The sequence below is a fragment of the Gigantopelta aegis genome, chromosome 5, assembly GCF_016097555.1.
Source record: "Gigantopelta aegis isolate Gae_Host chromosome 5, Gae_host_genome, whole genome shotgun sequence".
Classification (NCBI taxonomy): domain Eukaryota; kingdom Metazoa; phylum Mollusca; class Gastropoda; order Neomphalida; family Peltospiridae; genus Gigantopelta; species Gigantopelta aegis.
The window spans coordinates 4,361,982-4,482,031 of NC_054703.1; the positions used below are offsets into that span (position 1 = coordinate 4,361,982).

The 120,050-nt window shown below is 37.1% G+C and overlaps 3 protein-coding genes across 4 annotated transcripts; all 3 read left to right on the top strand.

Annotated features, from left to right (window-relative positions):
• Positions 1-16,618: 16,618 nt before the first annotated feature.
• LOC121373726 (phosphopantothenate--cysteine ligase-like) lies at positions 16,619-35,768 on the top strand. The gene is made up of 7 exons (XM_041500481.1): positions 16,619-16,796; positions 19,096-19,184; positions 22,731-22,855; positions 24,358-24,572; positions 28,502-28,621; positions 30,338-30,403; positions 34,571-35,768. The coding sequence occupies exons 1-7, from the start codon at positions 16,659-16,661 to the stop codon at positions 34,745-34,747; spliced, it is 930 nt and encodes a 309-aa protein (XP_041356415.1). The 5' UTR covers positions 16,619-16,658; the 3' UTR covers positions 34,748-35,768.
• Positions 35,769-55,785: 20,017 nt separating this feature from the next.
• Positions 55,786-108,439, top strand: LOC121373389. 2 transcript variants are annotated; one of them, XM_041500024.1, is made up of 6 exons: positions 55,786-55,847; positions 64,144-64,493; positions 68,060-68,128; positions 75,968-76,354; positions 86,211-86,322; positions 107,199-108,439. In XM_041500024.1, exons 3-6 carry the CDS (start codon positions 68,080-68,082, stop codon positions 107,317-107,319), a joined length of 669 nt encoding a protein of 222 aa, XP_041355958.1. In that variant the 5' UTR covers positions 55,786-55,847; positions 64,144-64,493; positions 68,060-68,079; the 3' UTR covers positions 107,320-108,439. The 2 variants fall into 2 exon arrangements, with proteins under 2 accessions (XP_041355958.1, XP_041355959.1); XM_041500025.1 differs by lacking the exon at positions 55,786-55,847 and adding an exon at positions 61,989-62,220.
• Positions 56,327-58,715, top strand: LOC121373483. The gene is made up of 2 exons (XM_041500150.1): positions 56,327-56,350; positions 56,946-58,715. Exons 1-2 carry the CDS (start codon positions 56,327-56,329, stop codon positions 58,713-58,715), a joined length of 1,794 nt encoding a protein of 597 aa, XP_041356084.1.
• Positions 108,440-120,050: the final 11,611 nt, after the last annotated feature.

A 120,050-nucleotide genomic window follows, 5' to 3' on the forward strand; every position in this document is an offset into this window, starting at 1 on the left:
CGCCAGGGGTCGATTCTGGGATCGGGGAGAGGGGGTAATAAAATTATGGGGTGAATTTAAAAATAACATTAAGTGCTAAAATTATTTTTAAAAGCCAAAAACATATAAATAAAAAGTGGGTTACAATTATAACATGTTGCGCCTTAAATGTATGGGTTATTGATTTATTTAACAGATTAGTTGGCGCTTAATTTAGATCGGGCATTCCAAAACTGGTAATTATAATTAAATTATAAAATATAGTTTTAGGCCCTGGAGGAAATGTTCGCCAAGGGTAAACCAGGCGGACAGGCCTTGTGTGCTTCAACACCAGGAGGTGCCCAAAGTTGCTGAACCGGATTTCCATGGTTTGGGGTTCCCGGGGGGGGGGGGGGGGGGGGGACCTCCTACCAGGCCAAGACCGCCTACGCCTTGTCGCTCCCTAACGCACCCTATCATGGCGTCCCACCCCCATTCCTCCCTCCCCATGGTTATCCATACAGCTTTTATGGGCACAATAAAATTAACATGAAGATGGTTGAAGAGTTGTGGATTGGATGATAAATTAAAACCCATTAAAACTGATTAATCAATCAGGATAAAAAGAAGGTTAAGCTAAAAAGAAAGACACGCATTACATATAAAATACATACATACATGATTAAAATGTGCGTGTATGCGCAACCTTGCAGATGTGTGTCTGAGTTACAGAGTCTCAGTGGGGTTCACCACATTGTCTAACGCGAGTAGGCCTAATGAGCGCCGTAAAATTGCGTGATCAATGATTAATCAATGATTATGGTGCATAATGATAGCCTGATAGGTTTTGCTTTGAAATTGTATAGATTTTCATAATTACTAATGAACAATAGGCTCTGTAATTTGTATGTATATCTGCCCTACCTAGACAGCTGCTGTCTCTAGAATAGTGCCCCTTTACAACAGATCTATCGTTTTTATGTATAACAGATACAGAAAACCGCAGCTAGTTATTTATTGACAGAAAGGATAGTACATACCACGGCCTCTATTACATCAGCTGTGAAACACTGGCTGAAACGAGAACTAGCCCAATGGGTCCACCGACGGGGATTGATCCTAGACCGACCGCGCATCAGGCGAGCGCTATACCACTGAGCCACGTTCCGCCTTCTACTCAAAGGATTGTTTTTATAAAAAAATGACCTTTGCCAGTCTGTTGTTGTTTTTAAAATGACCTTCACCCCGGAATTCGTCTGCCAGTCTGTTGTTGTTTTTAAAATGACCTTCACCCAGGAATTCGTCTGCCAGTCTGTTGTTGATCCAACTTTAGTTTTTGTATTCTTCTACATTAGAACCGGCCTCGGTGGCGTCGTCGTTAGGCCATCGGTCTACAGGCTGGTAGGTACTGGGTTTGGATCACAGTCGAGGCATGGGATTTTTAATCCAGATACCGACTCCAAACCCTGAGTGAGTGAGTGCTCCGCAAGGCTCACTGGGTAGGGGTAAACCACTTGCACCGACCAGTGATCCATAACTGGTTCAACAATGGCCATGGTTTATGCTATCCTGCCTGTGGGAAGTGCAAATAAAAGATCCCTTGCTGCTAATCGGAAAGAGTAGCCAGGGCCGTACCCTCCGGGGGGGGGGGGGGGGGCGGGGGGGGCAGTGGGGGGCACATCCTTGTCCTTTTTTTTATTTATATATCTCCAGTAATAGCATAGAAATGTTTAATCTTTATAGTATGTTAAAAATTATTTATAAAATTTAGTGCCCCCCCATGGATTTTGGTCAGGGTACGGCCCTGGTAGCCCATGTAGTGGCGACAGCGGGTTTCCTCCCAAACTCTGTGTGGTCCTTAACCATATGTCTGACGCCATATAACCGTAAATAAAATGTGTTGAGTGCGTCGTTAAATAAAAAATTTCTTTCTTTCTTTCTTCTATATTAGTCCCCGCCAGGTAACTACAGGTTTTGCTTTCTTTAACGACACCACTAGAGCACATTGATTAATTTATCATCGGCTATTGGATGTAAAACACTGGGTAATTCTATCTCGTAGTCATCAGAGGAAACCCGCTACATGTTTCCAAATGCAGCAAGGTGTCTTTTACATGTACTTTTCCACAGACAGGAAAGCCTCAATCTTTGACCAGTTGTGGTGCACTCGTTGGAACGAGAAAAAAAATGCAATCAGCTGAATGGATCCACCGAGGTGATTTGATCCTGCGACGCAAGCACCTTAGGCGCAGGGCCTCCATGAGTCCAAAATATTGGACTCGAGTAGGCCTACTTAAGGGTGAAACTCGACCTGGGTCAGAGTATCCAACACTTACACTAGAAAGACAAAAAGAAAGAAATGTTTTATTTAACGACGCACTCAACACATTTTATTTACGGTTATATGGCGTCAGACATATGGTTACGGACCACACAGATTTTGAGAGGAAACCCGCTGTCGCCACTACATGGGCTACTCTTCCGATTAGCAGCAAGGGATCTTTTATTTGCGCTTCCCACAGGCAGGATAGCACAAACCATGGCCTTTGTTGAACCAGTTATGGATCACTGGTCGGTGCAAGTGGTTTACACCTACCCATTGAGCCTTGCGGAGCACTCACTCAGGGTTTGGAGTCGGTATCTGGATTAAAAATCCCATGCCTCGACTGGGATCCGAACCCAGTACCTACCAGCCTGTATACCGATGGCCTGCCACGACGCCACCGACGCCGGTCACTTACACTAGATGATGATGAGATTAAGGAATAAAGTAAAATAGCATCATGCATTTTAATTCCAGCGCTGAACATGAGTGCCAGATAATGTGGTTGTATTGCATTTAGAAACCGATTGATACACGCGGTGTTGTGACGGATGGACGGCCAGATTAAAAAGAGAAAATTGCGCATGATCATATAGTTATTGTATAACTTATATCGGTGATTATTGTGCTACATTGTCCATAGTGTTATAGCGGATAACTGTATTCCACCTTGCGCGGGTACTCGACTCGACCCGTGCCCGAGTACTCGTGGAGACCCTACTTCGGCGAGCACTCAACCGACTGAGCTAAATTCCGCCTTCTTCATAAGCTAAGACCTACCATTATTCCATTACAGGAGGCGGATCCCGCCCTAGAATTGGTCACTGGCGAAGTCAGAGGCTAAATCCGGTTTGGGCGTGCCTGAACCCTTGTGGATATGGGCACGTAAATAGAGTTCCCACCCCACCACAGGAGGCGGGATGTAACCCTGTGGTAAAGCGCACGCTTAATATGCGGTCGGTCTGGGATCGATCCCGGTCGTGGGCCCATTGGGCTATTTCTGGTTCCAGCCACAATTGCTATATCAAAGGCAATGATATGTTATCCTGTCTGACTCTGTGGAATGGCATTTCTCGTTCCAGCCAGTGCACCACGACTGGTATATCAAAGGCCGTGGTATGTACTACCCTGTCTATGGGATGATGCATATAAAAGAACCATGGCTGCTAATCGAAAAGAGTAGCCCACGAAGTGGCAACAGCGGGTTTCCTCTCAAAATCTGTGTGGTCCTTAACCATATGTCTGACGCCATATAACCGTAAATAAAATGTGTTGAGTGCGTCGTTAAATAAAACATTTATTTCTTCTATTTTTTTTTATTTTTTTTCCTTTGGAATGGTGTATATAAAAGACCCTAGCTTGCTACTAATAGAAAAAAGTAATGGAAAGAGCTTTAATTAGGCCATCTAAGTCAAATCACCCAAATAGCTCGAAAATTACTCCCCATAAACCCTTCCAAACTATGCGCCAAAATTACCTCTGGAAATTACACAAACTACGGGACATTTCCAAAATTCTGTACCATCACAAACACCCCGGCCGCTAATATAACCCTGGGCCCTGCTCCACGAAGCGATCTTAGCGCTAGCGCATAGCTACCCTATGTACTTAAGTTGATCTTAGGGCTAAGATCGCTTCATGGAACGAGGCCCAGGTCGGTCCCCCAACCCCAACCCTGCCCTGGAGGGAGGAGTCAGCGTAAGTCGACACCTGCGTCCATGTGCTAGTACAACAACTTGCTCTGAATGTGCACCTTCAAACCGTGACCCGACCTGAATAAAAAAAAAAATGTAGCGGGTTTCCTTTCTAAGACCATATGTAAAAATTACCAAATGTTTAACATCCATTAGCCGATGATTAATAAATCAAAGTGTTCCAGTAGTGTCGTTAAACAAAACAACCAAACATTATCGTAGTTCAAGTTGTTTTAAAAGGCGCGGTTGTCTCTAGTCCTAATCCACGTTTCAGTCCCAGAGTGTCGTTTAGGTTTATGGATATCCATGGCGTTATATAGTAGCAAAACACGATTTTATTGGGTACATTTTAAAATTTGAAACAATATCCTAGATATTTTGGGTAGAAAACATAACATTGTAGAAAAATGTTTTAGATAGGAAGAATTTCAATTCAAAGCAATTTATAATAAAGTATAATCATTTATGAATATTCAAATTAGGAGTACCACAATTACGGTTTTACGTAACATTACAAAGAGGTAATTTTGAATCGATATCGCATACCTGAAGTGGTTTATACTAATATATTTGAACTAATCTTTGAACTCCTTTAAAGTGTATAAAGGAGAAATATAAACGAAAATATTTTGGTAAAACGAATTGGTTGTTGAAACGTGTTCATAGTGAGCAAAGTTTACCAGGCCATGGTTTGTGGTCTGTCGCTTTGGAAGTTGTTTTCTCCATAACGTCAATTTCAAAAGGCGTGGTATGTAGTTTCCATGGGAAGTTTAGTGAAATACTTGAAATAGAACTGTCACATTAATTTTGTATCTACGTCCCCCATTCTTCGTATAAATATACCGGCATCGGTGGCGTCGTGGCAGGCCATCGGTCTACAGGCTGGTAGGTACTGGGTTCGGATCCCAGTCAAGGCATGGGATTTTTAATCCAAATACCGACTCCAAACCCTGAGTGAGTGCTCCGAAAGGCTCAATGGGTAGGAGTAAACCACTTGCACCGACCAGCGATACATAACTGGTTCAACAAAGGCCATGGTTTGTGCTATCCTGCCTGTGGGAAGCGCAAATAAAAGATCCCTTGCTGCTAATCGGAAGAGTAGCCCATGTAGTGGCGACAGCGGGTTTCCTTCCAAAATCTGTGTGGTCTGACGCCATATAACCGTGAATAAAATGTGTTGAGTGCGTCGTTAAATAAAACATTTCTTTCTTTCTTTCGTATACATATAGTTTTAGGTACATACTAGCTATACTATAGCTATAGTACGTCACATCATTCTTTTTTTCTTTTTTTGTGTGTGTAATTTACAAATCAATTGGCTGAGAAATATAAATGACCTGTAGTAAATGTCATAGTATGTAAAAAGGCGTTCTCTGTGGGACGGACTATATTCATATACATATTTCTTTTCTTCACACTGAGGGGCGGGACGTAGCCCAGTGGTATAGCGTTCGCTTGATGCGCGGTCGATCTAGGATCGATCCCCTTCGGTGGACCCATTGGGTTATTTCTCGCTTCAGTCAGTGCACCACGACTGGTATATCAAAGGCCGTGATATGTGTTATCCTGTCTGTGGGATAGTGCATATAAAATATCCCTTGCTGCTAATCGAAAAGAGTAGAACATGAAGTGGCGACAGCGGGTTTCCTCTCTATATATCTGTGTGGTCCTTAACCATATGTCCCACACCATATAACCAACCGTAAATAAAATGTGTTGAGTGCGTCGTTAAATAAAACATTTCTTTCTGTCTTCTTATGGCATCTCATAATTCGAAGTTACAGCCAATTTATCAAAGCAGCCAATGAGATGCAACTTTGTGAATTGCCTTAGTTGTCCCATGTCTAAAAGTGCAGGCGGTGATTCCTGGTGTTTATGCCTGACAACATGTTTCACGTCTCCATTTTTTTATTGTTCTCTGTACTCAAAAGTTTGTTTTGTTTAACGACACCACATTGGATGTCAAAAATATGGTCATTTTTGACACAGCCATAGAGGAAGGAAGGAAATAGTTTATTTAACGACGCACTCAACACATTTTATTTACGGTTATATGGCGTCAGTCATATGGTTAAGGACCACACAGATATTGAGGGAGGAAACCCGCTGTCGCCACTTCATGGGCTACTCTTTTTGATTAGCAGCGAGGTATCTTTTATATGCACCATCCCACAGACAGGGTAGTGCATACCACAGCCTTTGATATACCAGTCGTGGTGCACTGACTGGAACGAAAAATAGCCCAATGGGCCCACCGACAGGGATCGATCCCAAACCGACCGCGCATCAAGGCGAGCACTTTACCACTGGGCTACGTGCCGCCCCTTCTTAGAGTAATAGAGAGGAAACCCACTACATTTTTCCATTAGTAGCAAGGGATCTTTTATATGCACCATTCCACAGACAGGATATCACATAACACGACCTTTGATATACCAGTCGTGGTGCACTGGCTTGAGTGAGAAATATCCCAATGGGTCCACCGACGGGGATCGATCCCAGACCAACCGCGCATCAAGCGAGCGCTTTACCACTGGGTTATGTCCCGACCCTGTACTCAAAAGAGGTTTTTAAAAATGGGAATTTGTCTGTCAGTCTGTTGTTGATCCAACCCGTCGTTGTATTCTTCTGCATTTGCTTTGTTTAACGATACCACTAGAGCACATTGATTAATTTATGATCGGCTATTGGATGTAAAACACTGGGTAATTATATCTCGTAGTCATCAGAGGAAACCCGCTACATCTTTCCAAATGCAGCAAGGGATATTTACATACGTTTTTTCCACACAGGACAGCACACACCACGATCTTTGACCAGTTGTGGTGATTCGATCAGTGGCCCCATTGGGCTATTTCTCGTTCCAGCCAGTGCTCCACAACTGGTGTAACAAATGCCGTGGTATGTACTATCCTGTCTGAGGATGGTGCATATAAAAGATCCCTTGCTATAGTATAGGCCAGTGGAGCTGATTTTAATCAGATTGTTTCTGAGCCGATTGATTTGTACATTGCACACACACACACACACACACACACACACACACACACACACACACACACACACACACACCACACACACACACACACACACACCCACACACACACACACACCACACACACACACACACACACACACACAAAACAAACAAAAACAAACAAACCACCAACAGTTTTATAGAATGATGGGACGGATTATAGCTGTAGTATAGCTAGTATTAACCTGAAACTACATGTATACGAAGAATGGCGGACGTAGATAAAACATTAATGTGACAGTTCTATTTCAAGTATTTCACTAAACTTCCCATGGAAACTACATACCACGTCTTTTGAAATAGAGAAATGGAGAAAACAACTTCCAAAGCGACTGACCACAATGCCTGGTAAACTTTGCTCACTATGAACACACGTTTCAACGATCACTTCGTTTAACCAAACTATTTTCGTTTATATTTCTCCTTTATACATTAAAGAAGTTCAAAGATTAGTTCAAATATATTAGTATAAACCACTTCGGGTGTGCAGCGCCGATTCAAAATTACCCCTTTGTAACGTTACTTAAAACTGCAATTGTGGTACTTCTAATTTGAATATTCATAAATGATTATACTTTAAAATAAATTGCTTTGAATTAGAAATCTTCCTATATATAAGCATTCTTCTACAATGTTTTTTTTTTTTTTTTTAACCCACAGGTCTAGGATATTGTTTTAAATTTTAAAATGTACCCAATAAAATCGTATTTTGCTATCATATAAGACTATGCATATTTATAAACCAAAACGACACTCGGGGACTGGAACGTGAATTAGGACTAGAGACAATCGCGCCTTCTAAAGCAATTACGATTATTGCTGTGTTTGTGAGGCCCAGCTAAAAAGGTTAAGTTCAGTATTTACTAGTTCACTTAAAATTATAGCTAGGACCTCAGAGTGCGCCCCATATGACAGTATCCTAGCTGAGCTGGGAATTCTCCCATAGAGTGCACCCCATATGACAGTATCCTAGCTGAGCTGGGAATTCTCCCATTACCATTAAAGGCATATTGTCACAGACCACTGACCTATTTAATGGTCTAACAAAGTATTACCTAAATGTCCCTAAATGTACTTTATTCAACCATCTTTATAACCACCATACTTCCTTTATTAATGTCATTTTGTAAAAATAATTGAATTATGGCAATGGTCCATAATTCAAAAACTAAAATTGCCGAGAGGGATGACATGGCTTTCACCCCAGCATGGTTCAGTTAAGGTGATGCGATAGCTAGATTTGGTTTTTATTTATTATCAATTTTTAGAGAAATAAGGTCCTTAAATCCGCGACAGTATGCCTTTAAGACGAATTAAGCAATGTATTAAATATTTTTTATAAAATTAAAACTTTGGTACCCACCGGCCTCGGTGGCGTCGTGGCAGGCCATCGGTCTACAGGCTGGTAGGTACTGGGTTCGGATCCCAGTCGAGGCATGGGATTTTTAATCGAGATACCGACTCCAAACCCTGAGTGAGTGCTCCGCAAGGCTCAATGGGTAGGTGTAAACCACTTGCACCGACCAGTGATCCATAACTGGTTCAACAAAGGCCATGGTTTGTGCTATCCTGCCTGTGGGAAGCGCAAATAAAAGATCCCTTGCTGCCTGTCGTAAAAAGAGTAGCCTATGTGGCGACAGCGGGTTTCCTCTAAAAACAGTGTCAGAATGACCATATGTTTGACGTCCAATAGCCGATGATAAGATAAAAAATCAATGTGCTCTAGCGGCGTCGTTAAATAAAACAAACTTTACTTTGGTACCAGTCCTATTAATTCTTTGAAGCCTATATATGTGATTGCTTTAACTGATAAAGTATGTCAGTTATTTGATATACTTATAAATATTTAGACAATTTTTAATATGGCTGATTTAAAGATCACATCTAATATAACAAATAATGTTCCCTGGTTAATTAAGCCTCCCCAAGTTTTATTTAAAATTAAAGATGAAATGGATAAAATTCGTTTTTCCCCCTTTTAAGAATATTATTTGAGGCTAGTAAATGAAGAAATGTATGGGAAATATATAAATATATTTACAGATGGGTCTAAAGATCCAATCTCAGGTAAAACAGGGATGGCTTTCGTAGTTCTAAAAGACACTAACCCATTTATTAGTAGAGCTAGGCTCTCAGACAATATTTCTGTCTATACTACTGAATTGTTAGCCATTTTGGGAATGGGAACTCTATTTACGTGCCCCTGTCCAAAAAGGTTCAGGCACGCCTACCACGGATTCGGCCTCTGACCTCGCCAGTGGGCGGTTCCGTGGCAGGAAGGGGTAGGGGAAGGGGAGCAGTTGAGATAATGGGGGAAGTTAAAAATTTTTGTTGGTAAGACCAAGTGTTCTAACAATAAAAAATTAACTTATTATAACAACAACAACAAAAAAATTAGTTTTTAGAATGCACCAGAGAATAAAAGAAATAAAAACAGTAGGATCGGGTTACGTAATTATATAGTATTACAAATATATTTACCAAACTATAAACATATAATATGTAATTTACAAATCAATTTAGTTAGTGCCATTTTCAGTCGGGCTTGCCAAAAGTAATTAGATAGTATTACAAATATATACTCTTCAAAAAAAGAAACGCAAAAGGGTACAAATGGGTTATAACTCCGATTTTATGTTTCCTACCGGTTCATGCTTTGTGAATATAAGGTCATTGCATGTCCCAAACACATTCCCACGGTTACATTCGATAAAACGCAGCTACTGTACAATAAAGTTCCAAAATGTGAATATTCGCAAAAACGCAGCCACGTGCAAACCATGTCACCACTGCACGTGCGTTGTCTGCACGTGCAACATGAACACCGACAGTATAAAAGTGCAGGGTGTTCGCTTGCCTGGCCTCTGTATCTGGCCGACAGTTGACAATCCAGGACATGCCACGTCTCAGTGAACCGCAGAGAAACAATGCCATCGGCCGACTAGACGCAGGCGAATCCAGAACGGCCGTTGCCAGGGCATTCCATGTGTCCCCAAGCACCATCTCCAGACTGTGGGACCGTTACCAGCAACATGGATCAACACGTGACCTCCCTAGATCCGGTCGACCACGGGTCACTACCCCCGGGCAGGACCGCTACATCCGGGTACGTCACCTTCGGGAACGATTGACTACTGCCACCTCCACAGCCGCAGCAATACCAGGTTTGCGCAGGATATCCGACCAGACCGTACGGAACCGCCTACGTGAGGTAGGAATTCGTGCCAGACGTCCAGTTCGAGGTGTCATCTCAACACCACAACACCGTCGACTCCGACTGCAGTGGTGCCAGATTCATCGACAATGGCCTCAACTGCGATGGAGACAGGTGTGGTTCAGTGACGAGTCCCGATTTCTGCTCCGACGTCATGATGGAAGATGTCGCGTGTATAGGCGTCGTGGTGAACGTTATGCGGCAAACTGCGTGCAGGAAGTGGACAGATTCGGCGGGGGTAGTGTCATGGTGTGAGCAGCCATCTCACACACTGGCAGAACTGACCTGGTCCACGTGCAGGGCAACCTGAATGCACAGGGCTACATTGACCAGATCCTCCGGCCACACATCGTTCCAGTTATGGCCAACGCCAACGCAGTGTTCCAACATGACAACGCCAGGCCTCACACAGCACGTCTCACAACGGCTTTCCTACAGAACAACAACATTAATGTCCTTCCTTGGCCATCGATATCACCGGATTTGAACCCAATTGAGCATCTATGGGATGAGTTGGACCGACGCCTCTGACAGCGACAACCACAGCCCCAGACCCTGCCCGAGCTGGCAGCAGCCTTGCAGGCCGAGTGGGCCACCATCCCCCGGGACGTCATCCGTACTCTGGTTGCTTCAATGGGCAGGCGGTGCCAGGCAATTGTCAACACACGCGGAGGCCACACCCGGTATTGACTCCAGATGACCTTGACCTTGGTGGTGTGTCCTATCACTTACTCACAATGGACTAGAGTGAATTGTGAACAATCCTGCAACATTTGGTAATTATCGGACTCACCATTCAATAATTAAATCAATTCTCCAAATGTTACGACAATGTGGTTTTGCGTTTCTTCTTTTGAAGAGTATATTTACCAAAGTATAAACATATAATATGTTATTTACTAATTAAGCACCCTGGAGGCTAGGGATTCGCGAAGGGGGGACATCGCGCCAAATCCAGTTAGCGGTCAAACAAGCGGGTAGGCCCCGGTTACCTGGTCCGGATTTCCATGGGATGGAAGTGCCGGGGAAGGGAAGCCTCCTAACAGGCAATCTACCGATCGAAACCGCCTACGCCCTACCGCACCCTACCACGGCGTCCTCCCCCCATCCCGACCAGCCCCAAGTTATCCATACAGCAAGTAGGGGCTTTTATTTATGATGATGATCATATAGGGAGGAAGGGTGGGAATTAGCCATTTTGCATGCTCTTGTTTGGATTCCCATTAATATTAAGGAGCGTAACAAACCACTCAAATATGTTATTTACTCCGATAGACTCAGTGCCCTACAGACCATTGAGGGTTCCCATAGTGTTAGACTCCGATAGACTCAGTGCCCTACAGACCATTGAGGGTTCCCATAGTGTTAGACTCCGATAGACTCAGTGCCCTACAGACCATTGAGGGTTCCCATAGTGTTAGACCTAAAGTAATTAACAATATAATTACATTTTACGCAACCTCACCGTCCCAATCACGTTGCCAAGTCGAAAAGATGCATTGGTTGATCAATATTTAAAATCAGTAGGGAAGTAATTATGGAATGAGTACCTGTTCATGTAAGAATCTATGGGAATGAATTAGCTGACTTAAATGCCAAAAAGTCCTTGAACAACGAAGGTATTAACATTAATGTTAGACATAATTATCTTGAGGCCTGCTCATTGGCTAACACATGCCTTGTTAAACTGTGGCAAGCCGATGGGACCACAGGACCAGGGCATGGCATGCTAATTTTTATATTGTTTTATGGAGATATCACTCCTTTTTAATGGGTAAAATAGGCAATAGATAGAAGGGGAAGGTAGAAAGGGAAGGGTGGGTTATGAGGAAGGTTAAGAAGGGAGGGGAGGGGAGGGCAGGTTGGAGGAGGATGAAAAATTACGCTAGTATAGAGTAGGAAGGGAAGGGATCGTGTTATCTTTTTTAAATGCAATTTGAGGTTTGTGCTATAGTTAGTCTTTTAACTGTGGGATGGTGCATATAAGATATCCCTTGCTGCTAATCGAAGAGTAGTCCATGAAGTGGCGACAGCGGGTTTCCTCTTTCAATATCTGTGTGGTCCTTAACCATATAACCGTAAATAAAATGTGGTGAGTGCGTCGTTAAATAAAACATTTCCTTCCTTCGATACAAAATTAATGTGACAAGTCTATTTGAAGTATTTCATCCAAAGCTATAGACAATATATGTCTGCTAAACTTTTCAGCCTACACATATATATATAAATATTAAAACCCATTACTTTTTCGATGGAACTATTTTATTTTTAATTACTCCCTTTAAGGAGTCCAAAAGTTAATTTATATTTATTAATATACTGTAACCTCAACGGGGTGCAATTCGACGCATTCAAAATTATTTATTTATAACATTATTTAAAATAACAATTGTGGTAATCATAATTTGAATATTCATAAATAATATTACTATCATGTAAATTGGTTTTATTCGGAATGCTTTCTATCGATAAATAATATTTTACTGCGTCATTTTCTTTTATTAAAAAATCTAAAATGTTGTTTAAAATTTTAAAATGTACCTGACAAAGTCGTATTTTGATACCATATGACGTTATGCATATTCGTAAACCTAGACGACAGTCTGGGATTGGAACATGGATTAGGACTAGAAACAGACGCGCGTGCTAACAGCAACTAAATGATTTATTTAACGACGCACTCAACACATGTTAGTTACCGTTATATGACGTCAGACATATGGTTAAGGACCACACAGATAGAGAGAGGAAACCCGCTGTTGCCACTTCATGGGCTACTCTTTACGATTAGCAGCAAGGGTTCTTTTATATGCACCATCTCACAGACATGGTAGCACATACCACAACCTTTGTATATACCAGTCGTGGTGCACTGGTTGGAACGAGAAATATCATTCCACAGAGTCAGACAGGATAAAATCATAACCTTTGATATATCAATCGTGGTTGGAACTAGAAATAGTCCAATGGGCCCACTGACGGGGATTGATCTCAGACTGACAGCACATCAAACGAATACTTTACCACAGGACTACGTCCCGGACTGCCTAGCGTTCGCTTGATGCGCGGTCTGTCTACGATCGATCCCCGTCGGTAGACCCATTGGGCAATTTCTCGCTCCAGCCAGTGCTCCACAACTGGTGTAACAAAAGCCGTGGTATGTACTATCCTGTCTGTGGGATGGTGCATATAAAAGATCCCTTGCTGCTAATCGAAAAGTGGCGACAGCGGGTTTCCTCTCTCAATATCTGTGTAGTCCTTAACCATATGTCTGACGCCATATAACCGTAAATAAAATGTGTTGAGTGCGTCGTTAAATAAAACATTTCCTCCCTTTGATACAAAATTAATGTGACATGTCTGTTTCCAATATTTCATCCAAAGGAATTGACCATATATGTCTTCTAAACTGTTCAAGCTACATGTATGATAAAACATTACTTTTTGAATCAAACTATTTTTTGTTCAATTACTCCTTTGAAGGAGTCCAAAAGTTAATTATATTTATTAATGTACTGTAACCTCAAAGGGGTGCGATTTGACGCATTCAAAAATTATTTATTTATAACATTAGTTAAAACAACAATTGTGGTAACCCTAATTTGAATATTCATAAATAATATTACTATTGTTTAAATTGGTTTTATTCGGAATGCTTTCTATCGATAGATAATATTTTACTACGTCATTTTCTTTTACCAAAAAAGGTCTAAAATGTTGTTTAAAATTTTAAAATGTACCTGACAAAGTCGTATTTTGATACCATATAACGTTATGCATATTCATAAACCTAGACGACACTCTGGGATTGGAACATGGATTAGGACTAGAAACAACAGCGCGTGCTAACGGCAACTGATATCTGCATGACCTCGTTTTAAACGAAGTTGACTTAAGTAGCGCTAATTACAATCTGATTAAAATTAGCTCTACTGTTCTACATGTAATAGTGGAGCTAATTTTAATTAGATTGCGCTAATTATAGGCTACTTAGGTGATTTTAGTGCTAAGATCGTTTCGTAAAACGTGGTTCAGATGTAGAAACACAAATGAAATTAAATGTAGTTTGAGAATAAATTAATTAATTAAAAAATAATAATAATATAGATAATACATAAAAAAAAAAAAAAAAAAAAAAAAAAAAAAAAAAAACCGGCCTCGGTGGTGTAGTGGTTAAGTCATTGGACATAAGGCTGGTAGGTATTTGGTTCGCATCCCGGTACCGGCTTTCACACAGAGCGAGTTTTAACGACTAAGTGATTCCAGGGTGGGTGTAAGACCACTATAGATACCGACTTCTCTCACCAACCACTAACCCACTGTCTTGGACAGACAGCCAAGATAGCTGAGATGTTTGCCCAAGACAGCGTGTTTGAACCGTAATTGGATATAAGCACGAAAATGAGTATAAAATAATAAATAATAAACAGTTTTTAAAGAGTTAAGTTTCAGGGGACACGGCGCAGGTGGGCAAAAGGGGCCACCACCTCCCACCCCAACCCTGATTTCTTTCAGTTACTGTGTTCAGAAGGCTGGAAATTCTCAACGACTGGCCTCGTATGTCAAAAGTTCTGACAGGTAGGCTATTATTATGGTCACTGAGTAGTCATTGATTAACAGTTGGCCATTCTCACACGTAGCCTAACCCGCCACATTGTTTTTTTCATCAGCAGCAAGAGATCTTTTAAATGTGCTTTTCCAAAGACAAGACAGAACCAATGAGAACCTCAGATTATCAATATATGTATACGAGTCAAATGGTACTATTTGGGACGGGGGACGGGGGGGGGGGGGGGGGGGGAGACCAATCAGGGAATGGGTCCATCGATAGGGTTCGACCTTTTGATCCAAGAACCTCAGACGAGAACTCTACTGATGTCGCCAGGTGTCGCCTGATGTCGTCTGACGTCGCCAGATGTCCTGTAAAAAAAATAAACAAATAAAACCGGCCTCGGTGGTGTAGTGGTTAAGCCATCGGACATAAGGCTGGTAGGACTGGCCTCGTATGTCAAAAGTTCTGACAGGTAGGCTATTATTATGGCCACCGAGTAGTCATTAAATAACAGTTGGTCATTCCCACACGTAGACTAACCCGCCACATTTTTGTTTTTTCATCAGCAGCAAGAGATCTTTTAAATGTGCTTTTCCAATGAGAACCTCAGATTATCAATATATGTATACGAGTCAAATGGTACTGTTTGGGACTGGGGGAACCAATCAGGGAATGGGTCCATCGACGGGGTTCGACGTTTTGATCCGAGCACCTCAGACGAGAACTCGTCTGATGTCGCCTGATATCGCCTGATGTCGTCTGATGTCGCCTGATGTCGCCTGATGTCGTCTGATGTCGCCTGATGTCGTCTGATGTCGCCTGATGTCGCCTGATATACTGTAACTTGGTGATGTCCCGATGATCGATTATAATTGAAAATTGATCGGTCTGGCTCTTACGATGTGATGGTCGATTATACAAATCCTTAATCGATTGTGTGGGGAAATGTTAACTGTAACTGTTCCTCGTTTACATGATGGAATTAGTGTAAATATATTGGAATTGGTGTTTTTGTTTGTAAAGACAAATTATATTAAAATTACTAAAGGTACAATTTGTGATTTGTTGGATCTATGTCGGTGAATACAGGTCACTAGGTGCATGATGCTTATAATTTAAATCCTGCTTATGTTTATATAAGTGTAATCGGACATTGATCGGTTGGTGCCAGCCGATTATAATCGATGATCGTTGACAAAATTTCAACCGATTCCCATCACTACCAGTGTAACTTATGCTAGTGTCAGACTACCAACTGTCAGCACACAGTTGGCCAACTTTCTGCTCTCACGACTTCTACGACTGTCGAGCTGCTAATTTGAGCGCTCTTACCACTCGATTCTCGTCGTATAAATGTTATTGTAACACATATTAGTGGTTAGTCTGAGCGCACTCGTCGTAAGTCGGGAGTTGGGGAAATTACAAAGCAACAGTCGAGTTGGCCAACGTCGTCGTGACAGTTGCCAGCCTGAACCTAGCATTACAGTAAAATCAACACGACTTGTTAGCGAAAATCAACCAGTTTATTAGAAGACATCCGCCTGTTAACCCCCATTATATTGATACCTGTATGAAGAGGGCACGTAGCTTACTAGCTTTAACCTAAAAAGTAACCCTAACCCTAACCGTAACCTATAGCTTCATGTAAATCTAACTATAACGGTAACCTTATCCCTAAAATTAACGATGTAACAGTCGGATATTTTACTATTAAAAGTGTGCTTGATTTTGCATATACAATGTGACTCGAGACGGTAACAAGGGGAAGGCTACTTAGGGAGCTCGGCCACAAAGAAGGAAAATAGGACAGGGAATAATACACTGAAACTGAAACAAGGAAACGACAAGTGGAGGGACGACTATAGACGAAACAATATAATATGGATCTGAGCAGTGCAGAATGCGAAGATTTCTTCCGAAACACGGCAGTTCCCGAACATTTCGCCGAAACCTCGTCCGACATCTCACAGTTTGTGACAAAGCATAACGAAGTGGGGCGTAAGATTGTTCTCGTGACGGTGAGTGATCGTCCGCGGAACTGTCTATTTTGTGGATTGGGACACAGATTCGGACTCGACTGTTCGGAAAATGTTTTTAACAATTGTTTTGTTTAACGATATCACAATAGCACATGGTTTTATAAATCCTTCGGTGTTGTTTGTCAAAGATTTGCTAATTTTCAGTTTGTTTGCATTTTTGGTTCTCTACTGTGTTAAAAATACTGAGGTTTTTTTTCTGAATCTGATGCCACAAAGCATTAGTTAGATTATTCTCGAGTCCAGTTATGACATTAAACTTACATGTTGTTAATGAGTACCAGTGCTACATGAAGAAACCACAAGAAAGTATATTGCAGGCTCATTTCACATAGGGACGTATGGTTTCTTCTTGCAGGATTTAGGAACATTTTTTGTATTTTAGACACAGTAGAGATTTGGCTGTCAACGATTAACAAAACATTACATAGAGTTTCCTCTAGCCATCCCCTACATATCATTATCAATAAGGGGAGCACTGTAGGTCACTCGAGCTAGGCTAGATCATATCCCTTTGACTGGTCGAATACAACTATTTATTTAGTACCATCTATATTCATATTGTAGAAAAGTAATTTTTATGCCAGATTAATTTTGTACGTTGTTATGATTTTGAAGTTCACTAAACCACAAAGGGGCAGGATGTAGCCCAGTAGTAGAGCACTCATTGGATGCCTGGTCAGTCTGGTATCAATCCCCGTTGGTGGGCACTACAACTGGTAATATTAAAGTCTGTGGTATGTGCTATCCTGTCTGTGGGATGGTGCATACAAAAGATCCCTGGCTACTAATGGAAAATTGTAGCAGTTTTCCTCTTAACACTACATGTATATGTCAAAATTATGAAATGTACATCTAATTTAACCAATGACAGGGCTTGAAATTAACAACAGCAATTGCCGTCATTAAGATATATATTGCCGTAGGTAGAGAGCATCACCGATGGCACTTTTGTGCCGTCGGTAAAACTCCACAACAATGGCGAAATGTATACACCTGGTTTACATTATCTGCCAATAGTTAACATTGGCACGTTTGAAATAGGTCTACATAAAGCAAAATAGCCTTTTAGTCATATTTATTTGATGCAAATGTCACTTTTAAAATTTTCAATAGGCAGGCTTAAAATTGCCATCGTTTTACCCACAGCAATGTTTTGTTTAAATGCTGTGGGTGACAAATTCTTAAGTTTGAGCCGTGAAGATCGTGCCTAGCTACTAATGGAAAATTGTAGCAGTTTTCCTCTCTAACACTACATGTATGTGTCAAGATTACGAAATGTACATCTAATATCCAGTAATCAATAAATCGGTGTGCTTTGGTGCAGGTGTCATTTGTTACCTCAACAATCTTATTAAAATTAGCTCCACTGGTTAATTACTATTACCTGTAGATCTAACAGCACCCCGTTGGAGCTCATGTCTAGTTGACCTTTCATTCGACCAATCAAAACCTTACTTGCAAAATCATGCCAGTGATTTGAAAAGAATTTGAAAACATTTGGGATTATGCTGAGGGTATACGAAATGATTCGGATGAATTACAAAGTATGCCGGAAACTAATTTCAATATAAAATTTTATATATAAAATTTGTTCCAAGATGGAAAAAAACCGTGATGGTATAGCCATAAAATCTGTTTATACTAGTATACAACTGAGAGTTTATTACTGCACTTTTCCCCCTGTTTTTTAATGTTGAAATAGACCCAACAAGTTCGCCTATTGCATAAATAGTCTCGCCCGATATTTTTAGAATATTGTATGCTCCCGAATAACGCTATAAAAGGCGAAGTGTAACTGGCAGATATTTAAATTGTTATTTATAGATGAAATGTCACCTGGACATGAGAGTCCATACAATGCTGTTAGATCTACTGGTAGACCAGTAGAGCCAATTTTAATCAGATTGTTACCTCAAGTGAGTCTGAGGGCGGGACGTAGCCCATTGGAAAGGCACTCGATCGATGCACGGTTGGTGTGGGATCGATCCCCGTCGGTGGGCCCATTGGGCTATTTCTTGTTCCAGCCAGTGCACCACGACTGGTATATCAAAGGTCGTGGTATGTACTACCCTGTGTGTGGGATGGTGCATATTAAAGATCCCTTGCTGCTAATCGAACAGAGTTGCCCATGAAGTGGCAACAGCGGGTTTCCTCTCTCAATATCTGTGTGGTCCTCAACCATATATGTCTGATGCCATATAACCGTAAATAAAATGTGCTAAGTGCATCATTAATTAAACATTTATTCCTTTCTTTCAAGTCTGTTTTATCATTTCAGTCAGGTGGAACGACGGTGCCACTAGAAAGCAGGACCGTGCGATATATTGACAACTTCAGTGTTGGAACGCGTGGGTCCGTTTCGGCAGAGTATCCTTTTGTTCTTTATGACTGGGCTTGAAATAATGGCCTGCGAAAAGGAGTCAGTTGTTTTATATCCAGCAAGTGAAATAGAAATTCACCGGCTAAAACCACCAAAAAATATTCAGTAATTTTTTTCTAGAGGCAGATGTTTGTATGACTATATCATCTGCTATTTAGCTGGCTATTCTATGAAATTTTAGCCAAGTGGTAAAGCGTTCGCTTGATTTGTTGTCAGTCTGGGATCGATCCTCGTTGGTGGGTCCATTGGGCTATTTCTCGTCACAGCCAGTGCTCCACGACTGGTTGGTATATCAAAGACTATGGTATGTGCTGTCCTGTCTCTGGGATGGTGCATATAAAAGATCCCTTGCTAATAATGGAAACATGTAGCAGGTTTCCTCTCTATGACTGTGTCAAAATGACCATATGTTTGACATCCAATAGCCGGTGATTAATAAATCAATGTGCTTTAGTGGTGTCGTTAAACAAAACAAACTTCTATTAAATTTGAATTCCATAATACTCTGAAATCCATCTTAGTTGTCCCCTCATCACATGCTGTCTCTTTTCCAGCATTCATTATTTCATATTTGTTTCATAGCAGGGCATATCTCTTTTGACCTGCATTCTTTCAGCCCATGAAAATAGACACTAAGTTTCGTTAATCTACAAACATACAACACACAGTTTGATAAAGTTTAGTTAATCTACACACATACAACACACAGTTGGATAAAGTTTAGTTAATCTACAAACATACAACACACAGTTTGATAAAGTTTAGTTAATCTACAAACATGCAACACACAGTTGGATAAAGTTTAGTTAATCTACAAACATACAACACACAGTTGGATAAAGTTTAGTTAATCTACAAACATGCAACACACAGGTGGATAAAGTTTAGTTAATCTACAACCTGGAACACACAGTTGGATAAAGTTTAGTTAATCTACAAACATACAACACACAGTTGGATAAAGTTTAGTTAATCTACAAACATGCAACACACAGTTGGATAAAGTTTAGTTAATCTACAAACATTCAACACACAGTTGGATAAAGTTATAACAGAGAGAAGCTAAAGTCTGTGATGTTTAAATTTGGAAATACTGTCTAAAATAACTAGACCATGTCTCTATAACCATTACTTCTCAGATAAATGTGCATTTTTAGAATGATCAAAAATGCATTTTGGGGTATTACAAAAATCTGAATGACCAGACCCACTTCATGTTTACAAAAATAAATATTCTAAATAATAAACTGTAAGTACTTCTAAATAAATTTTTCTAAAATGGCTTTGATAGTGAAAAATGTGTCGTAGTGTTTAAAACTTAGGGTAAGTAATTAAAAAAAATAACAGCAGGTCATGACAGGGACGTAGCCCAGTGGTATTTTAAAGAACTCGCTCGATGTGCGGTCGGTCTGGGATCGATCCCTGTCAGTGGGCCCATTGGGCTATTTCTCGTTGCAGCCAGTGCATCACAACTTGCATATCAAAGGCCGTGGTATGTACTACCCTGTTAGTGGAATGGTACATATAAAAGATTCCTTGCTGCTAATCGAAAAGAATAGCCCATGAAGTGGCAACAGCGGGTTTCCTCTCTCAGTATCTGTGTGGTCCTTAACCATATGTCCGATGTTGAGTGCGTCGTTAAATAAAACATTTCCTTCCTTCATAGCAGGACGTATCTTAAAATAAATAACAGACGGCCATATTTTGCTTCTTATTTCAAGTCCTGTGTTACAAGTGATCAAACTTTCAACTACATTTTAACACTACATTTTAACACTACATTTTAACTCAACCTTTTTAACACTACCTTTTAACACTACATTTTAACACTACCTTTTAACACTACCCTTTAACACTACCCTTTAACACTACATTTTAACAATACATTTTAACACATCCTTTTAACACTACATTTTAACATTGTATTTTATCATTACATTTCAACACTGCATTTCAACACTACCTTTTAACACTACATTTTAATATTGCATTTTAACATTTTAACACTACATTTTCAGGGCTCGAACTTAATTACTGCACCAATGGCAATTGCCATCATTGTAATATTAAATTTCGTAGGTCAAGGCCATCACTGATGACACTTTTGTGGGGCTGGATTAAAATTAATGCCTCGGTAAAGGTCCTTAACGATGGCAAAATGTCTATAGAACTATGTGATAAAATACATTTGAAAAGAATCACTGCATTAAGAGTGTAATGGTTGCTTGTACTTCAGTCTCAATCTAAATCTAAATCTCATTCCAAATGAAAAATCTATTCAAATATTTATACACATTGCAATGAAATTGTTACTACATGTGTATCTACATGGACGTAGTCGTTGGTGCACCTGTGGAGAGGTGGTTCAATACACAGAAGAAGTATAAGTCTTGTAGGCTGTAAACAAATGACCCATTGACAGCAAAACATTAACCGAGTTAATAATGGTAAATATTCAATGGGTTTATCACATGGATATTGTGGGTAAGTTATAGATAGTACAAATAGAGGTTATTACCAAAGTGTTTTTTGGTATCGTCAATATCATATATTAGGAATAAAAATTGTATTATGCGAGCGTAATACATTATTTTTATTACTAATATATGATATTGACGATACCGAAACACGGGGGTAATAATCTCTTTATCATATTGTCTCAAGCTTAATACAACATGTTTTTGTAAACTGTACATGCAACTTTAATTCCAATCCGCCATTACTAGATATTCAAATGTCGTAAGAATATGTGGCGTGGTGTCTTTTTGAATGGAAATGACGTCAAACTTGAATGACATCATTTTGGATGTCCTTACATCAAAATAAACTGGTATGTAACGTTTTTTGTTTTCTTAATGCTGGACAGCTTTCAGTGTAAAATTGCTATTGAAATGTTTTTATACGAAGACTATAAATGCATACATCAATTATGGAGTGTCACCCTAGTACGTTTGCTTAAATGTCAATAAACCTAGTGCCGTGACCTCGATTAATTTATATCTAATTTACAAAGTTATCAAATCCTTGAAGGGACAGAACCTAGTTTTTAAACACTAAAGCATATTTTTCACCTAGACCCTAGTTTCAACCCGTAACAATGGACACTAAGTTTGGTTAATTTTGAAATTTGTAACGACAGAGTGAAACAAGAGTCTGTGACGTTGAAATACCCTTAAAAATAAACTCCATGTCCGATACTTCTCAGACGCACGTGCGTTTTTAAAAATATGAAAAATGCATTTTGTTGTATTAGAAACACCAGGATGACCAGACATATTTTGGTTGTACGGAAATCGATAATCTAAACGATAAAGTATAAGTAATGCTTGATTTCAGTGATAATAAATGGCTATAATAGTGACAAAATATGCCGTAGTGTTTAAAAACTAGGATATATCCCTTTAAAGTATGTGATCTGAAAACAAATCACATACTTTGATTGCACTGAAATGTAATATATAGGATAAATGAGAATATTCCCTGTTTGCCACGTGGTGTTAATTTTCACTGATGTTTTCTTTAACCCGACGGAGAGAGTTTCTCAAGCGAGGCTATGCGGTGATATTTCTACATCGTCTCCGATCGCTGGAACCGTTCTCCCGACACCTCGGTAACGTCATTGACATGTTCACCATCACGCCGGACGGGCAGGTGTCAGGTGAGGTGCGGCGATAACACGGCGTCTCGCCAAACAATCATTCCTTTCTTTTAAATTCTCTTGGTCAAGTATCACAGCAGAAAAACACCGCACAATCACTGACTAAACAATGTGCTGGGGTGTTAGTAAACACACATTCCTTTCTTTTATTATTTAGGCCAAGTGTAACAAGTGTCATGACAAATATATAAGTCTGATTAAACAATGTGCTGGGTGTTAGTAAACACATTCCTTTCTTTTAATATTTAGGCCAAGTTTAACAAGTGTCATGACAAATATATAATTCTGATTAAACAATTTGCTGGGGTGTTAGTAAACACACATTCCTTTCCTTTTTCTCACTATCTGATTAACATCACCACTAGAGAACACTGATCATTGGCTATTGGATGTCAAACATTTGATAATTCTGACATGTAGTTGGAAGCCCACTACGTTTTTCTATAAGTAGCAAATTAACTTTTATATGCACTGTCCCACAGACAGCACGGCACATACCACGGCCTTTGATATAGCAGTCATGGTGGACTGGCTGGAGCAAGAACTAGCTCAATGGTCTCACCGACCACGCACCAGGCGAACTCTTTACTACTGACCTACATCCCTTTCATTTGTTGAAATAACCATATGTTGGACACCAAATAAACATAGTTTAAAATGTGCTGAGGTGTTGTTAAACAAACATTCCTTTCCTTTCTGTCACTATCTAGACCAAGTGTAGAAATAACCATATGTTGGACACCAAATAAACATAGTTTAAAATGTGCTGAGGTGTTGTTAAACAAACATTCCTTTCCTTTCTGTCACTATCTATACCAAGTGTAGAAATAACCATATGTTGGACACCAAATAAACATAGTTTAAAATGTGCTGAGGTGTTGTTAAACAAACATTCCTTTCCTTTCTGTCACTATCTAGACCAAGTGTAGAAATAACCATATGTTGGACACCAAATAAACATAGTTTAAAATGTGCTGAGGTGTTGTTAAACAAACATTCCTTTCCTTTCTGTCACTATCTAGACCAAGTGTAGAAATAACCATATGTTAGACACCAAATAGACATAGTTTAAAATGTGCTGAGGTGTCATTAAACACACATTCCTTTCCTTTCTGTCACTATCTAAATAGCGGTAGTTTAAAATGTACTGAGGTGTTGTTAAACAAACATTCCTTTCCTTTCTCTCACTATCTAGACCAAGTGTTGAAATAACCATATATTAGACACAAATAGCCGTAGTTTAAAATGTGCTGAGGTGTTGTTAAACAAACATTCCTTTCCTTTCTCTCACTATCTAGACCAAGTGTAGAAATAACCATATGTTAGACACCAAATAGCCGTAGTTTAAAATGTGCTGGGGTGTTGTTAAACAAACATTCCTTTCCTTTCTCTCACTATCTAGACCAAGTGTAGAAATAACCATATGTTAGACACCAAATAGCCATAGTTTAAAATGTGCTGAGGTGTCGTTAAACAAACATTCCTCTCCTTTCTATTTTTAGTGAAATCGGAGTACACATGCGTCGTTGCATCGTGCGTGACGCAGTACGAGTCGGTGAAGAAGAACGGGACCTTGTTGCGAGTGACCTTCACCTCGGTTCACGAGTACCTGCATTTGCTGCGAGTCTGCTCGCAGTGTCTCCAGGTCATGGGGTCAAAGGTCATGCTCTACCTTGCTGCGGCTGTTTCAGACTTCCACATTCCCGCTAGCCAGATGGTAAGACATCGTCATGGTAACTCACTGTTAGGCAATGATATATGGGGATGGTGTGTGCATCCCCTCTCAAAATATCAAAGAGCTGTTAAAAGTTTTTAAGTTAACTTTATGGTGTTGGTGTGTGCACCCCCTCTAGAAATATTGAAGAACTCTAAAAAAGTTTTAAAGTTCATTTTAAGGGGATGGTGTGTGCACCCACTCCTGAAAAATCAATAGCTCTTAAAAGTTTTAAAGTTAACTTTATGGGGATGGTGTTTGCACCCCTTCCCCAAATATCGAATAGCTTGGTTTTTAAGTTAACAGTACAGTGTATTTATTTCTTTTAAGGGAACAAGATGTCATATGTTTGAGTTTTCTGGAAACGATTGCCCTTGTATATGAGTAACTATGTGCTAAAATATTACAACTTTGTGACATGGTGGTAAAACATTTATTAATTCTATTAATACCTACTTAAATTGTTTATAAGCTTAATTAATTGCATTCCATAAAACATTTGATTGCAGTATATTTGTGATGGAGTTTCCAAGTATTGTACTTTGTTTTAGTCCCATAACGATCCAAATGGAGAGGAACATAGGTTTCATCTCCCTTCGTCTGTCTGTCTGTCCGTCCGTCCGTCTGTCTGTCTGTCTGTCCGTCCATCTGTCTGTCCCACATATAGTTTTCTAGATGTTTTTTCACAATACTTCGAGATATTGAGCTGGAAGGAAGGAAATGTTTTATTTAACAACGCACTCAACACATTTTATTTACGGTTATATGGCATAGGACATATGATTAAGGACCACACAGATATTGAGAGAGGAAACCCGCTGTCGCCACTTCATGGGCTTCACTTTCGATTAGCAGCAATGGATCTTTTATATGCACCATCACCCCTTAGACAGGATAACACATACCATGGCCTTTGATATACCAGTCGTGGTGCACTGACTGGAGTGAGAAATAGCCCAATGGGCCCACTGACAGGGATCGATCCCAGACTGACTGCGCATCAAGCAAATGCTTTACCACTGGGCTACATCCCACCCCTATTAACCTGAAGTTTTGTGTATAGCTTTATCATGTTACAGATCAAGTTTGACTCTCATGGTGATTTATCCATTTTTGACAGAGTTATGGTCCTTGAACTTAAGAGATAAAAGTTTTGTTTTCCAGACTTTTTGTGGCAGTGCCTCAAGATACTGAGCTAAAATATTGTGTAGAACTTTATCATATACTCTTACAGATCAAGTTTGACTTTATCATATACTCTTACAGATCAAGCTTGACTTTATCATATACTCTTACAGATCAAGTTTGACTTTATCATATACTCTTACAGATCAAGTTTGACTTTATCATATACTCTTACAGATCAAGTTTGACTTTATCATATACTCTTACAGATCAAGTTTGACTTTATCATATACTCTTACAGATCAAGTTTGACTTTATCATATACTCTTACAGATCAAGTTTGACTTTCGTGCAAATTTTACCTATTTTTCACAGTTATGACCCGTGGATTTCGTAGATATGAATATTTGTTCTTCAGACTCTTTTATGATAAATTTTGGACGTAACGTTTTCATCACGTTCTGTTACAGATCAAGTTTAGCTGTGACAACCTCTGTCAAATTCAAACGAATATAGACTCGACTCAACTTGGCGTAAATAAGTTGTATGTGTGAATACATACGCCACAAATACGCTATAAGTGTGTATCTAATTAATTATTGAGTCATTTTTATTTGGCATTCAGCGACTCATGTGCTTCACAGCAGACGATGGCGGCCATCTTGTTATCTGCTCAGGGAACTTTTTGGTGTCAAGATTTTGATTAGCAATATTTCTGATCTCTGAAACTTGCGTATCAAATCGCGACGTGATACTGAATTTTTCCTGCTGCTAACAGGGTTTCTGCCAGAGGGTAAAACGGGTATGGCACCAAACCCAATTTTGTTTACCCTAAACGTAACCCATTTTTTGGGGGGGGGGAGCCACCCCCCCCCCCCCCCCCTCGCTATATCCCTTCTTGACTGTGGCTGCATTTAGTTCCATAGTGCCATACCCAAAATTTCTTTCTGGCAGAAGCACTGGCTAATTCTTGTACTGTTCTTGAAAAGGGCAAATGATATGATCATGTGATCTACAAATGTGTTCATCGGATGAGTCATGCTGTTTTCCCTCTGTGGTGTCAAATTCAAGGTGAATTCACAGAAAACTAAGTTTCAAAGTGTCTAGATATTTGGGAGAAAGGATGAATAATATTTTTTGTTTATAAATTTGAAGTATTCAAAAAAACATGTTCATTTACAAAGTAAAACATGTCTGTAGATACTTGAGTAGGGGTTATGATAAAAAAATGTACAATTTGTTTCCAACTCTATAATGTAAAAAAAGATAAAACTATGGCTTGTGTCCCCCACTAGAGTCGCTGCTCCCCCCCCCCCCCCTCCTCACACCAAACATCATCCCCACCAGGGGCGAGATGTAGTCCAGTGGTAATTAAAGCACCCTCTTGATGCGCAGTTGGTCTGGGATCAATCCCCATCAGTGGGCCCATTGGGCTATTTCTCATTCCAGCCAGTGCACCACGACTGGTATATCAAAGGTCGTGGTATGTACTACCCTGTCTGTGGAATGGTGCATATAAAAGATCCCTTGCTGCTAATCGAAAATAGTAACCCGTGAAGTGGCAATAGCAGATTTCCTCTCAATATCTGTGGTCCTTAACCATATGTCTGACGCCATATAACCGTAAAATAAGAAATGTGTTGAGTGCGTCGTTAAATAAATAAATAAATAATAATAATAAATAAATAAACCATTTTCTTCTTCTTCATGCCCGTCGGCCTATATAAAAATTCTAGACGCCCTGAAGAAAATAATTTTAAAAAGTTTTGTACTGGATGATAAGAGTGGGTCCCCCGAATAATTTGTACTGGATGATAAGAGTGGGTCCCCCGAATAATTTGTACTGGATGATAAGAGTGGGTCCCCCGAATAATTTGTACTGGATGATAAGAGTGGGTCCCCCGAATAATTTGTGGCCAAACTTAGAATATATAGTCACCATCTTTGTTTCTGTGTCAGTAGTCTGCAAAGAATTATGGGAAAAAAAACCTTAGTGTGTTGAGGGCAGGACATAGCCAGTGGTATAGCGCTCGCTTGATGCGTGGTCGGTCTGGGATTGATCCCCGTCGGAGGGCCCATTGGGTTATTTCTCATTCCATCCAGTGCACCATTACTGGTACATCAAAGGTTGTGGTATGTACTACCCTGTCTCTGGGATTGTCCATATAAAATATTCCTTGCTGCCAATCGAAAAGAGTAGCCCATGAAGTGGCAACAGCAGGTTTCCTCTCTCATTATCTGTGTGGTCCGTAACCATATATTTTATGCCATATTATCGTAAATAAAACGTGTTGAGTGCGTCCTTAAATAAAACATTTCTTTCTTTTTTTAGTGTGTTGAATGTGTACACATAAAACATTGACATCACTAGTTAATGTGTATGGCACACTCTCAACCCCCCCCACCCCCTAAAAAAATATATAAATTCTACTAGTAAACTGAATTATTTGGTTGTTATCTTTTGTAGGCATACAGGTGTGGATCCATGATGTATTAATAGAAGGGGGTGGGCCCAAAACCCGTTGTTATTTCGAAAATAAAATTTAAAGGTCCTTGACAGGTAGATGGGATAAATTTGCTCTTTTTGTGTATTCTCTAATATATATTGTTTGACAAAAAATAGAGGGGGAGGGGCCTTAGGCCCCTGAGACCCCTGAGGCCTCTGCCTGAATCCGCATCTGGCATATACATATAGCTGACGGTATACAGTTTATGTTATAAAGAAAAAATTAATAAATATTATTGTCGCAACTTTGAAATAGGACCTTTAATTTATTGCGTTGAGATTCTCGTTTTCTTTCTTGCAGCCAGAACATAAGATCCAGTCATCGGACGGAGACCTCACTCTGACCCTGCAGCTGGTCCCGAAAATGTTGAAACCTCTCGTTAAAAACTGGCTACCTCAAGCGTTCATTGTATCGTTCAAGGTAAACGAACACTAAGATATTGAAACATCTCATTCACGGTAAATGAACACTTAAGATATTGAAACATCTCATTAAAAACTAGCTTCCTCAAGCGTTCATTGTGTCGTTCACGGTAAACGAACACTAAGATATTGAAACATCTCATTCACGGTAAATGAACACTTAAGATATTGAAACATCTCGTTAAAAACTGGCTTCCTCAAGCGTTCATTGTGTCTGAACACTAAGATGTTTCTGGCCATCCTGGTGTTTGTAGTACCAAATCATATTTTTAACAACACACCTGCATCAAAGAAGTAGCAGTTTATTGATTCGAGTTCTAGTCTATTTTAAGGATATTTCCTGTTTTAACGTCACATACTCTTCTTTCACTGTATTTTAACTTTATCCAAATGAGTTACAGGTTTGTAAATTAACTAAAGTTGGTGTCCATTTTGTACGGGTTAACACTAGGGGTCTGCGCCTTTAATAATTTAGTATTGTATATTGTGAATGATGAATTAAAAAACATTAAGAAGGGCGCTGCAAATGAGCTGGGGTCTCAAAATCCCTATGACGCCTCCTTTGGATCAACCAGTGTTATATGATCTCAAGAGATTAATTATATGAACATTTTTATTTATTTGTTTCATAAACATATGGTATATTTTCATAAGCAGCAATATATAAAAACAAATATTTGGTTTATGCAATCAGAGTTTTATTATTTCGTACTGTAAACGTTTGGCTATAAAATGAATCTTGTTATATGATGTCACTTGCCTTTTAGGTCATAGTTATGTGATGTCACTCGCCTTTTAGGTCATAGTTATGTGATGGAGTTGCTTTATGCAGCACAGTGAGTTTTATATACAAAGTGATAATGAATAATAAAGAGATTTCGCTACAAGGGGTTACAAATTATCTGTCCCTCGTGAGGGGCGGGATGTAGCCCAGTGGGAAAACGCCCACCTGATGTGCAGTCAGTCTGAGATCGATCCTTGTCGGTGGTCATTGGGCTGTTTTGCATTCCAGCCAGTGCACTACAACTGGTATATCAAAGGAGGTGGTATGTGCTATCCTCTATATGCAATGGTGGGTTTCCTCTGAGGACTACGAGTCAAATAATAGAAAATGTTTGACATCCAATAGCTGATGGTTAATAAATCAATGTGCTCTAGTGGTGTCGTTAAACAGAATAAACCTTCATTGTGTCGTTCAAGGTGAACCAAATGCTAAGATATAGAAACCTCTTGATAAAAACTGGGTTTCCTTTCTCAGACTGTATGTCCGAATTACCAAATGTTTGACATCCAATAGCTGATTATTAATAAATCAATATGCTCTAGTGGTGTCGTTAAAGGCTCTGATAATCGATTTAGAAGCAGTGTACTCACAGGCATACAGGCTCTCATTTTCGTAGCGGGGTAGGCTGGCTTTTGCCCTAATTAAACAAAAATGCCAGAATCAGGATAACAAATTTTTTTCATATAAGCATTACTACCAAACAGCCATATAGGTTTGTAAACAAATCACTACACATTTTTACATAGAGTACAACTAATTTTGAGGATAGCATGATGGTAAAAAGGTATCACGTTACCACATTATTCCCAAATATCAGTATTAGTTTGGCTCGAAGTTGAGTTTATGAGTGTAGTACTATCTGTTACACCCAGTACATGTATGGAAACGTGGGATCCTACTAAATTGATATCTTCTTTCTGTCATTCACAGCTGGAGACTGACAGCCACCTTCTTATTGAGAAGTCTCGGAAAGCACTGCTGGCGTACAAACATCAGGTATGTCATCTCACATCCATATGTCACATATCTCACTGTCATCTCACATCCATATGTCACGTACTGTAAATCAGAAAATATTAGCGACCTTAAAATTTAGCGAAATCCATATCAGTGACATATTAGCGACCTAAAACTTTAGCAAGGTCGGCATATCAAACATTAAGAAAAACGTAAGCCAGTTTTTAGCTTTTTTTATGACTGACCGGTTACAAGAACACTCGACACTTTTTGATGTTATGCAATGAGCACTATTTCCGGTTTGAAATTTAGCCTCAAACATCCAAGTGATGCTGCTTGTCTCCAACTTAATTTTAATAAAAACATTAGAGTGTTATACATCTAAACTAATTAGTATTTTTTGCTTTATTTATTGCATAATCTATAGCCTGTTTTTTGACCAGTTAATCGCTGACGAAACAACCACACATAATCAGTCCAATAAAAACGTGTTTTCGGAGTAGTCTATTGTGCGTACAGGGGTCGTAAGCTGTTTTTTCCACTGAGACGTACTAGTATTCTTTGCTCTGGTACTGTTCTCACTTTGTCAAATAAAGAAACAATGTTTTAGCATTAATGACCGTTATACCGTTGTTACCAAGCCCATAACAATTCGTTTTCATGGACTTGTTTTCTATGACAGAACTAATTTATTTTTTATTTGCCTTGGTTCTGAAATCCAATTTAATTGTTCACAGTTGATTAATTCAAATCGTTATTAAATATGTATACGTTTTAAAGACATATTGTCACAGACCACTGACCTATTTAATGATCTAACAAAGTATTACCTAAACAAAAATAATTTGATTTGTTCCTAAATGTACTTTATTGAACCATCATGTCACATATTTTCACTGTCAGTGTATAACATCAGTATGTCACATATCTCACTGTATAACATCAGTATGTCACATATCTCACTGTCAATGTCTAACATCAGTATGTCACATATCTCACTGTATAACATCAGTATGTCACATATCTCACTGTCAATGTCTAACATCAGTATGTCACATATCTCACTGTATAACATCAGTATGTCACATATCTCACTGTTAGTGTATAACAACAGTATGTCATGTATCTCACTGTATAACATCAGTATGTCACATATCTCACTGTATAACATCAGTATGTCACATATCTCACTGTCAGTGTATAACAACAGTATGTCACATATCTCACTGTCAGTGTATAACATCAGTATGTCACATATCTCACTGTCAGTATATAACATCAGTAAGTCACATACATGTATCTCACTGTCAGTGTATAACAACAGTATGTCACATATCTCACTGTCAGTGTATAACAACAGTATGTCACATATCTCACTGTCAGTGTATAACAACAGTATGTCACATATCTCTAAAAGTGTTTCGGTTGAGTTTTGCTTGTGTCATGTCAAAAAACCATCTCACACCTTAAAGATTAATATTTATTGTATTTGTTAAATTTGTTTTATTGTCTTGCTATATAGACTCAGTCAGCTAGGAGAAATAAAGTAACAATGTTATTATGCATGTAATTAGTCATTATTATGAAATGTTATAGTCGACAAGCTTTAGGTCAAACCTCGAACAAATGGGTAACAAGCCGAATATTTGAGGAAAGTTGCCCGGGACTTAGAAAATCCTATTTTGTGTAGTACCGGTTTGCCGAATTATGAATGTCCCTGGAAGTAGAAGGAACTAATTGGTTTACATGTTCTGCATTGCAGTGTGAGCCGTGTTTTCTTAACCAACGAAATGAGAAGCGTTTATAGTCTAGCATTACTGTTCGGGGTAGCAGTTGAGCAGACGCTTGTATCTGTTTTCTTTTCTTTTATTGTTATTTCTTCTTTTTCTCCTTAGTTTTGTTTTATTTTGCTCCTACTGGTCTCTACTGTTTTAAAGGATTACTGTCCTGGGTAGTATTTTATATCTGCTCACAACTACGGAAAATGTTTTGCATTCAAAATGAATCGTGGAACTGAATTATGGAAACAATTAATGTGTTACTGGAGTTTGAATAAAAATGTTATGTTACTTTTAAATTGGATAGTTTGTTGTATTAACATATAAAAATTAACAAAGAGACAGACATAGATACAGAGAGACAGACAGACTATGGACGGACAGACAAATTTACACCAGAGCCGTTAAAACTTAGGTTGGAGCCGATATTATTGTATATCATTTTAAAATGTATTTTATTTTATTTATTTGTAATACCTACAACATAACCACAATCTAATTAAATTAGCTCCACTATTACACATGGATCTAACAGCAGCCCATTGGAACTCATGTCCAGTTGACCTTTCATTCGACCAATCAAAACCTTACTTGCAAAATCATGCCAGTGATTTGAAAACATTCGGAGTTATGCCGAGGGTATACGAAATGATTCGGTTGAATTATTACGAAGTATGTCAGAAACTAATTTCAATATAAAAGTTTATATAAAATTCGTTTCAAGACGAAAACCCCCCAAAAAACTGTGATGGTATAGCCATAAAATCTATTTATACTAGTATACAATCCAAAGTTTATTACTGCACTTTTCCCCCTGTTCTTTCAATGTTGAAATAGACCAACAAGTTCGGCTATTGCATAAATAATCTCGCCCGATATTTTTAGAATTTGTATGCTCCCAAATAACGCTATAAAAGGCGAAATGTAATTGATCGATATTTAAATTGTTATTTATAGATGAAATGTCACCTGAACATGGGAGTCCACGCAATGCTGTTAGATCTACTGGTAGACCAGTAGAGCTAATTTTAATCAGATTGTACATAACCAGTGACTAAAGCGCTCACTTGATGCGCGGGCAGTTTAGGATCGATCCCCGTCGGTGGCCCTATTGGGCTATTTCTCGTTCCAGCCAGTGCTCCACAACTGGTGTAACAAAGGCTGTGGTATGTACTATCCTGTCTGTGGGAGGGTGCATATAAAAGATCCCTTACTGCTAATCGAAAAGAGTAGCTTATTAAGTGGCGACAGCAGGTTTCTTCTCTCTATCTGTGTGGTCCTTAACCATATGTCTGACGCCATATAACCATAAATAAAATGTGCTGAGTGCGTCGCTAAATAAAACATTTCCTTCCATAACCAGTGACATGAATTCTTAGTGCTAATAACTGCACTGTGGTCCAGAATTAGTTCGTTGTTATCTTTTGACTGCACACACCGTCAACGAGGTAAAAGGGCAATTAACGAGTACCGGGACGTAGATAGATCCTAATTGGTGCACATCAACAAGTCCCGCGACGTAGAATTAATTTTAGGACCATGTATACAAGTTTATCTACTTCCCGGGCCATAACCATCAAAAGTCCCCGCAAATCCATGAAGAGCTAATGAGTAATCCAATATGGCTGCCATTATCCATTTTATCATATCTTTGCAACAAGACATAGTACAAAAGCAAACAAAGTGTCTACACATAGGTTTGATATAGGTTATCAGACACAAACAATGCAATGAAATCATTAATTACATGATTTGATAACTAGAAATCTCAGAACAAAAAGTGAAGGACATTCTTTATGACTGTTGTGACTACCAGCTTATATGTCCAATTTTGTTTAGGTTTTGGACTATATTTAGCTATTACTCCAGGCCTATTCTCCATTGACAGTGGCCTACAAAGTTTGTTTTGTTTAGCGACACCACTCGAGCATATTAATTTATTAATCATCAGCTAGCTATTGGATGTCTATCATTTGGTAATTTTTTTACATATATAGTCTTAGAGAGGAAACCTGCTACATTTTTTTCATTGGTAGCAAGGGATCTTTCGTAAACATCATCCCATAGACAGGATAGCACATACCACATCCTTTGATATACCAGTCGTGGTGCACTGGCTGGAGTGAGATGTAGCCTAATGGGCCCAGTGACAGGGATCGATCCTAGACTGACTGCACATCAAGCAAGTGTTTTACCACTGGGCTACATCCCGCCCCCGGTGCCTACTAGGAATTACTAAATCAAGTAAATAGACGACAGTTTTGTCGCTTCATGGTGACAAGACCATGCACCTCTAAGCCAGTTTTCATGGAGGCTTATAAATTAACTCAGCAGTATTTGGTTATCGTTCTCAGTATTATTGTATGCGTTACGGTTTCTCTTTAATTCAATAGAGTATTTCATCATTTTTTATATTTCATAATTTTAGTTGGTTGTGGCAAACTTGCTCGACAAGAGGAAAACTGAAGTTGTGTTGGTAACCATGACAACAGAGCAACCAATCGTTCTTTTACCAGACGAACAAGCTGCGGGCAAAGAGATTGAGGAGAAAATAGTGTGTGAACTGACAAAGTACCACTCAGAGTTTTGTGAAAATAGTGTGTGAACTGACCAAGTACCACTCAGAGTTTTGTGAAAATGATTTGTAAACTGAGAGTTTTGTGAAAATGGTGTGTGAAATGACAGAGTACTACTCTGTCTTGTGAAAATGGTGTGTGAACTGACAAAATGCTGCTCGGGATTTTTTGGGAAATGGTGTGTGAACTGACCAAGTATATCAATCAGAATTTTGTGAAAATGGTGTGTGAACTCTCCAAGTATACCAATCAGAATTTTGTGAAAATGGTGTGTGAACTGACCAAGTATACCAATCACAATTTTGTGAAAATGGTGTGTGAACTCTCCAAGTATACCAATCAGAATTTTGTGGAAATGGTGTGTGAACTGACCAAGTATACCAATCAGAATTTTGTGAAAATGGTGTGTGAACTGACCAAGTATACCAATCAGAATTTTGTGAAAATGGTGTGTGAACTGAGAAAATGCTGCTCAGAGGTTTTGTGAAAATGGTGTGTGAACTGACCAAGTACCACTTGGAGGTTTGTGAAAATGGTGTGTGAACTGACCAAGTACCACTTGGAGGTTTGTGAAAATGGTGTGTGAACTGACCAAGTACCACTTGGAGGTTTGTGAAAACTGTGCTTGCATGAGGTGTGATGGAAGCAGTGTAACAAATAATACCTCACCAGGTCAAAGTTCAAAATGCACATAACTGAATATTACATACTACCACACCTGCCATTGGTGATAAATTGTGGCACATAACTTTGAATATCACAGTTAATACTACCACACCTGCCATTGGTGATAAATTGAGGCACATAACTTTGAATATCACAGTTAATACTACCACACCTGTCATTGGTGATAAATTGAGGCACATAACTTTGACTATCACAGTTAATACTACCACACCTGTCATTGGTGATAAATTGAGGCACATAACTTTGACTATCACAGTTAATACTACCACACCTGTCATTGGTGATAAATTGTGGCACATAACTTTGACTATCACAGTTAATACTACCACACCTGTCATTGGTGATAAATTGAGGCACATAACTTTGACTATCAGAGTTAATACTACCATAAATGTCATGGAAAGAGAGAAACAAATGATTTATTTAATGATGCATTTGATGCATTTTAATAACAGTTATATAACGTCGAACATACATGTATGGTTAAGAACCACAGACATACATGTAATTAGAGTGGAAACTCACAACTACATGGACTACTCTTTTTGATTAACAGCAAGGGCTCTTTTATATTCACCATCCCACAGCCAGGATAGCACATACAACCACATTTGATGTACCAGTCGTGGTGCATTGGCTGCAACAAAAGAAGTGTAACAGTATTTGTTGTTATAAAGTGTTGTTTCATCTGGCCTGTAATTTAAGTATTTACAAATGTAAGTTTTTATTGCCTGGAAAGTCATGGAATTTTGAGTTACAAGTGGGTCATTGAAAGTCATGGAATTTTAAGTTAGGTCATGGAAAGGAATGGATTATAGAGTTAGGTCAAGGCTTCTAGATTATGGTAGCCCCACTCCCATGGCTAGTGGTATTCAGTGTTGGGCTAGTAAATTACTATTGCCATGCCTGACGGGGCTTCTAGATTATGGTAGCCCCACTCCCATGGCTAGTGATATTGTGTTGGGCTAGTAAATAACTACTATTGCCATGCAGGACAGGGCTTCTAGATTATGGTAGCCCCACTCTCATGGCTAGTGATATTCAATGTTGGGCTAGTAAATAACTACTATTGCCATGCCAGACAGGGCTTCTAGATTATGGTAGCCCCACTCCCATGGCTAGTGATATTCAATGTTGGGCTGGTAAATAACTACTATTACCATGCCTGACAGGGCTTCTAGATTATGGTAGCCCCACTCCCATGGCTAGTGATATTCAATGTTGGGCTAGTAAATAACTACTATTGCCATGCCTGACAGGGCTTCTAGATTATTGTAACCCCACTCCCATGGCTAGTGATATTGTGTTGGGCTAGTAAATAACTACTATTGCCATGCCAGACAGGGCTTCTAGATTATTGTAGCCCCACTCCCATGGCTAGTGATATTGTGTTGGGCTAGTAAATAACTACTATTGCCATGCCAGACAGGGCTTCTAGATTATTGTAGCCCCACTCCCATGGCTAGTGATATTGTGTTGGGGTAGTAAATAACTACTATTGCCATGCAGGACAGGGCTTCTAGATTATGGTAGCCCCACTCCCATGGCTAGTGATATTGTGTTGGGCTAGTAAATAACTACTATTGCCATGCCAGACAGGGCTTCTAGATTATGGTAGCCCCACTCCCATGGCTAGTGATATTCAGTGTTGGGCTAGTAAATAACTACTATTGCCATGCCAGACAGGGCTTCTAGATTATGGTAGCCCCACTCCCATGGCTAGTAAATAACTACTATTGCCATGCCAGACAGGGCTTCTAGATTATGGTAGCCCCACTCTCATGGCTAGTGATATTCAATGTTGGGCTAGTAAATAACTACTATTGCCATGCTAGACAGGGCTTCTAGATTATTGTAGCCTCACTCCCATGGCTAGTGATATTGTGTTGGGCTAGTAAATAACTACTATTGCCATGCCAGACAGGGCTTCTAGATTATGGTAGCCCCACTTCCATGGCTAGTGATATTCAGTGTTGGGCTAGTAAATAACTACTATTGCCATGCCAGACAGGGTTTCTAGATTATGGTAGCCCCACTCCCATGGCTAGTAAATAACTACTATTGCCATGCCAGACAGGGCTTCTAGATTATGGTATCCCCACTCTCATGGCTAGTGATATTCAATGTTGGGCTAGTAAATAACTACTATTGCCATGCCAGACAGGGCTTCTAGATTATGGTAGCCTCACTCCCATGGCTAGTGATATGGAATGTTGGGCTAGTAAATAAATAATATTGCCATGCCCGATGGCTAGTGAATTCTTTTTTGGTCAAATGTTGCAGTTAAGTAAATATGAATATCTTGCCCCTACCCCAAACCCCTAATGTTAGTGTTTTTAAGCTCTATCTCCCTCTTTAAGTGACATATCTGATTATTACTATTATTTGGTAAAATTGTATTAACATAAAGTAAAGTAGGTTTATTGAATTTTTAATTGTGGCTAGTAATTTTTTTAAATCACTGATCCCATGGCAAGTGGATTTTATAAAAAATTTCTAGAAGCCCTGGTTAGGTCAATGAAATGTGCCAGTGTTAAATACTATCAGATAATGTACACCAGGTGTCTACATTTTGTCATTGTTGAGGAGCGTTAGTGCCATCAGTGAAATGTGCCAGTGTTAAATACTAGCAGATAATGTACACCAGGTGTCTACATTTTGTCATTGTTGAGGAGCGTTAGTGCCATCAGTGAAATGTGCCAGTGTTAAATACTATCAGATAATGTACACCAGGTGTCTACATTTTGTCATTGTTGAGGAGCGTTAGTGCCATCAGTGAAATGTGCCAGTGTTAAATACTATCAGATAATGTACACCAGGTGTCTACATTTTGTCATTGTTGAGGAGCGTTAGTGCCATCAGTGAAATGTGCCAGTGTTAAATACTAGCAGATAATGTACACCAGGTGTCTACATTTTGTCATTGTTGAGGAGCGTTAGTGCCATCAGTGAAATGTGCCAGTGTTAAATACTAGCAGATAATGTACACCAGGTGTCTACATTTTGTCATTGTTGAGGAGCGTTAGTGCCATCAGTGAAATGTGCCAGTGTTAAATACTATCAGATAATGTACACCAGGTGTCTACATTTTGTCATTGTTGAGGAGCGTTAGTGCCATCAGTGAAATGTGCCAGTGTTAAATACTAGCAGATAATGTACACCAGGTGTCTACATTTTGTCATTGTTGAGGAGCGTTAGTGCCATCAGTGAAATGTGCCAGTGTTAAATACTATCAGATAATGTACACCAGGTGTCTACATTTTGATTGTTGAGGAGCGTTAGTGCCATCAGTGAAATGTGCCAGTGTTAAATACTAGCAGATAATGTACACCAGGTGTCTACATTTTGTCATTGTTGAGGAGCGTTAGTGCCATCAGTGAAATGTGCCAGTGTTAAATACTAGCAGATAATGTACACCAGGTGTCTACATTTTGTCATTGTTGAGGAGCGTTAGTGCCATCAGTGAAATGTGCCAGTGTTAAATACTATCAGATAATGTACACCAGGTGTCTACATTTTGTCATTGTTGAGGAGCGTTAGTGCCATCAGTGAAATGTGCCAGTGTTAAATACTATCAGATAATGTACACCAGGTGTATACATTTTGTCATTGTTGAGGAGCGTTAGTGCCATCAGTGAAATGTGCCAGTGTTAAATACTAGCAGATAATGTACACCAGGTGTCTACATTTTGTCATTGTTGAGGAGCGTTAGTGCCATCAGTGAAATGTGCCAGTGTTAAATACTAGCAGATAATGTACACCAGGTGTCTACATTTTGTCATTGTTGAGGAGCGTTAGTGCCATCAGTGAAATGTGCCAGTGTTAAATACTAGCAGATAATGTACACCAGGTGTCTACATTTTGTCATTGTTGAGGAGCGTTAGTGCCATCAGTGAAATGTGCCAGTGTTAAATACTAGCAGATAATGTACACCAGGTGTCTACATTTTGTCATTGTTGAGGAGCGTTAGTGCCATCAGTGAAATGTGCCAGTGTTAAATACTATCAGATAATGTACACCAGGTGTCTACATTTTGTCATTGTTGAGGAGCGTTAGTGCCATCAGTGAAATGTGCCAGTGTTAAATACTAGCAGATAATGTACACCAGATGTCTACATTTTGTCATTGTTGAGGAGCGTTAGTGCCATCAGTGAAATGTGCCAGTGTTAAATACTATCAGATAATGTACACCAGGTGTATACATTTTGTCATTGTTGAGGAGCGTTAGTGCCATCAGTGAAATGTGCCAGTGTTAAATACTATCAGATAATGTACACCAGGTGTCTACATTTTGTCATTGTTGAGGAGCGTTAGTGCCATCAGTGAAATGTGCCAGTGTTAAATACTAGCAGATAATGTACACCAGGTGTCTACATTTTGTCATTGTTGAGGAGCGTTAGTGCCATCAGTGAAATGTGCCAGTGTTAAATACTAGCAGATAATGTACACCAGGTGTCTACATTTTGTCATTGTTGAGGAGCGTTAGTGCCATCAGTGAAATGTGCCAGTGTTAAATACTAGCAGATAATGTACACCAGGTGTCTACATTTTGTCATTGTTGAGGAGCGTTAGTGCCATCAGTGAAATGTGCCAGTGTTAAATACTAGCAGATAATGTACACCAGGTGTCTACATTTTGTCATTGTTGAGGAGCGTTAGTGCCATCAGTGAAATGTGCCAGTGTTAAATACTAGCAGATAATGTACACCAGGTGTCTACATTTTGTCATTGTTGAGGAGCGTTAGTGCCATCAGTGAAATGTGCCAGTGTTAAATACTAGCAGATAATGTACACCAGGTGTCTACATTTTGTCATTGTTGAGGAGCGTTAGTGCCATCAGTGAAATGTGCCAGTGTTAAATACTATCAGATAATGTACACCAGGTGTCTACATTTTGTCATTGTTGAGGAGCGTTAGTGCCATCAGTGAAATGTGCCAGTGTTAAATACTAGCAGATAATGTACACCAGGTGTCTACATTTTGTGTTGAGGAGCGTTAGTGCCATCAGTGAAATGTGCCAGTGTTAAATACTAGCAGATAATGTACACCAGGTGTCTACATTTTGTCATTGTTGAGGAGCGTTAGTGCCATCAGTGAAATGTGCCAGTGTTAAATACTATCAGATAATGTACACCAGGTGTCTACATTTTGTCATTGTTGAGGAGCGTTAGTGCCATCAGCAATTTATATCTCAACTTAAATTTCGAGCCCTGTGTGCATGTAGTGTGAATATTTGTGTATGTACGTGTGTATTTGTGTGTTTATGTATGTATGTTTGTATTTGTATGTAAGTGTATGTGCGTATAAATATGTGTATTTGTGTATAAATATGTGTATTTGTGTATGAATGTGTGTGTATGTATTTGTGTACAAATATGTGTATTTGTATATGAATGTCTGTGTATATTTGTATATGAATATGTGTGTGTATATTTGTATATGAATATGTGTGTATATTTGTATATGAATATGTGTGTATATTTGTATATGAATGTGTGTGTATATTTGTATATGAATATGTGTGTGTATTTGTATATGAATGTGTGTGTATTTGTATATGAATGTGTGTGTGTATTTGTATATGAATATGTGTGTGTATTTGTATATGAATGTGTGTGTATTTGTATATGAATGTGTGTGTATATTTGTATATGAATATGTGTGTGTATTTGTATATGAATGTGTGTGTATTTGTATATGAATGTGTGTGTGTATTTGTATATGAATGTGTGTATATATTTGTATATGAATGTGTGTGTATTTGTATATGAATGTGTGTGTGTGTGTATTTGTATATGTAGTGTCATATAATATAACACAACAGAACACATTCAAAATACATGTACATAAGCAGGGTTCCAGCTGCCGTTCGCCATTGTCGCCAATTGGCGAATTATCACAAATTTGGCTATAATCTCGTCAATCAGGCGATACAAAATGGCGATATATATATATATATATATATATATATATATATATATATATATATATATATTTAATGTCGCCGCCATTCCAAAGAAAATATACGCGCGAAACCCTTGCCCTTAATAAAATAAAATGTGGATGCAGTGAATCGTGAACCAATCAAATCGTTAACGATTCCTCACGAATAAAATCTACATACAGGGCTCTGTTCGATCGAGTACTTCATTCGTATGAATATATTTATTTCAGTTTGCGTAAGCTCGGTATAACTTATTAAAACGCCAGATATGCGGGTCCACAATTTTTTATTTAAGTTTCACACCGAATTATATTCTTATGTTTTATCTACCAAGATAATTTGCATTTTGTATCATTGTTTAGGTTAATTTTAAAACATTGTTCTAGTAAATCAAACGCTCGTTCTAATGCGATCTTTAATCACAGTTATCACGTGGTGACGCTAAGCGTTGCGGGACCGCCAGTGATTACAACACAATTCCGCGACCAACCAAGTACAAACGGGATCGCGATTTGAAATCTCAGGTACAAATAAATGTATTGCTCACTAGGACAAATAGACCACATGAATTTGAGAATAAATTACACAAATATAAATATTAAAATTTTCATTCCGCTCTTTTGGCTATAAAATTTATATCGTGGCTATAAAAGTAAACATTTGGCTACAACTTTGGCTATTAATGAAAATTTTACAGCTGGAACCCTGCATAAGTGTGAATGGTTTCATGTTTTCATAATAAAACAACTTTCAGGAGTCATGTTTGAGTGTGATCACCAGTTAGTAACATGTAAAATAAAACTTTGCCAGTATGGTCATGAGACTGTTAAATTTTGTGATGTGCGGTAGGTTTGGGATAAATCCCAGTCAGTGGGCCCATTGGGCTATTTTTCATTCCAGCCAGTGCACCACGACTGCTATATCAAAGGTGATGGTATGTGCTATCCTATCTGTGGGATAGTGCATATAAAAGATCCCTTGCTACATTAGAAACAATGTAGCGGGTTTCCTCTGATGACTACGAGTCAGAATTACCAAATGTTTGACATACAATAGCCGATGATTAATTAATCAATGTGCTCTAGTGGTGTCGTTAAACAAACCAAAAACCAAACTTAAATTTTGAGGTGTATGACTAGGCCATGGCCATCATTCAATTCGAACGATGCAAAATAAGGCACTGTCCGTATGGCCATGAGACTTTTGAGGGCATTGAAGCATAATATTATGACTAAAGTATTATGGCAATTTGCCGCTGTTAAATTCGATCCCTGCTATTACCAGTTAACTGTGACCTAATCTAGATAAGTTGGGGCGGGATGTCGCCCAGTGATACAGCGCTTGCTCGATGCACAGTCGGTGTGGGATCGATCCCCATCGGAGGGCCCATTGGGCTATTTCTCATTCCAGCCAGTGCACCACGACTGGTTTATCAAAGGCTGTGGTATGTACTACCCTGTCTGTGGGATGGTGCATATAAAAGATCCCTTGCTTCTAATCGGAAAGAGTAGCCCATGAAGTAGCGACAGCGGGTTTCCTCTCTCAGTATCTGTGTGGTCCTTAACCATATATCTAAAACCATATAACCATAAATAAAATGTGTTGAGTACATTGTTAAATAAAACATTTCCTTCCTTCCCTCATTCAGTTTTCTAGATAAAAACAATATTTTCCTATACATATACTTCTGTCATAAATAAAATCATATGAAAAGTGTGTGTATTTTAAATAAAGCCATTTACACGGCTCGATATAGGAAGTAAAACATGACCTGCTGTTATTATGTTTGTTTAAATAAGAGGTCAAAAGAAACATATCATGCTAAACAAAAATGGACTGTTGGACATAATGTTTAGTACATGGTACATGTGTATATTTGTAATAATCACGTTTACTACACACTATATACAAATTATGTGTATATTTGTAATAATCACGTTTACTACACACTATATACAAATTATGTGTATATTTGTAATAATCACGTTTACTACACACTATATAACACATTATGTGTATATTTGTAATAATCACGTTTACTACACACTATATACAAATTATGTGTATATTTGTAATAATCACGTTTACTACACACTATATACAAATTATGTGTATATTTGTAATAATCACGTTTACTACACACTATATAACAAATTATGTGTATATTTGTAATAATCACGTTTACTACACACTATATACAAATTATGTGTATATTTGTAATAATCACGTTTACTACACACTATATAACAAATTATGTGTATATTTGTAATAATCACGTTTACTACACTATAGAAAAATTATGTGTATAAATTTGTAATAATCACGTTTACTACACACTATAGAAAAATTATGTGTATATTTGTAATAATCACGTTTACTACACACTATATACAAATTATGTGTATATTTGTAATAATCACGTTTACTACACACTATATACAAATTATGTGTATATTTGTAATAATCACGTTTACTACACACTATATACAAATTATGTGTATATTTGTAATAATCACGTTTACTACACACTATATACAAATTATGTGTATATTTGTAATAATCACGTTTACTACACACTATATACAAATTATGTGTATATTTGTAATAATCACGTTTACTACACACTATATAACAAATTATGTGTATATTTGTAATAATCACGTTTACTACACACTATATACAAATTATGTGTATATATTTGTAATGATCACGTTTACTACACACTATATAACACATTATGTGTATATTTGTAATAATCACGTTTACTACACACTATATAACACATTATGTGTATATTTGTAATAATCACGTTTACTACACACTATATAACACATTATGTGTATATTTGTAATAATCACGTTTACTACACACTATATACAAATTATGTGTATATTTGTAATAATCACGTTTACTACACACTATATACAAATTATGTGTATAAATTTGTAATAATCACGTTTACTACACACTATATAACAAATTATGTGTATATTTGTAATAATCACGTTTACTACACACTATATACAAATTATGTGTATATTTGTAATAATCACGTTTACTACACACTATATACAAATTATGTGTATATTTGTAATAATCACGTTTACTACACACTATATACAAATTATGTGTATATTTGTAATAATCACGTTTACTACACACTATATACAAATTTTGTGTATATTTGTAATAATCACGTTTACTACACACTATATAACAAATTATGTGTATATTTGTAATAATCACGTTTACTACACACTATATACAAATTATGTGTATATTTGTAATAATCACGTTTACTACACACTATATAACACATTATGTGTATATTTGTAATAATCACGTTTACTACACACTATATACAAATTATGTGTATAAATTTGTAATAATCACGTTTACTACACACTATATACAAATTATGTGTATATTTGTAATAATCACGTTTACTACACACTATATACAAATTATGTGTATATTTGTAATAATCACGTTTACTACACACTATAGAAAAATTATGTGTATAAATTTGTAATGATCACGTTTACTACATCATATATAACACATTATGTGTATAAATTTGTAATGATCACGTTTACTACATCATATATAACACATTATGTGTATATATTTGTAATGATCACGTTTACTACATCATATATAACACATTATGTGTATATATTTGTAATAATCACGTTTACTACATCATACATAACACGTGTATATATTTGTAATAATCACGTTTACTACATCATATATAACACATTATGTGTATATATTTGTAATAATCACGTTTACTACATCATACATAACACATGTGTATATATTTGTAATAATCACGTTTACTACATCATACATAACACATGTGTATATATTTGTAATAATCACGTTTACTACATCATACATAACACATGTGTATATATTTGTAATAATCACGTTTACTACATCATATATAACACATTATGTGTATATATTTGTAATAATCACGTTTACTACATCATACATAACACATGTGTATATATTTGTAATAATCACGTTTACTACATCATATATAACACATGTGTATATATTTGTAATAATCACGTTTACTACATCATACATAACACATGTGTATATATTTGTAATAATCACGTTTACTACATCATATATAACACATTATGTGTATATATTTGTAATAATCACGTTTACTACATCATATATAACACATGTGTATATATTTGTAATAATCACGTTTACTACATCATATATAACACATTATGTGTATATATTTGTAATAATCACGTTTACTACATCATATATAACACATTATGTGTATATATTTGTAATAATCACGTTTACTACATCATATATAACACATTATGTGTATATATTTGTAATAATCACGTTTACTACATCATACATAACACATGTGTATATATTTGTAATAATCACGTTTACTACATCATATATAACACATTATGTGTATATATTTGTAATAATCACGTTTACTACATCATACATAACACATGTGTATATATTTGTAATAATCACGTTTACTACATCATATATAACACATTATGTGTATATATTTGTAATGATTACATTTACTACACTATATGATTCATTGCATGTGTGCATTTGTAATACACGTTTACTACACCATATATAACACGTGGTATATATATTTGTAATGAATACATTTACTGCACCCTATATAATCCATTGCTTATGTATATTTGTAATAAACACGTTTACTAATATGCACGATTTCTCATTAATGTGCACGATAGCTAATTAATATGCAAATATATGCACGACGTCACAGATCAGCCGTGTAGAGGAAGGGTCGGTGAACTTTGTGCACCAACGCAAGTGTTGATTAGTTCATTATTTAATCAAGAACAAAACATCAGATCAGGTTAGCTCAGGTATAGAGCTTAACAAGCACATTCAGAGCAACCTGTTGTAGTGCACGCCTGTCATGGGCGCAGGTGTCTATTCATGCCGGCTACTCCATCCGGGACAAAAACAATGGATCAGATCAGATACGGTCATAGAGTTTAACGTGCACATTCAGTGCAAGTTGTTGTAGCGCACGCCTGTCATGGGTTTGGGATGGGTTGGAGGAGGGATCGCCCGCGCTGTCAGGTGCATTGGATCACCAGCAACTTGACCGGGGTTGGTGGCGGGCTGGGGACATTTGTGATGCTATTGAATTTTGCATGTCCCGTAGGAATAAGTGTGTGTGTGGGGGGGGGGGGGGGGGGTGGGGGGGGGGGGGGGGGGTGGGTGGGGGGGGGGATGGGGGGGGGGGGGGGGGGGGGGGGGGGGGTAGAGATTACGCAATTTGTATGAGGTAAATTTGGATAGTAATCACTGCCTTATATGGAAAGCCACATGAGACATGTGACCATTGTATGAATGGAATAGTCAGGTGGTTGGACAAAAATCAGTACGGGAATACCGAGTCTACGAGACAGGGGTTGTATAAATCTCGAGTGTACGTTACCAAGTCCCAGTGTATCGGCCTCGGTGGTGTCGTTAAGCTATCGGACATAAGGCTGGTAGGTACAGGGGTTGTATAAATCTCGAGTGTACGTGACCAAGTCCCAGTATACCAGTCTCGGTGGTGTCGTTACGCTATCGGACATAAGGCTGGTAGGTACAGAGGTTGTATAAATCTCGAGTGTACGTTACCAAGTCCCAATGTGCCGGCCTCGGTGGTGTCGTTAAGCTATCGGACATAAGGCTGGTAGGTACAGGGGTTGTATAAATCTCGAGCGTACGTGGCCAAGTCCCAATGTACCGGCCTCGGTGGTGTCGTTAAGCTATCGGACATAAGGCTGGTAGGTACAGGGGTTGTATAAATCTCGAGTGTACGTGGCCAAGTCCCAATGTACCGGCCTCGGTGGTGTCGTTAAGCTATCGGACATAAGGCTGGTAGGTACAGAGGTTGTATAAATCTCGAGTGTACGTGACCAAGTCCCAGTGTACCAGTCTCGGTGGTGTCGTTACGCTATCAGACATAAGGCTGGTAGGTACAGAGGTTGTATAAATCTCGAGTGTACGTGACCAAGTCCCAATGTACCTGCCTCGGTGGTGTCGTTAAGCTATAGGACATAAGGCTGGTAGGTACAGGGGTTGTATAAATCTCGAGTGTACGTGGCTAAGTCCCAATGTACCAGTCTCGGTGGTGTCGTTAAGCTATCGGACATAAGGCTGGTAGGTACAGGGGTTGTATAAATCTCGAGTGTACGTGGCCAAGTCCCAATGTAAAATCGGTGGTGTCGTTACGCTATCGGACATAAGGCTGGTAGGTACAGAAGTTGTATAAATATCGAGTGTACGTGACCAAGTCCCAGTGTACCGGCCTCGGTTGTGTCGTTAAGCTATCGGACATAAGGCTGGTAGGTACAGGGGTTGTAACCAGGTACCGGCTTCCACCCAGAGCGAGGTTTAACGACTCGATGGGTAGGTGTAATACCACTACACCCTCCTCTCTCTCTCTCTCTCTCTCTCTCTCTCTCTCTCTCTCTCTCTCTGTATCTCTCTCTCTCTCTCTGTATCTCTCTCTCTGTATCTCTCTCTGTATCTTTCTCTCTCTCTCTCTCTCACTCTCTCTCTGTATCTCTCTCTCTCTCTCTGTATCTCTCTCTCTTTGTATCTCTCTCCCTCTCCCTCTCTCTCTCTCTGTATCTCTCTCTCTCTCTCTGTATCTCTCTCTCTCTCTCTCTCTCTCTCTCTCTCTCTCTCTCTAACAACTAACTCACTATCCTGGACAGACATCCCAGGTAGCTGATGCGTGTGCCTAGGACAGCGTGCTTGAACCGTAATTAGATATACTATAAGTACGAAAATAAGTTGAAATGAACGAAAGTTTGTTTTGTTTAATGACACCACTAGAGCACATTGATTTATTAATCACCATTAATTTTCACCTGTAGTCTTAGAAAACCCGCTACATGTTTTCATTCAAGGTCAAGGTCAAAGGGTTTTACGTGCACGTTCAGAGCAAGCTGTTGTAGCGCACGCCTGTCGTGGGCACAGGTGCCGGCCTTGGCCGGCCTCTCTGTCCAAGACAGGAAAGGTGGGGGGGGGGGGGGGAGGAGGAGGGACCGTCTGCACTGGCAGGTGCAAGGGAGCACCAGCAGTCCGATTGAATCGGTAGCAGGCGGATGGGTTTGGGGGTGCGCAGTTTTGTTGAGTAATTTGGCGCAATTTTGAACGGTCGGTCGAAAGGTAAAAGTTTGAGCTAGTATAGGTTTTGGAATTCGAGTGTAACTCGTTAGTGGTTTGTTTTCATTAGAACCATGGGCTCTTTTATATGCACCATCCCTGAGACAGAAACCACCAATCACAATATCACAGCAAATACCCGGCACAGAGGAGAGACTGTTACCTGGTTCTGTTCAACAATCAACAAGCAACACGTCCTAACCTCAGCACAGCAGATGTATCCAGAAAACACTCATCATTTCATGCAAGGATTCGAGGAAGCTACCCACAAGCCCTAAGGACGTCTCTTGGTGGACTTGAAACCGACCACGCCTGAACATTGGCATCTTCGACCCAGTGGTTTAGAGACCGGACCGTCCGAGTGGTATAAAACTACAAACGTAACGGCGAATGTCTCAGAAGAGTTGCAACCACCATCGAAGAAAGAACTCTACATGCAAATCATGCAAAGGAAAGCATTCAAGAGAAAACTACCAGGCAAACCCCTACGAAAGTGACGACGACGAAGATGATGAGGTAGAACCCTATCTGAAAAATAGTCAAGAAGATGCAGTCTTGTGATACATGTGGTCTCGTCTTTAAAGATGGTAGCAACTGGATCTAACACCAGCCAGTTGGAGCTCATGTCCACCAATCAAAATCTTACTTGCAGAATCCTGCCAGTGATTTAAAACTAACAACACTGCGTAGTCCCCAATGTCCAGGTAACATTTCGTCTGTAAATAATAATTTAAATATTGACCAATCACACTCCGCCTTTTATAACGTTATTTGGGAGCATACAAATTCTAAAAATATCGGGCGAGTCTATTTTAGTGGCCACAGTACAGCGAACCATACCAATACGTACGGGACGGGTTATAAGTCTTCAATTTTACATTAAAAAGTATTTATTTATTTATAAAAAAAAACCTAAACCTAAATCAATCTTCAGCTTTACATTACAAATTATTTATTTTATAAAATAAAACATGTTTTAAGGCATTCGCAATTCACACGAAACATGTGGTATACCCTCAGGATAATTCGGAATGTTTTGAAATTATTTTTAAATCACTGGCAGAATTCTGCAAGTAAGGTTTTGATTGGTGGACATGGGCTCCAACTGGCTGGTGTTAGATCCACATGTAATAGTGGAGCTAATTTTAATTAGATTGGTAACAACTTGCAGCGACATCTGCGATTTAAAACGTGTGAGGAGGGAAATGAAGTGTCATCGTCCAATCTGGAAAACGAAGTTGTACGTCTGATGATCAAGCGTGAATTTGACATTAAAGTGCTGTTCCAGATGTATGATGTATTGAGCTATATCAATCAAGATATTATTTAATATGATTAGAAAATTAAAAGAAAAAAATGTAAAAAATTTATATACCGGTATATTTTCCATTTAAAAATATTGCCCTGAAAAACAGAACCAGCTGAATTCGTTTCGGGAATTTCCGTAAGATTTGATCCGTGACGTCATGAAGGGAACTCCTTTCGATAGTCAGCGCCATTGTTCATTGCTTCTTTTGTGTTTATTATGGTTAAACGGCGTGTTGTTGGCGGCTGTAGCAATACAAACGCCGATAAATTTAGTCTTCACGCATTTCATAGTAATGTTGCTGTGAGAAAGCTGTGTGTGAATTTGATTAAAACAACGTGGAAATACTGGCCAGGAAGAAAATGCCGGAGACCGTTGCGACAGTAGACACTTTAGTTTCGATTCGTCCGAACTGGCTTGTCGGCTTAAGCAAGATATGGGAATACCATGTGTTATGGCTTTTAAAAAAAGATGCCGTACCAACAATTTTTCTGCGACATAAAACAAATGACAACAAGCCGACGTCATCCACACCGAAACGACCTTGGGGTGCATATCGTCAATGTCCTAAATTGCGTTATGCTTTCAACTCCGGTCAGTTTGTTTTCTTATGCACGGTCCGTGCAATCATCGAGATCCGATTTGTTGTCGTTTGCATCTCGTTCGTTTGTGAGATTTTTCTTTACATTTCGAGAACATTAAAACAATAAAGTACAGACAAGTAAGTATCTATTGCCGAGTCCGTCCCATCCTACAAAAATGTAGGGTTTTATTGTAAAAAAGAAAAAGAAAAAAAAAAGAGCTAATTTTGTACGCATCTTAGAAAACAATCGGCTCAGAAATAAATTACTTGTAAATTCCATAGTATGAAAAAAGGCGTTCCTTGTAAAACGGACTATAAATACATTAAATTAATTTTACTATACCTTCCCACAGAGAAAACCTTTTTTCATACTATGGAATGTGCTATAAGTTATTTATTTCTGAGCAGACTGTTTTCACAACTGCACACAAAAAAACAGTATTGTTTTGTTATTTCCAAAACACTTTTACTGGGTTTTTTACGTCAAACTAAACTGAAAATATTCACACAAAAAAATCATCTTCATAGATGGATGGGACGGACTAAAAGTCGTTTTTGTTTATTTCTTAAAATTAAAATAAGTTATTTATTTCTGAGCAGACTGTTTTCACAACTGCACACAAAAAATAGTATTGTTTTGTTATTTCCAAAACACTTTTACTTTTTTTTTTACGTCAAACTAAACTGAAACTATTCACACAAAAAAACATCTTCATAGAGGGATGGGACGGACTAAAAGTCGTTTTTGTTTATTTCTTAAAATTACCGATATCGGGTCCACTTGACTCGTAGAATTCAAGAGTTATTTATCGTCTTTTCTACTACATCACAAGTATTAGAACATACAGTGTAGCAAAATAATTCGCACGAAAAGCTAAAGAACAAAACAAGAATAAAATTTGTAAATTAGTGGTAAGCTGTCTCCACGACCATTTTCATCGTCATCTGTCAGGCCGGTGGTTCGTCGGAAGATGTTCCAGGTTCAAACTGATGAGGCATATTTATTATTTGTTGTGTTGCACAAATATTAGTCCAGTCGTCATTACTACACTATTCATCATCGAAAGAAGAATCGCATGATCAGTGAGCTTGGCAGTCGCTGTCGGTCCCACTTTCGCTTGCGCTGGAAGTCATCTCGTGGTAGGTTTCTGTGAAGCGCGTTCCCTTCGTGACGTCACGGCTATTTACAGGCAAATGTTTTTACCGAGAATTTTACTCGGTTGTTTCCGGCAGTGTTCTACGGGAGTGATGTTTTAATACTTTTATGGGGCATTTTCGTAATTATTGATTTACATATCGGTGTAAAATATTATTGTAATGAATTAAGAAAGCATTTAATTGTGGAATTTGAAATTTTAGTGTATGGTCTGGCACAGCACTTTAAGTTGTGACTATTTCGAAAACAAGAGGAAACGCTGCGAAGAAAAAAACATTCCCCAAGATGCCATCGAAAGAAACATGAAACATTACTTTGACAAAGATCCCAACAGGAAAAAACAATCTACAATCGGTGGATTTCAACAGAGATGTGAGACCACAGATTCGTTCTACATTAAATCAGTATGGTTCCTGGATCGGCGACAATTTGGACGAAAGAAAAAAAGGTTTTATTTAACGACGCACTCAACACATTTTATTTACGGTTATGTGGCGTCAGACATATGGTTAAGGACCACATAGATTTTGAAAGGAAACCCGCTGTTGCCACTACATGGGCTACTCTTTCCGATTAGCAGCAAGGGATCTTTTATTTGCGCTTCCCACAGGCAGGATAGCACAAACCATGGCCTTTGTTGAACCAGTTATGGATCACTGGTCGGTGCAAGTGGTTTAGACCTACCCACTGAGCCTTGCGGAGCACTCGCTCAGAGTTTGGAGTCGGTATCTGGATTAAAAATCCCATGCCTCGACTGGGATCCGAACCCAGTACCTACCAGCCTGTAGACTGATGGCCTAACCACGACGCCACCAAGGCCGGTAAAATTTGGACGAAGTAGACGACAACGATACTGATGATGATTCCAGTACTGACGAAGATGATGAAGAATAAAATAGAATAGATGTTTAACGACACATCAGCAAAATTTTTATGTCAGCTATGGTGTCAAACTATGGTCAAGGTAAAAAGAATGGAATGATAACAATAAATATAAAAATTCAAGAGTTGTTTAAAAACACAGTGCAAAAATACAAATATCACAGATAGAGAAAATTAAAATTTAGAATAAGTCAGTATCACATAGAAATTGTAATACAAGTTCTGGATGGAATCGAGATGATTCAATCACATTTCTTTGTACAAATATATCTTTTCTAGTTGCTTTGAGATGATTGCATTTCAAACATGGATGTTGATGAAACGAACGGTGAAGCCGCAGAATTTCCATTTCGGTATGGGACTACTCGACTGGGTTGTGCTCCACGCTTGCTATCTCGGTATTACCCGAGCCCGGGGTATACGGAATCTGCAGTGCATGCCGGGTAATCATCCCCCATGTGGGGTCATACACTCCGGAGACACACCTATAATCGCACCCGTGAAGTGGGTGAAAATCGGTGTATGTGATCTTACACCTATCCATTGAGCCTAGCTGTGCACTCATTTCTGGGTTGGGGCAGGTACTGGCATGAAAAATCCTCCATTGCCTCAGGTGGGATACGAACCCAGTACCTACCAGCCTCAAGTCCAATGGCATAAGCACTACACCACCGAGGCCAATAACAGTCTTAATACAAGCAATTTTCTTTGCCCAATTTCTCTGAGAAAGACTATTTAAACAAAGAAAAGAATACAACACCAGTGTCTTTGAGATATTATTCATATTGTTAAACAACTTTAACGGCCTTTCATATTTTTCTCTATGACCAAAAATACAACAGATGTCCATACCGAAGCAAGAAGATGTAAATAAATTGTAGTTTTAATAGTTTTTAAGGTTATATTCCCCCTAAAGACGTTAGAATGGCTATAAACTCAGATTAGTCCTTCTAACGTAGTCAGCGTTGCTTATATATCACCTTCCACTATTTTACTTCAAATGTTTGTAATACGAAATTGTCTGAAACAGATATTAATAAAAAAAAAAAAAAAAAAAAAAAAACACTTTTTTTTAAAATCAGAAATGTATGTAGTAAAAAAATAAAAATAAAATAAAATAAAAAACAACTGTTGCTAATCGCGCATTAATACAACACCACGACCGTAATTAGGTTGTTGTTGAAATCATTTTAATGTGCACATATACCACGAAAGTTTCATGCACGCCTGTCCTGGGCTCAATCTCTGGCCTTTGCCAGTTACTGAGTCCAGGCCAAGGGGGGGGGGGGGGGGGGAATGAGTTTGAAGTGGGCAGAATTTTGAATAAGTATTTAGTAGTGTCCAGCGACTGCGCGGACCGACTAGTAGACACCGAAAATGGGCCGTGTTCTGACTGGCTGAATTTCGATTCCTTCGGGTCTAACTAGAAAAACCTAAGTCTACGGAGATTACCTGCACCTAACATCATGTCCGGACTAAGAATTTAAACCCAAAAATAAGTTTGATTGCTCGGCCGAAAAGGTTTTAAGGTGATTTGAGCAATTGAACGGGCGCCAAAGTAAAGTGCGTTGGACTATTTATAAAAAAATAAACATAAGAATTTGGAAGCTCGATCGAAACGTGTTTAAAGTCCAACTAAGCCCAAAAAGGAGGTTACCTGTCCTAGTTAAGGTTGGCGCAGCAGGATTCATGGCGAGTTGATGGACTGTTCAGGCTTGAAGTTGGGGAGTCCTTCGGTCAAGACCTTGATGTTACGGTCGATGGCTCCTGGGTAGATGTCTCGTAGGACCATCTTTAAGATGCGGTGGATGGTCCCATTTGACATCGTTGGCATCAGGAGTCCCTGCCTGTACAGTCCATCCTGCTGGGCTGTCACGTAAAGCTTTTCTGAGTTTAGGGCACCTTGCAGCTGGTACTTCCCTTGTCCGGTTGGAAGTTGGCGCCAGTACTTGTCGTCCCAAGGTCCCTTAAGGTATTTGTTATCGGTGAAGTCACCGATAACCGCCCCCGTGTACTTGTGTGGCAGTTTGTCACAGACGAGAATCCAATCGGAATCATCAGACGACATCGGCACGGTGGTCGATGACATCTTCCTCTTCTTGAACTCTCGCTGGTCTGCCGCGGTGTCAGCTACAACAACTGCCGGAGGTGGTGGTGGGCTCGCCGGTGGGTCATGGGTGACCACGTGGCCCGTATCCATCGTTGTCGGTTCCTCAACAGAAGGGACCGCCACTGTCAGTGGAGCTGACAGCTTTGGTCCCCCCCTGGATGGTTCCTGGCGGGTGCTTCGGTTTGGTTACTTGGTGCTGCGCAGACTGAACCGCCCCCGGTGGTTTAGCCACCGGGTTTGGATCACCCCGCGTCACTCCAAGTCCAGTCCTCCTCTTCGGAACAGGTGGGACCGCCCCTGGCGGTTGAGCCGCCAAGTTTGGTCCCCCCTGTGAAGTCTTGGGTCGCCTCCTCCGTCTTCTGCTGGGTGCGCGGTTCTTCCGGTCACTGCCGTACATGAGCGTGACGGTCGCCGAGTCGCCATTGTGTTCGATCATGTACTTGAACAAAGGCCCAAGCGATCGCAACACAGCCCCTAGGGTGGGGGGGGGGGGGGGGGGGGAGTAATTTCCACGTTCTCCAAACACAACTTCATCTCTCGAGAGTCAGTGCAGAAGTGTCGTATTAGTGGCCGAGTTCAACATTGCAGCTTTTAAAAGTATTGAAATAGTGTATTTTATAGTAAAAATAAAATTAATTATGTATACTTAATTGATTATCAATGTTATTTATAATCTAATTATTGCTTTAGCATTAACTGGGGCGGCTGGAAACTGTTGGAAATTACAGACGGGGTATAAGAGAATTTAGCTCCGCCCACAGGGGTATAAGGGATTTGTCCAACGGCAAACAACCAATGAGATTAAAGAATTTTACATGAAGGCGAGATAAACAGGTTTATACATATGGAGTTTCTGGTTGTGCAAAAACAAAATAGAAAAAGGTCCACTTGGTTCATATTCGAATCCCCCCCCCCCCCCCCCCCCCCGGTCCAGCTCACGCTACGTCCCTGATAAAATTGGTGGTTTCAATACTTTGCGATAGATTATTCTTGCCAAAACAATAATATATACCTAGAAAGAAGATAAATATGGTCAAACTTACTCGGACTAAAACATCCTTAATGTAGTCACAACTTCCGGAAAATTGTAAAAAAAAAAAAACCCACAAACCCTATACAGACTACAGTTCCGTTCATACATGTGTCATGCGCAGTGACGTGGGTTTGACATATTTCAACTGCCGCCAAACCCAAGAACAAGAAAGAACAGGAAGTGTTCGAAGAGTACTTAAAGATATTTAAATTTCAAAGGTAATATTCACTTAAACAGCGTAATTAAAAAGGACCAGGAAAGAACACCAAAACGTTAGCCATAGATGGGTGTATTTTTCTTCTTCTTTTTTTCCTTTACCGAAAGTGCGAACCACATTGTTAACTTGCTATACAACCGTGTCCGGTGTATCGGCGCGTCCGGTGATTCGGCGCACTTGGTATTTTGCTTGAGTAGGCCTATGCTTAGGAAGTTGTCATGTTGTCGGAGTTTTTAACGAATTAAAGTTCAATTCCTTTTTCAATGGTTAATCAAGTATCAACATATTTATTGTTAAGGGTGCAATTATTATAATTTTTTTAGAATTATCAATAATTATCGTACCGTCATACAATTTCGATCGACATATGTTTTCGATCCTCCATTTGTAACTGCGTGTATCGCGAGACCGTGCGAGATTTGACGTCACCGACAGCCGAAACGTAAACAAGGAAGTTGTTTTTTTCTCTCTGGACTGAAAATGCTTCGAGTCAAGCTACCAATGGTAAGTTTTAATTATAATATGATATACATTGTGCATTTTATAACTTTTTATGAATGCAGTATTTTGGTATTAATAAAATGTGTCAGATAGCAGAATTTAGTTAACAGATATTCATGCAAAGTTGTCGTCTGCTACGTTGACGTTTCAGCTGTCAAAGTCACGTGGTGTACCACGTGGTCCTTATACTGAACCATAAAATTTGTGGTATGCCAGATAGGTTATCTCTTATGTCATTTCACTGCAACATTTACTTTTGATCATTGTTCATAGGTGGTTTATACATATGTACATTTACATTTAGTACAAATTGATGTAATTTTTGCAAGTGGACTTTTAAATAATAATAATAATAAAATAATATTAGTAAGTATGATAAAATGGTTATTAGTTATTATTTTATTTTGCACTGTTTTTAAATAAAAGGAAATTTAACCATAACCATTTCATTGTAGTAAAATTTACATTTAAAAATTGAAAAACAAAATGTGAATATATATATATATATATATATATATATATATATATATATATATACAGAAAAAAGAAGAAAAGAAATATATATAATTATTTCTTTTCTTTTTTTGTTTTGTTTTAGGTTGTGATTAACCGACCAAAAGCCAATTACAAACAGTACTCTTATGAATCACTGGAAAATGCATATGAATCGGTGTGCAGTGAAGGAATGCCAATTAAAAAAGCAGCTGCAGTCTTTTCAGTGCGATATTCAACACTTCATGATCGTGTGAGTGGCAAGATTCAGCTTCAATGCACCAGGTCTGGACCAGAAGCATTGTTGTCACAGGAAGAGGAGCAGACTTTAGTCCAGCATATTGAATTCATGTCATCTGTCGGCTACGGCTATACTCGTATGGAGGTCACAGGTATTGCTACTGATTTTGCAGTTTACATCGGAAAGAAAGAGAAGGAAGGCAAAAACTTATCTTTACAGTGGTTTTACAGTTTTATGAAGAGATGGCCTGAACTGAAAGTACAAAAACCGAGATCTCTGGAAATAATGCGTGCAAAAGCGACATCAGAGGAAACCGTAAATACCTATTTCAATGAATTGGAAACCATTCTGAATAAATACAATCTGAAGAACAGTCCACAGTCAATATACAACATCGATGAAAAAGGCATTGTTGAAAATCACAAACCTCCATCTGTTGTTTCTTCACGTTTTGAAGTACCAGTTGCAGTAACATTAGGCAAATCAAACACGACAACTGTTATTGGGTGCGGCAATGCTCTTGGGGTGGCCATACCTCCATATTTTGTATTTAAGGGACAAAGAATGCGCCAGGAGCTCCTTTCAGGCTGTACAGCAGACACCGCAGGGACAGTCAGTGAAACAGGCTGGTCCAATTCTGAAATCTTTCAGATGTACCTGAGTGACCATTTTACAAAATATGCTCCATCGGCATCATCTGATCAACCTATCTTGATTTTGTATGATGGCCACAAGTCACACATAAATATCTCCTTGATTCAGTGGGCACGGGAGAGGAACATCATAATATTTGTTTTGCCTGCTCACACTTCCCATGTTCTTCAGCCCATGGATGTTGGATGTTTTGGCCCATTTGAAACAATTTATAATGGAATGAAGCATACCTATTTGCGGGAACATGCAACTTCAGGAATTGACAGGTATTCCCTGTGTGAGATTGCTTGTAAAGCATACTGTTCTGCCTTAACACCTGTCAATCTGCAAGCATCTTTCAGGAAGACCGGCATATACCCTTTTAATAGAAGTGTCCTGAAGCAATCAAATTTTCTCCCAGCAACAGTGTTCTCTTCAACTAAAATAGCAAGACAACAAGAATCTGGAACAGTCACCACTGATGTTAGCCCCAGCCAATGCAACAAATTCTTCAGAAGTGCTGAAGAGACTATTACAAGAAATGCAAGGCCAACAAAGAAAAGAAAAGTGCTCAGTGCCGTTGTTGGTGGGAAGGCCATCACTGAAGATGACATTTTAGAAAACATTCAAAAACACCAAGAACAACAGCAAAAGAAAAAGCCCTTGCCTAAAAGAAAACCAAGACCTACTAACAACACCACAGATTCACAAATGCCAAGCACATCGGGAGTTAGCAGTAGACCAAAAGCAAACCGACATGTTGCTAATGACTCTGACACATCCGATGAAGAACCTGAGGATTCCAATGACCTGTGCTGCAAATGCAAACGTATGCAGCCAGAGGAATTCAGACACTGTGTCTCACTCTGCTTTGTGTCCTGGGCTCAGTGCACCCACCAATCATGCAATCATTGGGTTCACCTTAAATTCTGTACCTCTGTTAGAGTAGTAACGCGACACTCCGAATTTTGGTGCCCTTGTCACATAGAACAAGAGGAGTAAACATTCATCTGTGAAATGAACATTATGTAAATACGTTGTCACTTAAAACTGTTTTTTGGTATGAAAATTATTCATTATTGTTACAAATAGTTTACGATTTATAATACCGAAAGTACAATTTGCGGTAACTTATTGCACGGAGTATAGGCCCTACGCTACTATAATATGGACAAAAATAGACAGCCAATGAAAGTATCGAAAACATATGACACTTGTCAAAATATGGCGGAATCACCTGTACGACTTCCCGTCTTGTTTACCGGCGGATAGCCCGAGTACTCTGACTGTAAGAGAGCTAGATGGACATTTGGACATAAATACGCTCTCATTACAGTCAGAGACCAACCTATGTATATTTTTGGCAATTCCTGACTACCAAACGGTAGGCAAAGATTCCCGCTCTAATACCACAACAATCCTATGTTTGACGTCAAATACCTTTACATCGATCATTTTCGAGTTAACTGATACAAAAAAAAATCCACATATTAATCACTAATACACATACTACAGAAAGAAACCCGACAGCACCCACATTCATCTACGCTTCGTGACACTCCGTCGCAACAATTACAAAGCTCGGCGATCTATTTCGAGACCGGGCGATTCCGCCTTGTGCAGTAGTTACAGGGGCCGTCTCATAAGAGGAGCACATACTTTTGCCGTATCCTGTCGATAGTACCCCAAATGTATCCTTCAAATTCAAAATGGAATCAATAATGTGTAATTGTTTTGGTTTAATGACGTAATTAAATCCAAATTCATCCAAAACGGCATTAGCCAACTCTTCCATGTTGTAACGTCGCTTGGTATGAGACGGCCCCTGTAACTGCTGCACAAGGCGGAATCGCCCAGTGGCGATCACGTGATCTACGTCTCGAAATAGATCGCCGAGCTTTGTAATTGTTGCGACGGAGTGTCACGAAGCGTAGCTGAATGTGGGTGCTGTCGGGTTTCTTTCTGTAGTTTATGTATTAGTGATTAATATGTGGATTTTTTTGTATCAGTTAACTCGAAAATGATCGATGTAAAGGTATTTGACGTCAAACATAGGATTGTTGTGGTATTAGAGCGGGAATCTTTGCCTACCGTTTGGTAGTCAGGAATTGCCAAAAATATACATAGGTTGGTCTCTGACTGTAATGAGAGCGTATTTATGTCCAAATGTCCGTCTAGCTCTCTTACAGTCAGAGTACTCGGGCTAACCGGCGGACAACTTGGCATTCATAGGGAGGTTATCGCTGTTTTTCATCACTAACTAATGTGACTTGACAAAGGTAAAGTATTATTGTATTTACAATGTGGGTTTTTTGGGGGTTTTTTTTTAGATTTTCGCTTATCGTATCGAAAACATATGACGCCAGGATATATAATAATTTCAAAATAAATCATTCACCTGTTTTCGTGTTTATAAACGCGAAGTAGGTCATCCTTAATGATAGTAATTAAGAATTTTAAAACCAGTCTAAAAACACCTTTTCCGCATTTTTAAAATTATAGTAAACAGTATAAATGTAATTATTTTTGTTCAGTTATTTTTTTTATTTAAACCGCAAAAGAAAACACAGGCAAATGCAAACAAAACGAAAATTTTACACCTTAAATGACAGTCATTCCAGTTAACAATTGTCACATTGTTATAAAAAATAAAAGCGAAATAAGATCCACGTGTGTGCACAATCTACCCGAGAAAAATAAAATCCATGTAGGCATCTTGGCCATGCATGACAATGAACATGTATGCATCTGCAGTACTGTGCCACTCAAGAAAACGATTTCGAAACTGATCATGAGATGGGTCATATGTGATCGTTCATTTTCATAGTAATATTTTCAACAAGACAAAACAAAAAAGTACTAAAATAATTCAGGGACAATAGTGTAGCGTTTATGGGCTAAAAGTGAGGTCATGGGCGGTTTATAAATAGCGGGGTCAATGATCTACATCTACTGCGCCGAATCACCGGACATGCAAATCGTTTTGGATACAAGGGGATGCCTATATTTATGCACCATTTTAAAATGTTTATTTACTACAGACATAAAACAGTTTGTAGTATATTTCAGATTATGCACTTCTTCATTGGTGAGAGACGCATTTTATTAAATATTTTATAATGTTCATATAGAAAATGGTCCTTGAAAGCTTAGGTGCGCCGATACACCGGACAGCACTGTACTATAGTCCGTTCCATCCTCCTACAAACAGTTTGGTTTGACGTGTTTTGTGCTTTTTAAAAAACATCGGTTTAGAAATAAATAACTCGTAGTAGCATCGGTGCCTGGTGATTCGAGGTCAACGTCCCTAACTGCGTTATGCTTCGAACTCCGTTCAGTTTGTTTTCTCGTGCACAGTTCGCGCAATGAACATCTGATTTGTTGTTGTCTGCATATCGTACATTTGTGAGGTGTTTTTTTTTACAGTTCAGGAACATAACCATTAAAGCCGCACACCCTAGTTCCATCCAGCGAAAATAAATTATAATTTGGTTAATCTACAAACCAGTAACACACTTAGATCACGTTTTTATCAAATGGAGTGAAAAAACAGGTTTTATATCTATAAATACCATGGGAATCCCCATGTCCCAATTGCTTGAAATAATTTTGAAAGTTAGTATTCTGATGTCACCGGTAGATGACGCTCTAAGCACAACAATGCCTACGTCGCGACAAATTTCACAGACTTGGGGTGCGTTCGTTTCACCTCTCCTGGACATGTTCCAACTGTTCTGTCCTGGTTGTATCCCCTCTCCAGATATCGTAAGACTTAGCAAAATTATTGGTTTTAAGGGTTTGTAACGTTTTGTATTGAGACACTTACTTGTCTGAACTTTATTGTTACTGAAAATGTTCAGGAACTGTGAAGAAAAATCTCACAAATGAACAACAACAATTCGGATGTTGATTGCGCGAACCGTGCACGAGAAAACAAACCGAACCAAAATGATAACGGTCACGTGATATACCAACGTCTGTGACATTGAAATGGAAATATCCCCTCTAAAAATAGATTGGACCTCGCTTGCTTAACAGTTTTTTCTCGACAGCACGTCTTGTGAAAAAAATGCAAAAAAATGAATTTCGTGGTTTTACAAACATCAGGATTACCAAAAAGCACTTCAGGTGAATGGAAATGTGTATTCTAAATAACAAAATGTAAATAAAGTGCAATTTTATTTGTGAAAAATGGGGTTTAATAGCGAAAAACAACGCCGTAATGGTTAACAAATAGCCGTAATTAGGGTGTGTCCCTTTAACAATAAAGTTTTTTCCAGCATTCTTAAAACGGAAACCTGTGTACCCGTTTATAGTTATTGTAAGGAGATACAAAGTGACGTCATTGGAATACTGACGTCATTCAAATTCAAAATTAGCTGTATGATTACAATGCTTCACCATACATTAGCTGTATGATTACAATGCTTCTTTTATTAAAATAAAAAACGGGTCTACTAACCTTGACCCCTGTCATATTTCTATAACAGCAGAACGCTGTTTACAGGTCAGTATTGTTTTTTTCTTTCTTAATTCTGGACAAAATATTAATTTTGAAATGAAAAGAAATATTTCACTTTAAAATGGAACTGATGTTTGTTGTGTGTGTGTGTGTGTGTGTGTGTGTGTGTGTGTGAGGGCCAGAGGGGGGATGCTTTGTATTTGTTTGGGGTAGGGTTGGTGTTGTTACTGGGTGGATTAAAAAAATATATATTTACATGTATTTTATTTATATATTTGTTTTGTTTTGTTGTGTGTTGCCTACCTGCTTACAATCACAATCCAAAAAGTGACTGTCGTAGACCTTACAATAACCTTAGACGGCAACTGAACGTTGTCCACCCATGTCAGCCAATCGAAGACATGATTTGGGTAAACATTACAAGCACCCTGTGCAATGTAGTGATTATCTTGTTAATAACATTTTAATTAGATGATGTAATTTGAGTCAAAGCCCAGGCCAAGCTACTAAATGATATAGACTATCATTTAGTAACTTGTATTGATGTGTAGGAGGACAGTTATAATTTAAAAGCTAAAGTGAGTTATGTCACTTGGCCCATGTGTTCATCACTTTATAAGCTGATTCAATACCCTGGCTTCATATAATAGCAACAACTGACTGTACTATGTTATTTGTTTATTATTTTGTAATACATTCTAAAACAGTTTACACACATGTAAAATGGTATTTGCATTTTGCACACTTCCAAATATGTCAAAGAAAAGGGTACAGATGGTGAGACCTCATACAAATCAGACAAACTTTTTCATTATCATAAAATTATCGGTGAAATACGCTTTTTTACCAGTACTTTTGCTACAAAAATATGCATGAGATACCTACTAAAGTTGTATCTTAAATGCAGCAGAATGCAGGAAATGGCATCTAGAATTCAATTTTTTTTCGGGGGAGCATGCCCCCGGACCCCCCTAGCATTCCATCACTTCGCTCGGTTGACATCCGCCTCCCCAATATTAATTTGCTTCCGACGCCCCTGTACCTATACATAAAAAGGGTACATGACGTTTCCGTTTTAAAAACACTGGAAAAAATTCCAATACAAAATTGCTATATCTTCTTAAGTGAGGGTATAATTCAATCTGTTTAAAATTAGCTCCATTATTACATGTGAATCTAACACCAGCCAGTTGGAGCTCATGTCCACCAATCAAAACCTTACTTGCAGAATCCTGCCAGTGATTTAAAACTAACAACACTGCGTAGTCCCCAATGTCCAGGTAACATTTCGTCTGTAAATAATAATTTAAATATTGACCAATCACACTTCGCCTTTTATAACGTTATTTGGGAGCATACAAATTCTAAAGATATCGGGCGAGTCTATTTTAGTGTCCGCAGTACAGCGAACCATACCAATAGGTACGGGGTGGGTTATCAGTCTTCAATTTTACATTAAAAATTATTTATTTATTTATATAAAAAAAAACAAACTAAATCAGTCTTCAGTTTTACATTACAAATTATTTATTTTATAAAATAAAACATGTTTTAAGGCATTCGTAATTCACACGAAACATGTATACCCTCAGGAAAATTCGGAATGTTTTCAAATTATTTTTAAATCACTGGCAGGATTCTGCAAGTAAAGTTTTGACTGGTGGACATGGGCTCCAACTGGCTGGTGTTAGATCCACATGTAATAGTGGAGCTAATTTTAATTAGATTGGGTATAATTCTCTTTAATTTAATTTGTAATACATTTTACATTCCAGATGTTTAATTTGTAATAATGTTTACATTCCATGTGTTTAATTTGTAATAATATTTACATTCCATGTGTTTAATTTGTAATAGTTTTTACATTCCAGGTGTTTAATTTGTAATAGCTGTTACATTTCAGGTGTTTAATTTGAAATAGCTGTTACATTTCAGGTGTTTAATTTGTAATGTTTTTTTACATTTCAGCAGGCCTCGAAATTCGGTGTTAAAAGGGCAGGCTATAATAGCCTTTAAAAATCTAGGAAATGAAGGGCACCAAGGCTAACCTAAAAGGCACAAAGGCTACGTTCATACATGTTCAAAGGGCACCAAGGCAGTATTTTTTAGAAAGTCAATTTAACCAGAAAAAAACTTTTATCTGTAATTCTGTTAAATTGGTCATTCATCAATAAATCAAAGTATTGTAGTGGTGTCATTAAACAAAACAGTATTTTAATTTGTTGTGGTGTCCTTAAAGACAACTTTGGTGGAGAGAGATTATGACGTATCTGGTCTCCTTGAACAAACACTGCTGCTGTTCCATCTCATTACAGCAGGTAATGGATTAAAGTCCACTGGTTTCGGACCATCTGAGCATATGGGGTATGACTGAAAGAAAATTATATTTGAATGGTTTGACAGTTATGTTAAAGTCTTAACATTTAAGAAATAAAATAAAATAATCTATAATAAAAGTAGATAAGGTATCTCCAGAGAATCACTGTAGAATACAGGTACTAAGTTTCAGAATTAACCAATCAAGATTTCTATTTCAATTTTACAATCTCATTAATTTAAGAAAAACCCAAAAAAACAAACAACATATTTACAAGTTTAGACATCTTTATTATTGTGTGGACACTACCAAGAGAATATGTGTATTACCTTTCAGAACAATACAGTCAAAGCTTTAGGAAAAGGGATGAAATGTTCAGTGTTAAATTATTTGAAATACAAATCATTAAATAAATAAATGTTCAAACCAAATCATTTAGGTTTTTAAAAATTTAATCTTTATATTATTTTTGTTGTTAATTCTATATTTAACAATAATAAAAAAAAATCCACCCTAATTTCAACTTTTTCTCCAACAAACATAATTGTAATAACAAGATTAACCAAATGACCCATATAATTATAGAATAAAAAATGTGGAGGGAAATCCCATTCTGTCATGTGACCGTATCCACAAAAACGTAAACATTGTCGGAGGACACCATGGCCTATTTTCTTAAGTATGTTTTCAGCATTTATGGATTATTTTTAGTGTGTGTGTGTGTGTGTGTGTGTGTGTGTGTTAAATGGAGGTTGAGGGGTGTGTGCGTGCGTGGGGGGGGGGGACCAGCGATGGTTTATATACACCCCCACCCCCCTTTTTGGCACCTTCTTACGCCGTGCCCTGGACCCAATCACTGGCGTTGTTAGAGACTGGACCCAGACTAGACATGCCTGGACGTTGAATGGATATGAGCATAACTAATTTGTTTGAAATTGGAATCATTAACACGTGCTCTTATTAGGTACCACGGTAATTGGTGACACACGAGATCGCATGATAGTACGGTAACGTGTGTGGCGATTAAACGGCTTTTATTACAAACTGCTAAATACTGTAGGCCTATAGAGGAAAATATATCGTCATCTCATACATTGTAGTGTTTTAGTTAATTGGGAATAAATTAATTTGGGTGATTTTAGCATGGGTCCGTTCAATAGTGTGACGGTACATGCTCTTAATTTTGTTTTCGCCTGTGGCGATATTAATTGTTTTAGAAGGCCGTGTGCAGTTCCAAATTGCACTTAGCCGAGATGGGCGATTGTTACGTAATACCTTCGCGAGTGCGGTTTCGACGACTGTGATTTTGGCGACCAAGGCGTCAGCCAGTCTGGCGATCTAAGAAAATATACCGACTCTGGGAGAGGTGGAATATCAGATGATAGGGGGAGGGCCGCCTTGTACCCCCAGGCGATATTCTGATTTTTATAATATATAGGTAGAATTTTAGAGTTAGGAAGAGAACCAAAAAGGAAGGCCTCCCGGGAACGTTGTCCGTTTGGACTTTGGTAAATATATTATTTCTGCTCTGTTGTATAACCTTGATGTGATTGATGTGACTTTAAATATTTTAATACTGTATTATACCAATATTCTTTAGACAGTGTCTTCGGTCATCTGACGAAGTAAATCGTAGACTTTTTGTTCTAACATTATAGGAGTATTTGGTAATATAAAGCTTAGCCAGTCATCCTAGAAGACCTAGGTAAACTGTAGGTTATTGTCTTTATTGTGATAGGTACCAGTATTAATTCTGTGTTACAAGGTTACTGAATGAGTAGTTAGGGTTAATTAAAAATTAACCAGTTAGGAATAGTGTTGTAATTCCTTTATTAATTAAGTTCTCCTGGCAGCGTTTCTCAATTATCACACGTTATTGAACGAGTAGTTAGGGTTAATTAAAAATTAACCAGTTAGGAATAGTGTTGTAATTCCTTTATTAATTAAGTTCCCCTAGAAGCGTTTCTCAATTATCACACGTGTGGGTGTTGTGTCACGGTGTAGTGATTAGCATATTGTGTAAACTAGACACCTAGAGATTAACTAACTAAGTGATCAGTTCTGGGTTGTTATTATTGTTGTTATTAATTAACTACTGCGGCAGTACATTTGTCAGCGTAGGTTAATACAGATTCTAAAGTGTATTGTGTTTTTGTTGTGTTTTCTAGTGAACTAAACGTGCTATAATAATATATACTTTATATAAGATCGTATCTCTGATCATTACCTAGAGACGAGCCAAAGCGGGTATATACCGCCTGTTACAGAGAGATCTAATAGATATACAGTTAGGAGAGATATTTGGACCATCGTGTTTCATTCAGTTACGGGTATTGTAGAATCCCCGTGACAGGAGTAGAAAATTGGGGCGCTCGTCCCGGATCTGAAACGGGACATGCATATTTAAAAAAAGTATTGTTTGTAAATGGGGGCTTTATAAATTAATTTTACAAATTACTAGAAGTAGCAACGTTGTTCACTAGAAAATTAATTAATAATAAGTGCGTCATATCTAAACATGGATAAGAATTTGCTGGATAGGCCTACGCTCAGTGTAGTGGAGATTAAGCGACACGTAAGGCCGAGTTGAAATCGCGGGTAAGCGAGAAATTGATTTAACATCAGCTAAAACCTTAGGAGATATAAGGACAATTATTATCCAGGAAGTTTTTGGTGATAGGCCTGTTATGGAAGACAGTGAGATTGTTCCAGAGATAGAGATAAATGAGTTCAGTGTGGAACAACAATTAGCTTTTAAAAAGCTTGAGTACGAAAGAGAAGAACGTGCATTAGATAGAGAGAGAGAAGAGAGAGATAGAGAAGAGAAAGAGAAGAACGTGCATTAGATAGAGAGAGAGAGATAGAGAAGAGAAAGAGAAGAACGTGCATTAGATAGAGAAGAGAGAGAGAGGGATAGAGAGAAAGAAGATAGAGATAGAGAAGATAGAAATAGAGACAGAGAAGAGAGGGATAGAGAGAGAGAAAGAGAAGAGAGGGATAGAGAATTCTAGTTAGAAAAATTAAAAGTGGAACATGAGTTGAAGTTGAATACTGAAGAAGTTAGACGAGAGGCAGGAAATGGTTTTAACATGTCGGAGGCTTATAGATCAGTACCTGTATTTGATGACCAGGAGGTAGATATGTTCTTCCAACTTTTTGAACGGGCCGCTAAGCAGCTAAATTGGCCGCAGTCTAAGTGGACATTGTTAGCCGTGTCTAAGTTTAAGGGGAAGGCTAGTGTAGCTTATAATTCAATGAGTGATGAGCGAGCAAGTCAGTACGACGTCGAATTCGTGCTGTTTAATGTTTTAAAAATAAAAGTTAGGGTTATACAAGTTTAAAAAAAAAAAAAACATACGCAAAAGGGGCATCACGGCAGGTAATTAAAAGGGCACGGTTATTCATAGCCGTAAAGTAACTGGTATTTTTGAGGCATCACGGCAAAGGCACAAGGCAGTACGGCAAATGCCGTGGAGCCGTCGTGAATTTCGAAGCCTGTTTCAGGTATTTAATTCGTAATAGCTTTTACATTTCAGGTGTTTAAATTTAATAGTTTTTACATTTCAGGTGTTTCATCGAGTACCAGCATGAAAATTACTACTTTTGATATCTTCTTCCAGACAGTGATAATATTAGGTTTGTACTCAATCGTGTACTTAATTCTGGTTTAATTCTCACCATGTTGCCTGTTTGTACTGGGACATTGTTCAATAACTTGTAAGGTGTGTAACATAGTGATAACTGTGACTAGGGCTGTAACGATATACTTGAATATTCGGTGCACCGAAAAACGATCTGTATCGTACTTGCATTCCAGCTGAAACGAATGCATACACATTGTGTATGTAATGCTTACTGTACAGTTTATGTTTATAATTCACACTAACCAAAACGCAATACCGATTCGATTGTTTTGATAATGTCCGAACCTGTTTTATATTACAATTGTTTTATTTTTTGTATTTTGTACCATTTTCAAAAAATTACTTTTTGCCTTCTTAAGAAATAATAAAATGCAAGTGAAAAGTACTAATTTAACTAGTTAGAATTTATTGTCTCACAAGATCGTCTTCTCTTTTAACTATGTTAGCCGAATACGAAATAATTTGTTGAACTGGTGATTTTAATAGCCGTATTTCAATTGATGATTGTATATTCAATGATAAAGATGGTAAAGATACTGAACCACTTTCCGACGCATACAAATTAGAAATACTTAACATTCCTCTTAAGAGAAAAAGTATGGACACGAAAAAGAATAATTATGGAAATTTACTTATAGATTTGTGTAAATTTAATAATCTGTACATTCTTAATGGTCGTGTCGGTGAAGATAAACATTTTTGTAAATTTACTTGTAAAAACTCTAGTGTTGTAGATTACTGTATTGATACTAGTAGTTTATTAGGTCTGATTGACGACTTTTGTATACTAGAATTTTCAAAATTATTTTCTGATGTTCATTGCCCACTATCCATTAAGCTAAAGTCTCATCAGACTTTACAAACTGATAATGATACTGATAATGATGAGATACATATGTCTGATAAACCACAGAAGTGGGATAACAGCAAAATAGACGATTTTTGTGGCAATATTAATATTGATACAGTGCATGAACTTTATGATCAGTTATGTAATACTGAGTTTAATACTATTACTGTTACATTTATCGATGGATTATTTGATAAACTCAGTAAATTATTGTTAACGGCTGCAAAAAATACATTTGGTGCTACAAAATCCCAACAGAAAAAAATCAGGTAAACATACTAAATGTAAACCATGGTTCACAAAAGATTGTAAATCTGCTAGACAGAATTATCAGAAAGCTAAACGATTATATAAGAAATATGGTTCTGTTATTTTTAAAAATGAAGTAAGATAAACAGAATGTAAATATAAGAAAGTACTAGACAAAAGCTTACGGTCTTACAGAATTAGCATGAAGAATAAATTAAAAAGTTTAAGATCATCTAATCCAAAAGATTACTGGAAAATATTAAATTCTAATAAAATACCAATGAGAACAAGAACAATATTGATATCAATACATTGTACGATTATTTTAAGAAACTGAATTCTAATGACGGTGTCAACGAAGAATGTAGACTTGATAATATGCCAAATATGGATTATACAAATAATGAACTTAACAGGCCTATCACAGGTGAAGAAATAAAATGTTGCATAATGAAAATGAAAAACAACAAATCATCTGGGAATGACCTGATCATCAATGAATACATCATTTCAACATGTGATATTTTATTACCATTTTATGTTACATTGTTTAACATCATATTTGATACTGGAATAATTCCTACTGCTTGGCTGGAAGGAAATATAATCGCTATATATAAGCAAAAAGGTGATCAGCTTGATCCGAGAAATTACCGACCTATTACATTGCTAAGTTGTTTGGGAAAATTATTTACATCTGTAATTAATAATAGACTTACGGTATTCTCTGATCAAGTTGAATTACTACAAAAAAGTCAGTTTGGTTTCCGACAAGGTTACTCTACAACTGATACTATTTTTGTATCATATTATTAGAATTACTAAAAGGAACAAAGAAAAATATGTACTGTGCTTTTATCGACTTTGAAAAAGCATTTGACTCTGTATGGCGTATTGGTTTATGGCAAAAATTATTAAGTTGTGATATTAATGGAAAATGTTTCAGAATAATATTTAATATGTATGACGGTATCAAATCTAGAATTGTACACAATGGCTGTAAATCTGAATATTTTCTATGTAATATTGGTGTACGACAAGGAGAAAATTTGTCACCTTTTTTATTTTCATTATATTTAAATGATTTAGAAACATTTTTAGCTACAAAAAATAGCAAAGGTATCGAATTAGTAACAAACCCACTTGAGAAAGATCTTAATGTATATATTAAGTTATTTGTGTTACTATATGCTGATGACACTGTACTACTAGCTGAAACAGCAGATCACCTACAACATCAACTAGATTGTTTTCAAGTATACTGTGAAACATGGAAACTTAAAGTTAATGCAGCCAAGACTAAAATTTTGATTTTTTTCAAGAAGTAACTCAAAAACAAAAAAGAATAAATTTACATATAATAATAAAAACTTAGAAATCTTAACTGAAGTTAAATACCTTGGGCTTGTGTTGAGTAAATCTGGGTCATTCACAAATGCTAAGAAAAATCTAATCAATCGAGCCTCAAAGTCTATGTTTGCTGTATTACAAAAATGCAGACAGTTCAATTTGTCAATCGATTGTCAATTAGACCTGTTCGACAGGATTGTAAAACCTATATTATTATATGGATGTGAAATATGGGGCTTCAGTAATTTAGATATCATTGAACGATTACACCTCAAGTTCTGCAAATATATATTATGTGTTAATAAGTCGACTCCAAGCTTTATGATTTATGGTGAATTAGGTAGATACCCACTGTCTATTAGTGTTAAAGTTAGAATGATTACATACTGGGCAAATGTTGTTAATAATAGAAAATCTAAATTGTCTGGTATATTATACATGTTGGCATCATATAACCATAACGTTAATGCTATACCATGTACTTGGTTATCCTTTATAAAACGTATATTAGATGAATGTGGTTTATGTAATATATATTCATGTACACAGGTGGATGTTTTGTGGTTAAAACATGCAGTTAAACGAATACTATGTGACCAGTACTTACAAAAATGGAATAGTGATAAATTTGACTCATCGAAAGGTATTAATTACAGAATGTTCAAGCATGAATTTAAATTAGAAAATTATTTGTTGAAACTCTCAACAAAAAATGCTAGAATTCTTTGTAAATTTAGAACTGGAAATGTCAGACTTCCTATTGAAACCGGTAGATGGTTTAATATTGAGAGAGAAAACAGAATATGTCACTTGTGCAACACTGATGTTGGTGATGAGTTTCACTATATTTTTAAATGTACGTCTTTATCTACTGATCGAAATGTGTATATACCTAGTTACTATACCAATAGACCAAGTGCAATTACCTTTTACCAGTTATTTTCTAAAACTAAAAAATCACTTTTGTGTAAACTATGTAAATATTTGCAAATTGTCATTGAGAGGGTCAGTCTTCCGGGTTAATATTACTTAAATAGTATGTCCATTACTACAGAAAACCACACTAAATAGTTTACATTTTCTCCATCGTCCATTACCATTTAATTACTACAGAAAAGATTAATCTACCACGTTTGTAACTATAGGCAATTTGTTTACATTTCTCTCCATACTGCACTCGGTTACCCAGCAGATTATGAGAAAACTAAAATTCCGTTGTCTTGTCTTGTCTTTTGTTTAAAATAACATTTTAACTTACATTCTCCATCCGAGTATTGTCATAGTAGATTTTACCTGTATCTTTCATCCACGTCATATATAATTTATATATTGAGAGAGGTGTGCAAACTAGATGCATCCTCCTGACAAATATTGTCACAGTTTTTTCGGTGGAAAGACTGATACCCCACCCATGGAGATTTCAAACATGCCTGACAATAGAATAAAGTTCTACTAGGAACCGTGAAGGTGTGAAGATCGCTTATTGTCAGCTGTAACGTGTCGCGTTCGCTTGTTTAAAAGTTAACATTTTGAGCGACTTAAGGAGTCACATTTGCAGGTAAAGGGTATTTTGGTAGGGGGCAAAGCGGACGCTTACAGCAGGAGACTGCTGATTACAGGTGACCGCTAGGATAGGTTTACCTGTATTATTTCATAACTTCAATGCATCATTTTTTGTATATATAATTTATATATTGAGAGAAAGTGTGCGTGAAAGATAATGGATTAGGGTTAGGGTTAAGAAAATCATACAGTAAGGATAAGAGTAATTAATTTGGTCAAAAGGCCAACTTAAAAAAATAAAATATATATGCAAAACAAAATTGAGTATGGCGCCATACCCTCTGGTGATGAAGCCTACTTTTCTTCATTCGAAAACGCTAAAGAATGTTTGCAAAAATGGACATACTTACAATAACATTTTAGTTGTTAATCTTTTTAAAAAAACCCTTTATACTAACAAAAACGTTTCTTATTACAAGGTCATAGCTAGGATTTATTAATTTTTTATTATTATTTTATTTTTATTATTATTATATTTTTTTTTGGGGGGGGGGGGGGGGGGGGGATTTTTGTAACAAATGAGAAGACACTAGGCAGTCCAGGGAATATTTTGAAATCTAGAGGCTCTAAAATATAATTTTGCAGCTATTTCGGGGAGGAGGGATTACATATTTGAAACATCATTATCAATAACCAGTAAATTGTCATGTCATGATGTTTGTTTTTAAACTTAATATTAGTTCTTAATGTACTGGACTCAAATGGTTCACTTCCTCCAGTTGGCTTTTTTGCAATAAACCATCTCTGGTTCCGGGATGTACTTTGTCCCACGATGTATAAGGAGCATCCCTAGACCGCTTAGTCTTTCCTCTGTCATTGTGGAATGGTTCCACAATTTAAGACACCGAAGAGCTGAGAAAGATGGTTCACAAGATACGCTTCCCATCAGGCGTAGTCATGAAAATGGTATGAATCTTGTGAATGGCGGGGGAAATTTCAGGGTTACAGACAGACAAAGCTGAATTTGCAGTTCTAGGTCTTTCATTAAATTACATGCTTTCATAGTACTTTTCCCACTTTGCCATCTCCACGGAGAAATTACATTCTTCTTCAAAGGTGAGAAATGTCTTGTAATAATTCAGCATTTCATTTAGATCATGGGTATCAATGCTTATTGCCGTTGATAGCCTGTCTGCAGCTATCAAACCTTTGTGATCTTGTGAGAATCTGTCTTCAATCTCCTGGACTACATGGTCAACAAATGGAAAGAAAACATTTATTTTGTAGTAATTACTTGGACTCTGTCTGGTGTTGTAACGTGCATTGGCACGATGATGCTGGATGTTGGCAGTGCGTGGTTTGGTGACTGTGATCCCTATAGCCTGTGCAATTGTCTCAATCCGGACCCACAGTTTCTCCCAAAACTCATCTGTTCGTCTATCTTGAATGCATGCTTTTGATATGTGCATATCCTTGTAAGCTTCTCCAAGACTACAATCCTTTGTTTGGAGTGTCTTTGTGACAACAGCAAAAAAGCTAAGAACAGTTTGCGCTACAAGTAGAAGACGTGAATATACACGTGCTTCATTTCTTGAATCACCGGTGCTGCGATCTGCTATCATATCCAATGCTTCGACCACAGAACAATACTTCGCCATCAAAGTTGATAGAGTTGTTACTCTAGCAGTCCGGCGGGTTGGACAAAACTTTGGAACTGTCACTGCATTTGAAGCTCGACTAATAGCACTGAATGATTCTTGCACCATATTTTCACTTTCCACAGACATTTACAAAAGTTTCATATAGGCACTGTCTGCTTCTCCAGATGCTGCTTGCAAACATATTTCCTTTCTCTTTGCACTTCCTCCAAGAAACCAAGTCAACTTTCCCATATTGTCAAAAAGATTGCAAATTTCTGGAACATTCTTACAGCTAGAAGAAAGTGCCAAGCTTAGAACATGCGATCTGCAATGCACATATCTTGCATTTGGATACTCTGCTGCTATCTTAGCTTGTACACCATTCTTAGATGAGCTCATATCAGAAGCACCATCGTATCCTTGTCCAACTAATCCCTCAAGATTAAGTCCCCAACGGCTAAGTGCATCCAAGCTTTCTTTTGCAATTGTTTGGGCATCCATACTTGTAACTTTCACGAACCCAAAAAGCTCCTCACATATTTCAAATTCCTTGTTTACAAAATGCGTTGATACTAACTTGTTCTGATGTTGAGCAGTCAGCCATCACACTCCAGTATCTTGGGATATCTTGCACAATTCCTTCTCTTATGGCTGATTAAGACAGTCGAAGATCAACCTTTGTTTATTTACCCTTAAAGTGCTGTTCCAGATATATGTTGTATTGAGCTATATCAATCAACATATTGTTTAATATGATTAGAGAATTAATAATATATATATATGTACCGATTTAAAAATATTCCACTGAAAAACAGAACCAGTTGAATTCGTTTCGGTTATTTCCGTAAGATTTGACCAGTATTGTAATGAAGGGAACTCCGTTCGATAGCCAGCGCCATTGCGTTTGTGTTTATTATGGTTAAACGGTGTGTTGTTGTTGGCTGTAGCAATCTAAAAGCTGATGAAGTTAGTCTTCACACATTTCCGAGTAATGGAATGAATGAACGACACCCCAGCACGAAAAATACATCGGCTATTGGGTGTCAAACTATGGTAATGCAAATAAATAAAGTGATGACCAACATCAATATAAAAATTCAAGGTTTAAACAAAAACAGTGTAAAGAACTGTGCAAAAATACAAATACAAATATCACAGAATTTTATGGACACCGAATTGTACTCTAAACTTCAATTTGTGCTGTATTGGCCATTCTCAAAGAGAATGTTACACCCCTGCACCACGGTGAGGTTACAGCACGCGCAGGGGTTCCGAGTAATGGACACTAGTTTCGATTCCTTCGAACAGGCTTGTCGGCTTAAGCGAGACATGGGAATACCATGAGTTAAGGTTTATACGATTGCACAAAACAAGTGACAACACGCCGACGCCATCCACTCCGAACCAGCCTACAGGGGTGCATATCGTCAACGTCCCAAACTGCGTTATGCTTCCAACTCCATTCAGTTTGTTTTCACATCCATCGTTCGTGCAATCAACATCCGATTTGTTGTCATCTGCTTCTCGTTCATTTGGAAGGTTTTTCTTTACAGTTCGAGAACATTTTCATTAACAGACTATAAATACAAAACTTTACAAACCCGTAAAACCATTAATTTTACTATACCTTCCGACAGAAAACACCTACATACTATGGAATTTACTACAAGTTATTTATTTCTGAGCTGATTGTTTTCAAAATTGTACACAAAAATAGTTTTTTTTTTGTTATTTCCAAAACACTTTTACTGGGTTTTTTTTTTTTATGTCAATGAATGAAATCGGTATTTTTGTGTAATAAAGTGAATAATTTCATGTTGTTAACATAATTTCATTATTTGTGCATATTTGTGGCAATGTAATCGTGATTGTAATCATGATTACTTGACAATGTATTTGCAATAGTAATTGTGACATTCTCAATTAATCGATTACTTGCAGGACTTTAATATTTTCTCTTACTGTACATCCACTTCCTTTTTCCGCATTTGAACAAGTGAAAATATTGGTGGACAAGTAGATCATTATTATTAATATTATCATCATTGTTATTATTATGATTAGTATTTATTATTATTATTATTATAATAATAATAATAATTATTATTATTATATTTTATTTATTATTATTCTTATTATTTATTTATTTATTTATTATTCTTATTAGTAGTAGTAGTATCAGTATTATCATCATCAGTATCGTCATTATTATTATTATTATTATTATTATTATTTTCAGACATCTATTTGATTCACAGTATGACTGTTTCTATACCCAAGCGGGTGGGACTTCTAGGAAACAACAATGTGTCTTTAGAGTGTGTCTATACAAAGTCAGACTGTGAGACGTTCGTTAAACTGGCTTGGAGCAGGCATCGGATTGGCGACTTGTCGGCTGATATTCTTGCAAACGTGGACGAAAACTATAATGTGGCACTAACCAATAAGGCTGACTATTTAAAGAAGAGAACGGTGGTGAAGTTCGTTCCGGGTGTGTTCACCATCACATACATGTATGTTAGATGTGAGGATCAAGCTGCATACCTATGCAGCGTGTCATGCAACGGTGATTCAACTGCACCGTCCGCGAAAATGGATTTTCAAGTACTGACTAGGCCAAAACCAGGTATTACCAAGGACTGACTTGATTACTACTTGAGCTTCTTAACAAAAATGACAACAAACAAATCTGCTGAAATTAAATAAATATATTTAAAAACTTAACAATGTTCGGAAACAGTTTCCGGATTCCTAGAACTAATTAACACTTACTGTCACTTATCTACTTTTGCAAATATTAAAATAATCCTTCATATGTGTCCATGTGGGGCAAGGCTATTCTACCCGAGAGTAAAAAATTTGTTGTCAGGGACGATGCTTGCCGAGTCTCTGATATCATATTATGTACCCGAGGGTGGAATAGCCCTGTCCCACATGGATACATAATGGAGGATTATTTTTCTCCCTTCCAGTAGATGAAATAACAAGCATTTTTGGAAAACGTGGAAAACCTACATTTTTTTATTTTTTACCTTAAAATAAAATAATCATAACCATTGAAAAGATCGTACCCAAAAATGGTTTATACTAAAAGTATAAACAAATAATGATAGTATAATTTCATTATGTCAGTAGGTTTCCTTGTTTTTATGAAATATAAAAAGCATTTCTTGCGTTATTTTGCCGTTTACGTGACGTCACCCAATGTTAATATCAGCCAAACAACAGAAGTCACGTGGTCATGCAAGACCAATTTATTCCGCATGGGTTGATGTCATGGAATACGCCCGTCTTGCATGGCTAGGCATGGGAGAAAAAAATATATATGTATACTACACTACAGCACATTCAATCAAGTTAATTAGTAAAAAAAAAAAAAAAAAAAAAAATAATTCACAGCGTTTCCGGTGTGTTCTAAATTTGAATGTTTTAAGCTTTATAACTCGCAATTTCACTGAATCTAAACTGGACATCCAACAGCTACTGTTGATGACTGCAAGGTCACTGATCCGTTCACCATTGGACATGTTCTAACAAATAATTTCACTTAATCCTGAACTAAAAATCCCATCTCAAGGCTGTGACGTCAGTTCTCACCTTTGAACTCGTCATCTGCTGTCTGTCAACTCAAGACACCCATCTTCAGCCCATAAAACTAACATAAAACCTATATCAAAAATAGGTCAAATACAAATAATGTGTCCATTGACACGACCCCTAAATTATCTGTCAACAGCGTTCTTCAACTGTGCACGCAATTGAAATATTCATTTCATCAAAATACTCACTACTCCTGGAGATGAGACGTTTGGCATGCATGAGAGGTACCGTAAATCACCTTCAATATTTGGTGAGGGGATCCCCTGGGTCATCATAAAAATCAGGGTGGACATTCTAATTCTTGGCAATAAGTGAGAAATTTGATATTATGTACAAATTTAACATGGTGAAAAGTGACCAAAAATTAGGGGTATTTGAAATTAAATTTGACATCTTGGCGAGATATCAATATATCATAGCATTTAACACGCCAAATGAAGTTTGGAGTATTCTCTATAAAATAAAATAAAGATGTTTTAGATTGAATAATTTTCAAGGTCAACAAAGGTCAAATTATGATGTCATGAGGTTGTTGCCTTTAAATTATGACCCATCAAAATTATAATGGACTCCCAAAAGCTCAGAAACAAGATAGGCATTGTTTATTTAGCTTTTCTGCAAGAAGACATCATAGGTAAGTTTTTATAATAATAACCTTTGAAAAATGTAGCATATTAACCCCTGAGATGGCATTTGAAGTTTTGACCAAAATGCAAAATTACTACATTTTTGGTAAGAAGTCAAAAAAAACCCTAGAACTTGCAGCAATAATATTCCATTTGGTAAATATCGTCATCAACCAATGCTAAAGTGCAAAGGGATATCTGATAGACGTTCACGACGTTAGCTGGCCTTGATGGTCGGATATGGGGCATATACTAAAACCGTGAAGTGTGGTCCCGACACGATCATGTTAAAGGGATGTAGCAAACTAAGAGGCTGCTGCTGTGGTGGTGGCTGCTGCTATGGTGGTGATGGTAGTGGTGGTGGCTGCTGCTATGGTGGTGATGGTAGTGGTGGTGGCTGCGGCTATGGTGGTGATGGTAGTGGTGGTGGCTGCGGCTATGGTGGTGATGGTAGTGGTGGTGGCTGCTGCTATGGTGGTGATGGTAGTGGTGGTGGCTGCTGCTATGGTGGTGATGGTAGTGGTGGTGGCTGCTTCTATGGTGGTGATGGTAGTGGTGGTGGCTGTTGCTATGGCGGTGATGGTAGTGGTGGTGGCTGCGGCTATGGTGGTGATGGTAGTGGTGGTGGCTGCGGCTATGGTGGTGATGGTAGTGGTGGTGGCTGCTGCTATGGTGGTGATGGTAGTGGTGGTGGCTGCTGCTATGATGGTGATGGTAGTGGTGGTGGCTGCTGCTGTGGTGGTGGCTGCGGCTATGGTGGTGATGGTAGTGGTGGTGGCTGCTGCTATGGTGGTGATGGTAGTGGTGGTGGCTGCGGCTATGGTGGTGATGGTAGTGGTGGTGGCTGCGGCTATGGTGGTGATGGTAGTGGTGGTGGCTGCTGCTATGATGGTGATGGTGGTGTCTGCTGTGGAATGTATTTTTAACTAGTTGTTGACAGACCTGTCAACCTTTAGTCAAGAGAAAGCAGGAGGTGTGTGTTGAAAAAGCAGGAGATTTTGTCAAAAAACAGGAGATTTTTTAACTGCACACGATTTAACACAACTTTTTAAATAGTACTACAATAAGTTATATGAACACTACATAATGTCATGTATACTTGTCAACCTTAGTTATTAGCATTAAAAAATAATAATAATAAAAAGAATTATATATATATTAAATTTTGTTTTAATTATTTTTAAATATTATTATAATTTAATACATAGTTTTAAAAATAACTCTTTTACCCAAAAATCTTAACACTAACAAATTTAAACATTAATTAGTACATTTACGGTATTACACTTACACTGTTACAGGTTGCATCATCGTTATTTGTGTTTCGTGAAAAGTAGACCCAAGACAAATATATATATATAGGCCTAAATCTTATAAATTAATATTCAGGTTTTACGACAATAAGGTACAGTGGTGTGGTACTTATTTAAAATCACCATAACCATGCAATAAACATTGTATTTCCACTAATCATACATAAAAGCTCATTACTGACATCGTGTGAAATATACCGGAATTTTACCTATTTCCGTGAGTAACGTTATGTCAAACACGAGATTTATTAATCGTAGGAAAATAATCCCTTGAAGTGTACTCTTGTTATTAACATTTTACTGCACAAACCTACAAATCTAATTGATACAAGTATTGTTTATACAGCTAATTGGTCTTTCTGTCGTCTTCCTTTGACATGTGATTTTGACTTTGTGTGTATTGATGCATGCGTTCGCTGTCAGAACAGAACAGAACTTTATTACACTCGTGGCCATCGTTCGATGGCATCAGAGGAATACATAAATAACATAGCATAAACAACATCAAGATGACAATATCTGAATAAAAACGAATAAAACATATATACACAATAGAAGTCTTAGGAGGAGCAGAATTGTTTGTTGATAATAACAATAAATTTACACAATTTCTTAAGGGTGCCAATATTTTTACAACTGAACAGCTTTTTAAATTTATATATATTTGGTCTATTTATGTAGTACTTTTTAATATATTTAGCCCTTTCCGCTGTAAATTTTGCACAGATAAATAAATAATGAAACTCATCCCCAACATCGTTTGTAGTACAATATATACATTTTCTATTTTCATATAATATGTTCCTCCACCTTCCTTGTTCAATTGGTGAAAAGTGATTGGCAATACGGAATCTAAGGAAGGTGGTGTACATAGTGTTATCCAGAATGTTAAAATAAGATTCAAACTCAAGTTTATCTTTAAATATTCTATAGGTCAAACCCTCAGATGAGTTTGAGATTTCACTTTGCCAGTGTTGTTGAAATTGGTCTGAAAGTCTTTGTTTGACTAACTTTTTTAAACTTAAGACTGATCTAAAGGTCTGTGTATCCCAAATATTATTAAGACCAAGATTATAAAGAATATCTCTAATATATGTTATCCATTTATGGTTCATACCACATTGTATATTATCATGATATAATAGATGATAGATCTGTAGAGAGTTTGGTAGGTTTTCCCGTTAAAAGACGAGCCCAATAAGAAACCATACGTACAGATATTGTTAACGACAGTGGTTTCCTACCAAACTCTCCATACAACATATATACAGGTGTGCTCTTTCTTAAAGGTACTAGATAACGTAAAAACTGTATATGTACATTTTCTATTATCCGAGTATTCTCAAAACCCCAGATTTCACACCCATACAGTAATATTGGAACAACAATAGCGTCAAATAATTTTAGTCGATATTCAATTGACAAACAGCATTCATTCGATTTTTTCAAGATAAAACATGGCTTTTCGAGCCTGTTGTACTAAATTATTTTTACATTGATTAAATTTGTTAGTTTTTTCGAACCATATTCCCAGATACTTGTATTCATTTACATTTTCTAAGGCAAAATTATCTAAATAATATACTTTAGTATAGTCCTTCTTTGTGCCTCCGAATATAATAATCTTGGTTTTTGAGATGTTTATAGATAATTTCCATGTTTTGCAATAAGAGTCATAGGCATTTAATATATGTTGCAGTTCCTCTTCTTTTCTTGCAAGTAGGGCTGTATCGTCTGCATATAACATAGTAAGAATATTTATGCCCAAGTCCAGATATATGTCGAAGTCAAAAGCATTAATAGTAACACCTTTACACTGTTGCGACTTTAAGAACTCTTCCAAGTCATTTATAAACAATGAGAATAAAAGAGGTGATAAATTTTCTCCTTGTCTCACTCCTATATCACATGCAAAGTAGTTCGACAATTTACTCTCCTTTCTAATACATGATTTGATTCCACTGTACATACTATGAATGACTCTAAACATTTCCCCATCAATATTATACTTTAACAGTTTAGACCAAAGCCCTACCCCCCATATAGTGTCGAAAGCCTTTTTGAGATCGATAAAAGCACAAAATAATTTTTCCTTCTTCCTTTTTAGCAGTTCAATTATCGAATGAAGTAAAAACACATGATCATTTGTTGAGTAACCTTGTCTAAAACCAGCTTGAGCTTCCGATAGCGTATCGCTATTTTGAAGATAATCAGTCATTCTATTATTGAGCACATTAGTGAACAGCTTACTAAAACATGATAATAGAGTTATAGGTCTATAGTTATCAACACATCCCACATCTCCGTTGTTTTTATATATAGTTATTATAATACCAATCAGCCATTCTTCTGGAAAATGTCCACTCTCTAAAATTAAATTAAACAGTATATTATACACAGGCAAGAACATGTTAATCGTGGTTTTGATGTGTTCGTTAATAAGGTTATCGTGACCAGCTGCTTTGCTATTTTTAAGATGCTTAACAGCTTTTAAGATTTCATCGTCGGATATAGTCATATTTAAAATCTCATTTGTATCCACCGATGCAGCAATGTCATCTACATCACATAGATTGTCGTCATGTTCATCAATATAATAGTTAATGTTTTTAAAATGTTCGAAAAATTCTTCTATCGAAGGGCTGTTATTTGGTGTATCTTGCTTTCTTTTCAAAACTTTAAAAATACTTTTAGGGTCAGCTTCAATCCTTTTAGAAAGGTCATCTTCTAGTTTCTTTTTGTGTGCACTGCTGTATTTTCTGATCGTATGTTTGTATTGTTTACTTGCGGACTTTAAAGCTTGCATACTGTCTTCGTTGTTTTGTCGTTGGTGCTTATGTTTTGCCCTGTGAAACGCGTTTCTTGCATTAACACAATCTTTCTGAAACCATGGCTTGTGAACACGCTTAACGCGTTGTTTCTTGAAGTGATTTTTGGGGGTTACGAAACCGAAAACAGCACCGGCGGTATTAACAAATAGTTTGTTAATCTGGTTTACAGCACTGTCGATAGCAGTCTTAGAACTGTGAGTAGTGTTCGATAGTGTAGTCAGTATAGATTCAATGTCCGATTGCTTGATAGACTGTGTGAAGTTATTCTGCAGCGTCTTATCCCATCTGCGTGGCTTTGTCGGTGAACTCTGGCGTGGACTTACAGCTTGTGCCGTCGTGTCGTGAGAGTTACAATTGATAGTCACAGATATGGCACAGTGAATATCGGAATATAACCAGTCAAAATCACATACTTTAAAATTATGTACAATATTAAAAATTTCAGGCGTTGCTATCCCATAGCTCTACTGTACTCACACCTTTACACGTGACTTTTCCTATGTATTTATCGTCGCCAACTCTACCATTTAAGATATAAAGGTTATTCATTTTACACATTTCAATTAATTTGTAACCATTATTATTAGGTTTACCGCTATCTTGGTTGTGTCTACTAGTTGGTGTACTTAAGGAGTCTAAAACATCGATATCATCTAAACAGTTAAACAAAACGTCGTGACTTTCACTAAAACATGTAACATTATTATCAACATGAACGTAATCAGGCAATAAACTCGTTCTGGAATTAAAGTCACCAACAAGAAGTAAACGAGTAGTCAATAATAACTTTTCTGATATTTCACAGTTTATTGTTTGAAATGTATCTACCGTGTTGTATGGCGATCCTTCGGGCGGGATATATACAGCTCCAACTACTATGTCCGAATTGCTGCTAAGCAATTTTGATTTCAATTTAAACCATAAAATATACTCAGATTGGCTAGCTATAGTAAAATCAATATTATCGACATATTTGTTTTTCACCGATACACCAATTCCACCTGACGTTTTTAATGAATAACACTTTCTGTTATTCATTATGAAATGGTAACCTGGTATTTCTATGGAATCTAACTCAGTAGTTTTGGTCTCACAAAAGCACAATATGTCATAGTTGTTCACAAATGTTAAAAATTCAGGTATATTCAGCTTCGATTTTAAACCACATACATTAAAAAACCCAGTTTGAGGTAAGCAGGTTCGCACACTGGAACGATTAATGGAAACCTAACGGATTCGCATTCCGGTCCCCCTCCACACCCCTATTTACTAATCGCTTCAAAGGTTGAAGTTTGGGCTTGGCGATCGTAACAGCTACGTTTGCTTGCCTGTTGTTCTGGCGATGTCGTTGAGCTTCTGTGTCGCGTCTGTCGGCTTGGATTTGCTAATACTGGGGTTTCCGTTGGGTAGATGCGTTTTCCATCAACAAATAACCTGTCCGCAACAAAAGAAACCCGCCGATTGTTTTGTTTAGCCTCCCTAAACAGTGGGAAAAGATGCCTTCGTCTCTCGACGATTTCATAGGGAAACTGTTCCATGATTCCATTTGGCTTTCCCTTTAGCATGTACGATTTCCTGCGCACAGCTTCTCGATCTTGATAGCTTTCGAATCGCGCAACTATGGGTCTTGGTTTCGTGTTTACTACATTGCCTTCATTGTCTTTCCTCACTTTACCCAATCTATGCACTCTATCAAAGTAAAGCTGGGATCTGTCAAAGTTCAATTGATTATCAATGAAATCATACAAAACATGTTCAGTATCTTCCTTTTCACTTTCCCTTATTCCAGTGAACAACAAATTGTTTTTCATGGACCGTGTTTGTATGTCGTATATTGTTTCATGTAAATCAGAGTTATCAGGCTAAGTTTTTCCATTTGAATTCTGAGGACCTCCAAACGCGCATTTACATCATTCTTTTCATTTGTAACCAATTTCTCGACACTGGTAACTGTGTGCTTAATATTACACCGTTCTTGTTTTGACGTGTCAAACGAGTCGCTCAAAAATTGATAACTCTTCTCTAGTGTACCGACTCTATCTTTTGTTGTTTTCAGTTCATTGGTAAGTCTAAATACGGAACATTCAATATTTGATAATTTATTTTCAATGGCCGGTAAACAATTCAGTTTTGATGTTTGCTGTTCAATGTTGACCAGTTGGTCCATTAAGGTCCTCGCCCAAGCAGGCGGTGACAGAGCATTACTACTATCAATACTCACTGCTGGCTGTGGATGGGCTTGGCTTGGCTGGGTAGTGTTCATTATGTATGTGAATTCCGCACCGCCTTGATACACCTCGGCCGCCATATTGCCTACATTTAATTGCCCATTCTCGTATGTGGCATTGTTCAAACTTTCGTTTTGACTCATTTTAGCAATTTTTCACTTCAGAAGATTCCCACAACTCTTTACATGGGTTTCACAACATTCAGTCACATCAATTATTTAAATTTCATACTTTGGATAGATAAAAACATTCAAAATTGTGAGACATCTTTGAGACTTCGTCTTGTCATCTTGACGCATGCGCACACAGAATGAATGTCAACTCTAGCACTTCCAGCCATAGAACTTTGCGTTATGTAATCCAGTGGGAAGACATTTTACGAGTCAGAGGTGTTATTAGGACTAAATTGGATAGTTTTATATATGGCAACACTGAATGTCAATACACAGCCACGGTAGCTTGAATATTTTTTATGCTTAGAAAATAACGATTTCCCGGGAGAAACGTTTTTCCCGTGGGAGACTTGATCAAATACCGGGAGTCTCCCGCGGTATCCGGGAGGGTTGACAGGTCTGGTTGTTGATTGAGCTAGATCTAATATGGAGAGGGAGGAGGGGTGTACCTGAGTAGGTGATCGTGTTATGGGATGGGGTAGAGTGGATTTTCAACTAGATTAAGCTAGATCTAATATGGAGTGGGAGGTGGGGTGTGTGTTTGTGTGTACCCGTGTAGTTCTAACACCAAAGGTGATGGGGGTTGGGTGGAGTGTATTTTCAACTACCGGGTAGAAGGTGTGTATTAAGATAGATCTTATATGGAGGGGTAGGTGGGGGTGTACCCGAGTAGTTCTAACACGGAACGGCCAGATTTGTTGGAAGTGTAAATGAGGTAATAGTTACCGAAGATAACAATACAAATATTATGTGTGTATTTGTTTATTGGCTGAACTGGCCACGGCTTAATTTAAAGTTACCACCCCAAAATAAAGCAATTGGGCAACCCAAATATAAATAAAATGACACACAGATAGATATAAATGCAAATGAAATAATACGTTGAAAATTGCAAATATGTGAAAATTATGTTTGCTGAAATTTAGCAACAGTGCCCACTGGAACCAGATGTACACATGTCGCAAATATGCAAATAAATCATCAATGAAAATAAAACATAATCCAATTCAAATCAAATACAAATCAATAAATAAAATGTACTGTTGGTGAGCGAGAAACTGCCACATATCGAGATCTAGCATCACCATGCGGATCTCAGCCACTGCCAACAGAACCGAACCGTGGCCAATTGTATATATGCCATGTCAGCCAGCGGCTACCCACAAAATGGCTATGGACCGACTTCTCCAACTGAATGGCATACATTATCAGTGGTAATTAGAATGCATTGAAAACAGTAAGTGTCCTACAAAAGTACCGTACCGTTTTCTTGGAAAACCAGGGTTTACAATAGCAGCTTGTGAAAGGTGAAAAGCAGTCCATTCTAGTCAAACAAACTGTTAATCGTTCGTGTGTTTATCATGTTTGTTTTAGATGATTATTAAGATACAGTACCTTACCATATTCTTGGAGAACCAGTGTTTACAATAACAGCTTGTGAAAAGTGAAAAACAGTCAAATTCTAGTCAAACAAATTGTTAATCTTTCGTGTGTTTATCATGTTTCTTTTAGATAACTATTAAGAGAATAGCATTGAAGTACTTTGTCAAACAAATTGTTAATCTTACGTGTGTTTATCATGTTTCTTTTAGATGACTATTAAGAGAATAACACTGATGTACGTTGTTCCCAATAATGTTTGGTCGGATTGTGTAACTGTAATAATCGTTGTAACGAGGTCTGACCATGTTAAAACCTTGTTCTCTTTCAGAGTCATCATCACCACCATCACCATCATCACCAAATCTGTACATAATTGCAGGAATAGTGCTTGTAGGCATTGTCGTATTTGTCTTGATAGTAGCAGTGACCATGTGTATCAGGTACCAAGTTTTGTATGTAATAAATTTGGGGACACTCTTCACTTTGTCGAGTTGTCAGATATTGGCTACAGATCAGGGGTCCTCTAGAGAGAGATTGTCTTCACCTCGCTGCCAGTGATTGTATCATCTGTCCACACAGCCTTTTTAATGACTACATTAAAGAGCTTATCTTCACCTCGCTGCTAATAATTGTAGGATGTGTTCACACACTGAGCCTTTTTAGCGACTACATTCAAGAGATTGTCTTCACCTGACTGCCAATAATTGTAGGATGTGTCCACATAGAGCCTTTTTAATGGCTAAATTAAAGAGATTGTCTTCACCTGGCTGCCAGTAATTGTAATATGTGTCCACATAGAACCTCTTTAATGACTAAATTAAACAGATTGTCTTCACCTTGCTGTCAGTAATTGTAGCAGGTGTCCACATAGAACCTTTTTAATGACTAAATTAAAGAGATTGTCTTTACTTCGCTGTCAGTAATTGTAGTATGTGTCCACATAGAACCTTTTTAATGACTAAATTAAACAGATTGTCTTCACCTTGCTGTCAGTAATTGTAGCAGGTGTCCACATAGAACCTTTTTAATGACTAAATTAGAGAGATTGTCTTCACCTTGCTGTCAGTAATTGTAGCATGTGTCCACATAGAACCTTTTTAATGACTAAATTAAAGAGATTGTCTTCACCTCGCTGCCAGTAATTGTAGTATGTGTCCACATAGAACCTTTTTAATGACTAAATTAAAGAGATTGTCTTCACCTCGCTGTCAGTAATTGTAGCACGTGTCCACATACAGCCAGTTTAATGACTAAAGAAAGGAGATTGTCTTCACCTCGCTGTCAGTAATTGTAGCATGTGTCCACATAGAGCCTGTTTAATGACTAAATTAGAGAGATTGTCTTCATCTCGCTGTCAGTAATTGTAGTATTTGTCCACATAGAGCCTTTTTAATGACTAAATTAAAGAGACTGTCTTCACCTCGCTGTCAGTAATTGTAGCATGCGTCCATATAGAGCCTTTTTAATGACTAAATTAAAGAGACTGTCTTCACCTCGCTGTCAGTAATTGTGGCACGTGTCCACATACAGCCAGTTTAATGACTAAATTAAAGAGATTGTCTCCACCTCGCTGTCAGTAATTGTAGCATGCGTCCATATAGAACCTTTTTAATGACTAAATTAAAGAGATTGTCTTCACCTCGCTGTCAGTAATTGTAGCACGTGTCCACACAGAGCCAGTTTAATGACTAAATTAAAGAGACTGTCTTCACCTCGCTGTCAGTAATTGTAGCACGTGTCCACACAGAGCCAGTTTAATGACTAAATTAGGGAGATTGTCTTCACCTCGCTGTCAGTAATTGTAGCACGTGTCCACATACAGCCAGTTTAATTACTAAAGAAAGGAGATTGTCTTCACCTCGCTGTCAGTAATTGTAGCATGTGTCCACATAGAGCCAGTTTAATGACTAAATTAAAGAGATTGTCTTCACCTCGCTGTCAGTAATTGTAGCATGCGTCCACATAGAGCCAGTTTAATGATTAAAGAAAGGAGATTGTCTTCACCTCGCTGTCAGTAATTGTAACATGTGTCCACATACAGCCAGTTTAATGTCTAAATTAAAGAGATTGTCTTCACCTCGCTGTCAGTAATTGTAACATGTGTCCACATACAGCCAGTTTAATGTCTAAATTAAAGAGATTGTCTTCACCTCGCTGTCAGTAATTGTAGCATGTGTCCACACAGAGCCAGTTTAATGATTAAATTAAAGAGATTGTCTTCACCTCGCTGCCAGTAATTGTAGCACGTGTCCACATAGAGCCAGTTTAATGACTAAATTAAAGAGATTGTCTTCACCTCGCTGTCAGTAATTTTAGCATGTTTCCACATAGAGCCAGTTTAATAATTAAATTAAAGAGATTGTCTTCACCTCGCTGTCAGTAATTGTAGCACGTGTCCACATAGAGCCAGTTTAATGACTAAATTAAAGAGATTGTCTTCACCTCGCTGCCAGTAATTGTAGCACGTGTCCACACAGAGCCAGTTTAATGACTAAATTAAAGAGATTGTCTTCACCTCGCTGTCAGTAATTGTAGGACGTGTCCACATAGAGCCAGTTTAATGACTAAATTAGAGAGATTGTCTTCACCTCGCTGTCAGTAATTGTAGCACGTGTCCACACAGAGCCAGTTTAATGACTAAATTAGAGAGATTGTCTTCACCTCGCTGTCAGTAATTGTAGCACGTGTCCACATACAGCCAGTTTAATGACTAAAGAAAGGAGATTGTCTTCACCTCGCTGTCAGTAATTGTAGCATGTGTCCACATAGAGCCTGTTTAATGACTAAATTAGAGAGATTGTCTTCATCTCGCTGTCAGTAATTGTAGTATTTGTCCACATAGAGCCTTTTTAATGACTAAATTAAAGAGACTGTCTTCACCTCGCTGTCAGTAATTGTAGCATGCGTCCATATAGAGCCTTTTTAATGACTAAATTAAAGAGACTGTCTTCACCTCGCTGTCAGTAATTGTAGCACGTGTCCACATAAAGCCAGTTTAATGACTAAATTAAAGAGATTGTCTCCACCTCGCTGTCAGTAATTGTAGCATGTGTCCACATGGAACCTTTTTAATGACTAAATTAAAGAGACTGTCTTCACCTCGCTGTCAGTAATTGTAGCATGCGTCCATATAGAACCTTTTTAATGACTAAATTAAAGAGATTGTCTTCACCTCGCTGTCAGTAATTGTAGCATGCGTCCATATAGAGCCTTTTTAATGACTAAATTAAAGAGATTGTCTTCACCTCGCTGTCAGTAATTGTAGCACGTGTCCACATACAGCCAGTTTAATGACTAAATTAAAGAGATTGTCTCCACCTCGCTGTCAGTAATTGTAGCATGTGTCCACATGGAACCTTTTTAATGACTAAATTAAAGAGATTGTCTTCACCTCGCTGTCAGTAATTGTAGCAGGTGTCCACATACAGCCAGTTTAATGACTAAAGAAAGGAGATTGTCTTCACCTCGCTGTCAGTAATTGTAGCATGTGTCCACATAGAGCCTGTTTAATGACTAAATTAGAGAGATTGTCTTCATCTCGCTGTCAGTAATTGTAGTATTTGTCCACATAGAGCCTTTTTAATGACTAAATTAAAGAGACTGTCTTCACCTCGCTGTCAGTAATTGTAGCATGCGTCCATATAGAGCCTTTTTAATGACTAAATTAAAGAGACTGTCTTCACCTCGCTGTCAGTAATTGTAGCACGTGTCCACATACAGCCAGTTTAATGACTAAATTAAAGAGATTGTCTCCACCTCGCTGTCAGTAATTGTAGCATGTGTCCACATGGAACCTTTTTAATGACTAAATTAAAGAGACTGTCTTCACCTCGCTGTCAGTAATTGTAGCATGCGTCCATATAGAACCTTTTTAATGACTAAATTAAAGAGATTGTCTTCACCTCGCTGTCAGTAATTGTAGCATGCGTCCATATAGAGCCTTTTTAATGACTAAATTAAAGAGATTGTCTTCACCTCGCTGTCAGTAATTGTAGCACGTGTCCACATACAGCCAGTTTAATGACTAAATTAAAGAGATTGTCTCCACCTCGCTGTCAGTAATTGTAGCATGTGTCCACATGGAACCTTTTTAATGACTAAATTAAAGAGATTGTCTTCACCTCGCTGTCAGTAATTGTAGCAGGTGTCCACATAGAGCCAGTTTAATGACTAAATTAAAAAGATTGTCTCCACCTCACTGTCAGTAATTGTAGCACGTGTCCACATACAGCCAGTTTAATGACTAAATTAAAGAGATTGTCTCCACCTCGCTGTCAGTAATTGTAGCACGTGTCCACATACAGCCAGTTTAATGACTACATTAAAGAGATTGTCTTCACCACGCTGTCAATAATTGTAGTATGTGTCCACATAGAGCCAGTTTAATGACTAAATTAGAGAGATTGTCTTCACCTCGCTGCCAGTAATTGTAGCACGTGTCCACATAGAGCCAGTTTAATGTCTAAATTAAAGAGACTGTCTTCACCTCGCTGCGAATAATTGTAGCACGTGTCCACATAGAACCTTTTTAATGACTAAATTAGAGAGATTGTCTTCACCTCGCTGCTAATAATTGTAGGATGTGTCCACATAGAACCTTGTTATGACTAAATTAAAGAGATTGTCTTCACCTCGCTGCCAGTAGCATGTGTCATTAATTGTAACATGTTCCAACATAGCCTTTTTAATTACTAAATCACGCAAACTATTATCCTGATCACTATCAAAGATGACCGTATTAGGTATGGTGAAAACGTCTGCGAGACAAGTGGATTAATCACATATCGATTCTCAAGAATTCCAAAGATTTACTTGAAATCATTGATTGTGAATCCAGATAAAAATTATTTAATATTAAAACATTTGATTTTTTAACATTACACACAGCAGGGTGTATACTACCAAATAAAATCCCATAGACGACAATAGTAACATATGTGGCTAAAACTCCTACCTGCACCATATCAATCAGCATAAACGCCACGAATATAAATACTACCACCCCTCACTCTTAAAGTGAATCAAATAAAAGTTCTTTAATATTAAAACATTTGATTTTTCAACATTATACACAGCAATCTTCCACGACAAGCTTAAGAAAAAACATGCATTCCTTAATCACTGGGGCAATGGTGAACGAAGATATAAATATATAACTATGTTCCAGGAATCTGGACAATTCGTAAATATTGAGACTGAATCCAGACTGAAGTATACAGATACTGACATATGTGATATACTGACTTCCTCATAGACAAAAATGTAACATATATGTCAAATTTGGAGATAAGATATAAACACAGAAAATAGCAATCGCCACTACTTGCCGATTTGTTTCTCTGTGCATATGAATCCGCATTTCTCACCAAGCTGGTCAAATGAAAAGAAAGGAATCTGGCTAAAATGTTTAACTTTACTCTCCGCTATATTGGTGATCTTATATCGTTCAATAATAGCAGGATTACAGATTACATTCCATTAATTTACCACAAGAGTTACAAATAAAAGAAACATCTGAAGGTATTAAGTCAGTTTCCTACCTCGATGTATGCATAGAGATTCAAAGCGACACCGGTCTACAAAAAAAGCTGTAAGACAAAAGGTGTGACTACAAATTTTCAACAGTCAATTTTCGCTTTATATCGAGCAATATACCTTCTTCTCCAGCTTTTGGTGTCTACATATCACAACTTTAAGATAACTTAACCTTCTGACTACTGCAGGCGAGATATCTCACCCGACGTCACGCCAGTCGATATACTGTACACTGTATACAGTGCATTCCCCAATTCATATTTTCCGTCGTTTTGCATACGCCACTTACCGGAAATACAACACAGGAAGAGTTACAGACAATATGGTTGCTTTAGGTTTTCGTTTTTCAATGGAAAATACCTTGGAATTTTAAGTTCAAAAACTGGTTTTGGGCTCATATTTTTGCTTAACAGTGGCAGCCCGTCTCGGTCATTTTCAGGGATTGATTGCTGATTGTGACAGCTAATTTGATAATAAATTTGATTGTTTTACCAACAACGAAAATCACCAAATATTGGGATATGAATCGTAGTTCTTTTTTTCTTTCTTTTTTAAAAAAATCTGGTAAGAAAACCACTGTTATTGGGAATAATGGTCTTTTAATGGACATACATACTGGACATCTGGCCACAAATGCCCATAAGTAAATGCAACTTTTTCGATTTTTTGCCTGATTTTAATCACCATGAACTGATCTAAAATATAAAAATTAGAAAAACCTATAAAAATAATACTTACTGATTCAAATATGAACTTTATTTTATGTATTTATAAAACATTTCAGTGAAAATATGAGTAAAAATTATAAACTTGTACTCACTCAACATGCTTTTTTGTCAAAAATTAATCCAGGAGTCTAAAGGTTAAGACAAAAGGGATGACTTCAATTTTTCAACATATCTACATATCACAACTTCTAAGATGCCTTACCACATGCTCATTGTATGGATATTTCAAACAATTCTATATCAAAAGATATCTTATTGCATTCTCATTGTATGGAGATTTCAAACAACACCATATCATTCTGGAACAGAAGTAGTTCCACCAGGATTATGTGGAATTCGAAACATTTTATGGTATTGTAGACTATATCTACTAAATACGATGCATTACTAACCAACATACCGGTCCTAGAGGCTATATCTACTAAATATGATTAATTTCTGACCAAAACGATGACTGATGCTATTCCATATTTTGAACTCGTACATACTTTTTCATCTCTTTGGTGAAACACTGCAAATTTATTATTTTTCGTCGTTTTAGATGAAATGACAGACTTGACAGCTGTGATGGCAGTACTCATGACGAGTGCCATCGATATAGCAGGATATGTTCACCTTTCGCGAATACCTGATATCTTCACTGTTATGACAGTCATTCATGAGTGTATGTCATCACAACCATACTTATCCTAATTATCGTAATGAGCTCTGACGGTTGCTTGTTTTGATTTAGTAACCCAGTCTGGTAGTGGCATTCCTCTTTATGGCGGTGTAAAAAGGGATGAAATCTCCAGTAAAGGATTTCTTTGGGAATGGCTGACATCCTATAGACCAGGCACTTGATAGAGATACATGGAATCAACCACTATTTTGCCATATGCCCGTTCGACTCTGCATTGTGCAGAGATACAGCCCTGATCATGTATTACAGTTTTGTTATGTTTTCAAAACAACCCTTTTAATGACTAAATTAAGGGGATTGTCCCCTGCTGCCCATTATTAATTGTAGCATGTTTCCAATAAAAGTGGGGGTTTTCCTTAATGACGAAATTATAGATATTGTTCTAAGCTACCTATCAATAATTGTAGCATGTTTCCAATAAACTCTTTTTAATAACTAAATTATAGAGATTGTCGTCAGCTGGATATCATTATCAGGGGTGGGAATTTTCGGATCAGCTGTTTTCCTCTCATGGAACATTGCGTTTCCTCACATTTTAATCGCCCTTTCCTCCAAAATGTGTCAGATGGTACAGATTTTGACCTACGATTTCAAGAATTTCCGGAACCCCTCTAGATTTCCTCTTTTTTTTGACAGTTCATCAATTCCCATCCCTGCATTGTTTGTAGCATGTTTCCAATACAATCAATAGACATCGGTCAACCCACATGTTTTTCTTCTTTCTTTTTTTCTCTTTTTTTTTCCAATGTCCAAAAACTAGTAAGACTAAAAAGCAATGGCGTTTGCTTTCTTGTCTCTGTGTGTTTCTCTTTGTCTATTGGAATCAATGCATGTATGTGTTTGTGTGTGAGTCTTCGTGTTAGTACCTTGCCTTGCCTTGTGCATCTGTCAAATACACAAACCTTTTACATACATCGAAATGGAATATGAACATGTCAGATCACAGATCAGTGAGCATATTTAATGTAAACTGAACACTGCACTGATAGACCGGCCTCGGTGGTGTCGTGGTTAAGCCATCGGACATAGGCTGGTAGGTACAGTGTTTGTAGCCCGGGAACCGGTTCCCACCCATGGCGAGTTTTAACGACACAATGGGTAGGTATAAGACCACTACACCCTCTTCTCTCTCACTAACAATTAACCCACTGTCCTGGACAGACAGCCCAGAGGTTTGTGTCCAGGACATTGTGCTTAAATCTCAATTGGATAAAAGCATGAAAATAAGTTGAAATGAATAAATGCATTGATGGTATCAAAATTCATCCATGCGTTAATAGTAGAGACCAAAGAAACCAGTCTGGCTACCAATTGTATCTGATTTTGTTATTACATATATGGGTCATTCTTCATTAAGTGCAATTTTTGTGTATCGTGTACATCATTTTATTACGTTTATATCTGCAACAACATAACTACTACTTTTTGATAAACACATGTATTTGTCATGAATGAATAAAGATATTGATTGTTATTATTAGTTGTTTTGGCCATTTTTATTTATTATATGTACATATATGTGCATTTTTTGCATGTTACCAGCTCAACACCTAAATTTTAATTCATAGTTTCAAACTTTATAAAATGACCAAACTAATTCTGTTTTATGTCATTATATCATATTTTACATGAAAATTAAGAAAAACAAAATGAAATGATATCAAAGTATTCTTAATTTGAAAAAAAATTCTTATATATGTTGGTTACAAGTTTTTATGTCAGTGGTGTAACCGATGATGAATTTGCTGATATCAACACTTGATGATCCCCAAATTACCAATTTTGAACACCAGGGGGCTCTGCAGTGCAGACAAGAAACAAATGGCAGGCTAAGCAGGTAAGATTCTTGAATAATAGTTCTTGTATTCTTATCGTTGGTGGTTAGTTTTTAGCAGTATGTTTATTATGTGTCATTGGTGTTGTAACTGTATTTCAGTGGGAAACAAAGTTTAATAAGAAAAACACACTGTAGCATGTGAAACATGTGATTTCAAATCCTGAACACATGGTAACCTTTTTGGTTAATCTCATGGTTTGGGGAGAATTCGTTGTTTAGTATTATTTTGTCAGTGGTGTAACTGTCAGTGGTGTAACCAAGCAATTGGTAACACCACTGACGACCAAATAACACTACTGACAACTATGTACATTTAACACCAATATATATAATTTTCTCCCTCTTTTTGTCTGCTTGAATGTTGCCTGTCAGTCTCACTCTCTGTCTGGGTTTTTTCTCTGTGAATGAATGGGTATTATTAAATTAATATCCACAATTACACACACACACGCACACACACACACACACACACACACACACACACACACACACACACCTATGCACACAAAGACAAACACACCTGTCACACCCACCCACCCACATAGCCAGCCCCCCACACACAGTAAACACACAGTACACACATACACAGTACACACACACACACACACACACAGTACACACACAGTACACACACACACACACACAGTACACATACACAGTACACACATACACAGTACACACACACACTCAGTACACACTCACAGCACACACATACACAGTACACACACACAGTGTTGTTGTTATATCCAGTGGTAGTATGTAAAGCAAGCGTAGAGTGCTCAACTGAAAAGTAATGGTTTGTAGGACTGATACAGGACTCCAGCTTTTTTTGTCCTATCATAACTAGGTGCAGCAAATTACATGGTATGTACTGTCCTGTATTCCTTGTTGCGTGATGGTAGGAGTAGCCTTTATGAGAGTAGCATATTGCCTCCCACTAGACCAAGTCGGACACCAAACAACTGAAGTTTCAAATGTGCTGAGTTACCGTTAACAAATAACTTATCCATTGTTGTGTCCATTTTAATTATTTGGTGTCATATGGACCTTTTTCAAACTTATTTATCATTCTGTTGATTTCTTGTTTCTTATTATTGCAGTTATGGCATTAACTAATGCTGAGAAACAAAGACGCTACAGGGCTAAACGTAATGCAAACCCAGAATGTCGTGCACAATACCTTCAGAAGAAGAGAGAGAAATATCGGGCAGATCTAGCATCAGGACAGAAGCGCTTGGTTTCTGATCTGACACCAAGAGAACATAGGCAGCAGAGAAAGATCTGGCGATGCCAACAACAAAGAAGCAGGCATCATCGGAATCAAGCAGCGTTCATAACTCCACCTGCATCTCCAGTTGGGTCTGTGATAATTTATCCCAGACAACGCAGGCAAGGTAGAAGATTAGTTAACAGAGAGAGAGCTAAAGTATACAGAGAGAATGTCAAGTTAAGACAACAGTTAGAAAAGGAAAAGCGAAATCTTAACAAATACAAAACGCGGTACCATCGCCTTAAGAGAAGAATGGCATCAGATACAGATCGACAACTTACACCTAGATCAAAAACCAAACACCTCATGCGCATATGGCATATCAAACCTTCAAGAGTACAGAAAACATTAACATTCCACTATGCTTTACTGCAGCAGCTAAGAAGCAAGTATTCTCATACCAAAACTGATCGAGCAAAGCAAAACTTTCGACAAATATTTTCAGGAAAGATTCTGAGAAAGTACAAAGTAATGACATTAGCAAGACAGGCAATAGGATTTTCAAATGGAAGACACAAGACAGGATATGTAGATGGTATCAGAAGCACGAGAGCAAAGGTTGACCTGCAGAAGAAAATATGTAACTTTTATCTTCGTGATGATGTCAGCAGGATCATTACAGGTAAAAAGAATACTGTTACTCTTCATAAAGTTAAGAAACAACGTCGACTATTGTGTGAGAGTTTGCAAAACCTGCACATCAAGTTCCTGTCAGAATCACCAATAGCGATATCATATTCATTCTTCTGCAAGATGAGGCCGTTTTGGGTCCGGTCACCTACTGAACAAGACAGAGAAACTTGTCAATGCAAAACACATGAATATTTACAGTTCATGGTCAATGCACTATATAAACTTAAGATTGTAGAATCAAGAGACTTGGAAAATATAGCTGATTCTGTTGTCTGCAAACCAGCCTCTAAGTCATGTTATTATGGTCAGTGCCTAGACTGTAAATCGACACCATACGAATTGGCCAAAAAACCAGGACAAGATGAAGTTTCTTATTTTCAGTGGGCACAAGAGCGTAAGCTTCATGCAAATGGAGAAACATTTTCTCTAATCACAGTTAAAACTGAAGTGAAAACAACACAGTCTGATCTTGTTGACATGTTCCAGTCTAGTCTTGACAAGTTCAAAAAACACTTGTTCAACATCCGCTGGCAATACAAAGCATATCGGAAAGTCAGAGAAAACTTGAAACCAAATGAATGCCTTATACATGTTGACTGGAGCGAAAATTATGAATGCCGATATGCATCAGAGATACAGTCAGTCCATTTTGGAGGATCCCATCAACAGGTTTCACTGCATACTGGTGTCCTTTACGTCAGTACTCCAGAGGCACCGTTGTCGTTTTGTACACTGTCGGAATCAAGGCGACATGACCCGGCTGCAATATGGACACACATGGAGCCTGTTCTTGATTTGGTCCGAAAAGAGTATCCAGATGTTGATACTCTACATGTGTTTAGCGACAGTCCTGCAACACAGTACCGACAAAAGGCAAACTTTTACTTACTCTCATCAGAACCATTCAAGAAAGGCTTCAGACAAATTGCCTGGCATTTCTTTGAAGCAAGCCATGGCAAAGGAGCACCTGATGGTGTCGGAGGATCAGTCAAAAGAATTGCCGACAGACTCGTACGTCAAGGACATGACATTCCTGACGCAACATCACTGTTTAATCTACTTAAAAATCAAAATTCAGCCATAAAGCTCTTTCACATCTCCAGTCAAAAAGTTGAAGAGAAGTTCAATATGTTGGCAGGGGTCGGATCTCTTATGAATGTAAAGGGCACCATGCAGCTGCACGAAGTCATAAGTTTATTTCCAGGTAATTTACAAGTCCGGGATGTGAGCTGCGTATGTTCAGCAGGGAAACTAGACTGCCCTTGTTATGCATTGAGAGCTGTCAACGTGATAGAGACCCAACAAAGCTCCACAGAAGAAACAGGCGGAAATGCTGTCGGTTCATCTACTGGAATACAGGCATCCTTGATATACAGACCTGAAGCAGTCACGAACGAACATATTGGAAAGTGGTGTGCTATACAATATGACGGAGAAGTTTATCCAGGTCTAATACAAGCAGTTGAAAACAATGACATTAAAATCAAATGTATGCATCGAATTGGAACGAATAGATTTTATTGGCCATCTCCTCATGAGGATATCAACTGGTATGGGGATGGACAGGTTATCTGTTTCATTTCTGAACCTACGTATGCCAACAGAAGATATGTCATGGTCGAAAAAGAAGTTTGGGATGAAATACAAAAACAAAATGTGCTTTAGACTAACTGTCTTCTCTGAAAAAAGGCATTTTATTTCAGTACACGTTTTGTGGAATTATTGTGAATTTGTTTTAAAACATTTAAGTGAAAGTTCTTTAAATAAAGTTTGAATGTTTAGTTTGAATGCCATTGTGGAGAAACTGGTATTGAATGAAATACAAACAATAAAACAATAAACAGAATTATATGCATCTAGTTACTCTAATATCAAGACTGGAACTCGTGTTGAATTTGTGTTAAAAGCATTTTAAGTGAATATTTCTTCAATAAAGTTTGAATGTTTAACAGTTATGTTTGACTGTTTTGTTACTGCATGTCAACTATAGCATTTAATTTATCATATTGGTATACTGTTTAAGCCGGTTAAAACTGAATCAGATTCGTATGTCAGTGGTGTTACTGTGGTCAGTGGTGATACTATGAGTCAGTGGTGTAACCAGTACATTTTCCACACTTAATATTTTAATAATTTGCTTGGCCAATAAAAAGAAATGTGCAGTATGCATACATATATTGCAAAAAACCCCACATTGTGTTAAAAATAATTTAAATACCAAAGAAACATAAAATACAATAAAAATGCCATGTCATAAATATAAATATATATATATATATATATGATCATCTTTTGAGTAATTTTATTGCACATATTCAGCTTTCATATTGGATGAAAACCCTTGGGCATATGTTTGTGACATATGAACTTCAGTATATGTAAGTTTCTTTATAAATTTGATGCATTTGTCATATTTGCATACTTGTTCTATCGTCCGTAACACAACTGACAAAATGTTCCGACATGCAAGTAGTTGAGATATCTTTTTTTAATTAAGATTAAATGATTAAGAATGACCCATATAGTTATTGTAGCATTTTAAAAACTATATACCCGGTATCTAGAAAATATTAATAGATATTCCTAGAGTACTAATGAAGGAATAGAATAGAATATATGTTTAACAACACCCCAGCACGAAACCTACATCGGATATTGGGTGTCTAATGAAGGAATACATATTTTCTACCGGACCCAACACATGTTATTATCTATTAAAGTCAAGGGCCTTAACTCTGCGAAAAAGGGATAAAACCCTTAACAGTTACATTTGCTCTGCAAATCTATATGATGTAGCTAAGCACGAAATTTCAGCTGAATATCTTGAGGTATTGTGAAGAACAGCCAAAAAAAATATGTTTGGGACAGGTGGTCATTCAGACAGGTGGGGGAAAACCCCTTACAATCCACTCCGGTTGGATGATAGGTGACTAAAAATAATTATCAATTAAAAACTACTACTACTGAAATGTGTATGTGTGTTGTGTCTTCATGTAGTATGGTAGACGGGATGTAGTACAGTGGTATAGCAATCGCCTGATGTGCGGTCGGTTTGGGATCAATCCCCGTCAGTGGACTCATTGGGCTATTTCTCGTTTCAGCCAGTGCACCACGACTGGTATACCAAAGGCCATGGTATGTGTTATCCCCTTTGCTGGATGGTGTATATAAAACATCCCATGCTACTAATGAAAAAAATGCAGAGGGTTTCATCTTTAAGACTATATATCACCATTACCAAATGTTTGACATCCAAAATTATTTATAGATCAAAGTGCTCCACTGGTGTCGTTAAAAAAAAAAAGTTCATGTGATTTATTTACTCTAAAACTTTCAGAAATATATAAATATATTTTAATGTCAAAAAATTGTGTAATGTCCCTCTATGACTTTAAACATATTTGTTCTTTACAAAGTGTTACATCAGAGTATGTATTGTACTTTATATATACACATTAAGACGCTGTTGAAATAATTTTTTAAATGACCATAACTTCGGCACTAAGGCGTACACTACAATAAATCTCTGGCGGACACACTGATTGTATGTTTTTGTTTTTATCATTTCCCCTTGACCAATGTGACCATACAAAGGTTGAAATAAAGATCGTATTTTAAAGTATTATATTTTATATTAGTGAATTGTAATGTATTATATTTTATGTTACAGTATTGTATTGTATTGTATTGTATTGTATTGTATTGTAAAATGGATTGAAAAACTGCAGAATATACCTTCACAATAAAACAAAAAATGGAAGAAACAAAAAATTAATTAAACAAACAGTCATGCAGATTCTGCTTTTAAAACGAATTGGATCAAAGTGACTTCAAATGTAACTTCTAGAATCTGCTAACCATGCAAAACTGAGTCTGTATAAAACGTGTACTGCTATTTCATTTCGGGTTTTTTTGTGTGTTTTTTTTGGCAGATTCAAAGTTTGGGGATAATTTTTGTTGTTCATACCCCGATGAACGTCAAAGAAACAACAAACAATCCTTAAAAAAGATAGATAGACATACATAAATGAAATAGATAATCTAAACGACAAAACCGTATCCCATTATTAAAATCGTATCTCTACACAAGGTAGAATCGAAAGCAGGCTTCGAAATTCACGACGGCTCCACGGCATTTGCCGTACTGCCTGGTGCATTTGCCGTGATGCCTCAAAAATACCAGTTACTTTACGGCTATGAATAACCGTGCCCTTTTAATTACCTGCCGTGGTGCCCCTTTTGTGTATGTTTGTTTTTTTAAGACTTGTACAACCCTAACTTTTATTTTAAAACATTAAACATGCACGAATTCGATGTTCCTTGGTAGTGTTTGTATACAGTTTCTTGGTCATGTATTAGAATTGCACATCGAACGTAACAAATGATAAATTACGGTTGAAACGTACAGCGTTACGGGGAAAATACCCACCGTAAATTGCCGAAAGGTTTAACGTCGTACATTTACGAAAATAAACGTAAAAAAGCCGAAAAAGAATCCCGGGGCAATTTGTTTTTCTTCAAAATATGCCTACAAGAAAAAGAAGATTAAAAGAATCCGAGAAACAACGGAAGGAAGAGGGACAAAAGTTGCCAAAACTTTTTCATTATTTCAGGTAAAAATTATTATTATTATTATTACTATTATTATTATTAGCTATTTAAATGCCCGCTGCGTTCAAATTTTGAAATTATAAAAAAAAGTCTGTCCCATCATTCTATAAAAAATGTTTTTTGCTATTAATTTCAGTTTTGTTTGACGTAACAAGAAAAGTAAAAGTGTATTGGAAATAACAAAACAATACTAATTTTGTGTGCAATTTACAAATCAATCGGCTTAGAAATGAATAACTTGTAGTAAATTTCATAGTAATAAAAAAGGTGTTCCCTTTGGGACGGGCTTATAGTTTTAATGTTTATTAGCCTATTGAACGGACCCATCTTAAAATCACCCAAATTAATTTATTCCCAATTAACTGAAACATTGAAATAAATGTGAACTGTTTAATGTTTGTGGTTATTCTTGAATATTCCGTTTATTTATTACCCATGCTCAACAGTTGATAGGCCTATACATCACTGGCGTAGGAAGCGGGTACTTTGTAGCAGCATCGATGGTTTATATATTAATTTTATACGTGTGTCTGTGTGCCCACCCACCCCACTTTTTTGTATCTTCCTACAGGCTACACCCGTGTATATTAACTAATTCTGGGTACTAGGCCTAAGCAGTAGCCAACAACGAAAATTGTACCACGTCTTCTTCAAATGACCTTCACCTTTGCATGCGGAAAAAACGCGAAGACTTGTAGTCTGTGCATGTGGTATCGAGAAATCCTTGATTGTTTTCTTGAGATCGCACGTTGTTGTTTTTGGAAAATAAACCTACAATGTATGAGATGACTGGAGTTACGATACTACGATATATTTTCCTCTATAGGCCTACAGTATTTAGCAGTTTGTAATAAAAGCCGTTTAATCGCCATACGTTACCGTACTGTCATGCGATCTCGTGTGTCACCAATTACCGTGGTACCTAATAAGAGCACGCGTTAATGATTCCAATTTCAAACAAATTAGTTACTCTCATATCCATTCAACGTCCAGGCATGTCTAGTCTGGGTCCAGTCTCTAACAACGCCAGTGATTGGGTCCAGGGCACGGCGTAAGAAGGTGCCAAAAAGTGAGGTGGGGGTGTATAAAAACCATCGCTGCCCCCCCCCCCCCCCCCCCCCCCCACGCGCACACACCCCTCAACCTCCATTTAACACACACACATATATATGAAAAATAATCCATAAATGCTGAAAACATACTTAAGAAAATAGGCCATGGACATGGTGTACTCCGACAATGTTTACGTTTTTGTGGATACTGTCACATGACAGAATGAGATTTATCCCTCCACTTTTTTTTAATTCTATAATTAAATGGGTCATTTGGTTAATCCTGTTATTACAATTATGTTTGTTGGAGAAAAAGTTGAAATTAGGGTGGATTTTTTAAATTATTGTTAAATATAGAATTTACAACAAAAATAATATAAAGATTAAATTTTTAAAAACCTAGATGATTTGGTTTGAACATTTATTTATTTAATTATTTGTATTTCAAATAATTTAACACTGAACATTTCATCCCTTTTCCTAAAGCTTTGATTGTATTGTTCTGAAACGTAATACACATATTCTCTTGATAGTCTCCACAAAATAATAAAGATGTCTAAACTTGTGAAAACGTTTTTTGTTTTTTAAATTAATGAGATTGTAAAACTGAAATAGAAATCTTGATTGGTTAATTCTGAAACTTAGTACCTGTATTCTACAGTGATTCTCTGGAGATACCTTCACAAACAAATAGATAAAATTAACATATCTACTTTTATTATAGATTATTTTATTTTATTTCTTTAATGTTAAGACTTTAACATAACTGTCCAGCCATTCAAATATAATTTTCTTTCAGTCATACTCCATCTACCACCTCGTCATCCAGTCAGGCTGGTCAGTTGTGTACACCGACACATTCAAGCACAGTAACTGTGGTTGATAGTCCAACCAAAGGCCAGGAATCTACCAGGAGCAACGCAAGTAAAACTAGTAAAACAGCTGATGATGTTTCCAATGTCAAGAAAAGAAAGGTGAAAAATACTACACTAAGACTTGAAACAGTAAAATCGTGGGGATTTGAGTGGTTGGATTTTGAGTGTAAGACTGAGCATAATATTACACATGTAATCAAAGTGTGGTGTAAAACATGCAAGAAAGCATATGATGACCATAATACATCCATCCCAAAGGAAATCTGCAATACGACACATGGCGAGAATGCAAAGTCATCAGAGTTTGATCTTATTGCAGCTTATATTAATGGTACTTCAAATGTAAAAAAAAGACACAGCAGTCACACATGGAAAATCCAAACATCATAGAGATGCTGTCAGTAAAAACAAGAACACTGAGAGAAATACAATTGCCTGCTCATTCCTTAAAATGGATGAAGTTGTAAAATCAAGAATGTGTAAACTCTTTGACATAGCATATACTGTGGCAAAATGCGAGTTGCCTTTTACATTTTATCCTACTATGGTTGCCATGGAAAATAAACATGGGGTAGACACTGGGACAAGTTACCTCAATGACAAACAATGTACAAATTTTATTGAGCATATTGGTGAGACAATGACAAATGAAGTACAAGAACTATTTCAAGCAAAACCTTTCTATTGTTCTATTATGTTTGATGGAAGCACAGACAAAACTCTGGCTGAGAAAGAAGTAATTAGCATCAAATTACTACAGAACGGCAAACCAACAAGTAAGGTTTTAGGGTGAGTGGAATTTAATTTTTCTCACTTTGTTTTATAAAGGGTAGTTACAGTATGAAGCTCAGTGCAGGAGCACTCACCTGAGGTACAATGTGTAATAAGACTGAGTACCATAGAAATACTCTGAGGGTGTGTGGGGGTTCCCATTCCAACATATGCCCATGACTGACACTTCAAAAGCTGTGGTATGCACTGTCCTGTGTATCCTTATATGTATGATACAAAAGATACATTGCTGCCTTATATATATATACATATACAAATATTCCTTTCCTTTTATGAATTAATTACGAAAATACTAATAGTTGCAATAGAGCTAGTTCTCACAGGCTGCTTGTACTACAGATTCAGTTTGATTGACCTGCCTATAATTATATGTCATATTACAGAAAATGGGTGGGACGTAGCCCAGTGTAAAACACTCGCTGGATGCGTGGTCAGTTTGGGATCGATCCCCGTCAGTGGGTCCATTGAGCTATATATCGTTCCTGCCAGTGCACCACGACTGGTATATCAAAAACCGTGGTATGTGCTATCCTGTCTGTGGAATGGTGCATATAAAAGGCCCCTTGCTACTAATCGAAAATATGGCAGGTTTTCTCTCTGACTATACGTCAGATTTACCAAATGTTTGATGTCCAATAGCCGATGATTAACAATTTATTAAGCAATGTACTCTAGTGGTGTCGTTAAACAAAACAAACTTTTTTATTTCAGAATATGTGAACCAGAGAGTGGTCAAGCAGATGATATAAAGGAAGCCATAGATAGAAAGTGTTTGGACATGAAGCTGGATCTCTCCTCCTCGTGTGTCGCAGTTGCAGCAGATGGAGCTTCCGTTAACTTTGGGGCCAAAGGAGGGGTTTTAAAGAAGCTGCAGAATGAGATGCCTTGGATAAAAATGATACACTGCTTGGCTCATCGACTGGAATTGGCTTTGTCAGATGCTTTCAAGGAAACCTATTACAAAGACACAGTAAATAATTTTTAACTTATAATATTATATCAACAGATAATGCTTACGTTTACGATTACTGAAGTTGTTTTGTAGAGTGGACCTACATCTCTACAGGATGCTTTATGGCCATGAACATAGAATAGTCTAGATATTATAATATTTCAAGTATTAATGTTTACAAATAAACACCCAGAAACACTAGACAGATTTGTAATAATGTAATGAAAAAATGTCATAATTTTTAAATCTATCAACATTTTACATTCTTAATTAAGTTTCTAGGGACGTCCAATAATATTTCAAAATCTTAGGTAACCAGAAGTTTGTTCACATGATTTTTACAGATTGTTCAATATTGTGTATTATATTTAATATTACATAACCGCTGAGTTACAGTGTCCAAAAATCATCTTAGAATACACCAATAAAGATTTAGAATCTAATGATTCATTGCATAATCGGGGTAGGATTGAGCTCAGTTGGTAGAGGACTTGTCTGAGGTGTTTGGGTCGAAGGATCAAACCCCATTGATGGATCCATTTTCTGTTTTTTCCATCCCAAACAGTGCTTCAGAATGGTAACAAAGTCTGTGGTATATATTATCCTATTTGTGGGATAATGCATATAAAAGATCCCTTGCTGCTAGTCAAAATAAAAGTGATGGCAGTGGATTTCCTGTCTCTGATTATTTGTTTGGTCCTCAACCATATGTCTGATGCCATATAACCGTAGATTAAAATGTGTTTGGTGTGTCATTACATTTTTATAATTGTACATATATATACTTTTTGTTCATTTTAGGTGGATGACTTGATGATGCGCCTTTATTATATGTACAGACGATCAGCCAAGAAATGGAAAGAACTGGAGCGCTTATCCGAGTCGATGAATGAAAATATTGTCAAGCCAAGCAGGTCACAGGGCACTCGTTGGATCGATCATCGCCGGAAAGCATTAAAAGCACTTGAACGTGACTACACCTGCTTGGTGTGCCAGTTCGAAGACATGGCGTCTGGGCAAAGAAAGGATATCAAACCAGCAGATCAAGCAAAAATGAATGGCTATCTAAAAATCTTTAAATCACACAAATTCATTTTGCATGTTGCTGCATACCAAGATTTGGTAGAAGACTTAGCTTCACTCTCTCTCTGTCTGCAACAAGATGATTTGGCAGTTTCAAATGTAAGAACCAGGATTGAAGCTGTTTGTCTATCTCTGAAAGCAAAACAAACCCAATATGGAAGACAGCTGCGCAATGTAATCAGTCAGACAACTGAAGAGAATCAACACACATTCCGAGGAGTGACGCTATCATCAGGTGCTAACACCATGACAGACTTTGCAAAACATCATACCAAGTTAATTCTCAACATCATTGAGTGTATTGAATCTCGATTCGCTACATTTATTCAAGACAACATATTGATGGCAGCTGACATATTTGATCCAGCCAACTTGCCAACTGAACAGGGAGATCTTGCCACATATGGGAACCACGATGTGGATTCACTGATTGACCACTTTGAACATATCCTGTCTTCTCAATGTGATGCCAATGCGGTACATGGGGAATGGATGATGCTGAAGTTGGATCTCTCAAAACATCACAAGACCATGACATATGCAGCAATCTGGGAAAAAATGTTCACTGAAAAACAAAATCTGTATCCAAACATCCTCCAACTTGTACAAATCGTTCTGGTCTTGCCCGTCTCTACCTCTCAAGTTGAAAGGCAATTCTCCTGCATAAAGAGAATACTGGGAGACTGGCGACTCAATTTGAAATTGAGCACTATGGAGCATCTTCTGAGAATCTGCTCAGATGGTCCGAAACCAGTGGACTTTGATCCATTACCTGCTGTAATGAGATGGAACAGCAGCAGTGTTTGTTCAAGGAGACCAGATACGTCATAATCTCTCACCACCAAAGTTGTCTTTAAGGACACCACAAAAAAATTAAAATACTGTTTTGTTTAATGACACCACTAAAATACTTTGATTTATTGATCAATGACCAATTTAACAGAATTACAAATCAAGGTTTTTTCCTGGTTAAATTGACTTCCTAAAAAAAACTGCCTTGGTGCCCTTTGAAAATGTATGAACGTAGCCTTTGTGCCTTTTAGGTTAGCCTTGATGCCCTTCATTTCCTAGATTTTTAAAGGCTATTATAGCCTGCCCTTTTAACACCGAATTTCGAGGCCTGCGAAAGGATGTTCAGGAAAGTCGTGATTGCTTCCATGATTCTCTATCAGGTGCACGTTTTCATTTCATTATTAGTATTATTATTAGTAGTAGTAGTAATTTATTTTTATTTTTTATTTTTTGTTGATTTCATTATGTTTTTAGGTCAAAGTCAAGATCAAGTCTAAGGACAGAAAGTACGATATCTAAAGTGGAAGCCCATAAAGTGAAAGGCCATAAAGTGAAAGGCCACAAAGCGAAAGGCCACAAAGCGAAAGGCCATTAAGTGAAAGGCCACCATGCGAAAGGCCACAAAGAAAAAGGCCACCAAGGGAAAGACCACCAAGTGAAAGACCACGATGCAAAAGACCATGACGCGGAAGACCATGACTCGGAAGACTATGACGCAGAAGACCATGAAGCGGAAGACCATATATGAATGAATAAGCTGATCAACGAAATACTAGTAGATGTATTGCTGGAGCACAGGGTAGAAATTATCCCCATTTCAAACAGCACGGAACGAGAGGCAGTCTGCATGAAAACATTGTGATATATGTCAATGACTAATTATCCCCATTTCAAACAGCACGGGAAGAGAGGCAGTCTGCATGAAAACATTGTGATATGTGTCAATGACTAACTATCCCCATGTCAAACAGCTCAGGAAGAGAGGCAGTCTGCATAAAAACATTGTGATATATGTCAGTGATTAATTATCCCAATTTCAAACAGCACGGGAAGAGAAGCAGTCTGCATGAAAACATTGTGATATATGTTAATGATTGTAGAAGTGTCACTTTATCACCTACCACAAATTGATATTTTTCTTTGAAATCATTTCATTACTTGTATTTCTTAGTGTTATTGTTATTGTTCAATGTTTATGATGAATATGTTATCAGGCATCGAAATAAGCATTGTGTCTGGTAACCCATTTACAGGTTACCACAAAATATAGTCTGGTAACCAATAGGTTTCCACAACTATATGAAAGTTAGAATTGAATTCCTGTTACTACTACGCGGTCGTTCTGAAATGGCGAACACCCAGAAATTATCTCCCCCTTAGAGGTCGCGTCGTCACTATACACCCTAGAGTCTCGCTTTAAACAGCTCTTCGGTAGTGTGATTTGAAGCCACTGGTCGTATAAAATTACTTGTCCACCTCTGTACGAACAGGAAAAGTGGTCATATTTCTTTCAGACGATGATGCATTGCACAAAGAATGTCTGGACTGCATAACGGATCTAGTATATGACAAAATACAACAACAAAAAACAAAACAAACTGAATCGCTGAAAAACGAGGCGTTTGTATGTCACTGCCTATCCATTCTCGGTGTGTGGATTTAAAACAAAATTAATTATTTATATATTATTTGAATAAAATCTAGTTGAAATATTATATTTTCTTCCTTTTATGTATGCTATGTGGACATTTGTTTATTTGTGTGTTTTGTTCACTGCTTTTTGGTGAGGGGGAGGGTTTAGGTGAGTTCGTCCTACCCCCCATGGCATTGATCATGTTTGTTGTCGATTATTTAATTAATTAATTAATTTGTTTTTAATCAATAATTTCACAGACTAAAAGAAAAAATGTTTTAGAAACAACACTTTTTTATTTATGTACAGGGCCAGCGGAGTGTATTTGAAAGTGAGGATGGGGTGGGAGTACTTATAGTGTTCTGTTTGTTAAAAGGTTGTGAGAGAGAGAGAGAGAGAGAGAGAGAGAGAGAGAGAGAGAGAGAGAGAGAGAGAGAGAGAGAGAGAGAGAGAGAGAGAGAGAGAGAGAGAGAGAGAGAGGAGTGTGAGTGTGTGTGTGTGTGTGTGTGTGTGTGTGTGTGTGTGTGTGTATACATGTATTTGATGGCCCGAACCTGTTGGTGGGGGTTCGCAGGCATGCTCGCCCAGAATAAGTTTAAATATCAGATGTTAACATAGGGCCCATGACATCTCCAGACTTTTGAGAACAATAACAGGAAAAAAGAGGAGACCATGGCCCTATCGGCCCTCACCTCTTCTACAGCCCCTAATACACAATTTGAAGAAGAAGAAAATAATAGTTTGAGACGTGCAAATAGCATACATACAATATAAACAGAATAGTGAGATGTGGAGTGCCCATTGAGGTGTAAAAACAATTGTTTCATGAAACCGACCCTACATAAAAAAAAAAAGGCTTACCCTGATTATTTTTCCCCATTTTTTTGTAAGTTAAAAAGAGTACAGATGTAGTTTTTTGGGGTTTTTTTTTTAAAGTTTAGACTGGCCCTACCTAATATTTTTTAGTCATGTTCCCAGAATTTTTTTTAGGTGCAAGGCAGAATAAAATTTTCTTTTCTTCATTTGTTAAACTGTACATTTGATTATTCCTTTGTTAATCTATCTATAGGGGGCCTATTAGTTGGGTATCTCTTTTGTAAGTTGTAATATGTATGTAGGATGCATTTTCTTTTTATACTAAGCATATCTGAAATTACTGACAAAAACACTACCAAAGGATGCTGTGATGGTGGTGTAAACAAATAACTCCAATGAAAGTGAAAATGCTGAAATTAAAGTAATTGGTAGGAGTAGCCTGTGTGGTGGCCATGGGTTTACCTTCTTAGTGAGTCAGTACCTATGCCAAGTGTCAAAACCATGGGTCAAAATTATGAAGGCTGTTTTTCTGAAACACATGTTTAACACCAAATTTAAAATGTGCTGAGATGTTGTAAAACAATATTAATTTCTTTTCAGTATTGGTTATTCTAAAGAGACTGAGGAGCTTGTTTTGCAATGTGAGATTTGATTAAATACTTGAGGCATAACAGAACAAACTGTTTGGTTTTTCCTACTGACCCAAAAACAAACTAACCATAACAAAATACTTTCCAAATTATAATCTAGAATTTATTTACATAAATATCCTGAAACTGGAAATTTTAATATTCAATAAAATAAATTTCTTTTTTTTTCTTTCTTTTTTTTTGAGAGGGGGGGGGGGGGGGGGGGGGGGGGGGGTTTTTTTTTTTTTTTTTTTTTTAAGTATTGCCTAACTGGACTATTTTGGACAAATGTAGCAAAATCCCAACATTTTATTCTCCAGTGACTGTTTAAGCCTATAACAGTTTATAATACTTTTACTTTTTGGGGTAGTATGTTGACTACATTGTGATAAATTCTAGCATGGCATTGAAAAAACCCACACTGTTGGACTGAAAATATAAATACCAGATAGGTATTGTTTATGTACAGTTTATCAAATACATGTACATGCTAAGCAAGTAACTCATCATACATTGAACATGAAACAAGCCATGTGTGAATACTGCATGTAATGCATCTCTTGAAATGAATGTAATTAGTGTTAATTGGTGTTGTACCGATATTCACTTTAAACTATTAGTAAACCATAAGTGTACTTTTATATATAGTCATCATTATTTATTGCTGCATCTGGTTTTAGAAATCCACATTTGTAAAATAGCAGTATTTTGTTTCTTTAATTTATAATTTATTACTCTTGCAGCCTTTGGAGAGAAAAAATAGTATAATGTCTAAAGCAGTTTTCAATTGCTGTTAATTTCATTATCAGTGCAAATCATGGAAAGTCATGAATTTTCTTGGTAAATAAGTGTATGAACCATGATAAAGATTATTTACATTGGACTTTTCTTAATATAAGTACTGAAAAGTATAAAATTTAGATACCGGTAGGTCAAATAAATTTGTTAAAACAGGCTCAGTGAAATCAGAATTCCTATCAGATTATGTCATTTTGTACACACAAATTAAATTATTTACATTAACAAATTATAAATATTGAAAAACAATACCACTGTCATTTCTAATTTCATGTAAATGTGAATGAAAAAGCATTGTTATATTTCTACTTACATGTGAAAAAAAAAAAAAATTAAGAAAAAAACCCTATATATTTAATATTTTAAATTTCCTATTTATTTTTCATCATTTGAAAATTTAATATTTATTTCTGTAATTATATATGTATGTTGTTGATTTTTAAAAAATTTATTACATGTATACATATAAACATTTTTAATTTTTTTTATTTTACATTGAATATATTTATTTATTTATTTATTTTATGTTATTTATTTTGTTTGGGTTGGGTTGGGTTTGGGTTTTTTTTTTTTTTTTCATTGAAATAATTTATTACAAATAATTGTTGACAAATTTGGTTGAATTTACTCTACTCTGCAAACGAATAATTTGTGGTTTTAAACACGTATATCTTCATATTAAATCGCGATAACAAACATTGAATAGTAAATGAATGAATGAATGTTTAACGACACCCCAGCACGAAAAATACATCGGCTACTGGGTGTCAAAATATGGTAAAGAAATAACATTGAATAGAACCCGGAAGTAAACAGCGAAGAATGGAGCGTGGCGTTTTACAAATTAAAACTTTATTAAATGCTGTTACCGTTTTTTTTATTGCAAACACTCAAGTATTATCAGTCAAATATGTACACATTTAATGGTTTTGGCATGGTGGATATATGATAGAAAGTTGTAAGAATGGTAGGGAGTAGCCTACGTGGTTGTGGAAAACCCACGATTTAGCTGGACATTATTTTGTTCTTTTTTATTCTTCCATTATTTATTTTTTACTACCAACTGCGGAATTTCGTAGATTTTTATTATTTACTTTAATTTTTAGCCGTTCTACGCTTTAGTCACATACATGCTCACAATTAGGTCGGGAATAATAGAGTGGATATACCGATCGGTGCTTTACGACAATACAAATTTACAAAAAGGAATGATGTATAGTGCACGAGCGCCACCTGTCGGAAAGTCTCTGATTGTTCGCCATTGTAACGGTGCGCGCGAACATCGGTACGAGAAACGAAATCCGGAAGTAAATTTATCTAGTGGGCGCTGCTTAAACGCGGATTGCCAAAATTGCTTTGTAATTGCACAAGTGCGCACGAACATCGGTGCAATTTTGTACGAGACAACAAAACGCGGACATAAATTCATCTAGTGGACGCTGCTTAAACGCGGAGTAACGAGATAATGAAACGCAGAAGTTCTGAATGCATTGCCTGGTTTATGTTCGGAAACGAAACTACCGTTCGTTGAAATTTTTGTCGACAACGAAACACCGTTTCGCATGAAGTGTTGGATTGAATTATTCTTGAGATGTTTTGTACAGATTTTTCGTTTACAATTGAAATGCAGAAAACCAGTTGGAAATGTGTATAAAATATATGTTACTGTGACAGAAATAGTAAAAGCAGAGTGGCTGGGTTGGCATTGCATGAATGGTATGAAAATTCATCCATGAATTAATAGTAGTTAGATACAAAAAAAATGAGTCTGGGTACCAGTTTGATCCGATTTTGTTATTACATGTGTACCGTTAATGTTACGGAGTTATCAGTAATGATTAAAGTTATCTTTCCTTGAGAACAGGTATAGAGACCACACTTTCCAGAAAAACGCTTCTCGTTTCGACAGCCTGCACCACCAGGATGGATTCTTTTTTAGCGAGATTCCTTGCCTCCACGTCATTTCTCCGTCTGACTGTCGACTTGTTTTTTTTCTTGACTTGTATGACGGCCATTCTGCAGAACGCCACGGTTGTTCGCGTTTAGTCTCTACATGTCCGAGCCTGTCCTAGCAGCACTGGAAGATTGACCGCCCCACTCTAAGAAGAAATAGGAAGCGGGATCGGCCCCTACTACTCTTTTTCTAGACTTTACCTTGCTTTATAGTGATACCATCTCGTATCCTCCGGAGTTGGGCCCGTCCGCACCACTATACCAACCCATGACGACTGGACTATACCCTAGTCTGATACTCTCTCTCGTTCAGACGGATCCGACTTCTCAAGATCTGTATTTCAGCACAGCACTACACCTTCAACGTCTATCGACTGTCAATCTAGGGGTTTTCTTGACGGGATGCAACCCATCTCGTCCCTTTAAGCTGTGCACCCAAACGGCCTTAACGAGGGCACTCGCGTGCACATATCGATTGGACTTTAAAATTTTAGATCTGTGTTCAAAATTTTATGTCGAAATTACCTTCTTTTTTTTTTTAAATATTATTAAATAGTCCGATCATCTGTTCTTTCTCTTATTTAATTTTGGACTGTCCTTATAAAATGCTCCAAATTATGTAAATATTCGGCCGAGCAGTCAATTCTTTTCAATTTTTTTTGGCTGGTAACCTTTTTTTTTAAAAAAGTTTTTATTCTGTTAACTTTTTTACTAATTGCTATTTTAAAAATTCAGCACCTTTTCAACCCCAACCCCCCCACCCCCCTCCATCCCGAGTCAAGCCACCGATCTTATCGGAGGTCGGACTCGGGATGGGCGTGTTCGAAACCCTAGTGGTATATGGGCACGTTAAACTAGTTATCATCATCATCCAGAAAAACGACTATGGAGGACATTTTAATCCTTAAAAGAAAGAAGAAATACAGCTTCCTATACATTTTAATTAATTAAAAACCGCATATGATATGGTATAGTTGGCTAACAGGAAATACGATCATGTTTGTTTTTGGGGGTTTTTAAATAAATTATGATAATTTTTTTTAATTTTATTTAAAAAAAATTAAAAATTATTGTATATATATATATATATATATATATATATATATATATATATATATATATATATTTTTTTTTTTTTTATTATTATTATTATTAAGGTTTTTTTATTATTACAATAATTCTATTCACGTTCAATGATTATAGTGGAATTATTGAAGGGACAAAAGGCGGTTCAGGAGCCTATTTCAACTAAACATTGTATACCCAGGGGGCAAAACCCCATTTTTTTCTTCGAAAAATGGACCTGCGTGCTGTGAAAAGGTTTGCCACCTAAAATCATATCTACATATATTTAGAATCACAACCTAGGTGGACAACCTTGCCAACAAGCTACTGAATTTTTTTTATTCGCTGTTAAATATGATGCCCCTGTACGAACTTCATGCAGTGTTTTCCATTTACCCAGTAGTCAGTCTCTAATTTGTTCTCGCTTTGAAAAAAAATTTCTTTTATTGAATTGGCCATCTTTAAATTGATATAAATCAATGCAAAAAGTATTTAAATCGATCAACATTTACATATATAAGTCAGTTTTCGTGTTGACTCCCCTACTGATGCAATATTTGCACTGCATGCTATTATTACCAAGACATTATCCAGTAAAAATATTATACTGTTGTTTCGTTGATTTACGTAAAGCTTTTGATTATTACGTAAGGCTTTTGATTATGTTGACAGATTAAGTTTACGGTATAAATTATCAAAATTAGGTATAAGAGGGAATTCAATCTATGTACACCCATGTTAAAACGTGTTGCACAAAATGGTAAATGTTTAAAGTTTTTTGAAAATAAGTTGGGATTGATGCAAGGTGAAATTTTATCCCCTCTGGTGAACTCAGTTTGTTTTTGTTGATATATGCAGATTATTTAGTTGTATTCTCTGAAACTGTGGAAGGTTTACAAAATCTGTTAGATAATTTATATTTGTATGCAACCAAATGGAAACTGAATGTGAATACAGAAAGACATATAATTGTTTTCAGAAACGGGGGAAGAGTAAAGTCATTTCAGACATGGAAGTATAATACTAGTTCTATTAAAGTTAAAGATCAGTTTTGCCATTTAAGAATAATTTTTCGATATAACAATAAGTTTAATTATCTTCAGAAACATTTAGTAGATCAAGGCCGTAAAGCCTTATTTGCTCTACATTCTAGGTGTAAAACTGAGTGTGAATTTAAAAACAATGTTAGATTTGTTTAATACGGATGTCAGCATGATATCTTATGTTATGCATGTGAAGTATGGGGTTTTAATAAAGGTAGTGAGGTAGAAAGGTTGCATTTAGAATTTTGTAGACGGTTATTAGGAGTGAAGAAACCTACTTGTAATATAATGTCAGCATGATATCTTATGCTATGCATGTGAAGTATGGGGTTTTAATAAAGGTAGTGACGTAGAAAGGTTGCATTTAGAATTTTATAGAGGTTATTAGGAGTGAAGAAACCTACTTGTAATATAATGTCAGCATGATATCTTATGCTATGCATGTGAAGTATGGGGTTTTAATAAAGGTAGTGAGGTAGAAAGGTTGCATTTAGAATTTTGTAGACGTTTATTAGGAGTGAAGAAACCTACTTGTAATATAATGGTATACTTTGTGGTGGGAAGAATTCCAGTCGAATATGTACGTCTGTTTTGCGTGGTAAAATACTGGTTTAAATTACTTACAACAACAAAAACCCGTATTCTTAAAGAAGCGTACAAAGTACTGTTAGATCATTCAGAGGGGAATTTCAGTTCAAAAGTTTAATTGGGTAACCTTTTAAAAAAATAAAATTATGCTATTAGGTTTCGGCGATTGGTGGGGAAATCAACCATTTATATGTGGGAAATATTTTTTTTGCCATTAATTAACACCCGTATTTTATATAAGCATGTTGATGCTTGTGTTTACACTGTTATTTACAAAAATATATTCCAAAACAAAAGCGCATATTGTTGACTAAATTAAGATTATCAATACATGTTTTGGCTGTAGAAACGGGACGGTATAGAAAGAACAGAAAGAATTGTATTTCTTGTAATCTGAATAAAGTTGAGGATAATTTCATTGTTTGTTAGAATATCCTAGATATCACAATATAAGAAATAAATATATATATAAAAGTTTTACTGGAAAAGCCCGTCAGCCTATAAAGTTATCTTGTTATTAAGTGTTAACAATATTAAAGAATTAAATCAACATAGTAAATATATATATACAAGTTTTACTGGAAAAGACAGTCAGCCTATAAAGTTATCTTGTTATTAAGTGTTAACAATATTAAAGAATTTAATCAACATAGTATATATATATATATATATATATATATATATATATATATATATAACAAAGTTTTACTGGAAAAGACAGTCAGCCTATAAAGTTATCTTGTTATTAAGTGTTAACAATATTAAAGAATTTAATCAACATAGTAAATATATATATAAAAGTTTTACTGGAAAAGACAGTCAGCCTATAAAATTATCTTGCTATTAAGTGTTAACAATATTAAAGAATTAAATCAACATAATATATATATATATATATATATATATATATATATATATATATATATATATATATATATATATATAAAAAGTTTTACTGGAAAAGACAGTCAGCCTATAAAGTTATCTTGTTATTAAGTGTTAACAATATTAAAGAATTAAATCAACATAATAAATATATATATATATATATATAAGTTTTACTGGAAAAGACAGTCAGCCTATAAAGTTATCTTGTTATTAAGTGTTAACAATATTAAAGAATTAAATCAACATAGTAAATATATATATAAAAGTTTTACTGGAAAAGACAGTCAGCCTATAAAGTTATCTTGTTATTAAGTGTTAACAATATTAAAGAATTAAATCAACATAATAAATATACATATAAAAGTTTTACTGGAAAAGACAGTCAGCCTATAAAGTTATCTTGTTATTAAGTGTTAACAATATTAAAGAATTAAATCAACATAGTAAATATATATTTGAATGTTACACAATACGAGCCACTGTATGCATAGTATGATTGGTCAGGTTGATTAATTTAAATGTATAAGTATGTATAGTCGTATATGCATATATGTATGTGTATTTTTATGTTGTATTCTCCTGCAGCACTACACTATATTGTGCAGTCATTGTATGTAAGGTATGTGGGTTTTTGTACCGATGAGCTGTAAAGCTCTAGGTAAATAAATAATTGAAATTTGGTAGGTATTTAGGCTCACCAGGTGGATTGGTCGTATTAAAAAAGTGTATTCATAGGTTATGTGTTATAGCGTATTGGCCTCTATCGTGAATTTCGTATTGTATGTCAGTTTCTATGAAATTTACAAGTGAAAACTCTAGAAATTCTAGATAAAAGTGCTTGCTTCCGGGGGAATTGGGATGTCTAATGTTAAAGGGACGGTCAAATCAAACAAGAGCCTTATGTGTTGGTAGATGCATACCGGGATCACCAACACATACTGACACTTTAACAAATGAAAAACGCGTAATTTTAGAGTTAATAAAAAAACAGGATTATTCCTGCTAACTAGGGGTAGCCATTTTTTTTTTTTTTTTTTTTTTTTTGGACATCCGGTGGTATAGCTTGGGGCGAAGTGACGTCAGATCCGGCTGACTCCTCTATGCACATTGTAAACAAACGCTCTAATTTACAACAAGCAATCTGATTAAAGTTAACTCTACTGGGTCTAGTCAGTAGATCTAACAGCATTGCGTGGACTCCCATGTCCAGGTGACATTTCATCTATAAATAACAATTTAAATATCGACCAATTACACTTCGCCTTTTATAGCGTTATTCGGGAGCATACAAATTCTAAAAATATCGGGCGAGACTTGTTTATGCAATAGGCGAACTTGTTGGTCTATTTCAACATTGAAAAAACGGGGGGGGGGGGGGGGGGGGGGGGGGGGGGGAGGGGGGAGGGGGGGGGGGGGGGGGGGGGGGGGGCAATAATAAACTTTGGATTGTATACTAGTATAAACAGATTTTATGGCTATACCATCACGTTGGGGTTTTTTTTTCGTCTTGAAACGAATTTTATATAAAATTTTATATTGCAATTAGTTTCCGGCATACTTCGTAATTCACCCGAATTATTTCGTATACCTTCGGCATAATCCCGAATGTTTTCAAATCACTGGCATGATTTTGCAAGTAAGGTTTGATTGGTCGAGTGAAAGGTCAGCTGGACATGAGTTCCAACGGGGTGCTGTTAAATCGGCATGTAATAGAGGAGCTAATTTTAATTAGATTGTACAACAAGGCGCTTCGCTTTCATCAACCTGACTTGTAAAACAACATAAATGACTTGATAGTATAATAAACTATTTAACTAAATATATTTCAATTTGCATCAATAGAACGAAATGGAGTTATAGTATTTTTCTCTTTCACAATACCCAAGTGATAAATTTATTTTATTTGGTCAGTTTTGTGATTTTAGATGGGAATGTCTACTTAATCAAGGGTTTTATAGAATCACTTACAGTAATAAAGCAGGACGGCTGATAATGTCCATTACGATTTGAGGGGTGTCCGCGCGGTTATCACACAATACCCTGTGATCTTAATAAAAGAGGCATGTCTTTTTAGTGTGTCTAGACACAGTGTCTGGAACTGTCTACATATACACCTGCCAATCAGGAACCACAGGTACAGGCCACGAAAAGAAAAGACCAATTAACCAAGAAAACACTCCGATTGTTATGTCAGTACGTGGGTTAATTTATGTACAAAACGTAATACAGTTATTTCAACACTTTGACAATGGTGGTTTATTTTGTATTGAAAAATAATATATACTTGTTACTGGGATGGATATTATTACAGAACATTGCGATGCATCCGGAAAAATCATGTATGTTTTGTTTTTTCAACTCGAAGACTAATTCCTGACGTGACAAGGTATTACGTAACCACCAGCTCGCCATAGGGCGTATTCACAGGGATGGTACAAAATGGCTGCGCCCGTTGTATATAATAGCCGTCACATTTAACCATTTTCTTAATTAACTATACGATTATACTTGTTGATATTAAGCAATAATATGCATTATATATCGTTGACTATGCATACCAGGCCAAATGCCTTGATTGTCCCTTCCTTTAACTATACGATTATACTTGTTGATATTAAGCAATAATGTGCATTATATATCGTTGACTATGCATACCAGGTCAAATGCCTTGATTGTCCCTTCCTTTAACTATACGATTATACTTGTTGATATTAAGCAATAATGTGCATTATACATGTATATCGTTGACTATGCATACCAGGCCGAATGCCTTAATTGTCCCATCCTTTAACTATACGATTATACTTGTTGATATTAAGCAATAATATGCATTATATATCGTTGACTATGCATACCAGGCCAAATGCCTTGATTGTCCCTTCCTTTAACTATACGATTATACGATTATACTTGTTGATATTAAGCAATAATGTGCATTATATATCGTTGACTATGCATACCAGGTCAAATGCCTTGATTGTCCCTTCCTTTAACTATACGATTATACTTGTTGATATTAAGCAATAATGTGCAACTTATATCGTTGACTATGCATACCAGGCCGAATGCCTTAATTGTCCCATCCTTTAACTATACGATTATACTTGTTGATAGTAAGCAATAATGTGCATTATATATCGTTGACTATGCATACCAGGCCAAATGCCTTAATTGTCCTTTCCTTTAAGTCCGACCGGTTTCAGGCAATTTTTAAAACGCGAAAATCCGTGTAAGCTGAGAAGTTTTGAAGTTACAACAATATTGTGTTCACTGTTGTAATCTACTCCTTGAGAGCGCAATACACTGTCGATTTACATTTTTAATTTTTGAACATTTTCAGACTGATTTTGTAAATGAAAACTGCACGTCATATTTCCGCAGTTTGTATCTTTAAACCTATTAAGGTGACAGAAATAAAATTTCTATGTTAGGATTAACCATTTACTGTTTTATTAATGTGTAAAATATGAAACAAGTGCAATGTTCATTTGTTAATGCGGCAAGACATTTAATAAAATAGCCAAAACAAAATACATCTTGCACGAGTGGCTACTTTCGATTTGTCGAGATGCACTGGGAAATCGGTCAAGTCTGTGTGTTAGAGGTCAGCCATCGACAGCTAGCCCCGTTCTTACAGGTATAATAAACTGAAATATGGAGTATCAGGTTTTTATGTGTGTGGGGTTTTTTTTAAAAGTATTATTGTTGTTTGTAAATTTTAAGTTCTGAAACGATTTTGGCTAAATTTTTATTATTAGTTGGTTAGGTGACAGTGTGTGCGTGTATGTTGTTTGGGGAGGGCGGCTAATCATTGATGTAATTAGATAACATTTGTAAGTCTGATTAATAGGTGACTGGACTGAACTGAAACTTTATTTACACTCAAGGCCGTAGTCTACGGCATATGAGGATA

What these genes read in the sequence shown, in the direction of transcription:
- LOC121373726 (XM_041500481.1), top strand. Translation starts at nt 16,659, where the DNA reads ATGGATCTGAGCAGTGCAGAATGCGAAGATTTCTTCCGAAACACGGCA. An exon ending in GTAAGATTGTTCTCGTGACG is followed by an intron (nt 16,797 to 19,095) that starts GTGAGTGATCGT and finishes TTATCATTTCAG; the next exon opens with TCAGGTGGAACGACGGTGCC. An exon ending in ACATTCCCGCTAGCCAGATG is followed by an intron (nt 24,573 to 28,501) that starts GTAAGACATCGT and finishes TCTTTCTTGCAG; the next exon opens with CCAGAACATAAGATCCAGTC.
- LOC121373483 (XM_041500150.1), top strand. Translation starts at nt 56,327, where the DNA reads ATGCTTCGAGTCAAGCTACCAATG. An exon ending in TTCGAGTCAAGCTACCAATG is followed by an intron (nt 56,351 to 56,945) that starts GTAAGTTTTAAT and finishes GTTTTGTTTTAG; the next exon opens with GTTGTGATTAACCGACCAAA.
- LOC121373389 (XM_041500024.1), top strand. Translation starts at nt 68,080, where the DNA reads ATGAAAATTACTACTTTTGATATCTTCTTCCAGACAGTGATAATATTA. An exon ending in ACTGACTAGGCCAAAACCAG is followed by an intron (nt 76,355 to 86,210) that starts GTATTACCAAGG and finishes GTTCTCTTTCAG; the next exon opens with AGTCATCATCACCACCATCA. An exon ending in GCAGTGACCATGTGTATCAG is followed by an intron (nt 86,323 to 107,198) that starts GTACCAAGTTTT and finishes TTATGTTTTTAG; the next exon opens with GTCAAAGTCAAGATCAAGTC.